Source organism: Pinus tabuliformis, chromosome J, assembly GCF_031772625.1.
Source record: "Pinus tabuliformis cultivar Carrire ecotype Pingquan chromosome J, CPIR1, whole genome shotgun sequence".
In the NCBI taxonomy this organism is placed as follows: Eukaryota; Viridiplantae; Streptophyta; class Pinopsida; order Pinales; family Pinaceae; genus Pinus; species Pinus tabuliformis.
In genome coordinates, this window is record NC_142295.1 from 1,624,527,162 (window position 1) to 1,624,671,340 (window position 144,179).

The window sequence follows — 144,179 nt, forward strand, 5'->3', positions numbered from 1 at the left end:
GTCCTACATTATAGGAGCCCTAGTTGAGTTTATTTTGAGTTGTAATTAATTAATTCAGTCTAACTGAGTTCAAGTCAGTTAAACTAGTTCCAGCTGACGGAGGAACTAGTGGGAGGTATAGTAGTGTGGTGTTGCCTGCAGCCTAGTGGGGTGCTACCTATAGTCAAGTGTGGTGTTGCCTGAAGTGTAATGTGGTGCCCCCTGAAGTGTAATGTGGTGCTTCCTGCAGTGGAGTGTGGTGCTACGTGCATTGATCAACGAGTAAATCGATGATTCACTCATAAATAACTCATGCATGTCAAATCTGAGAAAGACCCAGTTGAGATTGGAGTTCAAGGGAAGTGAAATATTAATGTATAATTATATGAATTGTATAGATGGTGCATGCAATCAGAGGAAGAGCCTAAAGTAACTATGAAATCCAATGGTGGAAAATTCCTATTAAATAAGGGCTTAATTCCTCATTGAATGGCACAAGGAAATATGGACTTGGGCAAACAGAAAATTGGTTAATTATTGGCTAAATATTGTCTAGGAAGCTGTGAAATAGATAGAGATATTGCAGAGGTTGCTCGGGCTTGAGAAAAGCATTGTAATCTTCTCATGTTTTCTGACTAATGCAATATACAGATAGCAGGGGTTTTTAGTTGTGGCTTTCCCCGGGAAATCATTGTGTAAAGTGTTGATTAAATTATTTATCTTGTAAGCTTCATGATTTCGTGATCGTTAATTGTTTCCGCAATTGGTAGAGTATATTCAAGCCTTTTGTTTTAGTAAATTACAATTAGTAGTTTGAATCTACAAGGAATTTCTACACTCATGAAACATATCAAACAAAACCAAATTAGGGCTTCAAGAGGTCAAACCACTTCAACCCTCAACCAATGATTCCATCTCATGGTCAAACATCACTAACCATCACCAGATCGGTCTCTACCCAAGTTGTCCAGGGCTCCAGATTGTTTGTTCCAACCATGGCTTCCAGGACTAGTAACTCAACCCATAACTCTTGTAGGGCTTCCAGAGCGTTTGTCCAACTAGCGCTTAAAGGACTAGTAACTCAACCCACCAAGGGCTTCCAGAGTGTTTTTCCAACCTAGGCTTCCAGGACTAGTAACTCAACCCAAGCTGTTACAGGGTTTCCAGAGCATTTTTCCAACCAAGGCTTCCAGGAACTAGTAACTCAACCCATAACCATAGGGAACATGAGAACCAATCAGAAAACAAAAGGGAATACACCCACATCACCATGGTTGTCCAATAAATGGAAAGGCTAGGCAAATCCATCGTCAATCCAAGCAATCCTCCATGCCAATGATATATCATGACCAAGAAACCGCATGCATGTGTTATGCATGCCCAAACCAGCAAGGAAATCATACATGCAACTCAGTACTTGCAAGCAAAACCCGTTGTAGCTATTGATACCGGTGTCCTCTTACAATTTCTTGATCTTCCTTTTCCTTCTTGATCCAAATCCCAAGTATACCACACTCCTCCAAGAGTGCTCCAAGAAAACTATAAGTGTCCAAGAGTATGAGAGAGAGTAGAAAATGAGAGCTCCAAAACTGAACTGACAAAAAACTACAAATTGATCCTCATAATCCTTTTTATTAATGAGGCCTCTATTTTCTTCAATTTTCAATTATTTTCCTTCATTTTCCTCCCCACATGCAGCCTATGACCTTTCACCTCCCTTTTCTCCTATTTTCCATTATTTTCATAAATAAAATGTTGATTAATGCCACTTTGCCTTTCCAAATACTTTGACATTGCCTTTGCCAATTTCCGTAGCCATTAATTAAGGTTGGTGGAGCTGGTTGGTTGGTAAAATCATACTCATAAAGACGATAAGGTCTTGTGCTTAAACCTGAGCGAGGGCGTTGACTAGTCGCGAGTGCTACTCGTTTCCTAGGCCAAGCCCGCTCAAAAGAGTCGGCGGAGGCGGTTGGTTGGTAAAGTTAGACTCGTAAAGACGATTAGGTCTTGTTCTCAAACCTGAGAGAGGGTGTTGACTAGTCGTCGATGCTACTCGTTTCTTGGGCTAAGCACGCTCACCTTTTGGAAGGAGATTGCGGCGGGTCCTAGTTTGAGTGTTGTGATAGTAGTGTTTATCGGCTGTTCCAATGGCCTCCAAGGATGGGGTGGCCCCCCTCCACCCTTTCCTGACTCCTCTATTGATGCCACCTTACAATCTCTGGTGGCCTCCCTTCCCAAGCGCGCGTGTCTGTCAGTTGTTGCGTCCAAGTTCGTTAAGCTCAATGATGAGGTTAAGAACGTTTCCTTGCAGAATGGGGCATGTCAAATCTCCCTTGCTTATGTCGAGAGAGTTTTTATACGTAAATTCACGGGTATGTGGCCTTCTCCAAGGTCGATGGAAGTCTGGATAGGAAAAACTTGGAAGCCTATGATGAAGGGCGAGATTTCTCTCTCAGCGGTAGGCAATGGGTTCTTCATTTTTCTATTTGAATTAAAAGAGGACAGAGATGTAGTATTCTGAAATGGGCCATACTTCTTTGGCTCCAGAGGGATGTATTTGAACAAATGGACCCTTGACTTCAATCCAGATGAGGACATTCCTACTACTATTCCAGTATGGGTCAAGCTTCCGCGCCTTCCAATCTCATGCTAGAGTGACGACTGTCTCTGGGCTATTGGTAATGGGGTAGGGAAATTCTTGGACAAGTTTGAACCCAAAGGCTCCCAATTTGCTTGTGCCAAAATATGTGTAGAAGTATATTTGGAGAAGTGTTTGCCAGCCGAAATCAATCTAAATCTGGGAGAATGGAAGCACAAACAAGTTTTGGACTATGAACAAATTCCATTCAAAAGTAGACATTGCCATTATTATGGCCATTTTGCCAGAGACTGCGCTAAAGCTGGGAAAGATAAAAGTATCGATGCTCTAGAAGCTTAGGAGGAGCAATGGCACAAGCCAAAAAGAGCTTTGAAAGGAAAAGGAATGATGCCAAAGTCTCGAGGTCTTGTGGCCAACAACACTGCTCCTTCCTCCTCGAACCCCTTCAAAGTATTAAGCGATGATGAAATGGAAATGGAAACTCCCCTTCAACAAAACAAAAGGATAAGCGTGGAGGAGGTTCAGGTAATTGAAGAAGGTGAAATAACAGGGGAAAGTAATCCAAAGGAAGATGGGGTGAAGCCACCCCTCCGAAGACTATTCCAGCCCTTGACATTCCGAGCTCCATTCCTGGCAGTCTGCTCAAGGATTTAGAAAGAGTTGTCACCCGGAATATGTCTCAAAACTTATCTTAGGCTGACGAATGTAGCAGTCAAGAAATTAACCCCTCGAAGAGAAAAGGAAGGCCAAACAAGAGGGAACAACGAGAAAGAGAAGCAGAACTAAACAAAAAGCTTGGGAACCAATCAGTAATTTCAGAAATTCTCAAAGGGAAACAGATAAACAAAGAAGGAAAGGATGGTGGACTCTCCCCCTCCATTCATAAGTAATGAAAGTAATATCCTGGAACATAAGGGGGCTAGGGAACCCTACTAAAATCCTAGCAGTAAGAGACATAATCAAACAAGAATCTCCATTGGTGGTGTTTATTCAAGAAACAAAGCTAGAAGAAGCAAAGGTTCTAAGAGCAACTAGAAATTTCTGGAAAGATTTCTCTGGGTCAGTCCAGTCTTCAAGGGGAGCCTCAGGAGGGCTTGACATATTTTGGTCAAACAAGAATTTCACCTTGGTTGAAGAAATAAAGATGAAGTCTTGGGTTATGGATCCTGGAGGAAAGAGATTCAGGGGAAAGAATTCCCTTCATAAATATTTATGGTCCAGTTCTATATAGTGAAAAGGTTGAATTTTGGGATTCATTAGAAGCTCTAAATGAGAGAAACCACCACATTAACAATATATTGGGAGGGGACTTCAACACAGTTTTAAATATGACAGAGAAAAGAGGAGGGACTTCGAATAGGGATTTATTCAGAGATAGAATGGAGGAAACAATAGAGTGATGGGATTTGATTGATATCAAGCCCAAGGCTGGGAAATATACATGGTCAAATAGATGGTCTGGGGATCACTTTATTGTTGCTCACATGGATCGCTTCCTGTTGCACAACAGCTGGCTCCTCAAAGGCTTGGACTGCTCCTCGACTATTGAAGCTCAAGGAGACTTGGGCCATTGACCCATCATGATCACAATGCAAAAGATTGAAAATCTTGGATTGTTGCCCTTCAAATTCAATGCAGATTGGTGCCAATCTAAAGAGGTTGGGGAATTGGCCAGGCAAACCTGGTTTTGCAAAGTCTAGAGCTCCGCCAATTATGTTTTGGAAACTAAGCTTAAGAATGTCAAAAAAGAGTTGGGGAAGTGGCTAAAATAGAATTACCAACCCCCATGGAAAAAAAGGAGAGACAAAGTTCAAGAACTAGAATAACACTATAAGATGATGGAGGAAGCACAAATAGAAGAAAAACACATCCAAAAGGAAAAAGACCTTTCCACATAGATCTTTAACCTAAGTGGGCAAAAATAAAATTTGTGGAGGCTTAAATCTCGCAGTCTTTGGTTGAAAGTGGGGGACTCCAACACTTCCTTCTTCCACAAACAGGCGATGGCTCGGGAGAATAGGAACATAATAAGGGAGATAAAGCCCGATGGAAGGCAGAAAGTTAGCTCCTTTGTAGAAATTAAAATGGAGGCCTATAATTTTTTCAAATCTCTTCTCCATAAAGACAATATTCCTCTAGACAGTGCCTTTGAGTTTCTTCAGGCAATGCCACAAGTCATCCCCCCTCCAGCCAATCATGTTCTTACAGGTGAAATTATGGAAGAAGAAGTCTGAAGTGCGATATGGACCTTGGAACCTGAGAAGGCACCAGGCCCAGATGGCTTCTCTATTTGTTTTTATCGAATATTCTGGAACACCATAAAAAAGGATCTTATCAGAATGTTGAATCATAGCAGAGTCAAAAAGAAGCTTGGGGGAAGCACCAATTCATCCTTTCTAGCCCTGATTCCAAAAGAGGCCAACCCCACCTCCTTTTCAAGATTCCTACCTATTTCGCTGTGCAACTCTTCCTATAAAATATTAACGAAAATCATTGCCAATAGGATTAAGCCTCTGCTTCCTTCCCTTATCTCTGAGAATCAAGGTGGCTTCATGTAGCATCAGAATATTCTCGATAACATCATTCTAGTTCAGGAGGCAATGCACTCTAGCAAAGAAGCGGGAGAAGCTGGAATGGTTATCAAATTAGATATGGAAAATGCGTTTGATCGGGTAAATCACTCCTTTCTTTTTCTTGTTATGGAAAAATTAGGCTTTAGCAATGAATTCATTTTATGGATTAACGCTTGTATTGGCTCCCCTTGGATTTCTCCCTTGATAAATGGTCGATCGACCCCCTTCTTTGTTGCCTCTAGAGGCCTTCGGCAAGGTTGTCCTCTGTCGCCTCTTCTTTATATTATCATGGCTGAAGCCTTGAGTCGTATGCTAGAATCTGAGCAGTTGGCTGGTTCTCTCCCTGGTCTAAGTATTGCAAGGAATGTTTGGGAAATAAATCACTCTCAGTTTGCTGACGACACCCTCTTGATTGGAGGGGCCTCCTTAGTGATTGCTTTAAGATTCAAAAAGATTATGGATTTGTATCTTCTCCTATCTGGGGGATTGATAAACAAATTGAAATGTCAATTGATTAGTTGGAATTGTCCAGTGGTGACAGTGAAGGCAATTTCTCGCTTGCTAGGCTTCCCTGTGGATGTTCATAGGACCTCCTTCAACTATCTTGGGATTCCCATCTCCTTTAAGCAGGCAGTTGGGGAAGACTGGGAGATTGTTCTCTAGAAAATAAGGAAAAGAGTGCACTCCTGGGGAGTAAGATGCCTCGACTTGGATGGGAGAATTATCCTCATAAAATTTGTTCTCTCCTCCGTTCTGGTGTACGTGGGAGCTGGTATTTTAATGCCATCATACATAAGCCAATAAATAAGCAGGCTATTTTGGAAGTTTTTATGGCAAGGGGGCAAGAGTAATGATCACAAATTCCATCTTGTCAACTGGAATTTGGTAAAACAACCAAAGAGCTTGGGCGGATTAGCAATCAAGGATCCAGAACTTATGAATCTGGCCCTGAGGGGAAAACTAAGTTTGGAGACTTCTCTCAGACTCCAACGAGTGGTGGAAAAAGGCCTTTACAAGAAAATATTTCCATAAAAATCGACTTATCAAACCAGAAGGAGAATTATGGGAAGGCAAAGGCTAAAAAATTTGGAGACTGTGCAAAGCTTCGTCATTTCTCATTCTGAATCATCTTGGTTGGTAGCCAGGGAATGGGAAACATATCCACCTTTGGAAAGATCACTCTCCCCCATTTGACTTCTTCCCATAATTCTCAGGTTGGATGGAAGGGCATGGTTTTTCTTGTCTAGCAGATATTTCCTGTTGGGACGATCAGGCTCTGCGGTGCAGATGGTTGCCTCTCGACCTGCCCACTCACCTGCTAAAGCATTGGAATTCCATGATTAATAGTCTAAAATGGTTCGCTTTTATCATAACAAACAAATTAGACAACCGTGCTTGGTTGGGTGGGAAATCCAAAAATTATTCAGTCAAAGATGGTTATGCTCTCTTAATCAAGAATTCCATCTAAAATTTGGGGAAAGATTTGGAACGGTGATGGGCTCCCTAAGATTAATATATTCTGTTGGGAAATGGTTCATGAGAAAATCCTAATGATGGAAAACTTACGGAAAAGGAACATTGACGACCCCTCCCGATGTGTGTTGTGTGTTAATTCAGAGGAAACTATCAAGCATCTTTTTTATCAATACCCCTTTGCCGTGGATACCTAAATATTTGCATTAGCATCCCTTGTTCATGGCCGTCCCCCATTGCTGAGGATTGGAATGAGATGTTTATTTAGTGTAAGCATAAATTTCCCTATCCCTTGAACTATCTTTTAAGGTGATGCTTGATGGAAATTCCCAAATACCTATGTTGGTCTATTTGGCTCTGCCAAAATCAGGCAATCTTTCATGATAAGTGTTATAATCCAGAAACCACAACAATTAAAGGAATGACGCTTCTCTTTGAGGTTATATCTTCCAGGGGATTTGAAGTCTCGGATATGAAGGATTTATCTATCAATGAAAAAGAGTGGCTCAAAATCTCCTCTTCTAACTCCCAAGCCCCATTATCAAAGTCTCATGTCGTCCCTCCCTTCTGTATCAGACTGAAAGGGGAAGATTTTGTAGAATGGCAAAGAAATATCGGTAAGGTCCAACTGTATTTTGATGGAGCTTCGAAAGGTAACCCTGGGGAGGCTAGAGTGGGAGGGGTGATAGTAAACCTCGAAGAAAAGATATAATTAAAGTTCGCATGGGGACTAGGCAACACCACGAACAATCAAGCAAAAGCTCTTTCTCTTTGGCAGGGTTTAAACATCAACGTCTCTAAGGGTATCAGGAACTTGATAATCATTGGTGATTCTATGACGGTAATCCAAAAATGTTTGAGGCTCACCGAGAATGAGAACCTCCTCGAATTTGAATCCTCCCCAATCATTATTAGGATAAATTATCTTTTAAAAAAGTTTGAAAATGTTAAAATGTTCCATGTGTTGCGGGCAAACAACCATGTGGCGGATGCGTAAGCCAATGTCAGGGTGGCTTTAGAGCAAGGCTCCTTACGAATTAACCACTCCGTTGGAATATGTCACATCCCTTGATACGATATAAATATTTCAGACCGATGCAGTACAACTGGGGTATGGGTCTGCAACACATAAATTTGACAGTTATTAAGGTCATCTTCCCGATGGCCTTCTGTAGTGCGTTGGGAGCAGGGGCGATTGGTAGGAAGTTATGGAACATGTGTGATAGTTGGAGTTCGAAGGCCATGATCTGTGACAGGTGGGAGATGTGTCCTCGATTATTTACCTAGATATTTAATATAGTTCCATTCGTGGGCTGGGCAGGTACCATTGCAATTCGCTCCAGGCTTGTTTCGACGGTGAAGGAGGTGGAGGGTAATTGTTACACCACGATGCTGAATTGATTCTCATTAATGAAAGATAAAACGGGAATGAATGTCGGGATGAACCAGACTATTATTTATAGCAACTGGTTGCGGATGGTTAATCATAGGATCTTGTCAGTTTAGGGTAGAATCGCCAAGAAAATGACATCTACTAGCAATGGAAGTGGTGGCGAAGCTGGGTCAGGTCGCAACGAGAATTTAGAGGACATGGTTGATAGCTCCTACAAGCATGTGATAAAAGAAATTAATGAGAATATGGCGGTTCTGTATGCCCAGTTGTCGGGTCTTGGTAAAGACATGGAATTACTACAGAAAACTATGGAGAGTCTATGTACATACGTGATGAGTCTGGGTCACAAGGTGGAGAACATTGAAGTCAAATTTGAGACAACCACAGTCAGGGTGTTGAAAGAAGTCTTCGGATTTGGGGACGAATCTATCCCTCAAGCTGAAGGTGTTGCGGGCGTTGCAATTCGGGACCTGGAACCTGGGGATGGCGATGTTGAAGAATTGGTTACGACTGCAAACGAGGCCTTGGGAGAAATCGATCCTGGTAGCAGCAGGTAGAAGTTTCCTTTTAAGTTATATATATATGTTTTGTCGGTCTATAGAATATGGTGGAGTTTTTTGAAAGGTCTATAGTATAAGCTATGTTCAAAGCTTGTTTGTAAATAATGTTGGTAGCAATAGGGTCCTTCTTTAGGTCAAAATGATGAACATTTCCGAGAGCTTGCTCTCCAAGATTGTATGGGACCTGGCCCGTTTCCAGTTTATCTAATGAAAAAGATACCCGTTCTATTTAAAAAAAAAAAATTCCATAGCCATTAATTAATCACAAGCGATCCCCATCACTATTTTTTTGCCCAACATTCAACTTGGAATACGTATCCCATGACCATGGTTATTATTTTGCCTTTATTAACTTTATTACATGGATTTTTGACCGGGGGTGTTACATTTCTATTCATTTAAGTAAAAAATTACCAAATAATTTTGAGTTTTCCAATACTATCTTAAAAAATTGATAATAATATCAAATCATAGTACAATGATTTTCAACCTCTAAGAAAACAAAATCAATTTTAAATAACTCTATAGAAATATGTAAGCCCTTCTCGTCCTTTGATCTTTCCTTTTAGTCGTGACTATAATTTACAGTATCCACGATAGTGTGAATTTTCTTCCAAAATGTCACATCCCCCCATGATTTGTCATTTCATGGCTTTATAACTATCTAGTATGAGCAACAACATCTGAACAACAACAACTCACTAACTTCTATGTTATTTCCTTTGGACCTCTCCTTAAATCTCAAGCACAACCACCCTCATTTATCTATGGAATTCAATTCGTAATTTCATGGCATCACATCTATGAATTTTGAGGGAAATAAACACGTATTTTGTAGATCTTGGCATTCTTGGTTATCTCACGCAATAATAAGATTGCCATATATTGTTGGTTTCTCTCAAGGTATGATCTCACTGCATTTAATATTTCTACGATCTTTGCATTCCATCTATGCGATTCGGTGGAATGACCTCTCCTCTTCACTATCACTTGCAACCTTTATTATTTGTGATAGCGTGACTCTGGGTCGACACGTTGTAATCCTATTTGATACATTTGCAATCTCGACACTTTGTCCCTTTCTTCATTATATTATTTGTTTAAAATTTGCGCAAAATAAAAGAGTCAGAATGAAATTAACATATGAAATCAAAATTTCAACTAATATCAATACTAACCAGAGTTAGCCTTTGTGTTATCCTCCGACAATAGGAAATGGTAAAAGATTGTTTTGAAGTGCAAAATGAATTGTTATACTAACTCAAAATGAATGGTAAAAAATAGGATGAAATAAAAATATGCTCAACTTTGTTTAGACAAAGATTTCATGACCAAATTTAATTACTACGGGATTCATTGAATTCATAGCTTGCACATTAAAGTTCAAATTTCCATATAATTTAATGTAGACATGACAATTTCTAAAATTGAAAAATTCAATGGGAAAGTTTATATAGTCGTTGATCGACCTATCAAGCCATTAGGTGTTGGGCAATACATCAAACAACCATCAACAAAAACTCCCATACTAACATACCTTGATAATGTCTATTGACTAATGGAGAACTTATCATCAAACATCTATAGTTCAACATCTTTTGGATATTGGGTAATCAAATGATAGAGTTTATTGGGAGATTGGGTTGTTCGTTTATGGGCTTTCCTACCAATATTGATAGATCTAGATAATGATTGTTCTTTGTTGAACAATTTATTGTCATGTGCCATAAGATCAAATGTTATAAGTTTATGAGGATTTTAGGAAGTTAGGGTAACAAGTATTTTGTTCATAATGAACATTATGTAATCCCCAACATTGATGAAACCCGATAAGGGTTGATGACTAACAAATCTAACAGGCCTTTAAGGGGGAAACCCTACAAGATAAGAAGCTAGATTGAGTGCTAACAAGACCTATTCATGTTATTTAGCATGAAAGCCTTGGATCACTTTAGAGAAAGGAATATTAGGGTTTTGGGGCTTCAAACCTTTGAGATTTTTATTATTACCAAGGACTCAAGTCATAGTATTATTATTCCCTAACATGCTTAACCCTTTAATAATATAAAATCGAACCATAAACACTAAAATACTTTAAATAAGAAACTTCAAAGCTATAAATAATTTTTCCTTGAACAAAGAATACATGAGAAAAGTTCAGTAAGGTCCCCATCATTTTATTAAGCATATACAATAATAGGGGTTGTTGTACAAGTCACAACACCACTTTAATACAATCCTTACATTCTCACCAAGGTTATGGGTGAGAATGTTTTTGAATTGAAATTTTCACCCTCCCTCAACTTACATCTTGTTTTTTATTTGGAGTTGCTTCGACCATACTTCTCGCCTCTATTGAACATCTCATATGTGGTAAAACACTTAGCCCATATGAATCTCAACCTCAACCACATTGAGTAGTCTATGGTGGACTAAATCATGGAAGCCAATAGGGAGAACACTTAACATCATAATGTAAAACATGTTTGACTCATCACAATAAGGCAAGTAGTTTGTTAGGGCAACTAATTTACAAATAACTAGGTTTAATAAAAGTTTCTTCATCTAATATAGGAACTTGTCACAATGGGGAACATAATTTCCTAAAAGAGAATAATTGATCCAAGTGTCCATTCACATTTTTTATTGTTTAAAAGTTGTCCTAAACCTTTTTCATGTTCACAATAGATTGTAGGTCCTGAACTCCAATACATTTTTGGGGCCCTTGCCATGTGTTTTTGGAATTTCTGACAATTTTCCCATTAATGATAGCTAGGCATGTTGAACTGACAAAGCTCAAAATAATCTTTGTAACAATCCAAAGAACACTCAAAATAGAGTTTGTATGCAAAAGTTATCTCGAGGAAGTTGAAATAACAACTAGGTTCCCCAAGGCTACATTGTTTTTGCTACCCCAATGCCCAGAGTCAAGGTTTTTAAATCATAGGCTTTTTGGGTATAGACAATTCGTGAATGAGTGTAGCCATTACATCTCTTCATAGAGATAAGTTATCACTATTCTCACTTTGTATCATTTTGTACATTATAATGTTTTGCACTGGTTGATTCATTAATGGAAATTGATTTTTAATATAATATTATATTTTCAATACTACATCTTTTGGCATATTTGCAATATTATGTTCTTTCATTTCATTCTCAATCCAACTTGGATCACTTACTCATGATAGTGTTTTTTGACTTTCCCATAAATTTTAATGATTCCTAGTGTTTAAGACAATTGTTAATGCCAAAAGACCTTCTAGTCACCTCTTCCGTACACAATATATTCCAATATTTTTAATAATATTCTCCTTGTCTGCTCCAAATTGCAAAGAAAACCAATTTGCATGTTAGGCGTTGTCTAGAGTCCATATTGATGGGTTGAAAATTCAACATGTCTATTTGTTGATATGCAAATGTTTTGGGAATAATAAACGATGGACTTGTCTCCCCTAGTATAGATAATGCCACCTACTCTTTCTCATCTTGGATTTCTCTTTGAGGCACCTTCATATAAGTTTTAAAAAGTAGTAACATTGAGGGTGCTATTTATGAAGATTGATTAAATGACTGAGCTTAAGTTGTTGGTTTTGACATAAATAACTGATAAAATCACCTCAAAGTTCCAATTTATTGGAAATGTTTTCTATTCCCTTGATATAATCCAAGGTTTACTTCTTTGAAAGCATGGTTTTTAAAACTTATTGAGCAATTTTCAATTATCATAATCAATTTATCTTACCCTTCAAATACCCTTTATTGTTTTCTAATCAAATATTCAAAGTCACATGATGATTCATTGGTTAGTTGTCTTATCCAATCTGTTTCAAGCTCGTTTTAGACTAAGTAGGCAATCCACCAATGAATCACAAAGAACCCTATAGTGCTGTAAAGGTTGAAAACTAACACATAATCACGATGCCCTCCTTTGTCACCAATGGCTTAAAAAGATGACAATTAACAAACTCATTACTCATTATACACCAACAACAATCATGTTCTTTACATGAAAAGAACATAACATTGATTTGTAATTAGAAAAAGCCTTCATGAAGTATGAAACGTCTATTCTCTTTATTGATATAAAAAAGTACAAACCCAATTAGGTGATGCACATGTGAACTATCAACAAATCTTCAAGCTTACTGAGAGAGAATGTTTTTAGTAACCAATGATGAGCAACACCACTACTCCATATCTAGTTTTTAGTTAACTGGAGCAACATGCTAAATTGATTAGATCTAGGTGTAATTGCTCAAACTTCAAATAACTCTTTCTTGTAGTTTTAACCCTCCTTGAACATTGAAGCCACAATAAGAGACAATTATAGTGGTTCAACTTCCTGTATCGGTTGATTGTAAGTGGTTGGCTACCTTAGTGATTGTCATTCATGCATAGTGTTTAACCTACTCATGATTCCAATGTCCATTAGATTAGTGTCAATGTGATTGGCTTTGGCCTACGTGACATCAACAAGCCTCTCCTCTATTAACATGATTGACATCAATACACTATCATAATTTAGGGAAAAAAAAAACAACAACCACCCAACATAAATGAACATTTTCCACCCCTTTTCACGAGGGCTTCCTCTAATCACTCTTCTTTTGTTGGACTTTAACCTTCCTCTTATGGGTCTCCTTTAGCGTTGCTCGATCCAAACTAGAGCAATCCGTCCACCTACCATCTCACTAAGGAAAACCCATAAGAGGAAGGGTCTTCGTCAACATGACGTAGCTAGGAAGTAGAACCCATAATCTTGCTCATATCCGTGAAAAGGTGAGGGAGCCCTAAGGGGTATTTCCATCAAATTTAAATTAGGTTCTCTTAGCGGGAGAATAAACTAGAATACTAAGAACTCCAAAGGGGAAGAGGAATAATGTTGGAAACGATTGCCAAAACTCCCATCCGGAGGACGGGAGGAGAAAGGTAACCGATACAGAATGTTCTTGATACTTTTTAGGGTTTTGATACAAAGGGGTTTGTAAGCCATTAATCACATCGCCGCAGCGCGTTGTGTTTTCTGCATCAGCCTCTGCTGCAAGGGTAGGAGGAGGAAGACTTCCTCGCTCGTTGGAAGAAGGTGGTGCCCAACCTTGATCCTCTGAAGACGATATTGAAATTCACGAAACTGCGCCCTTGAGTCCCCGGCTCCATTCCCTCCGAGGTCACTATCAACTTTATCTCACCCTACCAGCTCCTCCAAGGAGGTCCAAAGAGGTCAGTTCCCCCCATTTTTTTTTTTCCTATCCCCCTCTCCCTAATAATTTTTTAAAGCAGAGGTCGTTGATCGGCTGCCAAAATATCCAAAGAATTTATTTATCAAGTACAATTTATGCAGTTCCTCGTAATAGTCGGAAGGTGATTGTAGTAGTCAAGATCACATCTGACACTGAAATTTCTGCTGTCTTTAATTTGCATTTTTTAGTTCTTGCTGTCAACCAGAATTGCATTTCATGCCACATTGAAGTTTCATACATTTAAAGCATGCTAGTTGATAGATAAAGATTGTAAAATTTCTGTATAACAACCATATTTCCTCTTCACCTTGAACATTCCTTAGATTGAGATCGATCCGAGGACGAGAGTTTGCTCCGTACCCTGGGCGGTAGGAGGAGTCAGTGATTTCAATCCCATCAGTTTGCGTCATTTGGGGATCCAGCATTGAAAAACCTGGTCTGCCCATATGTCACTTAAGTTTTGCCAACGGCCCTATCATTTCTGACGAGCAGAGATTAGAACTGTTTTAGGTTTTATATAGGAGTGACCCCTGTGCTTCCAGAGGGTAGTAATACTATTGTACATAGCAGTCACGTTGACCCCTGCTTCCTTCCAGAGGGTAGTAATACTATTGTACATAGCAGTCACATTGACCTATTTGTGATCATTTGTTGGACAATGATAAATTTGTCTCATATTATCGTATCGAACATTTCTATCCTATCCCTTAGGCTATCTCTCATCCCATTCATCCCATTTCCACTTTCAGTAACTTTCCTCTATTTCATTCTGCCCTTATTCCCTTTGGAAGCCTCTTTGACAGGTCCCCTTCTGTGCATATTTCTTGCACAGAAGTATTCACAGGCCTTAGAGGCCTAGACACTGCTGTCCGATAACATTCCATAGCTTTTACCAAAAAGCTGGAATGTCAGAATGTCCCACAAAATTAAAGGACGATAAGGGAGGTGGACCCAGAGTAAAACAACCCTAGGGATGTTTTACTCTGGTTTAAAATCAGTTGCCTGTTGATTAACTTCAGAAAACGAAATCCCAATCTTCCTTTAGCTCAAAGAGGAAAGCTTTATACCCTCTTCCACAAAGGAGCAAATTGACTGAACCCTTCATATGTGGGTACACAGATTCTTCCAGCGAGAGCTGAAGAAGCTTGTGCCTTTGTCACTGCCCCATAAACTTTCCAATCAATTTTTTTTGTTTGTTTGGCAAAAATAAGGCCTTTATACCTTGGTGATGAGGTGGAGATTTTCACCTTTGGGATCTTTCTCACTTTCTTCTCAAAGCTTGTGTATTTGCAGGAAGGATATTTGTTGTTGCAGATTCAACGAAATAGTTTGAAAATCTTTCGCTTCTTTGCCTAAAATCTTGTCAAGATCAGGTTGTTCCATTTTCTCATGGGAGGAGGTTGTTTTCACTCCCATCTTCACCATGGATTACTCGACATGCATCACTTGCAAATCTAGGAAAAACCTCCACAGATCCTTTGTAGCTTTGGAAGATTGAGGGTGACTTAGGGTCTTAAGCTCGCCATGAACAAATCCTTAGCAAGTTCTTTCAAATGGTGCAATATGATTGTTTTGGAGTTGCTTAGATGGATCTAATGATGAATGTGGGTTTGAGAGGTCTCATGGTGGCTAACATAGTGGGTATTGTCATCGTGACAACAATTAATAGAAAATGATATTGTAAAAACCAAAATTTTCGTCACGTAAATTTTTGGTTATTCGTATAATGAGGGGCACTTCATGTAACATTGCCAATTTAGATATATCTATGCATTCAAAGAGATATAATATGATTGTAATCTTGTTTCTTGATCTATATAGTATTGATACCTTGTGGTTTCCTTGATACACTGTCAGTGTTTTACCATGTAAATATTTTTGGTTTGAGTGATTCATTGTTATCTTTGTGTCATTATTCTCTACAACTAGTATTTTATTCAAGTTTGTTATTACAAATAAGCCTTTTTAGAGCCAAGGTGAGGGGGCCAAGTTTGTGCATCATGTGTAGAAGAAGAGGAGCAAGTCGACATGTAGTGGCCCATGGTGCATCTTGCCTTTGCGTTTCCATCAACTTGTAGGCATGTGGAGCATTGCCCATGTAGAAGTTTTGTTTATAGCGTAGCAAAGTTTGATTAGAGGAGTGATAAAGGAATGTATATTTTTGTGGGTAGGATTTGAAGAAGAAAAGTCCAGAGTATGCTCCACATTTGAATTTCGAGTCGACGTTTCAAGACCATACTAGAATCCATCATCAGGACAAGAAGCTTGAGAGAGGAAGGAGAAAGGATAAAATATAAATAGAGATCAAGGGAAACAGATAAAAAGTTGACAAGACAACCCTAGATGTCTTTTCAATCCGAGGTATTTTTTTGTGGAAGAGGTCAGACATAGCTATTGGTTGAGCAATCACAAAGGAGCGACCCGAGTTGGCTATGCAAACACGAAGGAAATGGGTCTCTCTCTCTCTCTCTCTATATATATATATATAGGTTTGTAATTTATTTCTCTAGATTCATAGAGGTTGAGTCTGGTAGAGGCCATAGAGTTTGGTTTTGTGGTTAATATATATACACATATTTTAGTTTTTTTTTTTCCAAATATGGCGAAAATAATGAATGCAAAGTTTGAGGTGGAGAAGTTCAATGGAAAGAATAACTTCAAATTACAAAAGGTACAACAAGGACTTAATAAGGCATTGGATGGCAAGAGGAAGAAATCTGAGTATGATAGATGAGGAATGGGAAGATTTAGATGCAAGCGCTCTCAACACTATTCAATTATGTTTGTAGATGATATTTGTTTTAATATTATTGGAGAAGAAACAACAACAAACTTATGTAGTAGAATGGAGAGTCTATATATAAGAAAATCCTTACAATTTGAATCTACTTGAGGAGGCAATTGTATAGTCTACAAATGAAAGAAGGTACCAAAATTGCTGATCATTTGAATGTATTTAATACTTTTAAATGTCAGTAACTAGTATGTATGTAAAAATAAACGAGGAAGATAAGGCAATTGCACTATTGTGTTCATTGACTGAATCTTGGGACCACTTAGTCCCTTCGTTTAGGTTTAGTACAATTGATAATCTTGACTATGATTTTGTTGTGGGAGCATTGTTGTTTGAGGTGCAGAGGAAATCTAGTATATAAGCCTACACACAAGAAGCAATGGTGGCTAGGGGTTGATCCAGAGAAAAAAGGGAGAAGTTGAGAGGTACATCAAGATCAAAGTCGAAAGGCAAGAAGGGCAAACTAAAATGTTGGTACTGTAATAAATCAGGGGATCTCAAGAAAGATTGTTCCAAGGGCTAGGAATCCAAGGAAGACTCCAAAAAGGAAACAAAATTGGTTGAATGAAGTCTAGGTATGGTTGATGAAGTTTTATCTATTTGTAATGTCCCATAATACTATGAAGAATGGTTATTAGATTATGGTGCTTCACATCGCATGTGTCCACATAGAAGTTGGTTTTATTCTTATTGAGTTGTTGATGGTGGTATTGTTCTTATGGGAAATAATGTTTCTTGTATGACTATTGGGGTTGGATGCATTAAGATTAAAATGGTTGGTGGTATTGCAAGGATATTCATAGAATTTAGACATATGCCTAAACTAAAGAATGATTTAATTTATTTGGGAGTTTTAGATTTTAGAGGTTACAAATGGATAAGTCAAGGTGGAGCTGTAAAGGTGTGTAAGGCACTTTGGTGGTTATGAAGGCTACAAAGTCTGGAAACCTTTGTACTCAAATAAATGTAGCAACAATGGTATATGAGGAGGCGAATGAAATAACTCGTTGATGGCATCAAGGACTGGGTCATCTGAGTGAGAAAGGGCTACAGATATTGATGAACCACAAATTACCGCTGGATTTAAAATCTCTAAATTTGAAATTTTGCAAACATTGTATTTTTGGAGAGCATTGTAGATAAAAGTTTAAAGCAAGAAGTTATATTAGTAAAGATGTTATAGATTATATCCATTAAGAGGTTTGGGGACCATACCCTATAGTTTATTTTGCAGGATTGCCATATTTTGTAATATTTTTAGATGATTTCTCTATAAAGGCTTTCCTTAAGCAGCAAAAGATTCTAGGATAAAGAAAGAACCCAAAGATTGGACTTTTGGGGTACATCTTCCCTTTATTCATGGGACCACTGACAAAATTGCTAAGATCTTGAGGAAGCACAAGATTCCTTAAACCTTTAATAATATTTTCCTTAAGGATGTTTTATTTTATTAATTCCTATCATTCTTTAATTTTACCTCCCTCTTTTTTCAAAGTTTTCATATCATTACATGGAATTTTAGGACTCATTTCCCCATTCTATTATTTCTTGGTAGGCTTTCTTTTACTTTTCTAATTTCCTTAGAATTATGGATTCTCATAGTCTTTATTATATATATGTGTGTGTATAGAAAGAGAGAGAGAGAGAGAGAGAGAGATTAATTCTTGATACATTGGTTCTCTTCATCATTTTATTGCGATATTTTATTATTTTATGTATTTATTTATTAGTTTATTAAGATTTAGTTGTTATTGTATTAATTTATTTATTTTTTGACCTCGTTATAAACTTTTTCTTTAATAAATAATTTGTTTTTGGGCCATATTGTTTGTTTGACTTTTAATAAAATGATCCTCTTATTGTTTTTTTTTTTTTACAAAGTTGGTTGCTGTATTAATATCTGAAAAAAAGAAGGGAGTTTGGACTCCTAAGGTACATTAAGTGCTGAGGTAAACCAGGATCGGTGGAGTTACAAAATATAATTTTCTCCTTAATCCTGCTTGTTTAGGTTTTGAGAAATTCTAGACAAAAATAGACTCTTACAAATTGAAGCAACAAAAACTGACATTTGCAAAACATATCTAATCTATGTTAATGTGACTAATATGCCTTGCTGCGGATTCCTCTGGCTTTTCATCCCCATCAATTTGCTTGGTGCTTGAAGAGCTTGGGGCTGCGTTGTTGCGCTTGTCAATCATGTATTTCAGAATCGCTATGGACTCTTCCGCATGGCTGCACCTGTTAGACAGATGGTTGAATTGCTCATGAAGAGAAGAGACCCTGTGCAGGAACAGATCGATTTCTGCTCTATACTTGTCGTTGATGATGCGGTTTTGGTTGTCGATTTTTGCATCTAAAATCTTTTGTTGATTGTCTAATATATTCTGCTGGGCTCTAATTTCTTCCAGTTCTGCGTGAAGATCCGAATAGTGCAAGCAATCCTCATTGCGAGCCATTGAAGAAGTTAGGAAGGAGAGGATAAGAAAACGGAAAGAGGCAAACAGCTTGAGGGTTCGGACAGAAGAGGAGACAAAAACTACAGCTCGGTCAGTAGGGATCCAACGCAAAACAGAGGCAGGAAGATTATGTCGAGAGTGATTGCACAGAGGAGCAAACAGGAGGAAGGGCGCTGAGAAAAGGAAGAGGGAGGGATAATATAAAGAAGGGCGGGGGGGATGAGGGCCAAACATGGGGAATGAGAGGGAATCTGGAGAAAGACGCGGGAAGACCAGGAGGCTGTCCTGAGAAGCCAGATAGTCGAGAATGATAAGATAGAAAACGACGAGATTACTGAATGTGAACAGAGTTTTAGGGAGATCATATATGTGCCAAATCCCTATGCGGATAATGATCTTGTTGTATATCTGGAAAATCTGAATCCACTCCTTTCTGTCAGAACTATCCGATTTGATGCAGGGTAAATTGATTCAGATCATGGCAAAGGCTGTTGAATCTCCTCGGCATTGCAACATAAGCTGCCTGTTGTCCTTTCGCAAGCCTTGTTGGCGTGCCTGTCAGCTTGCTTATTGAGAGTACGAAGGATGTGATGATACTGCAGGTTACCCATTGTCTGGTGCAAGAGTTGACATCTCCGAATGACCTGCTGTAGGAGAACATTGGGCGACTCTTTCTGTTGAACCATAAGGTTAATAACAACCGAAGAATCTCCGAAGATCTTTGCAGTTCTTATTCCTAATCTGCTGAGCTGAGTTAGCCCCTGATAAAGGGCCAACGCTTCTGCCCTGTTATTAGATATATTCCCTAGACCCCATTCATAGTAGAGGATGCATTCCCCATTAGCATTAAGGATCAATCCCCCTGCTCCAGCGATTCCTGGGTTTGACTTAGATGCTCCGTCGAAGAAAAGATAGTAGTTGTTGCTTTTTTGTAACCAATTTGCAAACTCTTCTTTTAACCTGATTTTCCAAGAATGGGTTTCCTGATTGCGCTGATCCTTCACCATGTTGCCTTTCTGAGTGCTCTTATTTTTGTCCAGAATGTAGCTAATGAAACTTCTTTCTTCAACACTATCTAAGTCACCTGACACGGGGATTCAGGACACGTAGGATTTGAGATTTGTGGTGTCGGATTTGGACACGCTGACCCCCCGGAACAAGACACGTTATATATTATTTTATATATATATATATATATATATATATATAAAATTAGATATTATCATATTTCTTACACAAATTTTAATTAATGATACAAATTTATTGATTTCAAACATAGATCTTCATCTATAGCTATTAGCATGCATAGTACATACAATATTCAAATAAATGTCACTGGTACTGGTCACATAAATGATAAATCTATTAAAAATTTAAACCATGATTCATAATTCATAACTGAAAGACAACTTACAACTACAAGATAGTAAGATAAACACACTGACAATTGTACTTTTCTCATTAAGTCATCAAACCAAAATGTGTTACATACAATGTTACTTGGGAGCGGGAGCGGAAGCGGGAGCGGGAGCGACCATTTTCAGAAGCTCCCTGTTTGGGAGCGAATCCCGGAGCGATTTTTTAAAAATATATATATTTTTTATATTTTTTAATTTTTGATACATATATGTCAACAAAAACATGTAGAATGATGAATTAGATATAAAAAACATAAAAAAGCATAGATTGAACCATATAACAACAATCATCTAGAAGTTATAATCTTCATCAACCACGTCCGCAAGTTAGTAACATAGTAACATACAACATATTGAGTCTCATGATTCATCAATCTTAAAGTTTCAAGCTTTCAAAATTCAATATATAACATTTATCATCATTGATCACCAAAGTTGTACTTGTAAGCTAAGTGTAACCATTACAACAAATAATATCTAACATGAAATGAAATGTTATAAAATGAAATGAAATGAAACAACTTTCAGCTTTCATGAAGCATCATATTCATAATTCATTACTAATGAGTTATAATTGCCAACTTCAAACTTAAATTGTCATATATTGTTTAAAAAGATATCATAATAAATATGAAGGAGTCAATAGTTATAAAAGCTACTAGAAATTGAAAAGAGAAGTAAATCTATTATCTATTTCTTATGCTTGGGCCTCTTGCCACCACGAGAAATGTCTAATTTTTTAGTCTTGTTGCAAAATCAGGATCTTTGTCATTAATATCACCCTCCAAGCATTAATATCCAGAGGTATCTTTGTCATTACCTTTGTATCTGTATAGGGATCTTTGTCATTAATATCACCCTCTAAGCATTAACATAAGATAGAAAAAGCATAGCATGTCAAGTCAAGATTTTGTTTGAGTGATGCGTACATTTTTAGAAGGGTCATGATAGAGGAGTTTGACAACCAATGTCACTAACATCAAGGTACATAGAGGGATTGGTACTCTTGATTAAATATGAGTTCCATACCCTAATACATGACAAAATTCAATGGAAACATTGCAATCCCCCAATCCTGAAATCCTGAAAAACTGATAAGTCTGCTGGATTTTGAATGAAATCTAAAATTCTACTTTCTCCATATGAAATCCAATGAGGACGAAACCACTCTCAAACATCCTGAGTCATTTCATGGTAATGTTAAAAATTTAAGTAAAAGGATGAAAATGAAAATTAAAGAAAATGTCACTTTTACTTTAAGAATTTAACATTACCATGAATAGCATATCAATACTAGGGCCTAGACTTGATCATTAAGTTGCCCCACTCAAAAACTATTTGTTTCTTTCAAAAAAAATTGCATTTCGAACATTACTACAAAAAAAAAAAATGCAAAAAAGGCAAAACGCTCCCGAAATCGCTCTCGAAAAGGCAGGGAGCGAAATTTTTTTTAGGGAGCGCGCTCCCGAAATCGCTCCCTTTTCAGGAGCGATTTCGAGAGCGCGCTCCCGACCCGCTCCCGCCCGGAGCGCGGAGCGGGAGCGGGAGCGAGGGGGGGGGGGCGCTCCCCCGCAACACTGGTTACATAGGTAGTGTTGGTGCAATGCCAATGGCAAATAGAAATAGAAAATATAAAACAACTACAGGTATACAAGCCTCAAGGCATCAATCAGCATCAGAATCAGCATCACTGTCCCCATCATCATGGTCCCCACCGCTCTCCTCTGCATCCTCCTCCTCCCCTGTATCCATAGTCGCCTCTGCATCTGCTGGTATGGAGGTTGACCCCTCTAAGTCATCAAATCTAACAGGCTCTAGCATTGGATCATTGAGATCCATGTTGGCCAATGCCAACTCAACAGTGGTGTCCAGACCCATATCATCAGGAACAGTGTTACTTGGGAGCGGGAGCGAAAATTGGAGCGAGAGCGACATATTCAGAAGCTCTTGGTTTGGTGCTCTTGATTAAATACGAGTTCCATACCTAATACATGACAAAATTCAATGGAAACATTGCAATCCCCCAATCCTAAAATCCTGAAAAATTGATAAGTCTGCTGGATTTTGAATGAAATCTAAAATTCTACTTTCTCCATATGAAATCCAATGAGGCCGGAACCACTCTCAAACATCCTGAGTCATTTCATGGTAATGTTAAAAATTTAAGTAAAAGGATGAAAATGAAGATTAAGGAGAATGTCACTTTTACTTTAAGAATTTAACATTACCATGAATAACGTATCAGTACTAGGGCCTAGACTTGATCATGAAGTTGCCAAAATGCTCTACTCCTTGTTGCAACAGCACAAATCACTTGCCAACAGCACAAAGCACTTGCCAAATGAAAATATTAATGAGCAAACACGCCCTTTTCTTTCCCACACTGAGATTAGCGAGTCCTGGAAACAGGACACGTGTCCCAAAATCGCGACACGCTTTTGAAAATCGTGACACGACCTCAGATTCGACGTGTCGGAAACGGACACGACGTGTCATATGATTTGGACACGAATCCAGACCGAATCGTGTCGGATTCGCTGGATTCGGGATTCGTAGGGGGTTTAGGACGAATCGGGTGACTTAGAACACTATACGTTGCTACATCTATGTTGCTTTGGTTTTGACAAAAATAGTTTCAAGAGCAAGATTCTTAGCCTTATTGCAAATAATTCTTGTAGCCGAGCTCTTGTTCTTGAAGATTTTCCGGTTTCTTGCTAGCCAAATACTCCATAACATGGTGTAGGGGAGAGTATTCCATACTTTCGTCACTAGATTGCTCCTCTTATTTTTCCAAGGATAGCTCTTTTTCCAGACATGAATCACTTCCCTTATAGAATGCTGAGAGTACCAAGGTAAATTATCAATGAGGGACAATTTTTTCCAACAATCAACAGCAAAGGGACATTTGACAAAGAGGTGATGCATAGTTTCTTCAGCACCGTAGCAGTTGGGGCAACGAGATGGACCGTTGATACCCCTCTTTTGCAAATTCTCTGTTGTTAAGATTTTCCCTTTTAGAAGGACCCATATAAAAAATTTGATTTTTGGAAGGGCCTCTGACTTCCAAACCATTCTCCAGTGATTCCATAATGTCATGGGGAAAGTGCTGTTGCAGATGTGCTGGTGGCCTGCTTGGACAGTGTAATTCGATCCGGTTAAGTCCCATCGAAAGCCATCCATCTCATTCTTTTTGATGGGAGCTTTACTGTGAAGGAGAGACTGCAGAGTGGACAGACTAGAATTAAGATCACTGGGGATAACAGGAAAGGACCACCCAAGCCAGATATGAGACTGTGGATCCCAGCTAGAAATTTGGTCCAGATAATGGATACCCCTATTGTTGAAAAAAGTAAGAATAGGAATGGTTTCTTCGTGCCTGTTTATTGGCTGCTGTCCCAGAATTTTATCAGCCCCAATATTAATACTAGCTCCTCCCCTGGGGACTTTGGATATATTCTGAGTCATGAACGGAACAACTTTTTTACATAATCGCCAGATTTTTGAAGAGTCTCTATTGGGAATATCAGAGTCAAGTAACTGCTGTCTGGGGAAGTTCAAGTATTTGGTTTCTAGAACCTTTTGCCACCACGTAGAGGGACCAGTTATGAGCCTCCAAGCAATCTTCCCTCCAAAGGCTAGATTTAAAAATTTGGGGGACCTAATACCGAGACCTCCTCTATCCTGTGTTTGAATGACATGTTTCCAATTGACTAAGTTGAATTTCTTTTTGTCGTTCTTCCCTCCTTGCCATAGGAAATGGCGGAGAACAACTTCCTTTTTGTGATGAAAGGTAGCTGGGGCTTGGTAAAGAGAAAAACGATAGAGGGGAAGAGAAGAAATACCTGATTTAAGGAGAATGAGGCGGCCTGCTGGGTTGAGCCACATTGATCCCCATTGCTGCACTTTCTGCTTCACCTTGTCAATGATACTGTCCCAAGTTCCTGCCTTTAGAGGTCCTAGGCTCACTGGCATGCCCAGGTAAGAGAAATGGGTCCAATCCAAATTGCAGGGGACACCAAAAATATTTGCAATATTGTGGATGACCTGATTTGAAGCATTCCATCCATATATACAGCTTTTTAGCTGATTGACCAAACCTCCAGAGTACCCCATAAATTGATCAAGAAGAATCTTGAACCTCCTTGCTATTGTAGTGGAGGCTCCTCCAATTAGCAAGGTATCATCGGCAAACTGTGAGTGGTTGATGTTCTTGGCTCCATTCCCGAATTTGATTCCAGTGATGAGACCCACTCTTCTGTTGTAGTCTAGAGCTTGACTGAAGGATTCTGCCATAAGGATAAAGAGATAAGGAGAAAGGGGGCAACCCTGTCTAAGACCCCGGGAGGATTGAAAGGCTTCACCCGGTCTGCCATTAACCAGAGGGGAAATCCAGGGTCCAGAGATGCAAGCAGTGATAAGACTAATGAAGGGCGACTCAAACCCCATCTTTTTTAGAACAACTATAAGGAATGCTTAACTCTATCAAAGGCGTTGGCCAGGTCAAGTTTGAGGATAAACCCTTTCTCCTTCCTCGAGAGGCTCGAATGAATGGCTTCTTGCATAAGAAGAATAGAATCAGTAATTTGCCTGTTGGGCAAGAACCCTCCTTGGTTTTCAGAGATCAGAGAGGGGAGGAGGGGTTTGAGACGAGATGCTAAGATTTTGGACAAAATTTTATAGGAGTTGCAGAGGGATATGGGCCTAAACCGAGAGAAGGAAGTGGGCCGATTTTCTTTAGGGATGAGAGCGAGAAAAGTGGCATTGGTGTAACCTCCTATTTTACCCTTTCTTTGGATCCATCAGATCATTTTGATCAGATCCTTTTTGATTAAACCCCAGAACGCCCTATAGAAACAAATGGGGAATCCATCAGGCCCAGGAGCCTTATCAGGATTCAGAGTCCAAATCGTTCTTTTGATTTCCTCCTCATCAATTTCCTTATTCAGGCTGTCATTAATCTCCTTAGTGATTCCTTTAGGTAAGTATTGAAGAAAATCGGCATAATCCTCTTCTCCTTTAGTTTCAGTTAAAAGATATCTGTAATATTCAGTGGCATCCTTTCTAATGGCCTCTTGGGTGTTATGCAGGTTGCCTTCATTATCCAAGATTGAGCTTACGTTGTTCCTGAGTTTTCGAGCAATGGCCTGTTTGTGAAAAAAGGCTGTATTTTTATCGCCTCCTTGGAGCCAGAGTTGCCTTGACTTTAAACACCATTTGGATTCTTCTTCCCTATTTATGTGGCTCAGTTGTGAATAGAGAACGCTTTCTTGCTCCATATTCTGCTGAGAGAGGCCATGTTCTTCTATCATTCTTTGGATGCTCTCTAATTCATTCTTGATTTTCTTTTTGGTCTCCTCAGGTTCCTTATAATTAGCTCTTGCCCATTCTTTAATAGCCTGTTTGGTTCTTCTTTGTTTAGTTTCCCAAATGAAGCCTGGTGAGCCTTCAACGTGCTGATTCCAAGTTCCCTGAACAATTTCTTTGACAGCTGGAACCCAATTCCAGAGGGGACTGTATTTAAACGGTATAGGCCCAAGGGGGCAATGAGTTTCCAGGGTGAGGGTTATGGGATAATGATCAGAGGTTGAAGTGGTAAGGATGCTAGCATAACCTACGGAGGAGGAAAGAAACGAAATATTGATTAAAAACCTGTCCAGCCTTTCCATTATATTGCCAATGCCAAGCCTGCGGTTGCTCCAAGTGTACCTGCAGTTTTTAGGTGCAACATCCACTAGTTCATGATCTTGAATGATAGTCTCCAACTGGCCTCTAAAGGGGTCTGGAGTAAAACAGCCTCCCCGTTTTTCGTTGGCATGTAAGACAAGATTGAAGTCGCCTGCCACTATGATATTTAAGTTTAACTCACCATCGATGCTAGCCTTAAGATCATCCCAACAAATTTCCTTTTCTCTGTAATGGTTGGGGGCGTAAACATTATAGATGATTACAGTTTGGTTGTCTATTCTGCTGTCCAGAGCGGTTCTGATCCAATGCTAATGAAGATTTACTGAAGTGCAGTTCCATTTACTATGATCCCAGAGGGTGGCAATTCCTCTGGAAGCTCCTCTTGAATCACTGGTGCATCCTTTGTATTGTTTCTGCTGATTTATTATTCTTCTCATTTCTTGCTGGTCTTGTTTTGTCTCCTGAATCAATAAAATTTTTGGCTTTTCACTATGTATTAAATCTCTGAGGGCTAAGACTTTGGAGGGGTGCCCTAAACCCCTGCTGTTCCAAGATAGAATTTTCATCATTGGATATTTGGCGTGCGGAGAGGTGCTCGCCTCTCTTGATCTTTGTAATTTGTCTCTTTCCCTTGATGCCCCAGGATGAAAGATTCTATTGGGGTTTGTGTTCCCATAGCTATGTCTTTCTGAGCGTTCTCGTCCCTATGCTGCTTGGCTGATTTTCTACCAGGTCCAGGTTTCTTATAAGTGTTGCTGGAAGTTCCATGGTCTTTAGAGGAGCTTCTGGTTATCCTGGAAAGAGAGGGTTCAAGGGAAGCCTGCGATGAGATGATCTGGGAGGGGGGAGGATCAGAAGGCTCGGATAGGATCAAGGGGGGCAGGGAGGGGTCCTCGGAAGGAGGTTCAAGGGAAGAAAGGACTAGAAAGGGATTAGAAGAGGAGGGGAGGGGCGGATCAGGAGGGGGGTGGGCAGATAAAGAAGGGGAGGAAGAAGAGGGTCGCGATGCAAAGGGAGCAGGAGGATCAGACTCCAAGGGAGGCTTGGTTAATGGGGCAGACTTCTTCTTTTTGACAGTTTCCCATTGGCCTTCTTGTTCGCCGCTCTCTGCATCAACAAGTTTAGAACATCTATTGGCAAAGTGTCCGTATTCATGACAGACCTTACATTTAAATGGTATCTGCTCGTAATATAGCTACTAGACATGGCTCCATTCGTCCACTTTCAGTTTTATTGCTTCGGGAAGCCCTTTGCCAAGACCCACTTCGACACAAATCCTTGCGCAGGCCTGCATGTTATCTTTCGGTTCACTACGATCAATATATTTGCCAACTGCGTTCCCGATGGCTTGAACAGACTCATCTCCCCAGCAGTGGAGAGGGAGATGAGGGAGACGGACCCAAACCAGAACAGCACTGGGGACATCCAGTTCAGGGTCAAAGTCTGGGGTCCATTTGTTGAGGTAGAGGCCCCTGGAGTCCATGAAATAGGGCCCATTTCTGAAAATTAAATCCTTATCCTCTTTGGATTCAAAGTGGAATGTGTAATACCCTTTCCCACAAAACCTAATGGATATTTTCCCTTGAATTTTGTCAGACCAATTTCTTTCAACCCATTTTTGAACAGTTCTAGGAGAAGGCCAAAGGCCTGTAAATTGACCTATGAGACCCTTTTCAACAAGAGACAAAGCCGCCATGCGAGGCAGGACTGGAGGTAACTGAACTTCCTGGAGAACATCCAATTTCTTAATAAATCTTGAGAGAGCAGGCCTGGGGCGTTGCGATGGAAGGGATTTCACCAAATCTGAAAAAGCTCGTTGAGGGTCGACTCCCTCCAGAGGAGGATCCGAAGGGGCCATGCCAGGAGGCCAAGGCCCAGGCGGCCGCGAAGTTGGAGCGCAGAAGCAGTCTCAGAAGAGCGCGCGCGGACAGTAGAGCTCCGATCCAAAAATTGTCTGATCCTCTTCTTGTTTTAATGAATTGATTTATTAGTTAATATAATTTTGAACACACACACACACACACACACACACACACATATATATTCTTTTTAATTATTTATACTTTTTATTTTTAGATTTTAGATTTTTATTGTATTTAGTTAGTTTATTATTGATTGTAATATATATATATATATATATATTATTTTATTTATTTATTTGTTGATTTTTTATTTTTACAAAGTTGTCTATTATTTTATTTCAACATTTTAGACATTGTAAGGGGCGGTAGGAGGAGGAGGGATTTTGATTAGTGTTGAGGGAATAATAGAAGCCAGTTACACTTGGGCCTTGGGAACCAGATCGAATAATCAGGCGGAAACATATGGGTTGCTTCAAGGCTTAGTCATTGCCAAAGCAAAAGAGGTCAACAATATTCTTATCTTGGGAGACTCCTTGCTCACTATTCAATTTCTCATTAAAGGGTCCAATCCCAAAGAATTTTTTTGGCTAATCCTTTCCAGAATTTGAGATATTCTGAACAATTTCTCCTCCAAGGAATACTTCCATATCCTCTGTGATAATAATAAAGAGGTGGACAACTTGGAAAATGAGGCAACCTCCCTTGGTGGGAGGAATTAATGTTAAATAATATCAAGCAATGGTGAATAACCCCCCTATGGTTCACTGGGGGTCAGAGGGGGCCTCTAGGGGGCGCACTTATAAGGCAATGAAGATTGGGTGCAAGGTGGATTGTGGGGCATAATGAAATGAAGGGACGTGGAGTAATGTTGATGGCAGATGGCAGCGAGTTCTCCTTGCTGATCGCGGCATGGTACATGGTCGAGTGCCATGCACGCATGAAGCTACTGGTTTCACATGCATCAAAAATTAATTTCATGTATTGGAAATAGGAATTCGCAGAATCTAGGATGGAAAATCTCGGTTTAATCCCTCAACAATTAAAGGAGTTCATGTGGAGTGGAGGTGGACAAGAATGGATAATTGATCTACTGATATTAAGGGAATATCTAGTTCAATTCGCTAGTATGATTCACTTCCAGGAGGCTCTAGTGTTGGGTTTTGAGAGCTTCGGTGCCATTGATGGTGAATGTAGTCAGGAGCGATGGAAATTGTGGCTTTGGGTCTGGTAGGCGTGGGGGTTCGCAAGTGGCTGTAGAAGAATTCGCTGTGGTAGAGACATAGGTTGCAGTAGCAGTTTGGGGTGTCAAGAACGCCGAGGTGGGCAACAATTGTTCGAAGGTAAATTCTGTCCCTTCCCCTGGAAAGACAGACAATGGTCTCCTATTCTTGTTGTTTTAGCTAGTAGTTTCCCATGGTGTATTTGGAGTGTAAATGGAATCCCTGAAAAGGATGGTGGACACAGTCTGGGCTTGAAGGGATTTTTTCGCCTTGGTTCTAAGCTCAGGGTGAAGGCAGAGAATGTGCTTTCTTTAAATTGGGGGATCCTAGGGCTTGGTCAAAGCCGCTTATGGTTGGACATTGGCATTCTTGACTTGTATTTTGAGCCCTGGACGAAGTTGGATACAGGGTTAACTTGGAATCACGACATCACGTTGGATTGGAAAATTGTCATCTGCTAGTGGTCTTTGACTGTTGTGCCTTTTTTCTTTGTTCGAGCTTCTGTATGGCTCTGCTGGTTAATTCTCAGGCTTTTATGGAACTTGACTCCATGTCGAAGAGCTCCTCGTCCAACTCATGTTTTTGATGTCAAGCCTCCCATGATGCCCTCTATCAGCTTTTAGTGCAGGTTCACAATCTCTCTCACTCAAATTGAACACTTAGATAAGATCATCCCAATGCAAGTTCAGATCTCCAGGGTGCTGGATGAAGTTTTTGCACTGCAAAATATGTTAATGGATCTAAATTTTTCTGTGGAGAACTCCTCGGCCAGGGATGAACAGAGGCACAGGTGGGTCACATGGAAATCAACCTCAACTGTTTTGCTCCAAACTTTGAGTAATGAACCCTTCAACTGGTAATTTATGTGCATTTTGGTCTTCTCAACAGACTTGACAAGAAGTTTTCCATGGGTGAGTCAGTTTGGCATGATTGTATCTGATAGGCCTATGGTTTTTTGGTATGCCAATATTTTAGCTCTTTTAGGCAGTATGGTTTTTGAGTTGGCAAGTCTAAAGTTGTATTTTGCTATAATAGTCGGAACTGCAGTCTGTGGTCAAGTTGTCAAATGTAGAGGAATATTGTGCCTTTGAATCAACTAGCCATGAACGCTAGACATAGTTATGTTTGAAACTGAGTTGTATCTCCTGGGTATCATGCTACGACCAGATGCAAATTTTAAATAAAATTACTCATTTTTGTTTAAAAAAATAATATTTTAGATGTCGTTATATATACATATAAATAAATAAATGATTTTTTTGTAAGCTTGGTAGGACTACATCTTCATCATGTCCAACTTCTCACCCCGATCGAGGGGATAACACAAGATTTGAACCCAAGACTTCCGGTTCGGTGAGACTTCATTTCCACGACCATTGCCAATGGAGCTACCCCAAGCGGACTTAAATAAATGATTTATTGTTTACTAAGAATTTGTTTATAAGGTTTTAGCTGATTTGTTTTTTGACCTTGATATAATCTTTATTTTTTGACCATATCTTTTGTGTGACTTTTATTAAAATGATTGTTTTCTTGATGTAATGAATTAATTGATTAGACTTCCGGTTCGGTGAGACTTCATTTCCACAACCATTGCCAATTGAGCTGTCGGAAGTAGACTTAAATAAATGATTTATTGTTTACTAAGAATTTGTTTATAAGGTTTTAGCTGATTTGTTTTTTTGACCTTGATATAAACTTTATTTTTTGACCATATCTTTTGTTTGACTTCTAATAGAATGATCCTTTTCTTGATGTAATGAATTAATTGATTTTTGATCGTTATATAACATTCATTTTAATTATTATTATATTTTGTTATTCTTCATTTTGTGTTTTTAAAAATTGCTTTTAGGATTGGTTAATTTATTGTTATTGACCTTGATATATTCTTTATTCTTTAATCGTTATTTTTGACCATAATTTTTTGTTTGACTTTAAATGGAATTGTTTTTTCTTTTCTTTTCTTAATTTATTTGATTCTTTAAGTATTCGAAATCATCTTTTAATTTATTAAATAATATGTTTGGACTGTTTGTTAAATTATTCTTTATTCAAGATTTTACCGTTATAATCTAGTTATTGAAATTAACTCTTTCTACATCATTCTCGTTATTTATTCTTTGGCCATGATCAGACTGATCTTAGACATGATGATGAACAACTGCATGGTTCGAAACGCGTCAACTCAGAAATTCTCATGTGATTTTTTATCGAAATGTGTGTGTGTGTGTTTGTTTGTTTGTATATTTGGTCCGTTGGTTTAAATATACATAATATGGATCACAAAAGCCTTAATTCAGAGAAAAGTTGATGTGTTTAATATATCTAAACAATTTAGAGTAATGGTAGAAAAGAGAATTGATACGATAATCAAATAGTTAAGAATAAATAATGGAGGCGAGTTTACATATTTAATTTGAAAAAATATTGCAGAGATTTTGGGATCGAAAAACATAAAATGATAATATACATCTCCCAACAAAATGGTGTGGTAGATCACATGAATGATACTCTTCTTGAAAGAGTAAGGAGTATGCTCAACATTGTCAATTTGCGAAAAGATTTATGGGCGGAAGCAGTCATTATTGATTGCTATCTGGTAAATCGATCACCATTAGTTGCAATAGATTGTAAAATTCTTGAAGAGGTATAGACAAGTCATTGTTGTGATTATTTAAATTTTAAAATTTTTGGTTGTGAAGCTAATGCTGTCATTCCTAAAAACTAATGTTCTAAGTTAGTCGCCAGATTGAAAAAGTTTGTCTTTGTTGGTTATGATGATGTAGGTAAGGAATATAGATTGTGGGATCCTATTGCTGACAAAATCATTGTTAGTAGAGGTGTAGTATTTGATGAATCCTCCCTCATTAAATCAAACATTGTAAAAATCGATTTGAATTAGGAACAATGTAATGTATTAGGGCAATTTTCCTTTTTTTTGTGTCCTAGGTTTCCAATTCGATTTAGGGCATCAACAATTATAAAGTGTGCAATCATAGTGGCATCTCCATAAACATAAGATGGCTAGCTAACAAATTTCAACTCACAATAGCATATACTAGTCATGACTTCAAGCCAATAATTCATCACAAATGGTAAATTTAATTGATTTTACCAAAGTTCACTTCAGTTCATTTAGCAGTGTGATGATCCCACAAATACACGCACGATCTAATTTACGTGCAACAACGACAATCCAAATTTCAATAATGTAAAAAGCCCTAATCAGTGTTCGACCCATTTCACAAGTGTAGATCCTACGCGAATTTCGTTAGAACCCTTCTCTAAACTTCCACGAAAACGTGATTGATCTTAGCCCATGTTTGCTGATGAAATTTTTGTCCCTTCGTCTTGTCGCAGGAACAAACCCTAGGAGCTTCGGGTCAGTTAGAATCGACAACGGGTAGTATTTCGTAACTTGAGTAGGATGATTATAAAGAAAATTTGTTAGTTGCCTTCGATCGGTCACAATGACGATCTCAGAAGCCTTCCTCAGTGGTAGAATGTTTGGATCACCACAAAGTCACTTTAAGATTCTTGGCTTGTTACAAAATTGCTTCTAGAACAAGGCTGTTGGGGAGCACTCCCCCCCGAATTCGCTCCCGCAAAAAAAGGAATTGTTTCTTGGCTTTCTTCGCAATATATTTTTGCAAAGATTTTCCAAACACAATTTTTTTTCAAAGAAACAAGAGTTTTTGAGTGGGGCAGCGTAATATTTAAATCTATGGCCCTAGTATTGATATACAATTCATAATAATGTTAAATTTTAACGTAAATGTGACATTCTCCTTTATCTTTCATTTTCATTCTTTTACTTAAATTTTTAACATTACTATGAAATGACTCAAGATGTTTGAGAGTGGTTTCGACCTCATTGGATTTCATATGGAGAAAGATGAATTTTAGATCTCACTCAAAATCCAATGGGCTTATAAGTTTTTCAGGATTTCGGGATTGGGCGGATTGCAATGTTTCCATTGGATTTTGTCATGTAGTAGAGTATGGAGTAGAGTATGGAAGAGCATCAAGCCCTCTATGTACCTTGATATTAGTGACGTTGGTTGTCGAACTCCTTTATCATGACCCTACTAAAAATGTACCCATCACTCAAACAAAATCTTGACTTGACGTGCTACGTTTTTTCTATCTTATCTCATGTTAATGCTTATGTTAATGCAATGATTTTGATGATATTTAGGTATTTGTTGTAGCATGATTTTTTCGGATGCTAGAAGCTATCTAAAGCTTATTTGTTGATGTATTTTCGGTTCAGAGATGGATTGCACTCAATGCTATTTTGGTTATGTGCACCCTTACATGTTTTATAAACGAGAACTTATAATTTGTGGACCTATGGTTGATGAAGATTAGAACTACTAGATGAATGATGTTATATTGTTTAATGCATTCTTTTATGTTTTTTTATCACTAATTCATCATTCTACATGATTTTGTTGACATATACACATCAAAATATATATTATATAAACTTCGCTCCCCACTTGGTAGCTTTTCAAAATGTCGCTCTCCGCTTTCGCTCTAGCTCCCAAGCATCCATGTTCCAGACTTTCGGACCATCACAGGATCACGTTAGAACCCTTAGTTTATAATATAATTAACCGTGATCCTTTGTAGAATCCCTTGAATTGGCTAGGGTGACCTTTGCGTGGCTTATATAGGAAGACGTCTGCTTCACAAGATGATGTTTACCCTACACAAAATACTATCTCTCTGCTTTTGGTTGTCTTTCATGGCCTCAAACTTTAGTTTTCTTGTCACAAATACTTTTGCGGATTCTAGATTTTACTCCATAGTGAGACAACATATTGATATTGAGTGCCTTTTTCTAAGACAAATTATTGATGGAGGTGGAGTCTAAGTCACCTGGTTCGAGTTCATGTTCAAATTCAACGACCTGGAAATTCGATAAAGTTTGACCATGAAAAATTTGATAATAAAATTCGATATTAAATTCGAGAAACTATAAAATTTCAAAGTTAAAATATATACAATAGATTTCACTGTACTTAATAATTCATTAGTTAGAAAAACAAAGAAATAAACTCGTACACTTTTCAAAATTAAAATGTTATGTTTATATTATATGGACTTTTTCTATATTCAACACATCTTGAATTTTTTAATTTAAATAAAAAAATTTTAAATTATGAATTGTAAATAGTTTCAAATAGATAAATGTTGAAGACAAGCTGGTAGATGGGAGCATTGTAATCCTTATGCAACGAAGAGGAAGGTAAGTTTGACCCACACACAAGTCGTAGAAATGGTTTAAATTTTGAAAATTTTAAATTCGAATAAGTTTTTTTTGTTTTTTGTTTTTTTTTTTTTCTTTCTCAAATTGTTTAAGCTCTATCTTCTCAGGCTTCATCTGGTCACTTGTGTAGCCATCGTGTCAAGTATGTGGCCTTCACAACTCCATCCATTTGTTCTTGTCACTGCTATTGTTGAAGTGGCGACTTTTAACCCTGTACACCACGATCAAACCCTAAATCATGTGTGCTATAACTTGATGTCAGAGTTGTGAGAGAAGGGAATTTGAAGGGGTTGGCATCATGTTCATGCGACAAATTATTGTTGTCCAATTAGTGAGAGCTCGGTGGAGGAAGAACACAATGTGACGAGGAAATGTGTGGGAGTGGAAAGAATGAACATGAGGGTTTAGTTTTTATATTTTTCAACTTTTAACCTCTAAACAATCGAGCTTTAACGTAATACGTGAATTTAATGGCGAACTTGAATGATATTATTTGAAATGGCTTGATGTTTGACAAATCTTGAACTTGAAAGTTCAAATTTGTTGTAACTCAGTGACTAAGGGTGGAGTAGATCGTAAGAAAGTCCATACTCAAGAAAATTATGCAGACATGTTTACAAAACCAATATTGTTAGAGAAGCTGCGGTGGTTTTTAGCTTCTTTGCTTACAGAAGAGGTGATGAATGGGCTTGGGCACGGTATCAGGTAAATTGTTGTCAAGGTGAAGACTGTTGGAATCGTGACGACAATGAAGAGAAAAATATATTGCGAAAACCAAAATTTACTTAATGTAAATTTTTGGTAGTTTGTATAATGAGTGGTAGTTCATGTAATGATGCCAAGTTAGATATATCTATGTAGCTGGAGGGATAAAGTATGATTGTAAACTGATTGTAATGTTGTTTATTGATCAATGTAATACCTGTTACCCACCAAAAGTGGGTTGACCCCATAGGAGATTTTTTCTCTTAAACATCTCTTTTGTAGCCAACAACTTTTGATAGGCACTAATGTAGTCGATGTATTGTGCCATTTGATCTCCGTTCTTTGAACCAGTCATATGTCCCCTTCGCCCATTGGTCAAGAGCATATGTTTGTGGCGGCGGTTTGGGTATAGGCAGGAGTGTTAATCTCCCAAACTGTGAGATTATATCTTCTATTTCTTTTTGCAGGTTTAATTGTTGGTTCAATGGACTCTGTCATCCACTGATAACTTTAGAGCTTCCGTAGAGTTCCACTAAACTACCACTAGACCGGACCTGATGGTAACACAAACCATGGTTCAATAAAGTTTGAAATCCGACTTCTAAAAACTCGTCGGTGCTTCTTCACCGTTGATCTGTTCAAGATCCAACGATCACATCACTTTCCGACCTCGAACTTGCTCCTCGTCTGTCAACCGTCAATCTTGCTCCACCAGATCTAACGGCTCAAACGAATATCGACTGGTTAACTTGCGCACTTTAAACCCGCCCGATAAGCGGTTTCTCTCTCTCTCCTCTCTGCTACGTGTCACGATGTGTATGGAATCGGAGCCAATCAGAAAAATATCGCTTACGACCTTTCTTCCGCCCGAAATCCACTTGTGGGTTTCTCCAACCCGCTTCGGCTCGTTAACTGTCGGTTAACTTCTTCGCTCGAACACTGTTGATCTGTCTCGATCGAGATCTAAAAGTCGAAATTAAATCTTCACGCACTGTGTCCTTGGTCTTCCTCCGCTGATCTCGATCGTTCGCTCCACACTTAGAATTCACGAGAAACTCAGTTAAAAAGAAAACGGGGAATTTAACACAATCAACACAATTTCATTCTATCTCATAGAATACCAATTAACCCTCGAATTTCACAATAAGCACAGAGGTTTCGAAGGAGGTTATCCTTCGGGATTTGACAGGGAATTTATCATTCATATACACAGAAACTAAATTTTCCCAATTTATTGGATTCGCTCCAGAAAAGCCAGATTTCTTCAACAGCCAAAATCCTCTTACAATTGTGTGAAAATTACATAAGTACTGGTTCATCCTAACAACCAGATCCTAATTCACAGGCTAAAATTTATTGACCCTATTTGTTCTACGAGGCATTCTCCTTGAGAATCTCTACTACAGCTAACTAACTAAAACTTATTACATCATGATCAAATCCTATATTCTAGCTCTATGCTTAACTAGAAAAACATGGAAATTGATGGCTAAAGGATCCCACTCCTTTGCTTGTAATATTTTTTTTTGTATTTTTGGAATAATCCTTCTTTCCTGATGCATCCTCTTCTTCCATAGGCAACAACGTATGATTGACAACATCTTTACCAAACTTGTAGGTGTTTCTTTTCCCATCATGCATAGCTCCTCTGTCATATTGCCAAGGTCTCCCAAGCAATATGTGACACATATCCATGGGCATCAAATCACATACAATTTTATCCTTATATTTGCCCAATTGCAACTCCACTTCACACTGTTCATTCACTAACAACTGATGTTCATTTTGTAACCATGACACCTTGTAAGGTGTTGGATGTCTCATTGTCTTCAGCTTCAATTTCTCCACCACTTCTATAAAGACCAAATTATCAGTGCTGCCACTATCAATGATCATTTGACAGCATTTCCCTCGAACCTTACACACTGTTCTGAATGAAGTCTTCCTTTGTGATGGTTCAACTATTTCCTTTGCTGGCTTGAGCAAAACTTTATTTACTACCAAAGATTCTCCTCTCTCTGGTACATTTTCTTCTTCTGTCACTGTTGCTGCTTCTTCCTCAACTTGAGCAACAATTGCGTTCCTCTGACATGTTCTTACATTCTCTGGGCACTCAAAAGCTCTATGTCCCAGTTTGTTACATCTGTAACATCTTAATTCTCTTCCTCTTCCTCTGTCTCCTCTTCCTCTAGAAAAACTCCCTCTGCCACCTGCATCACCTGCTGTGGTTGCATGTTGGGTTGAGTTGCTGCTAGCTCCATCTCTAGGTGCTGTAGATCTTCCTCTACCACCTTGACTTCCTTTCCCTCGAAAAGAACCTCTTCCTTTGGTAGACTGCTTCCTCATGAGTTTTTCTTCAGCCTTCAGTACCACCTGATAAGCTTCTTCTACTGTTTTAGGAGACAGTATACTTATCTCATCTTGAATGTCCATCCTAAGACCATTCACATATCTAGCCACCTTCTCATCTATATCTTGAGTTTGTCAAGCTCTTATACTTACCTTATAGAATTCCTCTTTATATTCTCTCATTGTCATAGACCTCTGTCTAAGATTCTGCATCTATCTGAACAAGGATTGCTGATAATTACTTGGTAGAAACTTACCTCTTAGCTTTGCTACCATCCTATTCAAATTTCTAATTGGTTGCTTGCCAAGACTTTTTCTTTCTGCCTGCACTCCATCCCACCAAAGTGCTGCATGTCCTTTTAGCTTGGTGATAGCAAACTTTACTTTCTTCTCATCTTCTGTTTGTTTCTTCATAATCAAAGAATTTCTCCATGCCATTAATCTAGTCTATCAATTCTTCTGGATTCAATCCTCTGGCATATATTGAAACCTCAGTTTTTGGCCTAGCTGTGGATCTCAACACTGATTGGAACAATCTCATCTCAAGAGTAACTACTATAGTTTCCTCCTCTTCTTCAGTTTCAACCTTAGGCTTACTAACATCTCCATCATCTATATATCTCTCTGTTGTTAATGCTTCTAATCTAGCCTGCATCTATTGCATAGCTTCCATCACCTCAGCGTTTGCAACTAGTCGTTCTCTTCTACCACGTCCTCGTCCCCTTCCAACTCTGAAAGCCATATTGGGTTTCCTTCTCTTGCTTCTGAGATTCAATTCAGTGTCAACAGGTTGCTCTGATACCATTAATGATGACGGTCTGGGTACAGGCAAGAGTGTTAATCTCCCAAACTGTGAGATTATATCTTCTACTTTTGTTTGCAGGTTTAATTGTTGGTTCAATGGACTCTCTGTCATCCATTGATAACTTTAGAGCTTCCGCTAAGCTAGCAAACCCCTCCAAAAGTCGCAGAGTTTCGCCAATAAAGTTTGAAATCTGCCTTCTAAAAACTCATCGACTCTTCTTGACCGTTGATCTGTTCAAGATCCAATGGTCACATCACTTTCCGACCTCGAACTTGCTCCTCGTTTATCAACCGTCGATCTTGCTCTACCAGATCTAACGGCTCAAATGAATATCGGCCGGTTAACTTACGCACTTTAAACCCGCTCGATAAGCGGTTTCTCTCTCTCTTCTCTCCGCTACGTGTTACGATGTGTATGGAATCGGGGCCAATCGGAAAAATACTGTCTACAACCTTTCTTTCGCCCGAAATCCACTAGTGGGTTTCTCCAACCCGCTTCGGCTCGTTAAATGTGGGTTAACTTCTTCGCTTGAACATCGTTGATTTGTCTCGATCGAGATCTAACAGTCCAAATTAAATCTTCACGCACTGTGTCCTTGGTCTTCCTCCGCTAATCTCGACCGTCTGCTCCACACTTAGAATTCAAGAGAAACTCAGTTAAAAAGAAAACACAGAATTTAACACAGTCAACACAATTTCATTCTATCTCACAGAATACCAATTAACCCTCGAATTTCACAATAAACATAGAGGTTTTGAAGGAGATTATCCCTTGGGATTTGACAGGGAATTTATCATTCACATACACAAAAACTAAATTTTCCCAATTTACTGGATTCGCTCCAGAAAAGCCAATTTCTTCAATAGTCAAAATCCTCGTACAACAGTGTGAAAATTACATAATCGCTGGTTCATCCTAACAACCAGATCCTAAATCAAAGGCTAAAATTTACTAACCCTATCTGTTCTGCGAGGCATTGTCCTCGAGAATCTCTACGATAGCTAACTAACTAAAACTTATTACATTATGATCAAATCCTATATTCTAGCTCTATGCTTAACTAGAAAAACATGGAAATTGATGGCTAAAGGACCCCACTCCTTTGCTTGTAATATTTTTTTGTATTTTTGGAATAATTCTTCGAATTTGTCTTCAAGCCTTATGCTCCTACATTAGTTTGAAGGTGGGCAATCCAATCCTAAAGGTATGTTTTTCATTGTGCAATCAGGTGCTTATGCTTGTTTTTCCTTAGACATATTGGACATGGATTATTAGGCGACTTGGAAGGAGGTTCCCCCACCTTAGGTTAATTCTCAATCCTAGTCCTGTGGGATCTCCCCTATTGGCCTATGTCTTCAGGAAGGGAACTACTTGGAAAACCCCAATTTTGGTAGTGCGGTCTTGTTTTCCCATTTCACATTTTTCACTTCCCTCTGCACGTTACAATCCCTATTTCACAATCTTCCCTCTTTGGGTCCACATGACCATTGGATCCACCAAGCACTGGTACGCCACCTCCCCTTGTCCACGTGTATGGGGTGGGCCTAGAATTGTGGCCCTAGAAGTTGATGTTGCTAAAAGAACGTTAAAATCATATTATGGCCACAAGCAAGAAACAAAAGAAAAGAATATCATAAAATGCAAAAGATGCCTGGGACATTTAATATTTCACGTGGGCAAAAGCCAAACATGAGCTCTACCCCTTCATCATGGCCATCACCCTGGTTTTTAGGGCCTTTGAGTGCCCCACACATCATTAAGGAACCCATGCACGTCCCAACCCCTGGTGGGTGATGAACTGCCCCACCTTAAGGGGGTAATAATTGCTATGTATCTCTCACAGCTTGCTCTTATTTCCTGGAGCCTCGAGCAACAATACAAAGAAAAATCATAAAAATGCAAAAAACAAATGAATAAGTGTGGAAAAACAAAAGCCGGGGTAACTCATGTATCCACGATTGCTCCCTCCCACATCTATACGCCCAAATATATGAACATCCCTCATCATTACCATCCTTGAACCCATGGCATTTGGCTTTGAGACATCCGTGTCCCCATCCATCTCGTCATTATTCACATGACCCCTATCAATTGAAGGATGTGCCTTGGACCTGTCTTTCCCCTTAGGGGTTGGGAACACCTAATAGGGTTGTTTATTAGCCACTCTTACCTAGGGAGATAACACTATTGTAATCTTAAAGCCCCAAATTTGGAAGGAAAGCCCATTATGAAATTTCAATGTGCTCTCGATTAACAAGCTTGGTTCACTTAGATGCACTAATGAATTATTGTACCTGATGGTGAGGAAGCACATTGGTTTCTATATGTAATTGGCAGGTGATTTCATCATGGGCTAGGCAACTTAACTTTGGCCCAAGCCCACCAAAGGATCATATGGACACCCTTAGGGGATGATTCAAATCCATGGGACTCCATCATGTGTTAGAGCATCATTTCATGCCATGGGCACCCTCAACACTTTCAATAGTTTGTTCATTGCCCCACATTATTCACGAGACGATGCACTTGGCCTAACATGCCCCAACTGACATAGCATGATCATGGCAGTTGATCGAAGCCCTAGAGGAGGTTTGTCTCACCCTTGAGACATGGTAGGGCAGACACCATCATTAAAGCCCTCATTTGGAGCATTGCATAAGATTTTCTTTCATTTGGAGACCAATGAGATTGGCAGTTGTGCCCTGAACCCACTTTGCGGTCCCACGTGATGAATTGCATGGAAAATTAGGGGCCATCCCCTAATTCATCTTTATTGGAGCCCTTTCTCTTATCATGGCACTTAGAGGACTCATCGTGGCCCTTCAACGACCCTACATCGTCATGACTTATATGGATGGTTAATTCATAACTTGTGATAGCTACTTGGTCGTCTTGTGACCAAGACTTGATTTAGCAGTTTATTTTATAATTTTGGGTGCTTATTAGGCTAATTCGATTGAGAGAGACTCATATATATAGAAGTGACTCTCATTTGTGAGAACTCATCATTGTCACTTGGATTCTTCTCTCGTAAAAGAATTGACACTTTTTCTTTGGAAGCTATTGGAGATCTTTTGATGCATTTTGACATTTGGAGCTGAAATTTTCAACCTTAATGATTTGTGGATGGATATATCCTATTATCACCTTGTAAGTGCTTGTTGAATATTTTTTGGAAAAATGTCTAATGTATGGAAGTGTTGCAACTAGGTTAATGCTACTGTGCCCTAATTAGTGAAAATCATTTTTGGAAAGCTATTTGGTTAGCAATTGCATATGTTACTCATTGTATGGCAAATGATGAATGTTCTTAGTGGAAAAAATCTTGTCTTTCTTGCATAAAACTCCATAATTTTTTAATGGGTAAATGTTAAAGGTTGATTACTAGGGCATCAATCTTTAGCCTCCTTAGGGACAATTTTGGCCAATTTAGAATCATCTAAGACTCCATAGCCCAAAGGTCTAGGCACTAGTCCAAGGATTTTGGTGATCAAACTCCTCTTTCTTCATATTTTCTCGCACTAAATTTTGGTCCCCTAAAGGTAGAGCAAAAATCTAGGGCTTGCACCAAAATTTTATCGAGGTGATTTTTCGGGAATCCGAAGGTCCAAACATCAAGCTCAGGGTCTAGGCTACCTATGCTCCAAGTTTGGTGGGCATCTGCCCAAATTTCATCCATAAAATCTCTTGCCCTAGGTGCTACTCCAAGAGAGAAAACCTAGGTCTTTCTCTATCACCTTGGGGACTTCTTTGAGGGTTGTATGAACACGATATTCATTGGAATAAATCATAAGAAACCCTTTCTCCTCCCTTGCCTTGACCTAGTGAGTACTTTGGAAGTATTTCTTCTTACGTTTATTCATAAAACGCTAGGTCTAACGCAAGTCTTTTTTAGGTCTCTCAAAGAGAGCGAAGAACCTTTGGGAAGTGTCAAATCATCACATAGAGCTTCTTTGAGAGGTCCTACCTCATCTCTTAGAGCCTTGACCTTTTAGGAACACCTGTTAACATCATCATATCTAAAACCCTAGGTTTTGATCTCTTCATCTTAAAGATTTTCTTGGAGAGCGTGTTAGTTTCCTTGAAGCATTGAGTCATTGTTGTCCCTCCTTGAATGGGCTTGGTGGGATCACTTCATACCAATGTTCCACTGAGTTTCCGGGACGGGGAAACACGGGAGCAAGGATATGCACAAGGGGAACGTATATAAGCAACCCCAAAATTTAGGGAAATTTCAAGGAAACGGGGGGATGTCAGAGTCATAAAAATTATAAAGCTATCAAAAATTTAATACATAGAACTGAAAAATAAAATCCCAGCAATATGTCAATAACTAAATTGGTAAATAGTAAATCTTAATAATTATGAAATGTACATCTAAATATGATCATTGTTTCATATTAGACTATTATGAATCCGAATTATCAAATTACATTTCTGCAAACATCAATGTAAAATTGTAAATCTAAAAATAAATTACTAAATTGAGTCGATCATTTGACATTATGCAATGTTCCATCTAAATTCATCATTTGGTAATGGGCATTAATATTCTGCAAGGTACATCTAAATTAAATTAATTATTTGACAATTGAAATTACACAATGCACATCAAAAGTAAATTCATCATATGACAATGACATTATGTCGACAATTGAAATTACACAATGCACATCAAAAGTAAATTCATCATATGACAATGACATTATGCTGAAGTCTAAAATAGCGATAGAATACTAAACTAAAAGTAGAACATAGAAAGCAATGAAATGCTAATAAATTTTTAAAAAAATACTAAATAATATATCGCAACTCCAATCTAGTGGCTCCAAGTCACAAAATGAAAATCGTAGCTCCAAATGTCTCAGGCCCCCGGTCGATGGTAAATCTGAATCATAGCAAATTGCAAATGGAAAATGTCTTGCAACGACACTAGGAAAATCTTGGATGACAAGGTAAAATGTAGCCGTAGAATACTAAACTAAAAGTAGAACATAGAAAGCAGTGAAATGCTAATAAATTTCTAAAAAAATACTAAATAATAAATCGCAACACCAATTCAGTGGCTCCAAGTCACAAAATGAAAATTGTAGCTCCAAATGTCTGAATCATAGCAAATTGCAAATGGAAAATGTCTTTCAATGACACTAGGAAAATCTTGGATGACAAGGTAAAATGTCAAGTGACAGCAGAAGGAAAAGGGTTAATGAGAAATATGAATGATTATGTTTTAAAGTTTTAATTTATCCTTTAGTTTTTATTTTCGTTTTTTTATTTTTATTTTTTATTTTTTATTTAATTATATTAAAATTTGTAATTTTTTATGTTTTTAATTGTTATTAGCAAAAAAATTTGTGGGGATGCTTTTCATCACTAGAAAAAAAATCCCCCTCGAAGTTTCCCTAAAAAAGGGGACGTGGGGAAACGTTTCCCGGTCCCAAGAGCGCGGGGGAGCGAGGAAGCATGTACCTCACCTTGGGGGCATGTCCCCTTGAAACACTGCTTCATACCATAGTTTCAAAAACCAGAACCGGTGATCGGACCGGTCCACCTAATAAACTGGGTTTCAAATTGGAACCGGTCAAACTGGGATTGGTCAGGTATAAATGAACCAGTTTATAAAAAAATACATTAAATAATTAATGAAAAAACTATTTTTAAGATTTAAAACCATGATTCCAAGCCAATAGAGACAAAATATCAAAGTTACTAGATTCGAATTCCGTAAGTACAAACAATATAAAATATTTTAAAAATTAAATTTATATGAATATATATATATATATATATATATATATATATATATGTAACTTTTTAAATATGTAGTTTTTATATATAATACTTATAGAAATATTTGTTAGATGAATAATATCAGAATTAATATATTATTGTTAAATATTAATTAAATTTATATAAAATAAAAAGTTATATTTAAAATTTTAAATATAAATATTTTATATAATACTTTTAAAATAATTATTAATTTAATAATATTAAAATTAATGTATTATAATATTCAAACATTAATTATTATTATTATATTTAAAATAAATGACCATTAAAGTTACTTTATATTTAAATGAAATGACCATTAAACATTATTATATTTAAATTAAATAATCACTAAAATTACTTTATATTTAAATTAAATGACCATTAAACATTATTATATTTAAATTAAATAATCACTAAAATTACTTTATATTTAAATTAAATGACCATTAAAGTTACTTTATGGAACTTACTTTATGAAACTCACTTTTTAACACTTCAAATAAGAACCAAACTTAATTAGAATATCTAAACGGTTGTAGCTTATAATTTATAATATGGTCAACCAAAGGAAAAATTAATGAACTATTGCAGCCAACTCCCTTGTTAATTATTCGCTACGCTAGTTTTTTTTACATTATCACGCGATTTGTACACTGACTTGGAATTTTGTGCTGACGGCGAACAATTTTAGACATGGGCAAATGCTAAGCGGATCTGGGTGGATCCGAATCCGAATCTATCTCCGATATGGGGATCCATGGATCCAGCTATTGGGGCTGACAGATCCAATAACTTAGCAAAATATGCAAAGTTTTCTCATTTATATACCATGTAGAGGTGAATATATCAAAATGGCACTGAGTGCAATACATATCATCAACAAAATACACAAGCAATGAGGCTCCAAATGGCCTATAAAGTCCAAAATCAATGCTACAAGCTATGAGGCCATTGGCCTACTACAAGTCTACATATATGATAATAGTGATCAACATTATCACTTGAAACTTTTCATGAGTCATCATGATCAAACTCAGTTGGTTGAGTCTCGACTACCAAACTTTGCAACTGCTTGAGTCACAAACTTCTCTATTGGTTCAGTGACTTGAGTCTCAAACTTCTGAAGGTATTCTGCCCTAATATGCCTATTACTTCATTTGGTGCTCCACATGGCTTTACATGGCCTCCAATCCTAGCCAACTGTTGCTTGAACCTGTTAATATCCCCTCCTTCAATAGATTTTTGGCAATATTTGCAGATCATTTTGCCATCAATCATATCACAATGAGCCCATGCAATATCCTTGGCTTTTGGAGGCATGATGACTACTACTTAGCTCAAACTCTCTGCTGTTCCACTACTCTAGTGAAAACTCAACACTCTCCAAGCTCCCAATCAAACTGACAAAAACTCCAAATGAGATGTGTGAGGCAAATGAGGGGGGTGAGCTCCTTTTAAAGGCTTGGAGAGGGTGTTTTTGGAGGGAAACAACCCTTATTTTCCCTCCAAAACACCCTAGAAGCTTCCTAAATTGCGCAGCATGGGTCCTCTGCGGCCTTGGCAGCTAACAGACCGGTTTAGGATGCTGGTTCTGTCTTAAACCGGCCGGTTAGCACCGGTTTTTGTGGTTTCTGGACGAAGTGAGGGGTTGAATGGTTTGACTTGGTCGGCTAATGAACCGGCTGGTTTCTGGTTCAAACCAGTCGGTTTTTAAAACACTGCTTCATACCTGAATCATTGATCTATCCATGGCTTCCAGTGATTCCATTTTTATCGGGACTCCTGCCATTGGTGAAATTTCGTAAAGCGTAGGGGACCTTCACTAAGGTGACAGTGGGTCATTGTCCTATTGTTGTCATTTAGTCTAGTAGCTGTTCCTTAGGTTTCCCTTCCTTAGGGCCCTGCTAGATTGTGTGGTAACAATACCAATACCTTGCCTTGTGGATGCTTTCTTGACACACACTTTCAATGTTTCACCCAGTGTAACAGGAATCGGCGAGTACTCGCGATTCCCAATCTGATCGCCCGTGAAACGATCCGATCCGAAACTCTGCCGATTTTTTCCGATTTTCCCGATTTTCCCGATTTTGTCGAGTCCCGCCTATTTTGGGTTTAAGGCTTTCGCTTGGGTTTATCGGTCCACCGCTGACGCCGCAAAGCCATTCATGATTCCATACACTGTATTTTATCATTGTTAACAATGCATACACCGCAGAGGCATTCCGGAACATGTTGATATATGTCTTGGAACACGTTGAAACAGTCCAAAAGTCTATCTAAACCCTTCAGATAAATCTACTGCAACACGTTGAAACAGTCTGCAATTATAAATGTAATCCTGATTACGTCTCTCGAGTCAAAGTATCGGGTATGACCAGAGGAAACCCTAAATGATTAAATTATGCGTTATTAAATTGACTCGAGACCATGGGTGCTTTGATTGCTAAACACAATAATATTGTAATGTTCAGTTCACTAAAACTAAAATGCATTGTTTCTATATAAATATTGTAATGTTCAGTTCATTATTATGTACGTCAAAATAAAACTTAAAGGTTTTGGCAAGATTTGTGCTGGACAATTGGTATCATACCATATACTTCCATTTGGGGGTCTTTTATGAATAATGTTCTTTCTACCATTGATATGTATTTTTATTTCGATTTTTATTTTCTCATTACAGAAGGTTCAATAAGTAATTGGAAATTTGTTGTAATTAAATTTTTTTAACGTTTTCTTGATAATTACGGAAAGTGTGGATGAATATTGTAATTGAGTTCACTAAGAGATTATTTATGTGTTACTTTACTCGAAGAGGTTTGGTATTTAATAAAGTAAAAAAAAAATATTATTATTTTTGGATATTTTGTATGTAATTATATTTTCAAATATGTGGTAAATTGCTCTTTTTTGTGTATTATTATTGTATTGAATTCTCTTGAAATATCACCCGCTTTCACTAAAAAAACATCATAATTAGAGTTAAGGAGGTTAAGATATCACTTATTAAAAATCAATTATTTCCAATGTATTTTTTATGACGGGTATGAGATACTTATTCATTCATGATGTTTTGGACATCTATTGATATTACGCATTGTTTGGGCATGCTTTTACCGAATATTAATGAATTTTTTTTGTTTGTTTGTTTGTTGTAATTCAATATATGTGTATATTTTTATTTAATGAATTCAGCGATTTTTTGCCGATTTTTTCCCGATCCGATTAAAACTCTTCGCTCTTTTGCCTCACCGATTTATTGCCGATTCCGAGTCTGGTAACATTGGTTTCACCACATAAATATTTCTTCTCTGAGTGCTTCATTGTTATCTTTGTGTCATTATTTGTTTTCAATTAATATGTTATCCGGTCTTGTAAAAGTCCCAGCTGCAGGCTGAGGGCCTGCTGGTTCATTCTTGGCGGGTTTTAAGAAAGGAAAGGGGTTCTTTTTAATTGCTAAAAATATGAATTAGAATCAAATAGTTAAACAATATATCAATTATAATTTTGATAAGAAATTTCATGTGGGAAAATCAACATGAAAACGTCTTTATTATGTTAGTTTGAGAGTTAGGCTTAACAATATGCAGAAAATTCAATAACGGAATATAATAATCTTGCAAACAGATCTCCACAATATATATCCAAAATTCAATGCATATGCCAACTTGAGAATCTAAGAATCTATTGTTGTATGTCACTGTACTAATAATGTCTCAGACAACATAAGGAACTCCATGAGTCAAGTAGGGCTGCCTTCTCTCTTCAATTCTTTTTTGGGATTTATGTAAATGAGTCATGGTCTTTTCTCAAGGATCATACAAGGTAGGTGAAAATTATCTCCTACGATGTGTCCTAATCTCCTTGTTCTCATTTGTTGATTGCGTGATCCTCTCAGCCTCCTCCCTTAAGGGGCTTCAGAGACAAATTGATGTTCTTTCCAGTCATTGTGATCTTATCCTTTTTAAAACTAAGGTCACAATCTTCAATATGGCCAAGGGCCCCTTATCTGGTTACTGCTTTTACTTCTAAGCTTGTGAGTTTGAGTTCATCACAGTTTACACTTATTTAGGGGTACAGTTCTCAGTCCACAGTTTAGTTTGAGGTTTATTGCTTCGGGGTGCAGTTCCCACTCCATGTTTTAGTTTGAGGCTTGCATTGCACTCTGGCTCAGCAAGGAGTATTGTTCACTTTTCTCGCTCAAGAGATGATGTTTTCAGCTACAATTTCAGGGAAATTTGTCCAAGATGCACCTCTTGGACTCGGTCATTAGACCTGCGTTCTTCATGGTTCAAAAATACGGGGACAGAACTTGGTGCTGTTTGATTGGGGGCTATGATTACGAGAATGCAAACTCTCCTGCTACAGTGTATGATCTGTTGCAAGTAGACACTTCCTCATTCCTTTATCCAGACAGAGTTGGGACCATCCTTTGTGCCTCCAGACTATCTTCAGACTTGTATCCTTTCTCCACAGGGTTTGAAGTTTGAACTCTAGGAAATTTCAAGCAGGGTGAGGTACCCCTTATTTGATCTTTCTTCTTCAGAGGAGATTGCCTCTGTAGGCCTCTTTAGGTGGAGGCAATATTAGTTCTCTAAAGCCTCTTTGTTACTTCAATCTGTTGGCATTTGTTAATCCCCTCCCCCCTTCAATTACTCGTTAGATGCCCCTGGTCACCTTTCGCCTTCCAAGCAGGATTTGAATAGGGTGATTAGAAAAGATATTTACAGACAGTGCATCTGGGTCACTTGGATTCCCAACAGTTCACTAACATTGTACTCGACAATCACTGTTCATTAGTCAACAGCATGTCAGCCTGTCCAATAATCATTAGATCTGATTAGCAATGCACATCTTATTATCTACTGAATGATTCATAAAAGGAAAAAACGGCCACTTTGATTTTGTCAATAGCACCGGGACTGGGACTTCACATCTTAGGCAATGAGAAGTTCTGCTCTGGAATGCACATTAACTGCACTTTGCATTATACATGTTTAACTGAAATTCTTGGAGCTGACACTAAAATATATCTTAATCCTTTTCTTGAACAGACGACTGGTCTATGCTTGGATTCTTGTTGAAGGGGCTATAGGTAAATCATAAGGGAATTGGAATATGCAGAGATATCTATGTAATATTTATTAGATCTGTGGTTCCCATTACAGCAGAAGTGCACCTCCTCACACATTTATTTAGTGCATTTACAACCAATATAGCTGTGTACTTCTTGTTCATCTCTCAATCTTGTTTACATTTTAGGAGGGAATTTTGTATAGTTTGTAATGTTTGTTAGGTCTATGCTTCCCATGACCCCGTAGGTGCAGTTCTTTACTCGTTTTTTTAGTTTACAACCAGTCTTTCTTTCTTTCCCTTTCCCTTTCCATTCTTGTTTAGATTTTAGCTTGGATCTTTTTTTTTGTTAGTTTTTTATCAAATTGTATAGTTTATGATGTTTTTTGGCGTATTTTTAATGTTTTTATAAATAAAAGTTTTCTCTCGCTGAACCTTTTGAATGTTTTAGTACATTTACATCCAAACCGGTTCTTGTTTCATTGTAAGAAGAATATTTGCATTGCACTTAATGTTAAGAGAGCAGTGAAGACAATACGAGTGTGAGACTGTATTAAGCTAGTGCACTGGAGTTTGCATTTGTTGCCCGGCATAAACCGGTTCTTGTGCCATTTTAAGAAGAATATTTGCATTGCACTTAATGTTAAGTGAGCTGTGAAGACAATATGAGTGTGAGACTGCATTAAGCTAGTGCACTGGAGCTTGCATTTGTTGCCCGGCATAAAGCTGTTGGTGGCAAGTATATACTGCACTTCTTTTGCAGGAAGTGATCTAAGCCTTACTCAACTGAGCTCCGATTATGCCCTCTCATTCCTAGCATTGTAAATTTTATACTCAGTAGCTTGTTAGCAGATTGATGTTAAAGTCACAGGCATTCAAATACAAGTACATGAAACATATTCAGGGATTCAGTTATATCAATTGGTGTCTATATTGGAACAGAGCTTACAGAATTTTAATTTAATTGTCAATAATTATTAGGTGGATGTTAGGGATTTAACTTCCATGAAATATTTTTATTAGTATTCAAGATAGAGGGTTGAGATTTATGTCAAGGTAGTTATGATCTTTTTGCTTTTCAATTTAATTAAAAATATGTCTTGTCCACAAGTGTTATTGAACTTTTATTGCTTATTTTGTTGTTCTTGTTACATATTTTTTTGCTTTTCAATTTAATTAAAAAATATCATGTCCACAAGGGTCATTGAACTTTTATTGCTTATTTTGTTGTTCTTGTTATTATTTTTTTATCATAATAATAATAATAATAATAAATTATAATTTAGTCAATTTTTATGATTTTTTTTAATCTTGGCAACGTAAGATGTATCATTCAGTGTATGGATTGGTGCCTATTTGTGTTTACCAGCAATTTAATTTATATGGCTGTGCTAGTTACAATATTTGAAACCTGAAATGGACATGGTAGCCTGTAAGCAAGGGTAAGATATTCCTCATGGTTCATGAAGAGTCCCAATCAACAATTGGCTCATGAAGAGAGAACATGTCACACGTGGGATTTGAAAGTGGGTAGGGAGGATAACAATTCTTCCTCTTAACTACCTGAGCTAGACCCAATTGACACTTTTGTAATAATTCTATGAACTAAAGCGGTCTGTTTCCTTTTTATAACTGATGAAAGGAAATAATCAAGTTTTTTCATTTTGCTGAAGTATGGAAAGGGGAGAAAGTGATGAGTAAAGCAGGTACTTCCAACAGGTTGCTCAAAAAATCAGATCCTCTTGGTCGCAGCTGCAAAGTTGTGCCGAGCATTATGGTTTTGCCTGGATGTTGATAGACATATTGCTGATTCTTTCCCTTTACCTTTGATCTTGTACACTTGGCATGAGCTAAATATTTGCATATTGTTGCTTTATTATGTTGTTCTTGTTACTTGTTTTATAAATGTATATATGTTTAATTCATATTATTTTTTAATAATTTAGAGTAATAATAATAATTTAAAATAAAGTTATAATTTAGTCTATTTTTATGATTTTTTTTTCTATTAGCAATGTGAGATGGATAATGTGGTTAGTGTCTTGATGCCTATTGGCGTTTACCAGCAATTTAATTTATATGGTTTTGCTAGTTACAAATTTGAAACCTGAAATGGACATGGTAGCCTGTAAGCAAGGGTATGATATTCCTCATGGTTCATGAAGAGTCTCAATCAACAATTGGCTCATGAAGAGCGAACATGTCACAAGTGGGATTTGAAAGTGGGTGGGAAGGATAGCAGTTCTTCCTCTTAACTATCTGAGCTAGACCCAGTTAACACTTCTGTAATAATTCTGTGAACTAAAGCTGGGGTCAAGTATGGATTCTTTCCCTTCATCTTGACCTTTATCTTCACCTTAGATTTTTCATATTGTTGAAGTATGGAAAGGACCAAAAGTGATGATTAAACCAGGTACTTTCAACCGGTTGCTGACAAAATCAAATCCTACTCGAAACTGCTGCAAAGTTGTGCTGAGCTTCATAGTTTTCCCTGGATGATGGTACATATGCTGTCGACTCTTTCCCTTCACCTTTGATCTTGTGCACTTGATATGAGATTAATGTTTTTGCCATTTAGGGGCCAATTACCTCATTGGCTGTAGATACCCTTCGCTCTGTTTGATTTTTTTTTAATTGAAATGAATGTTCTTTACCTCTTGGACTAATTCTGAGGAATTTTATGCCTTTGTTAGAAAATCCAATATAAAGCTTCTTGACCTTGTGTTGGTCCTGCAGGTCAATATTACTGTAATCTTCTGGATAACAACTGCAAATGTAAGTTTTCTTGTATTTGATTTTCTCTATGTGAAATTGTCTAAAATGTCAACTATTATCATTGCTTTTGTGAGCCAAAGATTAACTATTTGCTTTCTTTGTTTCTCAGGGAGTGATTAAAATTTAATATGATTCTGGTCATAAACGAGGATATAGAAAGTGATAAATAAAAAGAATATACTGGAAACAGTGCAGGCTTAGGACTGCTGTATGCTTCAGCTACTTCGTTCCTGGGCTTTTCTTGGTTTTCTTATGTAAGATGATTGAAACTTGTTAATTTTGTTCCTTGTTTGCTGTTTTATAGATTCATGCTTGTGCTGTAAAATACCTTGTTAGGAGCTCAGGGATTTATGATTGCGAACTTGCCATGTTCTGTAATATAGATATAAGAACATTGTATAATGTCATCTTCCATTAAACCGCAGGCAATGAGCATGTGCCATGTATAGTGTGAGCTTTCATTATGTGACAATGACAAACTGGTATAGAATTCCCGGAACTTTTAAAAGCACATTATTACAAACTTTTTCAGAAAGCTTAACTAGAAGATATCAATTAAAGCCTTGCATTAATAATCGCATTTTATTGTTACTGTATTGTCTGTATTGCCCCTCCTACGGAGTTTTGGTGGTGTATGATGTTAGAAACAGATTGTGGCAAGCCCTTCTGGATTTAAATGGATCATGTTGTATTGTTACTTCAAAATCTCGCTTATTTTGCTTATTATAATGTTTTGACAAACCACAAGCATAATCAACAAGTGTTTCATGCAATAAGTCCGGGATTAAACTTGTTAATTTTGTTCCTTGTTTGCTGTTTTATAGATTCATGCTTGTGCTGTAAAATACCTTGTTAGGAGCTCAGGGATTTATGATTGCGAACTTGCCATGTTCTGTAATATAGATATAAGAACATTGTATAATGTCATCTTCCATTAAACCGCAGGCAATGAGCACGTGCCATGTATAGTGTGAGCTTTCATTATGTGACAATGACAAACTGGTATAGAATTCCCGGAACTTCTAAAAACACATTATTACAAACTTTTTCAGAAAGCTTAATTAGAAGATATCAATTAATGCCTTCCATTAATAATCGCATTTTATTGTTACTGTATTGTCTGTATTGCCCCTCCTCCGGAGTTTTGGTGGTGTATGATGTTAGAAACAGATTGTGGCAAGCCCTTATGGATTTAAATGGATCGTGTTGTATTGTTACTTTAAAATCTCGCTTATTTTGCTTATTATAATGTTTTGACAAACCACAAGCATAATCAACAAGTGTTTCATGCAATAAGTCCGGGATTAAACGTTGAAACCAGGAAGGCGTCTTCTACAAATCCAAATAGGAGTATCCATCGATACAGGATTAGTATTTAAGAGGTCCACTAAGGGTCATTGATAGGACCAGGAAGCCATAAACAAAACATAGAAAGTGAAGGCGAATTCCTAATCAGGAACACAGAAAAAGAAACCAGGGATACTTGTTTCAGTGTGTTTGCCAGTTGTATTGATGCCCAAGTTGGTAATTTGGATATAAACATGGAAAATGCTATTCAGAGATTAAACATGAGGAAGGTGGGAATGCTTTTGAGTATTTTAAGCCTCCGTGTTCGTTGAAAAAGAACAAGTACATATGTTTTTTAGTAAGAAGTTGTCTCAACGAACAAGTACATATGTTTTTTAGTAAGCAAATCTGGAGGGTAGAGTTTATTCACCTCCATAAAATTTACACGCAAATCCTTAAGCAAAGAGTCCCTCATCCCAGCAAAGAGAGTCCCTCATCCCACCAACAAGATGGTGTCATATACCAATTTATCTGTGAATAAAACTTGTTAACGCATTAATTGTGTGAAGTAAATTAACTGAATATAGAGAACACTGGTTCATAGATGGGTTCTATTGCACCAAGGTGAGAATGTAGTATTCGAGTAATATTATTGTTGAATCGTAATGTATACGGACATCTATCTGCATTTGTTATTTTGTCCACCATACCACAACCCTACTTTTGATATTGATAATACCTATCAATTTTGTAGTGCATGATTCTTTGGCATACATGAATCTCATATTCTAAGCATAGAATCAATCTCCGCTAGTATTTGGACAATGCAGTGTTTCCAATGTTTTCAGACTACTCATTATCAATGAGTTTACGCCAATTCAATCATCATGGTTTTGCGTTAAATGGTCCCAGAAGCTGAACGAATCATATTTTTTTCTCAAACCAAACAATTGAGTGAACATACTTTGTATGTTCTTCCAATTGTATTTGTTGCTTCCATGTGAGAATCAATTCATTCTGTAGGAATTGCGGTGTCTTATAATATCACCTTCACCGCACCGGTGTTGTTCCGAAGATACACCTGTTCCAAAATTTGCCACGTTTCCATAGAGCGACCTTGTGAAACAGGACAAATCAAATCCCTTTAATTTGAACCAGAGTCATGGCATTTCGGAAAACCACTACTACTTTACCACTTTAATTTGGACAAGAGGCATGGCATTTTGGAAAACCGCTACTAGTTTACCACTACTGCTTTCTGGTAATCTTGTTTAAATATTCACTTTGTTGAATATACTCGAGCTCCTTATCGGTTCCAAAACAGACAAGAAGACATCGGTTCACAGAAGGCATAAAAGCAAACATAGAGGCAATTAACAGAAGCAATTCATCGGTTCACAAACAGACAAGAGTCCATCCTCCGTCGTTTCCCAAGCAGCCAAGCCGAGTATCCCAACCGAGATTGCCAATTGACCCACCTAATCTCCCACAATGTGACTATTCCCCCCGCACCCGTCGGCTCTTGAGTTACTCACCCAAACAAGGGGTATTGTTAGTGTTATTTGGTTGATGAAAATTTGGGATATGGATTAGTGAAGACGGAACTATGTTGAAAATATAATCAATACTGAGGAGGTGAAGTAGTATTGGACATTTTTAATAATTGTTTAAAACTTTAAAGGCAACATGCAAATAATACTTATCAACAACATATTAATTTATGCACAGAACTTATGCAATTGTTTATGAATGGAAGGGCTAACAAGTGTTGTTGTAACAAACTTGAGAAGGCATATAGCCTTCTTCGTGAATCTCAGATGAATATGCTTCTTCGTGAATCTCAGATGAAGGTTAAATAGTTTCAATGTTTACAACTACCAATTTGAAGGAGGCTATGATCCCCTAGTTTACCAGCACGTATTGGGAGGAGGCACTAACCTCCTATAAATTCAGATGAAGGTTAAATAGTTTCAATGTTTACAACTACCAATTTGAAGGAGGCTATGATCCCCTAGTTTACCAGCACGTATTGGGAGGAGGCACTAACCTCCTAATTTATAGGGTTCAACCTGAAGGACACTGTAACTCCCTTGCCTTGCACCACTATACTACTCTTGTTTTAATAAAGAGAAATAAGATCTTTATACTACTCTTGTTTTAATAAAGAGAAATAAGATCTTTGATACCAGGGATATTGGCCCTTTCACATACACTTAATATGTATCTGCATTGCTCTTAAAAGCTGCGACCTTTATGAGAAACAATTCAGCCTGCAATATAGTGATGAAAGACTCCAATTCAAGCGTCCCGAAGGTTGCTGTTCTCCAAAAAATCAGCTCCACAAAATGATCATCAAAGCAGTCTAAAAACCTTTAAAATGTGCCAAAAAAGTTTCACAAGAAAATCACTTCAAATAAACTCTTCTTGACTTTTGGTTCATGAGCTATGAATCTTAGAAACCCTTCTTTTCTGTGATTCTTTGAATATATCCAAATTTGCATGAGTGAATGAGTTGAAATGCTTCTTTTCAGGCTTATTTATAGTGCATTTGGGTTTAGACTGGGTCGACTTGTCCACTGGCTGAATTGGCTTATGTAATTGGGAAAATGTATGGTGAATATTTGAAAAATCATTTCTCAACCATGAGGGGTTAGAGGGAGTGCCATATATCGTTGAAAAGGTTTTGGAATAAGCTTTCTAACCTTATATGTTATTCTAATAGTTGAGCTTGGTAAATGGAGTAAAAATGCATTAAAAGATGAGTATCCAAATGGTGCATCAAAAGTCCAAAAATCATTTCTTCTCAACCATGAGGAGTTGGGAATGCTATGTACCTTTGAAAAGATTTCGGAATAAGCTATTCAACCATCTTTGTCATGCTTCTATGTGAACTAGGCGAATGGAGTAAAAAATGCCTTATCTTTTTCTTGGACAACCTTTGACATTGATAACAACTTCTTTCTACAAACTACTATGTGGTAATTAAAATAAATTCTAACTAAACACCCTAAATATCATTTTTTTCAAAATCTTTTGCAATAACGATAATGATGGATGAATGACTCTCCCATACGTCTCACACTTTCCCTTAGTTTGTAAAACATTGGACTTTCCCTTAGTTTGTAAAACATTGGATTCTCTTTTGAAATAATAAATCATGAAACTATTTTAATAAAATTGTATTTATTTTTTAAACTTTAGGTATATGAAACTATTTTAATAAAATTGTATTTATTTTTTAAACTTTAGGTATATATTTAAAATATACAGAGTGACCATTAGTCTCGTGTTTCCTATGTGTTTCCTATATTGACACGTCTGATTTTCTCTTATTATCCGAATCTTAAAAATAGGAAGAGATAAAATTGTATTTAATTTTACAAATATATTTTTAAAATATATGAAGTAATTAGTCTCATGTTTTATATATTAACACATTTTCACATCAGATATTTTTAAAATATATGAAGTAATTAGTCTCATGTTTTATATATTAACACATTTTCACATTGGATTTTTCCTTTTTTTTATATTAACTTGTATATTAACACATTTTCACATTGTATTTGTTTATATAAACACATTTTCACATTCGATTTTCTCCTATTTTCAAAGTTTTAAAAATATAAAAAAGATTTATAATCTTTAAATATAAATAAATGACTAATCACTTGTTTTTTATCTCATTACCAAAACAATGATTTTTTTTTCTCTCATTACCAAAATATAAAAACGATTTATGATGATAATTAAATTTAACTAAACAACTAATTACTTGTTATCAAATTAAATATAACTGAACAACTAATTACTTGTTATCAAAACTATATATTTCTCTTTTACAAATGTTTTAAAACCTTGTATCATCTCATTTTATAAATTCTTGTTATCAAAACTATATATTCCTCTTTTACGAAAGTTTTAAAACCCTTCATCATCTCATTTTATAAATTCTAGCATATATTGCTTTTAACAGTAGCATTAGAACTTTTAAATACAAAGTATTTTATTATTATTCCCTTGGCATGTGTTTGTGAACCCAATTGTTAACAAAATGGTATACTTTCTGTCCAATTTGGTAGCATCGAGCATGGAAGAACATTCACTTACATTTATCGTGGCAAGTTATATTGTATTCAATTCTCATTTGACTTTATTGATTTGCATGTCTTTTTCAAAAAATGTGCCATGTTTAACACCGGTACATCTCTCGTTGTCGTGTGGCATGGAAATTGTTTCCATGGTTGGGGTTATCAACTCATGTCCTCTTATTATAAATGTTTGAGGCTTAAAAGTGTGCCATGTTTAACACCGGTACATCTCTCATTGTCACGTGGCATGGAAACTGTTTCCATGGTTGGGGTTACCAACTTCCGTCCTTATTATAAATGTCTGAGGGTAGTTGAAGCTTGGAGGAGGTATGATATTATTTGTCACATAGCTGCTTATAATTTTTCTATTGCAATGAAGTGGGTATGTCTAGGCGGATTGGCTCTAGCGGGTGAACCTAATAGTGGTTTTTGCGTGATCATTGATGAGCGTCTAAGCCATGAGAGGAATCTTTGTTTTAAAATGTGTGCTGTGTTTAACCCATGTCCTTCCCTAGTCTTGGCATGTCCTAGAAACTCTTCTCTTGTTTGGGGTCATTGAATTACATCATTTCATTATAAATGCATGGGGTTAGATGAAGGGTGGCAAATGTGCGATTTTTTTTTTTTAAACTAACCTAAGTACCCATGGAGGATTTGAATCGGTGACCTATCATAAGGAGTGCCTTAACAGTGCACCCATTCACCGTCAATCCAAAGCCCCGTGGGTTGCAAATGTGCGATGTTATTTGTTGTGGTGGGGAGGTGATCTCCTCACCTTGTTGCTTATGGTTCTCAATTGTGGTACTCTTTGAATGTTTGGGTCGCTTGCATTCTTACTTTTGGTAAATTTGCCAGTGGTTCCGACTTTAGTAGCAAGATGACATCGTTTCAATGTCTTTTATTCAGTTTTAAAAGCATTGAATTGGGTCAGTGTTTTTCATTTTGTTCTTGCACAATACAACATCTGGGTCGTCCTTCAAGTTGGTGGCTGTTCTACCCACCTCAACGCTCTAAGGAATTGATTGTGTAGGTATTTCATTTAATTGTCTAGTCTTGGTTTGTGGTGTATGATATCTTGACAATTTCTCCATATGGTTTTAGTGGCTATAATTTTTCTTTTAGTTGGTAATGCAATTTGGGTTTTGGGTGTCTTACGTCCTTTATATTAATCAATTTGGGTCTCATTATGTGTTGGGAAATTGGCAGTCTCAAGCTTCCAGGGTAACACCCTTTGTTATATCCCTCTACAAATTTTAGGTACTGAGTTTGTGGTTTTTTTCACCCTGAATTGGCCTCAATCTATGTTGAGGGGTGCCTAATTGCAACCTGTCACATTTGTCCACCTAGTACTATTTTTGGGTTCCAATTGTGGAGTTTTGGAGACGACCTTTTTGTGCTATGCTCGAGTTTCAAAGAGTTTGGGGTTTGTTCCTTTGTTTGTCCTGCTGTTCATTGTTTTGTCCAGCTTTGTTCAAACTATTTGTTTCTCTCTATAACTATGCCTCCTCGACAGAGAATGGCAAGTCGTAGAGGAGGTGCGAGTAGTTTGACCCCTCGTTGTCGAAGATTGTTTGGTTAGGGCTTCATTGCAAATTATTTTGATTCGATCCCTCTGGAAGTTAGGAGGGAAATTCTCCACCTTGAATCAAAGGAGTTCGGTGACCGACCTTACTTCTCTGATCCTAAGGTGAGAGGAGGTGGTCTCAAATGGATTCTTGATCCGGGGAAATTTAGAAAACGAAGACTTTATTTTCTATGTTCTCTCACACTGCGCCAACAGATGGATAACCTTTTCCACATGGTCCTCAAAGACAAACAAGTGGATAATTATAAACTTTTTGTAGGACGAGGATCTTAAACGATTTCTTTTGAATGTACGCTTCTACTTGGATTATAGTGTCATGTTTGAGCAAGGTTGAACAATATGTGGTTTTTGAATTTCAATATGAGATCGAGGAGCTCACTGATCCCCCTGCAGTCATAAATTCTCCAGTTATTATATTGACTGATGAAGAATTGGTTGGTTTCACTTTTTGACTACCACTGGAAATACTAACACTTGGTTTCCTGGAACTCTTGGAGGCACCCTTGCTGCCTTCCCTGGTGATATGGTGGTCAACACCATTTTTTTTTCGCCACCTGGCATAAACTCTGGTCTCAAATTTTACATCAGGGCGGAAAACGTTGGTTTCTAGCCTTCTATGCAAGTTTATAAATGGTGTTTTTTCCCTGAAGATGCATGTTTTTAGTTTTGGTATGCTTATGGAGCACATCTTGTAACATTGATATGATCTTTGTTAGGCAATGTGGGCAATGGACTATGGATATATTACGATGTCAATCTCTTGGTCTTATGGTTTTTATCACTTGGTTATGTAGCACCCAGGTTTCTAGTGTGTTATAGATAGAAACGATGCTTACTTTGTTTTACTAGGTTAGTCTTTTTGGGATGTTACTGGCTATATGCACTCAATGTAAAACTTGTTTTTATTAATAGAAAACATTTGCATATGCTTAAAAAAATAAAAAGGCTTTATTGATTTGATAACATGTCTATTATAATTTTCTTTTTTATTTTATTTTTTTAAATTATATTTTTTTAATAAATATTTTAAATATTTAGTTTCGAAGGTTAATATAATTGGTTGAGCACTTTAGTTATTGAGAAGGTATGGGTTCAATTTTCTCGACACTCTTGGGGTTAGGTTTTGTGATTGATCCAACAAAAAGTAATCCCTTGAATAAATCAGCCTAATACAACTATTCCATTAATGTAACGGTTATTGATTTTTAAAATTCATAAACTATATATATATTTTTATATTAAGTTTAATTATAATTAATAATAAATCTCAAAATTATAAAATACTTTAATGCCTACATGTATTCTCATATTTTTTTATTGACGCTAATAATTCTCATATAATTTTATTTACGCGAATAATATTTTAAACGGATTCACGGGATCAAGGATGCAAATTAGCTTTTACACCAACTTTATAACATAACATTGAATTCTCTTATTCTCTTATGTTAGCTTGTATTTCATGGTAACCTTGCGTTGTGAGCAAAAGGAGGAATGCATGTTCTCCATGATCTCAAATCAATCTGAAGCAGCGATTTTGGAAATTGATTTACAAAGAGCTTATGATTGCTTAGACTGGGGTTTTATCAGGTGTTTATTAGCAAAGATTGGGCTGAAATCAAATATCATAAATTGGATTATGGCATGTATTGAGAACGTGAACTATGCTGTCATTATAAATGGGATCCCTTCCCCTTTCTTCTCAGCAGAAAGGGGTCTGCGTCAAGGTTGCCCTTTGTCGCCGCTGCTGTTCATCTTAGCAATGAACTCTTTAAGCCTTCATATCAATAAGGCAGTTTCAGAGAACAGATGCAACCCCGTGAAGATTTGCAGGAACAACTTCATCTCGCACAATTTATTTGTCGATGATGTGCTTATTTTTGCAATGCTGTGCAGGATATCGTGGATATGTCTCAATGAAATTATTTATAGGTTTCAGAGTGCCACCGGCTTACAAATAAACAAGTCCAAGTCCATTCTCTACCACAATGGCGCCAATATGGAAACAGTGGAATGGATTTCTACCTTGTTTGGAATCGGTATGAGGTCAATTAAGGATGGATTAAATTATTTGGGTTTTCATCTAAAGGCAAAGGGTTACTCTAAAGATGATTGGCAATGGCTTATTGATAGATACTACAAAAAGATATTCGCCTGGGAATATAAGTGTCTATCTCTGGCTGGAAGAATCGTCCTAACTAAAGCAGTCCTATCGCAAGTTGCTGTATACTGGGCTCACATTTTCTTTCTCCTGGCAAGCATCATTCAGAAAATGAACAAGGTCACTGCAAATTTCATATGGGGTGGCAAATCAGTTCAAGGAAAATATCATCTCACTACTTTGGAAAAGATTTCTAGGCCGAAGACTACAGGTGGATGGGGATTATTGGATATGAGGACCTTCGGGAAAGCACTCCTGTGCAAATCTTTGTGGAGGTGTATCTTCGGGGAAGGGCCGTGGAGCACTACCATTAAAACAAAATATTTGAGAGGAAAAGGCATGGAATACTGGTTCCGGTTAGGGAGGATTGGAGCAATGAATGGCTCTGCCATCTGGCTCAGTTTCCGCAAAATAGAACAATACTTCTTAAGGAACCTGAAATGGTGCTTTCAATCTGGCACAAGAATCCTGATCGGAATAGATCCCATCATGAGTTGGCGCAAGAGCATTTCAATTCCCGAAAGGATCCTAATTTTCCTCCATAGAAAAGGTTTCTTCACGTGGGATAAGCTGATTGCAGGTTGGCAAGGCCCTCTCCCTGTATGGAAAACGGCTGAAGATCTTGGTATGTCGGAGTCTATGGTAAGTCTTTGGAACTCAGTCTGAATCGCACTGAGAAGCTGCGGTTTTATCCAGTCTAGGCCGCAGGATTATTTAATCTGGAAAACGTCAAACTCAAATTTACAGGTATGCGTAAAGGATATTTATATAGATTTGATTGGTTTGAAGCCCTTGTATTCTAATCCTACTTTCCCCTCAGCATTTTGGAAATCAGGATGCTCTCCTAAATTAATATACTTCTCGTGGCTGGTGTTTTACAATAAAAATCTGACCTGGGAGAATTTGAAGAAAAGGAAGTGGCATGGGCCAAGCAGGTGCCTGATGTGCGCATTAGAAGAGGAAACAAACTTTCACATGTTCTTTCAATGCAAATCTATTATGCAAATATGGCATGAATTGACAATTTTATATGGTTTCCCTCTTGTCTCTCATGCTACTACGCATGCTACTTTTGACTGGTGGAGCGGGGAAAGAGATTCATGGAGATCGTTCATTATTATCGTTCTATGGTGTGCTTGGAGGTGGAGGAAAAACATAATTTTCAAAGAAGCAAAGGAGCCTCTCAAGGATATATTACAACACATAATTCTCATCTACGACTCTGTCTCGAAAAAGTTTCCCAAATTGAAAGCTGTCAACAGAAATGGACAAGTTGTTTCTCTTTACAGGTCTTCGAGGGCCTTTTTTGATGGCGCCGCTTAGCAAAACTCTTGCGGCTGTGGGGTTTTCATAATTATGGACGAGAATCTTCAATATAGTCTTTCTTGGAATGTAGGTAAGGGCACAAACAACATGGCAGAGGCGAAGGCCCTTGCGGGTCTTCTCGCCTTCTGTATTTTTTTTGACATTCATTCCATCTCTATTTATGGGGACTCTAAAACCTTGGTCGATCATGTCAATGGTAAAAGCTCCATCAGGTGCCCTCACCTGGTGGACTGGATGGACAGGATCATGTTTTTTTGGGGACTTATGAGAGGGTGTTCCATTCAGCACATCTTCAGAGCATAGAACCAGTAAGCGGACTGCGTGTCAAAGGAGGGTCTTCAACTAGGTACAGGTTCCTGGTCCATGAAGGTAATATCTGGTGAGGAGTCCTTTATCATTCAGGGTTTTGCTATCCCTGGCTTTTAATCTCTTGCTTATGTCCTTCAGGTCTGCTTTTATTTATCTTTTTGGTCTTCAAGCATTTGTATGGTATGAATGACTATAACTATCTCTGATCATCTTCCTAGTTTCGCAGGAGGTGTCTAATATATTTGTATCTGTGTATGCTTTTGAGCTTCGACATCCTTCTCAGAGGATCTCTTCCTCTGGTTTTGTGTCATATGTTCTTAGTCTCCTCAATTAGCATGTAAATGTACTATCTGGAGCAGTTATATAGACTCAATATAATACAATTTCGCTTTTTCTTTCTGAGAACATGTATATGCGTTGACTTTATAACAGGTGGAACATTACATCATATGAATTGCAACTATTAGTAGTAAATACCTAGGATATTGGTATAGGCATTTTGATATGTTTTTACCTAAAATATTGAGTTGTTTCATTTAGATTTTTTAAAATCTTTATAAATTTGGAGTGCAAAGACCAAATGTACTCAAAACCTGAAGTGATCTCCTCTAATTATGGTTGATGTTGAAATTCTATATTAGATTTTTCTTAAAAAGAGGCATAGTTTTTTAATAATATTTATAAATTTGAAGTGTACAAAGAATGATTAGTTTCTCATATCTTATTCAATTTGATTAGTTGGTAGTGATTTTTTATAATCACATTCTTTTCAAACTAATTATAAAAATATTTGTTTCTCTCTTAAACTAATAATGGAATATATTTGTGCATTGAGTTAGCATATAAGTAATGGATGAAATATTTATATATACTTTATGAATATTATAAAGATTATTTGATTATAACATTTTTTGCTCGCGCGCAAGACATGAGTGAAGTCTATTCATGATATCATCTCTCATATAATCTTGAATACTATAAAGATTATTTCATTATAACATTTTTTCCTCACATGCATGACATGAGTGAAGTCAATTCCTGATATCATCTCTTATATAATCTTGAATACTATAAAGATTATTGATTATAACATTTTTTCTTCGCATGCATAATTAGAGTGAAGTCAATTCATGATATCATCTCTCATATAACAAAACTTGCTTGCAAGATCCTCGTTTCAAGTTTCTTTACTTGTAAGTATAATAGGTAATGTCGCCATGCAAACTTGTTGGTTTATACAACAATTTTTTCATATCACTATGGAAATATTAAAAGAGTTAAATATAAAATCATATCATATACCTTAGTTCTATACATAATTTTATATTATGTAAACTTTTATGTTAATATGCCTAAATTATCATCAATAATATTGTTATTCATTTGATGTTAACTATGACCTTAAAACAAGAAAACCACCAAAACCAAATTTGTATTGAAAAATAATGTGTTTTTTTTCTTCTAAATTCAGTGAATTGTCTAGTGTTGCATTCCAATAAGGTGCCTACAATTGTAATTACAGTTTTGAGTTCAAAATGAAAGTATAACAAACAGGATTTGCATTTCAGATGCCCATAATTCTCACATTATGAAACAAAAATGCCTTCATTCTCATATTGTAAAACCATTAATATATATTTATATCAACGCACAGTTACTTCGCAAGGAAGCACTAGACAACACTGTAGGACTACCATCATGTCTCGTTAATCTTAGTTCCCGCTTAAGAGGATAATAATCTAGCAGCACATGAAACACAACGCAACACATTGAAAAGGCATAAATGTGGAGCTACATGAGAATTACAACTTAGAATCCGTGAATCTTTATATTGTCCTTTTTCACAATGCCAACCTGTACAAGGAAATTTGAAACATTTTTATGTTGATCACTCTATAGCTGAATCACCCTCCCAAGTTCAGGATCTTGCACAACAGTGCCATTACAACAAAATTCTTTCTTGAGGTATTCGAGAATTTTTTGGTAGCTGAATTCCTTCCTTAAAACTTGCACAATTGTCAGACTCTTTCTACTATTGCGCTGTTGTATGTGCACATGCACATATTCTTTAGATCCAACACCTGAATCTTCAACATTTGCATAAGAAAAAGGATCACAGGTACTAGGAATCTGAACATCTGGATCTGACATGAACCTTGGTTGTTAGAGAGCACAAGAGGACGTGCAACTTCAAATTGTTCATTATTTAATGCTAATTCAAACAACTAAAAAATACATTTATGAGTAATGTTTTAAACCAATTGCACTGCATGGGGTGACGTTTGAGGGGGAGGGGGAGGGGTAGGGGGAGGAGGATTTCGTCCTTAAGAAGTTTTAAACATGGACACATCACATAATTTATAACTTAAATGGAGCACAACTTGACTGGACACTCAAGAGAGGAGTGGAGGTGGTGTGAATGCGAATTGGTTTTCGATAATCTAACCCTGTGCAAATTTGCTCGATTTGGTGTGGGTTTGGAAAAAAAAAATTAAGATGTAGATGACTGTTAATGGGTTACTCTGTAAATGATTTTGTAAGGACGAAAAAATACAACCTTTTTAATTCTTACAGGAAGAATTTTTATTTGCATATTGCTTGAAGGAAATTGACTCTTCTGGCCTCGATTAAGGAGGCAATCCACTATGCACAGGCCAAATTTGGCTACCATCTTGCCAGTAAGCTGAAAGGGAGGGCTTCCCCTCTCCATGGTGAAGAGATTCGTTTTGTTGGTTGTAATTATCTTTTCCCCCTTGGTTATGCTAGTGTTTTATTATATATTGATAATCTTGGTAGTGAGTCCTCTGTGCGGGGAAAATATGTTGGATTACTATGTTTTCAATTTGTGCAAGGGACCAGGATTTGGGTTATTGTCCAAACTCTATAGCCGAAGTCGATGTATTTTGGGGAGGTTTTAATTCTGGTTTGCATTGTTAGTGTTGACTTTGCTGGGAGTTGGAATCTGTGTTTTACAACTAACATATCGTTGGCATAGAGAAATTGACCCTTGGATTGAAATTTCTCTTGTTTGCAAAGTCCCAACCTGTATCTACATTATTGATGACCATCAAAATTTGATCACTGATATTGGGGGTTCTATTGGCTCCCAAGTTGCTCTCGCTAGAAGGGCACTCAGTTGAGATTGCTATTTCGAAAATAAATAAGGTTGGAAGAGCATATGCCTTTCTCCTAGATGGTGGAGTGTGGCTAGAAATTACTAGCTGATACAACTTGAGTGTTATCAGAAGGGGGATGCATCTTTGGAAGCTTGCATTATACAATGATTTTCCTACATGTCAATAATATTGGGATCAACTCAACTTAGCCAAGATTCCGCATCAACGGGCCATGGTTCATAGGAGGCAACATACTATCATTAGAGGGCCCAAAGGGGGCAATTTCGTAGGCACTAGCATTTGCAAGACTTTTCTAGACACTACAAGGAGCTGACTCTTGACCCAATTCAGGAAGAAATCACTAGCGCTAAGAGTGAGGATCCCTCTTGAAGATCCTGACTCTGAAAGTATTGTTTGAATGGATCCCTGATATAGGGTACACTAGAGGGCGTTTCAACTAGTATATGCAAACATAGATTTATATTGGCAGATGAAGTTCATTCTGGGGTGCACTTTAATTGAAAAACAAGAGCATAGGGATGTTGTCCTCCATTCTTTGGAGCAAATCCACAGCCACTTGAACCACATGGATCACATACTGGATAAAATAGAACAACACATTGGCTTACCTTGTAGAAATTCTCACTGTAGATCACCTAATAATGCAATATACTAAAGCAAAACACTTGATCTACTTCTACAAACAAACTTGCGGAAGCTTAATCGATTTTGAGCAAGATCAAATAGAACACACATATAATAGGTGAAGAAGAAATAATCACACATGAACATAGAAGAATACTCTGGGGAAAGCCTCAGCTAAAAGCCCCGATCTCTGTATTATCATACAAGTGGAAATATCTTAGGATTACACAAAGCTTTAGCTCACAAGCTATCCAACTCTCAGTACAATCCCTCACTACTGCTCATAGACAGAATAGACAATACATATGCCTTCCTTCAGTCCTCCAAGCCTCCTATTTCCTTATGCAGTTTCTCCTGGGTCCTCAAGCTGCCACTTGTGTGTAATAATCCCTCACACACTGCTCTGACCTCTGAAATAATTGCGCAATCCTGAAGGAGATAATTCCTTCTGCATGGATGAGTTTCCTATATAGGAAAATTCCTCCAACTAATAGTAAACTGTCCCTTCCTTTAGTCTCAACTGGATCTTTCTCTGAACCGACATGCATGAGTTATTTATGAGATAATATTCAGTTATTTGGAGAACACTAGTTGCATGCATGCATGCATTAACTGACTGAACTCACAATTAGTTCCTCCAACTGTTTGGAACTAATTTAACTGGACTTAACTCAATTAATTGAGCTAACTAATTACTCAAATACAACTCATCCTTATCTCTTTAATTAAGGGATAACTTCCTCAATCAAAGGGATAACTGTTGCATGTCTTCACAAAGACTTCATGTTTGATTTTCTCCAACTAATTAACTCAAGATGAATTAATTAATTATTTTTCAAACAACTAGTGAGATTAAATTCGAATTTTAACTCTCAATTTTAATTCAGGGACTAATTAAAATTGGAATATATCTTGAAATTCTATTTATAGCAATGTTATTTTTAACATTTCTATTTTATCATTCCTTGCTGCTATTTTCAGCACTGGTACCTGAAATGCTATTTATAGCATTTCTTGTTGCTATTTTCAACATACCTCCATGGGTAACAATGTGTAGCTAATTCAAAGCCTTCAAAATAATTTCTTACATGATTTCTTCGCTCCTCTGTTGTAACTCCCTTTAGTCAGTACATTTTGGGACATATCTCAAGTTACAACGAGTGTTTTGTATAATCTTTTTGCTTTTTGGCATATAAATCCTCTCTTTGGAGGATTCTTTTTTGGTTATGGTTAGGGCTTCCTAGTGAGACACTGACATGGACTATTTGGATTAGGATTTAAACTCTGGATTTTTAAGTTAACATAACATTCACCTTAAAAAATAAAAGTTTAAACCAACTGCATTTTTTAAAATTTTAAATAAAAAAATATAAATGAGATATATATTATTTTAATAAATGCAAAAAATATTAAAATTTTGTAAAAAGAGAAATTTAAAATAACATTAAAATTATTTTTTTCCATGGAAAAATCGTAATCTTTCATTAATATTTGAAAAATTACATATAGTAGATGCTAGAAGCATATGCAGTATTGGCTTGTAGCCATGTTTGTGAAATAAATACATCCTTTTGTCACCATGACTATACAAAAAATGGTGCTAAGTGTTGGTCTCATACCACGCAGGGTAGTAGCATAATATAGTCTATATAAAAACATAACTGAAATAATTACAATGACATTCACCACGCAGGGCGATAGCAAAATAAAAGTCTGTAGATAGTAATTGCAATGATATATACAATGGAAAAGATCAAAAACTGTATGAACAAAAACCAAAAAGACTAGGGCCTGTTTGCCCTATAATATGCCTGATCTATGTACGGCCGGTGAACATTAAAATTATATATACATATATAATCAAATTTTAATTTAAAAAAACAAAAAGTATTTTTTTTTCATTCACCATTAGATAGAATCTTTATCATTACATAGAGTAATTTTACTTAAGGAATAGTAAGTTACATAAACATTAACAAACATTGTTGTAACATATTAATATAAATTTTTTTTGATGTAACCTTGCATCAATTCCATAATTTTTTTAGCTTAGTTAGTTAATCACATTCTTGATAATATAAACATCACATCATGTCAAGAATCAACATCGTAAAAATGACACAACAAACAACCAAATCATTAGACATTGATATATCTTGGAAACCCCGTAGGGCGAAAACCAACAAACGTTTAATTTTATTATTAAACGCTCCTGAGGTTGTTCACCTCTCACTCAATGGCTTGTAAGGGAGTTTATCCCTTAACCATTGTTATATAATCTTACAAGAAATATCATTTAAATCATCTAGCTAAAGTTTATTACAATCACCGTGATATCATTTACCCACAAATAATGGATCATTGTGTCTTCCAAGCCCGATTCTTCCCATCAATGGACTATCCTGCTAGTGACATTCCTTCAACATGCATAGACCACTAGTCTATTACTTTCGATAATGTTAAACATATGTCGCAACCTTTTTCTGCAATTGCTACTTTCAACAACCTTTGATATTTTGATTAGATCAAATATTAATCAAACCAACAACAAATCTATACTAATAGTGCTTCAACATCTATTCATATGCATACACAAAATGTAACCAAAATATTGCAACATGCTTCCTCTAACAACACTTCTCATGCATTAATTATAAGTTTATAACTATCAAAGCATGTCAGAATAAATACACATTGCTATGATTCTTCTCACACAAGTAGACATTCTTTTCCAAAGGAAATTCACCGTAACCATCCATTTTCTTTTAAATGATACTAGCATCTTAGCTTTGATTTATGTGCATGTAATTAGATAAACTTATTCAAAGAAAGTTAGCCCCTCAGCTATTTCTTTGTGCATGCAACTAAGTAATCTTTCCAATACAATAATTATTATTATTATTATTATACATGTAAATGCATGTCCCTTTCCAAGAGAAAGCTAACATAATAGATACTACTATCGTGCATGCAAATGCAAGTCCCTTTTCCCAAAGACATCCTTTCCAAGAGAGAGTTATTTACAATGTCCATTGTACATGCAAATACATGCTCTGTTCTAAAAGAAAATTAACGTGATAGTTGTTATTTCTTGCATGCGGATATATGTATTTTTCCAAAGGAAAGATAATGCATTTATTGCATGCAATTAATTGTTTCTTTTCCAAGGTCTAACATAATAATTATTCTTCTCTGCATGCAAATTCATGTTTCTCTTCAAAAGGTCTAACACAATAATTATATTCTCCTCTGCATGCAAATACATAAATACATTTTTTCCCAAGAAATCTATCATAATTATTATTCTTTTCATGCAAGAACTACATAAATAATTGAGCACAAAACATGTTCATATTAAAAACACTAACACATTAACTATCTTTTTATGTTCATAAACACCTATTCCTTTCAAAAGAACTGACATCGTGGCTATTGTTTCGTGCACAGGTTCTTTTCCAAAAGAAATTGTAAGAGTGATTATTTCTTGTGTGCAATTATATATTCATTTTTCCCAGAAATTAAAAACATAGTAGCCATGTATGCAAAAACATGTTTTGTTTCCAAGAATTCTAATGCATAGTATATAGTTTTCTTACATGCGAACTTATCTTTTCTCTTTCAAGTAATTTGTATGAATACAATTTATATAAAAATGAATATAAACAAATTTAAATAATCATAACGATTAATTAAATACTCATTAGTTAAATGGGAAGGCATGTCTAAAAGACATGGCCATTCATGAAGGTCACCTTCTTAGTTATATAAGCGGGCCCTCATTGTAACATTCATCACTCTTGTACATTTATCTTATTAATAAAAAATATTATTTACAATACATTGTGTATTTTACATTTAAATCACAACAAGCTCTAAGTTTTGTCGCTTTAGTGGTATCAAAGCCATTCAACCCCTTGGATGTTATTCACTGCTCATTCTGCCATTAAAGCTCAGGTCCTGAAAATCATGGAATTAAGTGAATATCATAAATCTAAACTATTAAATGAAATTGGAGAAGCATTACAACAAATACACCAAATAAAAAAAATAAATTGCAGAATCATTAAAGGCTTTCAAAAAACTAGATTCAACACCTATAATGAAAGTTGACATTGACATGAAGGAAACTAACATTAAAGAAAGCTCTAACCAAGAAAATGATGTTGAATGTGTTGATTTAGGATCTCCTTAGGGTGACTTAAATAAAGTTGATAATCAAAGTGGATATATGACAATCAATGTTGAAGAACATGATAAAGTTGCGGAAAAAATGTTGAAGAACATGACAAAGTTGACGCTGAAAGTCGGGAAACCATTAATTCTGATTTAGTTAAGTCGATATCCAATACAATTGATATGGAGTAAGAAAAAGAGGAAAATACAATATATATATATATTTTAGCGGTAGTTGTATTGAGGTAGGTCAATTTAAAAATTTTGAATGTGTAAAGGACCCTATGGATCACTCTTATCAGAATGAAACAAGACAATATATCAATAAGCGAAAATGGATGAAGAAAAATCAACAAGAATGGAACAATCTTGAAAAACACTTACTAGATACAAATTTTGTTAGAATATATGAGGATAAGTTGGACTTGTTGAGAGTTGTGATTGTTGGAGCAACTGTGACTCCATAACAAGATGGAATTTTATTCTTTGATATTCATTTTCCATCCGAATATCCTGATGTTCCACCTTTAGCTTACTACCATTTTGGTGGGCTACAGTTGAATCCAAATCTATATGAGAATGGAAAAGTGTGCCCGAGTATTTTAAACACATGGAAAGGCAAAGGAAGTGAAGTGTGGAACCCTTCATCATCAAGACCCAAAACTAAATACAGACACAAACGTCACCATCATCAAACCCGAAGCCAAATACAAAACCAAGACGAAGAGAGAAAAATGCCTTGACCTCCTACGCAACATGAGCATAGAGTGCCTAGGCACTTCTTTTGCCCCATTAGCGACACATTTATGAAATAACCTGTTATCGTTCCCTCAATGCAAGAAACATGTGATCTTGAGGCCCTCTGCACTCGCAGGATGAACACCCACACTTTCCCCTTGAAGACCCGGACGAGCTGTTCTCCATCTCAGATGACAGATTTTCTCAGATGGCAGATGTCTGCATGGATTCACAAATACGAACGAAGCCCTACGCTGACCACTTCCACCACTCCGCCCTTCACATCTTTCATTCGCACATAAATCGCACCGTGCCCCAATCTCGTTGACTGTTCCTTGTTCGCTCTGCCTACTTCCCCGTTTCGTCCAACCACCATCCAACGAATGTTCTTCTGACTACCTGTTAGTGATGATAACTGACACTCCATGCTCGAGTCCACCATCCACTGTTTTTATTGACTCCATCATCTGTCCTTTTTTTTGACCCCCAAACTGTCATAACACTCACACTTTTTCTCCCGTACCTTTTTATTATGCAAACTATTACATTGTTTTTTAAGGGTGGTTCATGGACACTGAGTGGCTGCTACATCCACGGTAAAATCTATGTAGATCAACCCAAAGGGATCTACTCATCAACCAAACTAGCAAGGCCTAACCACAAGGGCGTCGAAGAGATTTGACCCCATGACCTCCCAATAAGCGAGGTACTTAGAAACATGAATTTGATCAACTGAGCTATCCCTCTTGGATTCAAACGGTTACATTTTTATATGTAGTTATAACTATATAATTATGAAGCTTAATAATTATCAATAAAAATAATAATAAAAATTGAGAGGAATTTGGATAAAACCTAATAGTACTACTTATACATGCCGAAATGATGTGGACAAAGTGAACAAAATAAAATAAAATAATTTATTTGTTAGCAGTTTAAGCTTCGAGGACAACTTTTTGAAGAGAGGGTTAAATACTCATTAGTTAAATGAGAAGGCATGTCTAAAAGACATGACCATTCATAAAAGGGCACCTGCCTAGGTATATAAGTGAGCCCTCATTGTAACATTCATCACTCTTGTACATTTATCATTTATCTTATCAATAAAAAATATTACTTACAATACATTGTGTATTTTACATTTAAAACACAACAAGCTCTAAGTTTTGTCGCATTTGACAATATATATATATATATATATATATATATATATGCAAATAATATATTTATTTTCAAGAAATTTCAAACGTAATAGTTCTATTTTTTTGTTGTTGCATACAATTAATTTATTTCCTTTCAAGATATATCAAACTTTACTAGTTCAATTTTTGCGCATGCAAATAATTTATTTTTTTTCCAAAAAATATCAAACTTAATAGTTATAATTTGTTGGCATTATGACACAGGTTTGGCGCTATGGCATAGGTGTTGTCATTGATGGCAACTCACTCTGGTGACAGATGTCAGTTCAGGCTCTCAGAATGAAGGAAAAATATATATACGCGGGTTAATCGTGACCAAGCCGCGTATACACGCGGTTTAGATGTTCCAAAGACGTGTATGCGTATACACGCACTTTCACGCAAAGAAAAGCGCATATATTTGGGAGAACTTATTTTTGGTCCGTGGTATTTAGTCCTTGGTATTTGAACCTATGGTTTTGGACCATAGTATCTCGTCAGATGTGTTGATTCCAAGTATTGGGTCCATGGTATTGGTTTGTTATGGTTTTGGACCATGGTATTGTGAAAGGCCTTAGACTATAAAAGAGGAAGGAGATCATTAGGCAAGGATCATCTGATGTATTGAATATCTGAAGATGTGCAAGTGATTGGTTTGTGTGGCTGGATCTGAATCAAGGAGGAACCTGAGCATTACAAGAGAGATAAGTTCTATTGATGGGTCGAGATCTCAAGGCTTGAATGGTAATATCTTTTGGGAATTGATTTGTTATAATCAGCGCATAATTAGATCTATAAATCTGACAATCTGATTATAACTGAAGTCTGCTTAAGTGTAAAGGGTGAATTGTCTTTTATAGATCTATACGCAGGTTCAGCTCTGAAAAGGCACGTATACACGCATGTTCAGCGAGAGAAGAAAGCGTATACACTGGTTGACCTTGATTCAGCTGCGTATGTATGCAGGTTTATACACAGTGAAGTAGCGTACGAATCTTGAAATATGTTTTAGCTGCTTCTGTGGATTTCTACAATGTTCTGGGTTCAGCATTTGTGTCTGGTTACTAGTATTGTTTTTTGATTACAACATTATGAGAAGTTACTGGTTGATCCAGTAGTTCTTTGTGGAAAGGAGATTGGTTGATGCACATATACTTGATGTTTGTTTGATATTCATGGATCTAGTCTGAAAATTGATGAAACATGGTCCTTGGAAGAGAAGAGAAGGTTACAACCTTTTGTAAGTCAGCACCTACGTACTAGTATCTTAGCTAGTACAAGAGCCAAGGGGGTTGTAGCTCCCTTCCAGAAGAAGCTGGAGAACGAGAGAGGGTTGTAGATCTCTGCAGGTTGCAGCTTGCGTACTGGTATAAGTCTGCACCAGTACAAAATCATTGTAAAAAGAAGTTTCTAATAAAAGAAGATAGAGACGAATTGCAGCAAGTGGTTTTCACCCACATTGGGTTTCCACCTTATATCTTGTGTTCTTGTGTGTGGTTGTCTTCTACTCTGTTTTTTTTTTACTGTTCCTGGTTACTGTTTATATGACTCTGATGCACAGATTAATGATCAACCTCTGTAGAATACATTAAATTATAAGTCTGCATGGTATACGCTAGTTTACTTATCTGAAGTTGCGTATATACGCGGTTTGCTCTAACTGAAGTAACGTATATGATCTGGGAGTAAAATAAAAAATATTTGACTTAATAATACTGATTCACTCCCCCTCTCAGTATTATTTCCAACAATTGGGATCAGAGCAGGTCCTTCAGAAGAAGCTTGATCGCTTGAAGGACGATCTATCATCATGAGCAACTACGAGAGAGAAGCCTCGATCAGGCCACCAATTTTTGATGGGACCAACTTCGTCTATTGGAAGGTAAGAATTACAACCTATCTTCAATCTCTTGGTACAGAAGTATGGGATATCATAGATACAGGGTACACTTTTCCATCAACAACTCCTACAGATCTGGCTGAGAAGAAGCAGTATGAAACAAATGCAAAGGCTGTTAATACTCTATTAGGAAGTCTATCTCAAACAGAATTCATCAAGGTTATGCAGCTCAAAACTGCAAAAGAAATATGGGACAAGATCGTTCTGAGCTATTTTTATAGACAATTTTGTGCCTTACAGCAATAAGCATGAATTGTCAATAATCCAAGGGATCCAAAGTTCCCTAAACATGATGTTCCTACCCCTAGAGGAACAAGGTCAGCAAACCAACAGCTCTCAGATCAGTTCTCCACCTGAAAACACTCAAAAACAAGCAATCCTGAAATCAAAGCAGGTGCTCCACTAGGCTTCTGCGCTGAAACACAACTGCTCCATGGTGTACCTGCGTTGCAAAGCAGGTAGAACAAAGCCCACCTGCGTTGGGCGAGTTTGGACATGTGGCACAGTGAGTCATTGCTTTGGAATCTTCCAAAAATGACACTTGGGTCAGGTATTTCGCCTTGTGATGAGTCAGAGGCTTTGTTTCTCCAAGTGGAAGCAAGGTTCACCAAGTGGACTCAAGAACTGAAGATCAACTGAAGATTAACTGAAGAGAGAGAGGACACAAGGCAGCTACACATCAGTTGCAAGCTGACTCATCCTTTCTCAATTCATCTATATATTGAGCTCTCTCCTATGAGCTCAGGAGGCTGGAATTTTGTGCAAAGTAATGATATGATGTTGGTTTCATTCTTGAGTTATTGGGTGATTGTTTGAGAGAGGTGAAGAAGAGCAATTCTTTCTGCTGGGAGGTGTTGCTGGGTTGGAGCCTGCAATGGTTGTAATCCTCTCAGAACCTTTATTTCTTCATTAATAAAAGCTATTGAGGTTCTTCTATGTGCTCTTGTTTCAATTATGTATTGTGATGATTGCATGTTTGGTTTACACTAATCCATGAACCAGTTATGATTGCATGCCTCTTGTAGTTTCCTTCTTTGTCATTGTGCAGGATCTCATTGCAGCTGGGCGAGCAGAAGGACAAAGAGCTAGGAGCAAGCGGCCAAAGAGGAGAGTTTGGATTCGACATTAAGCGCAAGGCAACGGTTAGTGCTTTCTCCATCCTCTTTTGCTTTCATAAAGAAGTAAACCTTCAGTAGTTTGTTTTACAGTTGTTGCTAAGGAACTGTCACCCTTAGAGTGGGTTAGGGTCATCCGAGTCGGATACTTTTCCCTACAACAAACTGGCGACTCCGCTGGGGATCGTATCCGTTTGATTGTGTTTGTAGTATCTTTGCTATTCATTTCCTGAAGAAAAGAGTACCAAATCAAAAAGCTTTTGACTATATCAAAAGCGAAGTAGAGGGCAGCTACTCTTGCTCATTTTCTGAGCAGATTCATGATTTGAAGAGCTGATCTACAAAGATCCTTGTAAGCTCTTAGTGATAGCTTTATACCTTCTAAATCATCCCTTTGAGTATGCTTGACTGAATGCTTCTGATTTGAGCAAAAACCGTGCATTTTTGAGAAAATTATGACCCGGAAACTGTGAAAACGCAACTCTCGTTTTCCAAAGCAGGTAGTACACAGGCTACCTACTTTGCAACGCAGGTCCCGAACTGGCTACCTGCGCTGAGAGCCAGTTTGACTGTGCAGAGCCTGCGTTGGCCCAAATTTGCTTAGTGCATTTGGGGTTTCCTCCTTTCTCTTGCATGTTTTCACTTAGTTTTGCTGCTAGGTGTCAGTCTTGTGCCTGTTTTGAAACCAATATTACTTGCCATCATTCTGCCTCTGTTATATAACGAAATTGTACTTGTTCTTTGTATTTCTTACTCATTTACAATTTCCCATAACGAAAAGTAAACTAGTCATGATTTTGGCCTCTTAGATCTGAACCTGTGTTAGGCGTTTTGCTGGTCTAAAGAGTTAGCTTGTTTGCTGTCCATAGCTGGTTAGTCATTTTACTTTCGTTCGTATGGTTTGATTTCATGTATTTCCAGTGATTAAGCAAGTGAATCTTAAGGTGTCTTTTGATTTTGGACAAGCTTGTTTACTTTCGCTTTAAATCGAAATCAAAGTTATATAACCACTTTCTTTTTGTATCCATCCACATTAAGAAAGGGAAAAGAAAATACATGCATTGTGCATTTTGAATTTGACTGTGTGCTTGACGATTTAGAAAAATTTGCATTTTAGTGTGTGCTCTATGATCTGTGTGAAAAGATTTGCCTTTCTTTTCCCTCAGTAGTTAAGGTTTTCAAAGTTGAAAGATTGAAAAGTTTGCTTCTCATCTTAGACTGCATTCAGGAATTTGTTATATACATCTCGTGGTGATCCTTAAAGGCAAACTGATAAGCAAGATCAACATTAAAATAAATCCAATTTACATAACAACGCTTTGTAACATAACGCAAACATCTAGAGGTCTAGGTAGAGACGTGTTCCGGCGTCGTTAAACATAGTGACTGTCGATCTCTACAAAGGTGGGTGATTCCTCCTGAGAGTCGGTGGCACTAATACGGACTTGTGCTCCCACGTACCGTCGAGTATATATTGGGAGACCCCTATAGGCAATTATCCTTTATCCATAGGAAGCCGTGTCGGCCGCCCTACTGATCGCGATGCAGTGAACACAGCATTCACGAAGATCGACCACCCGTACCGTAAAACGTATTCTGTGGTTTCGCGAAAAGTTTGGCACACCCTCTGCCTAAAACTCCAGAGCAGTTTCTTTTGGCCTTTTTCAAACTCTATAACTGAAAAAGTCCATCCGAGCATTTGTCACTTCGGGCTCGTTAAAACATCGAAGGCGACTAGAGTCATCTTTAGCTTTTTCTCGACTCTTAAAACATGAAAAAGCAAGTTTGTGTCTAAAAGCGTCGTTAATAAAATTTATTTTAAGCGGAACAAAATCACCTGTTATTCCCACGTTGATCTTTCAGTTGAAAAGTATGGAGCCCACCAACCAAGGAGGCAACCTTGGCGGAAGTCCAAATCCCTTCTCCTCTTGGGGAGATGTTGGTGCGCCTCATATGGCGACATTGTCACTTCCAGGATTGACAATTGGCCTACCTGTATGGCTCTTTTCAACTAATGTAGTCCAGATCGCCACTAATCCTGAGTAGTCGAATCAACAGTCAGACCAGTCTAGGACTACCCACCAGCCTTCCACTTCTTACAATACTTCCTCTGATCCTTCATCTTCGCAAGGTAGAGCTGGCAAAAGTCAGCCTCCCAAGGAGAAGAAGGAAAGGAAGAAGAGAGAAAAGAAGCAGAAGGAGCCTATGGCGAAGGCGACTGGGGGCAAGCAAAAGACAGCTGACAAAAACCCACACACTGCACCGACCGGGCCTAAATCGCCGTGTGTCATTTGCGAAGGGGCCCACTTCCATCGTGATTGTCCTTGTATTCCCCGGATACTAAGGGACTGGTCCCCAAGATTGCACAATCCGGTAGCATCAACCTCTGGCAGTCATGTTGAGTGCAGTCCGTCAACTAGCGAGAGTGAAGGACGAAGAGGGAGACCAAGATCACCCTGTATATTGTGTGAAGGCGAGCATGCCATCCACAGATGTCCATTCTTAGATGAGGCAAAGAGAGTTTTGGAAGATCGTCCGGTTTCGCCGTTACGACTTCCTCCTGGATACCAAAAACTCGCGCCTATTCCCTCGATAGTTGAAAATCCAGTTGACCCGCCCAAGTGGTCAGTTGAAGTGTCGGTCATTGAGAATGAACCTACTGAATCCAGACCAGACGAAAGTCTAAAGGTCGAAACGGCAGTTGACCCGGTTCTTCCTTCAGAGTTTTCATCGTCCAATGACTCCGTCATTGAAGACCCATCTTCAAATGACACCCTCACTGAAGAGGATAAGGATGACACCGTCCATATTCTTTTCATCAACACAGACTTTGATGAGCATCAGGGCAATGCGCCCATTCCTTTATCGCAGGAAGGAACATCGTCAGGGTCGTATCCGGCCGTATATTCGGTCCCACCACCAAGCAACCTAGTTGTATCCTTTGATTGGAATCAACTAGGCAGACCCCGGTTACCAGCCAGTATCCCATTCAGAATCATAGTCCAAATCTACAGAATGGTGATGGCTGGAACTATCATTGATGAAGGGGCATCTGTGAGTATCCTTTCCTCTGTTGCTTGGAAAGCACTGGGTTGCCCGGCGCTTTTACCTGAGATGAGAAATCTATCAGGTTTTGATAAAGGAACCAGTCACCCGTTAGGGATTCTCCCCAATGTTCCGGTTACATTGAAAGGGAAAACAGTTCGCATGAACATCATGGTCGTCCAGGGACCCTTGGCATATAACTTACTCCTTGGACGAGACTATATATATTGCATGGAGGCAATAGTGTCCCCACTCTTTAGAGTCATGTGTTTTCCGCACGAAGGAAGAATGGTCCAGCTAGTAGACCAACTTTCATTTCTAGGATCACGCATTGCAAATAGTCAAATACCATCCCTTAACGGTTTATTCGCTCAAGGAATGCCACCGCCCCTGGTTCTACTTCCCGATGAATGCGAGTAATTCGGAAAGAAAGAACTGGGACCCAGGGGGCATGCACCCTGGCCTGCCTCGGGCAGAGAAAACCTTAGGTATAAAGTTAATTTCCGCAGAAGGATGGACTAGTCCGTACCCCGTCCGACAGAGGAAGAGAGGGTTGTTCTAGGATAAAATTCTTTTGTCAAAGTTATGTGAGCGAAGCAATCGCTCCCTTTGTCTAAAGAAGTGGGCTCTCCTAAGGAGGGGGTCTATTTGTGGCAGCAAGAAGCCACCATCTTTGAATGTCAAGCCTCACCCATTAAAACAAGTTGTTTTGAAGGATAAGTAGGGGCAGTCTTCAAAGAAAGAGATGAAATTGCTGCAACAAGTAGTCACCATCCTTAGCAACCTAATGATAGACATCGCCGAAAAGAGAGTTTAGTTTGCGGCAGCAAACAAAACCATTTTTCGGATAATAAGTAAGAGATGACAGAATCTCGAAATTATACTTTATACCTGGGGGCATGCAAACCTTTTGGAGTGCAAGCACGGGACGACTATTTATTTTTTAAATTTTTAGGTCCTCCCTTTAAACCTGTAGGTCTAACCCGTTAAACTCGTAGGATTAGCCGTTTCTAGCTTGCATAAAGAAAGGATGAAGGGCAAAAGTTAAAACCTGCCAATTTGGAGTAATTAGTGAGGTATCGCTCCTTAAATAAGATTACCTCACCTAAAGCATTCCTTGTATTAAGACTGGTATAATTCGAGCAGTTTTAGCAATGTTCATGCTCGTTAAAAAATAAAAGCAATCATCGAGCAGTTTTTGTGCAGAAGTTCATGCTCGTTAAAAAATAAACGTAAATTGTGAGCAATCTTTCCCTAGCAGTTCAAGCTCATCCAGAAAAATGAACCGGTAAACAACCTCGAGAAATGTAACCTTTGAAAGCCATATTAAAAGCCCTTGGTCGTGTTTATATGCCATCACCTCCATCTGTTCATTTGGCCAATCGTTCACCTCCATATGTTTGTTTACCCATTTTGAGGAACAGCTGCGAAGAGTGATTTCACTTAGCCATCCTTGTGACACTACCGTGATTGGAGAATTCCAACCTGTACCTGGAATCTGCTGCTATCCCTGTTCATCACTCGTTCCTCAAAAGACGAGTCTTCTTTGAGCTCTTTTCACTGACTCGTAAAATATGAAAAGTTTGCCGAGTTTTGGCCTTCCAGCTCGTTAAAGCGACCGGAAAGCTATCCCTCCTCTAGATTTTAATCTTTTTGGACCTGAGGGATTATTGCACAAAAAGATCGAGCGCTTGTTTGTTCGGCTCGTTAAAGCAACCGAAAATTCATCCCTTCTGTATTGTTTTAAACTTTTTCGGACTTAAGGGATTAGATGACGAAAAAGGAATTTTGGAGTTAACTTTTCGTACCTTTTCAGACTCTCTAAAAATGAAAAGGACCGAGTTTTCCTTGTCGTTAGACTCGTTAAAATGATTAAATAGCGACAAACTTGTCTTTAGACGAGAACGAGTTTCCCTATCGCTAGGCTCGTTAAAACATAGCGATAGGCTTGCCCGAAGGGCAGGTTATAGAACAAGCATATGTTATCCTCCTCAAGCTTGACAAAAATAAAGAGGTACTGGTCAGCAATGACTGGGGAAAAATTGGGAGAACCTCACAGTATTAATGGTAGCAAGTCGCTCTTGAACATGACACTTTGTCCTCCGTAGCACATCGGGTTGGGTTGTTTCATTCACCGGTCGCAGAATCATGGTCCTCGCCACACCATCCACCATTGGGGTAATGCTACCAATCCATCACATCAGTGTCGTTATATGTTCAAGAGATGTGGTTCTGTAAAGAGTCAACCGTGTTCCACCCACTGCCATACATTATCCTTCATCCACTTCATGACCGCCACCCTGAATCATACATCACAGTTTGTTTTCACCTCATCATAATCACTAGCTCCGTTCCGTGTCACTGATGTGGGATTCATTAAGGCCCTCCTTTGACGGATCGCTCCTTGTCGACATCAACTCATTATCCAAGGAGTTGATCTAGGAACACCCCCCTCAGTACTTTGAAGCTTGCATGCCTCAATGGCAAGTTTCTCACTTCCGGCGACAGGTATACATCAATGACCTTCGACCAGAAGATTTTGCATGGTGGTCGACGCCAAATCCTTTATTCCCACCATGTAGATTGTACTGCCGTACCTTGAGGGTCATCATCCTTATCGGTGATTCCTCTCGCGCTTGTTAACGGTTTACATCATTAACCGGTAATCAAGCGATGTCTTTCCATGTTCGACTTCAAGAAATTCTCACATGGATCGACTTGTACATCGAGTGAAGATCGGAAGAGTTTGAAGACCCCGGATCTAGTTTCATCCATCCGGGCTGCGATATATATTCAGGACATAAAGACATTTGATATGTACATCATTACAGCAGATGATCATCCTTCTCAAAGGATGATAATTTCGGCAGAGGAATATCAGTCTACATCAGACGATCGTCTGTTCTATGTACCAAAATGTATTTATAAAGCTGAGCATGGGAATGCCCGCCTCAGCTAGATCATGAAAAATGTATGAAAAATAATGTATTGTATTGTATCTTATTACAGGACACTTCTCAGCAGATTGAAAGAACTTCGGATCCTCTCAATAAAGCATTTCACCCGATAAACGACCTCATACTTTAGGGGGCATCTGTTATAGACAATTTTGTGCCTTACAGCAATAAGCATGAATTGTCAATAATCCAAGGGATCCAAAGTTCCCTAAACATGATGTTCCTACCCCTAGAGGAACAAGGTCAGCAAACCAACAGCTCTCAGATTAGTTCTCCACCTGAAAACACTCAAAAACAAGCAATCCTGAAATCAAAGCAGGTGCTCCACTAGGCTTCTGCGCTGAAACACAACTGCTCCATGGTGTACCTGCGTTGCAAAGCAGGTAGAACAAAGCCCACCTGCGTTGGGCGAGTTTGGACATGTGGCACAGTGAGTCATTGCTTTGGAATCTTCCAAAAATGACACTTGGGTCAGGTATTTCGCCTTGTGATGAGTCAGAGGCTTTGTTTCTCCAAGTGGAAGCAAGGTTCACCAAGTGGACTCAAGAACTGAAGATCAACTGAAGATTAACTGAAGAGAGAGAGGACACAAGGCAGCTACACATCAGTTGCAAGCTGACTCATCCTTTCTCAATTCATCTATATATTGAGCTCTCTCCTATGAGCTCAGGAGGCTGGAATTTTGTGCAAAGTAATGATATGCTGTTGGTTTCATTCTTGAGTTATTGGGTGATTGTTTGAGAGAGGTGAAGAAGAGCAATTCTTTCTGCTGGGAGGTGTTGCTGGGTTGGAGCCTGCAATGGTTGTAATCCTCTCAGAACCTTTATTTCTTCATTAATAAAAGCTATTGAGGTTCTTCTATGTGCTCTTGTTTCAATTATGTATTGTGATGATTGCATGTTTGGTTTACACTAATCCATGAACCAGTTATGATTGCATGCCTCTTGTAGTTTCCTTCTTTGTCATTGTGCAGGATCTCATTGCAGCTGGGCGAGCAGAAGGACAAAGAGCTAGGAGCAAGCGACCAAAGAGGAGAGTTTGGATTCGACATTAAGCGCAAGGCAACGGTTAGTGCTTTCTCCATCCTCTTTTGCTTTCATAAAGAAGTAAACCTTCAGTAGTTTGTTTTACAGTTGTTGCTAAGGAACTGTCACCCTTAGAGTGGGTTAGGGTCATCCGAGTCGGATACTTTTCCCTACAACAGCTATGAAGGAGATGAACAGGTAAAACGAGCAAAAATTCAAACCCTCAGAATTCAGTATGAAAATCTCAGAATGCACAATGAAGAAAGTGTGGCTAACTATTTCCTTCGTATAGATGAGATTGTTAATTGTATGAAGAACTTGGGTGAAGAAATAAAATAGGTTGTTTTGGTTGAAAAGGTGCTAAGATCTTTGTCTTCTAAGTTTGAATCAAAAGTTTTTGCCATAGAAGAAAAGCAGAACCTTCAGAGCCTCACCATGTCACAGCTGCACGGAATTCTAACTGCTTACGAAATGAGAAAAGGAGGACCATCAGACACGAGAGAAGTTGCATTCAAGGCTTCAGGCAAAGGAGATTACTATGAGTCAGGACATATGTCAGAAGAAGAGGAAGAATCAAATTTTGTTAAGAACCTCCAACGGGGAACTGGAAGATTCAGAGTAGTGGAAAGGATGAATAGAACGGTTCAACAAATGGCTCGTGCTATGCTCGATGAATCTGGAACTCCCCCAACCTTCTGGGGTGAAGCCGCATTTGCTGCAGTAACTATTCTTAACAAGACAAATGTCCGGGTAAACAACACTCAGACTCCTCATGAACTTTGGTATGGTAAGACTCCCATGGTGAAATATTTCAAAATTTTTGGAAGCAAGTGCTACATTAAAAGGACTGATGAAAATCTTGGCAAGTTTGAACCTAGAGTAGATGAAGGCATTCTCCTTGGTTACTCTCCCCATAGCAAAGCATACAAGTGTTACAATAAAAGACTTGGAAAAATCATTGAAAGTATTGATGTAGTGATTGATGAAGAAGGAAATACCTCTAGGCAGGAAAGATCTGAAGTTTTTGAAGATGATGAGGACTATCCCTCAACATCAAATCAGATTCATGATGAAGAAACCCATGAGGCTCCAGAAGAACAAATAAGAATAGAAGAAAAGACTCCATCCAGATACGTTCAGAAGAATCATCCAGAATCTCAAATTTTGGGGCAAAAAGAGGCAGGTGTACAAACAAGGAGAACCATTTGAGAAGCTTCAATCTATCTAGCATTGCTCTCCTCCACCGAACCACAAAATGTATGAGAAGCATGCAAAGATGAATGTTGGGTCAAGGCAATGAACAAAGAACTTGAGCAGATTTAAAGGAACAACACTTGGGAGTTGGTTCCTAGACCAAAAGATAAGAATGTCATAGGGACAAAGTGGATTTTAAAAAATAAGCTGAATGAAAATGGAGATGTGGTTAGAAATAAGGCAAGACTTGTTTGTAAAGGATATGCGCAATAAGAAGGCATAGACTTTGAAGAAACCTTTGCACCAGTGGCTAGACTTGAAGCTATAAGAATGTTCCTTTCTCTCTCTAGCTTTCAAAAGTTCAAAGTATTTTAGATGGACGTAAAATCTGCCTTTCTGAGTGGAGACTTGAATGAAGAAGTGTACATTGAACAACCAGATGGGTTCATCCTTGGAAATGATCCAAATCTTGTATGCAGACTCAAAAAGGCTATCTATGGTCTTAAACAAGCTCCAAGGGCTTGGTATTTTTGGTTGGATGAATACCTTCATCAAAAAGGTTTTGCAAAAGGATCAACAGACAACAATCTGTATATAAAGGTGGACAATGAAGTATTGTTAATACTTGTTGTGTATGTTGATGATATCATCTTTGGTAGCAATGAAGAAGACATGAGTCAAAATTTTGCCTTGGTAATGCAAAAGGAGTTTGAAATTTCCATGCTTGGTGAGCTCACATATTTTCTTGTTTTACAACTCCAACAAAATAAAGACGGCATTTTTCTATCACAAACCAAGTATCTCAAGCAGATCTTGAAGAAATATGGGATGGAGGATTCAAAACCAGTATGTACTCCTATGGTTACAGGATGCAGTCTCAGCACAAATGATGAATCAACAGCTGCACATCAACCTACCTATAGATACATGGTTGGTAGTATACTCTATCTAATAGGTACCCGACTAGACATTATGCATGCAGTAGGGATAGTTGGAAGGTTTCAGGCAAATCCAAAGGAAACTCATCTTCAGGCAGTCAAGAGAATTTTCAAATACCTTCAAGGGACTCAAAACTATGGTTTATGGTATCCTAGAGATACAGATCTCACACTTCATGCATATATAGATGCAGATTGCGCAGGTAGCGTGGATGACAGGAAAAGCACTAGTGGTGGTGAATTCTTCATGGGTCCTAGATTAGTATCATGGTTCAACAAGAAACAAAGTTCCATTGCATTATCTATAGCTGAAGCAGAGTATGTAGCTGCTGCATCTTGCTGCACACAACTCCTTTGGATGATGCAAACATTGCAAGATCTTCAAATCACTTGTACTCCACCTATTTCCGTTTTTTGTGATAATACAAGTGCAATCAACATTTCAAAGAATCCTGTCATGCATTCAAAGACCAAGCACATACCAATCAAATACCATTTTCTTCGGGAACAAGTGCTTGAACAAAAGGTCAAGTTGGAGTATGTTCCCTCTAAGGAACAAGTTGCCGATATTCTCACCAAACCCCTTCCCAGGGAGATATTTGAATACCTCAAACAGAAGCTGGGGGTAGTTGATGCATCATCTTGCTGCTGAAACCTGTCTATTTCAGAGAAATGTGGTTGTACACGAGTTTCATGAGGAGGATCTGTGTACATATGCTGATTTATGCAGGTACAGTCATGTATATGGTGGTTTGAAGGAAATTAGTGGATAGACTCTGGTTGAAGAGAGTCTGATATGGGTCTGACGAGAGACCATCTGGCACAAGTTCAGGGGGAGAAAATAATCTTCTAATAATGCATTGTTGGCATTACATTAGAAGCTCTTGGTTCGAGTACACAAGCTGTTTTGGGTTCAGGTGGATCAGCTGCAGAAGGAGTGCAGAAGGAGAACATAGTTGCTGATCTGAATAATGATGCTACTGATATTTGTTATTCGTGACTTTCATAGTCTTGCTCAAAATGTTTCGTCTCTATGTCATGTATGTCTTTAATTGTCAAGGTCATGTAAAAACCTATTTTGGTTTCCCCACTATGCCTGGGATGAATGTTGTAATGTACTTGGTTGTCATATGTAAACTTCTCATGTATCCCCCCTTGTTTGGGTGGATGATCCCCACTTGGTTGGGTGATGGATGTTGTATAGAGTCTTTTGGTGATAGGAAGGTCATTTATGATGTATAAATCATTGTTCTTCATGAAGAACATCTTTTTGCAGATCTTGCCTACAGTCAGGGGGAGCATGGCCAGCACAACAGAGCAGCGATGTCAGCATGTACTCAGGGGGAGCATAACCCTTTGCCCTTGATGACAAAGGGGGAGAATGACTTTGAGGATCTTGGGGTTGCCATCAAGTCCAAAGGGGGAGATTGTTGGCATTATGACACAGGTTTGGCGCTATGGCACAGGTGTTGTCCTTGATGGCAACTCACTATGGTGACAGATCTTAGTTCAATCTCTCAGAATGAAGGAAAAATATATATACGTGGGTTAATCGTGACCAAGCCGCGTATACACGCGGTTTAGACGTTCCAAAGATGCGTATGCGTATACACGCACTTTCACACAAAGAAAAGCACGTATATTTGGGAGAACTTATTTTTGGTCCGTGGTATTTAGTCCTTGGTATTTGAACCATGGTTTTGGACCATAGTATCTCGTCAGATGTGTTGATTCCAAGTATTGGGTCCATGGTATTGGTTTGTTATGGTTTTGGACCGTGGTATTGTGAAAGGCCTTAGACTATAAAAGAGGAAGGAGATCATTAGGCAAGGATCATCTGATGTATTGAATATCTGAAGACGTGTAAGTGATTGGTTTGTGTGGCTGGATCTAAATCAAGGAGGAACCTGAGCATTACAAGAGAGACAAGTTCTATTGATGGGTCGAGATCTCAAGGCTTGAATAGTAGTATCTTTTGTGAATTGATATGTTATAATCGACGCATAATTAGATCTATAAATCTGATAATCTGAGTATAACTGAAGTCCGTTTAAGTGTAAAGGGTGAATTGTCTTGTATAGATCTATACACAGGTTCAGCTCTGAAAAGGCGCGTATACACGCAGGTTCAACGAGAGAAGAAAGCGTATACACTGGTTGACCTTGATTCAGCTGCGTATGTACGCAGGTTTATACACAGTGAAGTAGCGCACAACTCTTGAAATATGTTTTAGCTGCTTCTGTGGATTTCTGCAGTGTTCTGGGTTTAGCATTGGTGTCTAGTTACTGGTATTGTTTTTTGATTACAGAATTCTGAGAAGTTATTGGTTGATCTAGTAGTTGTTTGTGGAAAGGAGATTGGTTGATGCACATATACTTGATGTTTGTTTGATATTCATGGATCTAGTCTGAAAATTGATGAAACATGGTCCTTGGAAGAGAAGAGAAGGTTGCATCCCTCTGTAGGTCAGCACCTACGTACTAGTATCTCAGCTATTACAAGAGCCAAGGGGGTTGTAGCTCCCTTCCAGAAGAAGCTGGAGAACGAGAGAGGGTTGTATCTCTCTACAGGTTGCAGCCTGCGTACTGGTATAAGTCTGCACCAGTACAAAATCATTGTAAAAAGAAGTTTCTAATAAAAGAAGATAGAGACGAATTGCAGCAGGTGGTTTTCACCCACATTGGGTTTCCACCTTATATCTTGTGTTCTTGTGTGTGGTTGTATTCTACTATGTTTTTTTTTTTACTGTTCCTGGTTACTGTTTATATGACTCTGATGCACAGACTAATGATCAACCTCTGTAGAATACATTAAATTATAAGTCTGCATGGTATACGTTGGTTTACTTATCTGAAGTTGCGTATATACGCGGTTTGCTCTAACTGAAGTAGCTTATATGATTTGGGAGTAAAATAAAAAATATTTGACTTAATAATATTGATTCACCCCCCCTCTCAGTATTATTTCCAACATAATTTGTGCATGCAAATAATTTATTTCTTTTCAAGAAATGTCAAAATTAATAGCTATAATTTGTGCATGCAAATAATTCATTTATTTTCAAGAAATCAAAAGCATATGAGTTAAGTTTTTCAAGCATTCACACACATGTTTCTTTTTCCAAAAAACCAAATGCATATCTCTTTTCAAGGAACTCCAACACAATAGCGGTATTTATTTTTGTGCATGAAAATTACATATTCCTTTATAAGAGAATCTAACTTAACCGTTATTTCTTTTCTATGCGTTCTCTTTTCTAGAAATGGAATAACTATTGTTTTAATATGTGTTTTTTTCAAGCAAAATAATTATTTCTGTGTGCAAGATAAACATATATTCATTTCAAATACTAGGAGATCAACACTTATATTTTCCAAGAATTGGCATTTTACTTATCTGTAAGGTCTGCCCCCTTTGCCTTGTTCCCTCTCTTCCTTTCCCACGATTGCAATGCTAAAATGATGAAAGTTTTCGGTGGAATCTGGCTAAGTATGTTGGTTGTTGAAGGAAGAAACGACCAGATATTAACAAGACTCTCATGAGTCTTTCTCTGGATGAAAACTCCCAATTCGAAATGTTAGAGAGCACTACATGATCTTGAACCAAAAATCCAACACCTTGGGATTTGAAAATCAATTAATCAAGCGACTTAATCAGAGAAGGGATGTTTGCATTTATTACAATTATCCTAGCAGTTGTGCCTCTCTTTTCCCTTATTAAAATATGTCATGCATTTAAAATCCCTTACTAGTCACCACCCTCCCCCACGTGAATTATCCATCAATATTTTGGGGAAAGTAATTATCATATGATACACAAAGATACAGAAAGGTCCCTTGACTACACATGCGAGTCTTCTGACTAGCGGGAGTAGAGACATATATTTTATCACGACGCCTCAACCACTGTAGTGCAGTGACAAGGAATTAAATACAATAATGCATATTCATCTTTAATCAATAACAAAACACCCTTTTCCTTCCATTCAATCCTAACCGACGAAAATATCATCTATTATTATTTGGAAGAGTTTCCTGTATGTTGGAGGGCTCTCTCCACAAGGCATCAAGAATACACAATGCGATATTATTTTTTTATTTTTCTAGCTCAATGATTATTATTGTAATACCCTCCCCCACTTTGCAAGTTCGATTAGCCATACATACCACCAACAACCAATTTCGTTGCAATTTTTTATTAACCATCACAAATGACAAGCTCTGTTGTGAGCTCAATTAGTCATTGTAATAAATGATTCTTGATAATCACAAATAACCCACTGGGCTTCTTGTTTTCAACCGTTTTTTCAAACCTGGTAATTAACAATATTTATGAATGTAAATTTTCATTAACCATTAGAAATATTTTATGCATGTTGAAGGGATATTACATAATCCCCCCTTTAAAGATAAAACCATCCTCGGTGTTAATATCTCGCTAGAACTTTAACTTCTACTCATGATATAACAATCTAAACAACCCAAAAGGGAACCCTTGCCGTTCAAAATAAATTATTTTATTTCCAATAAATACCAATAAGCTAAAAGAAATAACGTTTGAAAAACAAAAAATTTCTACTTGAAGAGATATCATGCTCATGTTTCTAAGTGGTGTTTTTGCATGAAAATCCATGGAGTTAGAATTTTTTTACACAATTTACCCATGGGTAACTATCCAAATTAATATTCCATATTCCTCATTAACCATTGGATTGAATCTTCATCATTACATAGAATAGCTTTAGTAAATGAATAGTAAGTTTAATAGCCATTAACAACCATTGTTGTAGCATATTACAATAAAATTTATGATGTAACCTTGCATCATTTTCATGATTCCTTTAACTAGATTAGTTAAACACATACTTGATATTATAAAAATCAACTCATGCAAGTAATAAACATCATAAAAGTAGCACAAAAGGCAACCACATTATTAGACACCGATATACCTTGAAAACCCCATAGGGTGAAAACCAATAAACATTTAATTTTATTATTAAACACTTATGAGGGTGTTCACCCCTCACTCAATGGCTTGTAAGGGAGTCCGTCCCCTAACCATTGTCATAAACTCTTACAAAGAGATATCATTTAAATACAACATATCTAGCGAAAAGCTATTATAATCATCATGATATCATTTACCCACAACATTCCATCAGACATCTAACACAATATTCATTAATGCGTATATGTAAATAACGGTTAGGGTAACAATCCAAACATTTCCAATTCCCACATTGTACTATTACCAACAGATCAACACATGAAGTAACTACCATATTCACTTGTTTACAACTTTCAGTAAGCTTTAATTAAGCTAATTCACGCATATAAGATTTAGTGGTTAACCATGCAAAACTAACTAATCAATGCTACCAATCATCTTAAATTCAATCATAACATGACTTAATCAGTGACTAACTATTACATTCAAGTCTCACTACTCGACTCATTGTTTAATTTTAACTTTTAAGGGGGTTCTTTCAATGTCCTTTTACAACACTCTATCGTCCTCTTTAAGGACATTCCCCATCTTTTACATTCATGCATTTATTCTTTATAAGTAGTGCATTGTAACTTTAGTCATGTTTATTTATTTATTTATTTATTTTTTCTGAATAAGGCTAATTCTATTATAGTACAAAAAGGTCAAAAATTACATCAGAGTTATAACAAGGCCATGGCCTTGTAAATCTTGCCCAGAAATTGACAGTTTGCCCAGATTTACACCTTCCAAAATTGAACACAGTCAAAATTTGGATTACTATCTTCTGTTGTGTCTTCTCCTAAGACTCGAAACAGTGACTCTAAACAGTACGTAACAGGGACATGCTGAGATAGACAAACATGGCGATGATGAGCACCGCTTAAACATGGACTGATTGACATATAGACCCATACTGCCGACACATAGACATACAGACCCATACTGCCGAACTGATACATAAACACAGGATTCAAAGACAGAGTGATGCTCCTGCGGCCTAGGCTGCCGAGAGCGAACTGCTTGACTTGATCATTCATCGTCCGTGGTGTAGGGCGCTTCCTCAACTCGGCACCCAAATTGCAGAGAGTCGTCAGAATCGGAGAGAGGGACCACCACGCTGGAAGGGAGACCCTGAACAGGCTCGCTTGGACCCGCAAGAGCTGCTGGAGTAGCTAAGGGGGAGCTTTCCCTAACAGGGCGTTGCAGGTCAATTATAGGCACTGTCCCTTGAACTTGAGGTGGGTTTTCCAGAGTTGCATCTGCCTGATCTCTGAAAATATCACAATGCTCAACAGTTACAGAGACAATAAAAGTAGAATTGGCGAGTGTGCAGGGTATCCGATACCTGACCGTAGGATGCGCCTCATGTCCACAATCAATTATGCGTTCGCTCCCCAGCCCTCTGCCTCGTCCGGCTCTGTTACCATGGAGGTGCTGCTGCTCAGACGTAACTTCGACGGAGGAGGAAGGAGAAATGGGGGCAGGCCTCTGAGTGGTAGCCCGTCCGCGAGAGCCTCCGCGTCTACTGCACATTCTCAGTCTCTCACCCCGCATTGCTGGATAAAGAAGAACCCGCTTGCAGAAACCCGGAGAGGAGGGATTAATTAGGACGGGGGCCGCCGAATTTGGCTCACAACGCCTGGGAATTGCTCTCAAGCTTGTGACAGTCCCTGAATTGGCCACAGAGCATGAATGCCCTTGCTCATTCCCCCGCTCCACCGAGTAATGCGCTAGTGTTGCAGCGGAATGCCAGACGATTGCAAAAGAATGCGCAAGTGTAGCAGGAGCTCCCGGTTTATTAATCGCCATCGCACAGTTGGCCAGGAGACAAATTATGGAAGACAAGACCAGCATTAATGCCCTCGTTGATATTCCAGCATGCAAACCTCTCTTACATCCCGCGAGGTACTGCGTGTCACACATGGGCTGACCCCTGCCCATGTGACTCCCCATCTGTCCGCCGCTCACCTTAAGCACCCGCATCCGGGAAACTTTAGTCATGTTTATTAAATGTATGAGTAATATTGTATTACATGCAAAGATTGGTAGTCGATTCTCACTTTCCTTAGTGAGTGCTCAGGAATGTTCATAAATGAAACAGAGGTTTTATTGTTCTTAGGTGCACAATTAGTAATTTTGTAGAAAAGGGTGCCGACTGTCACTATTCCAACTAGTAGAACCAATATTTCATAAATGCCACAAGGGCCAACATGTCTCAGGAGACTTGAACCCATGCTACTTGGGACACAAATCATGAACCGTACCACTTCAACTAAGTTCCTTTGACCATAAACAAAAGATATACTAAAAAATTATAATTATTATTATTTAAATAAATATATAAAATAAAAAAAAACAAGTGACATAAGAAAAACTAAAAGGAATTTAAAAAAAATACCAAGCTACAAAAGCAAGAAGAGAAAAGTAATTATTAAAAAAAAGGATTTCTAAAATAAATATCAACCAAGAAAAACAAGAAAATAAATAATTATTAAATAGAGATAGATTTTTTTTTTAAAGAAGAACAAAAAAGGGGCATTGTTTTATGAGGCGATAATTTCGCCTGAATGACCATTTTTTTTTCTTCAAAAATTCTGATCGTGGGCGTGTTTGATTCATTTTTTTGACGGTGGAAATGGATTCAACACCATCAAAACCCCTGGGGCACCCAAAATCCTAAAGCTTGATAGTGGTAACTTGGATTTCCAAAACATTGCGTAGGATTTTATTAAAATCATGCCAAAATTTCCATTGTTTTATGGGAAAAACATCACCTCCTTAGACTACTCTTAAACAAACAATTTTTATTTTTATTTTTATTGAAAAGAAAAATAAAGTTTGTGAGTGTTGGAATGAGGGGAGGGGATGGTGTGTAATTCTTGGAATCAACTTCCCTCTCTTTTATTTCTTGTCGTCATCTTTTATCTACACTCATTGCTCATGCAATCAATGAATTTCACGAGAATCATCCTTCCTTTCTTTTGTCCCTCCCTCATTCCCCCTTTTTTCCACATCCTGTAAATGCATTTTACAGGAATTCCCATCCCTCTCTTTCCCTCTCCCCTCGCTATTTCTTTCCATGCTTTACCCACTCTCTCGCCACCTGTCCTCACCCTGACAACCCCCTTCAAAATGAATGATTTCATTTCCAAGAAATACTTACAGACAAAAACAATAACATTTTATCAATCAGAATTCTCATAGTCATGTTCTTAGGTTCACAATCAATAATTTCGTAGAAAAGAATGCCGACTATCATTATTCCAATTGGTAGAACCAATATTTCATAAATTCCACAAGGGCCAACATGTCTCTGGATACTTGAACCCACGCTACTTCGGACACAAATCGTGAACCATACCACTTGAGCTAAGTTCCTTTGACCATAAAAAAATAACAAACTACAAAAGCAAGAAGAGAAAACTGATTATTAAATAAAAGGAATTTTAAAAGAAATATCAAATGAGAAAAGCAAGAAAATAAAAATTTATTACATAAAGATAGCAAAAAATAATTAAAAAGAATAACAAAAAAGGGGCATTTTTTTATGAGGCGATAATTTCGCTTGAATGACCATTTCTTGTCAGAAATTGGCCATTTTTTTCTTCAAAAAATCTCATTATGAGAGTGTTGAATCATTTTTTTGATGGTGGAAATGGATTGAACACCTTCAAAGTCCCCTGGGGCACCCAAAATACTAAAGCTTGATAGTAGTAACTTGGATTTCCAAAAAATCACGTAGGATTTTATTAAAATCATGCCAAAATTTCCATTGTTTTGTAGGTGAAAACATTGCCTCAGAATAATCTTAAAAAAACAAATATTTTTTTTTTTTGAAAAAAATAGAGTTTGTGAGAGTTGGAGTGAGGGGAGGGGATGGTGTGTAATTCTTGGAGTCATCTTACCTCTTTTTCATTTCTTATCCTCCTCTTTTATTTACACTTCTTGCACATGCAATCAATGACTTTTTCGAGAATCATCCTTCCTTTCTTTCATCCCTCTCTGCTTCCCCCTTTTTTCCACATCCCATCAATGCATTTTACATGAATTCCCATCCCTCTCTTTCCCTCCCCCTCACTAATTATTTCCCTGATTTACCCACTCTCTTGCCACCCATCCTCACCATGACAAACCCCTTCAAAACGAAATCGGATTTCATTTCCAAGAAATGCTTTCAGACAAAAACAATAACATTTTATTGTCTGAATGATTTTCGCTATAATCACTTTCTTAGGGGCCTTGAAAAATCTATTTGAATGGCTTACGCCGAGTTTCGAAAGACCCTCAAAATATGAGACCCTACCTCCTTTCAAGGAATCCAATTCCTAGATTGTATTAAGGAATTTTCAACCCTTTGCATAATTCTATTTTTTTTTGTTGTCATCGCCACTTTGAAGCCAAATAACATGACTCTTTGTCTCCACATTTCTTCTCTTTTCCCAAGATCCTCCTTTCTTTTTCAAGACGGAAAAACATTTGTTTAGAATCATCTGATATATAACCCCCTCCTTCTGAATCTTTAAGAATGTCTAGCTCCTCCTCCACAACATTAAGAGTTAATTTATACCTTTGCTTGGCCCATTGAACAATGGCCTTTTTTTTTATCCTTTTTAGATTATCTACAAATTGGATCGTGCTCGACACCCCTTGATTTGGATTATATGGAGTCTATTTTTCAATTACCAGCTCCCTGTAAGATTCATCTTTTGACCATGAGGGATTAAATTTGGAAGAATTTCTTGATTTATTCTGATCCCCTTTGAGTTCTAAGAAGATAGGGAGATCATCAGATTCACCTCCAATACCTATCCATTGGAAAAACAAAGGAATCCTTTCCATAAGAGATTCAACCATGAGAAAATGGTCAATCCTTCTCGCCACTCTTCTCCCGAGTGTCAATTCCTCTAGGATGGCTGATTTTTTATCAATTCCACATCAAACAACTTGTGGCCCTCCAAAAGATGTCTAGAATACTCAACTTGGGAGTCCACATGCTTATGAGGTCCCAAAATTTCTAAATCTCCCAAAGAGAAATTAAGGTCCCCACTACCACTAGGTAGTCCACTCTCATATAGCATATGTTCATTAACCCACCCTAGAACAAAGGTATATCTTGGCAGGGACCTGTTGTGCTGTACAACAACCCCCCATTTCATAAAATTTTACTTTCAAAACTATAATATGAAATGGGTCCCTTTTAGATTAAATTGGTATCAACTTATCATTCCTCAAAAGGTCCGAAAAGAAACAAAACATTATAAACCTTTCAAGACAATAATATAATCGGTCTTATAATAAAAAATGAATAATTCTTTATTATTGCGATAAAGCGATCGCAAGATCGCATATCGCAATAACAAAGGATGCATAACAAAAGACCCATTGGTTTTCCCCGATGCGACAAGCGCGAATAACTATCGGATATCAGGAAGGTAAGCAATCGTAACAAAAGGCCCCTCTCTTTGCTCCGATGCGATATCGCTATCGGCGATCGGGGAATGTAACGTGCACACAACTAAAAGCCCTCTTCTAAAAGCTCCTGATACGAATTAGCGATATCGCTATCGGCGATCGGGGATTCCGTAATGACACCAATATAACTACTTAAACATTCCTCCGATCCCCGATTGCAATAAAGCTAAGCGCGACTTTCAAAAAGGATTGATAAGGCTTGGGTATATTATGTTAAATTATTATTTAAAGACTTTCTCTTCTCGATAGTGATTCACTTGCGCCCAACCGCCAAAACATCAAAGCCACGCTTAAATGAATTATTCTGCCAATAAATGATATGATGAGCATTTAAATGATTGACAGGTTTAACCGACAAATTAATGGAGCAATTATGCCAAAATCTCTTTAGAGATTGTATCCGCGGCAGTCTTATGTTAATCCTCCATTATTCATTGATTGATATAACTCTTTCATACTTGGTTTGCGCCACCTATTCTCCGCATTACGTTCATTTTATCTCCTGTGCAGAGCTCCTCCAAAGCAACGAATTTAGGCCAAATGGGGAAGAAGTCTAAGAAATTTGGAACAGCTTCAGCTTCCGCAGTAACAGGACAACACACTGCCGATTCGGGACCAAGTAAAAAAGGATTAATCTCAGACACCACATGTATTGGTCTCGGTAATACTACTTGGCAGAGCATATATAATCTGGTTGAGGATGAAGAGCCTCAGGAAACATCAGTACAAGCTACAGCAGACCTGAATCGGAAGTCCGAGGCAACCCTAAAGGATTTGGCCGATTCTTACCTACACCGGATAGCGGCTCGAGAGCAAATTCTTCCATACACAGATGTGGTAAGATGGGCAGTTGAGGAAATTCCAATTACAAACAGAACATTTTGCACTATCGACGGGAGAGTATTCGGTTCATTTTAGCCCAATGATTTGAGACAAATGTACCATTTTCCCGAACCAGAGAAGAGGTATAACAAAGCATTTCTAGAGAAGTTCAGAGATGAAAATGAAATTGAATCAGCACCTATACGGGAATGGAGACAAAACCTAGCGAAACACAAGCATGAGTCCTCGGGTAAGTACTCTGTCGATTCCTTGTGTTCTCCTTATTGTTATGCTGGAGCGATGATGTGTAGGATTTGGGGGTTGCATGATTCCGCAAAATTCTCCATAGAGATGGTACCTTTAATGGAAGCAGCATGCAATAGCGAAATAATGGATTGGGGGAATATATTATCTGATAAGTTAGCAACAACTATTCTTGAGTTCAGAAACAAATCCCGCGTTACTGATAGGTTCATTCCTCCATTTTACTTTAGTGCCTACATCTTAGATACTCTCTGTTTTAACTCCGAATTTCCTGTGCTGGGGTGGAGATGGACTCCACAGGACCCCATGCCCATTCATATCTATCACTAGAAGTTGTGGAAAGTCCATTATAAACACCACCTATATCAAGTTTGCAATGGATTTATGTTACCCATCTACTATGCAATTTTTGACAAACCTGCTCCTAAGATTTCCTCACAAGCAGAGATTGAATTGACAGCCTTAGGAACCTGGTTCGGAGAAGAAAAATTTACATATGTAAGAGTTTTTGGTAGTCATGCCAGGCCTCATGTCCTCCCCTTGTATATACCCGATAAACTATTGGCTCGAGAGATAGCATATCAGCTTACATCCGAAGGAGTTACACAGACTCTAAGGAATAAAAAGAAGCAAGTTTGGCCTCCTTTTCCTCTAAGGTGTGGCGTTTACACTCTGCATGACTACATGCATGCAGAGAAAGAAGCAGAAAAGATAAATACACTGAATCTCGCCACTCTTCCTAACAGACGATTTGATCCAAACAAAGTCGTCTATCATGTACTAGAATAGGCAAAACTCACTAAATTTGAACATAAAGAAGATGAGTTTGATGACCTATTCTCCTCGGCCGAGTCATTATTTCAGGTTCAAGCACTAGCTAAAATGAGATATCACGATGACGGGTTAGTCGAATTTAAAAAACTTAGAGAGCAGAGGTTGCAAACTCTGCCTCTAGATTTGTTAGCCACTACCCCGATGACACAGTCAAGCAAGCCTGAACAACGACTTACCAATGAACCTCCTGCTACATCAGAAATTTTTGAAGAAGTCCAAAGAAGAGAGCAGGAGGAACTCCAGAGGAAAGAACAAGAGGAAGCGCAGAGGAAAGAACAAGAGAAAATATGTGAAGAGGAACAGAAAAGGCAGCAGGAGCAGAGCAACAAAGACGTGAATGTCGATACCCAGATTGACACAAGGTTGCTCTAGGAATGGCAGCAATTCGATTCAATCATAAGTAATATAGAAAGCTCAAGAGAAGCCGATACATGCAAAGCGGCCGATACACAGGATACAACATCAAAAGAGGTTCCAAGCGAAGGAACCAACGGTCTACCCCCTACTACAGACTTAGAAGTAATTCCCAAAGATCCTTCGGATCAAATCATTTTTCAAGTGGAGGATATACCTCCATTGGATGTATTTTACAGCCCAAAGCACAGGGCCGTAGTAAAGCGACAGCGGAAAAGGAGAAGGATTGATCAACCTTCCCTGTTCCCTGAACAAACAGTGACAACCAACGTAGTTTGGAAGGAGGAGTTCGATCCTTCTGATGACCTAACAAAATTGTCCCAATATGCTGGAGCCTATTCGGTGGCCACTATGGACAAGGCATTGGAAGTGAGTAATTTGTTAAAAGAAAAAGACCAGGAAATCGCTTCGTTACAAGCACAGCTATCAGAGGCACAACAGAAAGCAGAACAATTAGAACATCAATTGTCCACGCAACAACAGTTAAATAACCAATTGAACAAGCAGTTGCATGAAGAGAAACAGAAGGTAGATTCAAGTGCGATTCAAAAACAAAAATAACTATCGGAGGCATTAGCAAAATTGAAGACAATGAATGAACAGATGGTAAAGACAAAAGATGAGCAAATTGCTCAATTATTAGGTCAAATAGAGAAGTTCAAGAGTCTTCCGCAGCCTACCGATTTCAGAGCAGAAGCACTACAGATTAATAAGGCACTGGTAACACAAATAAGATTATTGTGTCATAAAATTGCTCAAGTTGAACCCCTGTGTGACATAACAGCATCAATAATCGATAAATCAGACGATGCTAGACAAGACTTTGAGCAGGCCAATGAGACCTTAACAGATTTTCTTACTTGGCAGGACACTAATGAGGGACAGGCAGCAAATTTGCCTAAAATCCTAGAATCCCATAAAGAAATTCTATTTATGGAATGGCAGTCCCAATTGATGAAGGCAGAGAGAGCAGTTTCTAGATGCAAATTATCCACAAGTAATTTGATTGAATTAATTAACAATACTCTCTATTTATCTAATAAAATCTCTCAGTGTACACCAGGTAAATTACTATCGGCCAAAACATTGGAGCAATCATGTTGTCAAGAGCTGGAAAAGAATGGGATATTGATCACAGGTATTAAAAGTTTAACTTGGGACACCTATTGGTTGTTCCTAGTAAAACCATACAGCCAGAGAGCCGCCCTCAAGTGCCTAACAGATGCAATTGGGTGTATCATTCCCGATATACACGATGCCACCTATGCTGCTCAACTCAATTCTCGTCTCAGCCGCCCTCAAGAAGTGGAACCGATGCTAGCGATATGCCAACTCAGGTCGAAAGGCAAACAACCAGAGTGATGAATCATGCTGTCGACTACCAGATTGCTTTGGGGGAGATATTCAAGATCAAGTTGTACCAATTTAGTAGCACTTTAATTCTGTAGTTAGTTAGTTTAATTAAGTATTTATAGACCCTTTCATGTATTTAGAAAGGGTCATAAGTTTTTGTATATGACTTCAACCTGAAGTTGCACTACTGTACTTCAGGTATATATTTTTATAAAGACTGGGCCAATTATTCCAATTTTGATAACGAAGCTTTTATGTGGATGTGCACTACTGCCTTTATTTAAAATTATTTTTGAGTCGGAAGAAGGAATTCGAATTGCGATTGATGTTGGGAATGATTTGCAGCTCATATGGTACTACTATCTATGTCTGAATTCATTCTTTTTATGTGAATTGTTATTTGATCATTCTTGCTATTATTGAATATATGCATGTGTTTTAACAACATTCTTTATACTTTCCACTATTGGATGTTTACAGCGTGCTTTTCTTCTAATCATACATGTATCAGTAATATAAAAAAGATGAGTGTAATAATGTTTTATTAATCACTTTGTTCAACTATTTGAACAAAGCAATTATTATATGAATGAATGTCTATGTTTATTGAATAGAGTCATCTATATGCCTATTGATGAACAAAGATCATCAAACGTTGCACTTAAGAATAGAAGCTTCCCGGGATAGAATAGTCATTTGTATTTTCGCTTTTAGATTAAGTCATCCATTCATTATCACTTATTAGAAAACAAGTCACTCATCCATCCCTTTTTTGTTCAATACTGGGAAACTGGTCCCATTATATCCAGTCGGAGCCACCATCCCAAATGGAAAAGGAGCTGTATTAAGGTCCGGACCGGGTGGTTATCCCCCGATGTTGATGCAACGATTTTCGAGGCATCAACAGGACCATAAACATTTAACACCTTCACCTCCCTTCCCAGTTCAATGGAGTAAATGTTAGCTCCCATAATCATATCTGCCCTCCAAGAACCCATCAATTTAATAGATTTTTGATTAAGACCAATGGCCAAACCCCTCGATCTACCTTTGGCATCTGATGCAAAAACCACTAGCCGATGAAAAGATCTTCCAACACCCCCTAATCATATCCCCTTCTCCCAATGTTTCTTGAAGAAATATGACATCCAATCTAGTAGAAAACACCAAACTTTTCAAGGCCAACTTTTTTGACGGGCTGGCCAGGCCCTTGCAATTGAAAGAGAGAAAAATCTTGATGTAACCTGCTCAAGGGCTTTCCAATCTCTAAGATCCCCAACAACCAAATTTTAATTCCCAGCTACCACATCCTTACTAGCTTTATGTTTTTCCCTAGTCATTTAAGATCTCCCGGGCTTGCGATCCGCGTCCAACCATGGCCAGAGAGAGTTTCCCCAAACCCCAAACACACCCTAGCATGTCACCATTTGCATTCCTAGAGTGAATATTATATGGTGAAGAAGAGCACGAAGGATCTGATAAATAAACTGAGTTAGAAACTTTAGAGTAGGAGAAACAATCAATGGAAGGGGGAAGCAAATAGGAAACCATAGTTACAAATGGGAGGGGAGAGCGAAACTTAGATGCATTTATATCATGTGCAGTTAAACCAGAGTCCATATCAAGATCCTAAAGAATGAATCAAATTATTTACCGAATGCGAGGAAGAAAAATTACCCAGAAGAGAGATTCCTGAAGATGGTGAAGCTATGTCCTGGTTCTTCAAGGGGTCCTCAACTTGCATGTTACCTAGATCCTGGAAGCCATCTACTATCTTTTGTTCTTTCTCCTCACAAATATTCAAGATCTGCTATGAAGAATTTACCTCCGTCTAATACCTCATTTTAGTGCAAGAAACTCGAGGACTGGCTCGACCAAATTTTCTTATGTAGGGAAGAGGGAAGTCCCTTAGAATATGCCCTGTTTTATAAAAACGAATATATCGAAAGGGAAAACCTTCATAATCTGATAGTTGACAGTGTAAAAAGCCTTTGAAGATGATATTCAACTCATCAAGAAATCCCTCTCTTGGATTCAAATTCAAAAGAAAATGGGCCATTGTATTTTTACCATTTTCGAGAAAAGATATATCAACTTCAAGAAATGTACTTAGTTTGTTACCTAGTCTTTTGAAGATGTCCAATGTCCATAGCTGTGGAATAATTCCCAACATCCTCACCCAAACATGTACCATTTCAACCTTTTCCCTGCTAGCATTGAACATGGGGTGTGTTATAACATCATTCAACACTCCTGTAGTTCTGATGCTCTATTATGGCCTTGGGAAACCCTTTCCCATACCTTGATCATTTATAAAAAACAATATTTGAATTCCATACATGACTCTTCCCTTTAAAAATCATATATACACGCGAGTACAATAATACAATACCCGCGTATATTATTTAAAATATGAAAAAATAAAATAATATCCTATTTTTTTGGTGGGGTTTACGAGTTTCACAGAAATCCCATCTATAGGAGCCCGTGACCTAACTGAATCAATTGATTTCTGGTGGTATTTATACACCTCATGGGAAGGATTAATATGGTCAATACGATAGGATATCAACATTATAGTCTTTTCAATCGTTAGATCAAGTCTGATTTTCCTTGTGCCTCCTGCACTCCTAGTCATAGGAAACCCTTGTTTCCTTACATAGATGCTCATCCTTCATTATATGGCATAGTTTTGCACATGCTTGAGAGGTGATCTTTGAGGCTTGGGATGTACAAATCCGAAGGAAGGTTTCATTAGTGCCATGATCGGATCAGGTTGTATCTCTCCACTACTATTTGCTGATATCAATAAAGAAGATCTGTCTAGTTTCCGATATGTTATGATCTCATGTTTTTATGATTCATGTGTAATATTTCATGATTTATATGTTTATGCTTGATGATCTAACATGTTTATTATGCATGAAATTTGAACTACTTGCTATGTATATGCTTCTTTGAATTTTGTTTCAGGTCTACTCGCTTGGGAGGAAGCAGAGGGTTTGGACCCTACGGGATCGACATCGAACGTAGGACCTACGGGTACTCCTCTCAAACCCAAATTTGGTAGTTTGTATAGTTTTCTTGCTTGAATGTATGCTTCTTGTTGATTGTCTACCTTCAATCTGTTGAGGTTGTCAACCCTTACCTTAGGGAATTTTTTCCCGCCAACAGAACTGGCAACTCCGCTGGGGAATACAATCATGTATTTCCTAGAAGGGTTGTTTTTCCCTTGATTTGGGATTTTCTTTATTGTTTCTTGATTTTTCCAGTATTGTTGACTCATTTGCAGTCTGGGAAATGAGTTTGATCTTCTGGATCGTATCTGTGTTTTTATTTTCCCTTGTTTTTCTATATATATGTTTTTTGTTGTTGTACACAAAAGCGTACATACGTGGTTTTTTCCAAAGAAACCAACATATACTCTAGTTTCTTCGAAAATAGTCACATGTATAAATGGGTATGTTATTACATAGTTGTGTATATTTGGAAAAATTTGAATTTTTCAAGCTTTTCCTTCAGTCACGGGTGTAGCCTGGTTTTTTATGCTTCCTTGAAGTCATCTACAATATGGAATGGTCTTATTTCTTGATGGTGTCGGTTTTTTCGAATTTATTGTGTTTGAAGTCTGGGTTTCAGAGCTTCTTTGTGAAGTGTCTGTCTGTTCTATGCATTTGGTACAATGAGTTAGTTCTCCACTTGCTTATAATCCAATATTTTCATTATTTCGCTTTGCATTCTCGAAGTTGACTCATTTGGTTTCTTTTTGATTATTTGAGAAGTGTCTTTGCAATTTTGGTTCAGTGAAGGATTTTGGTTCTCCAAAAATATTTATGTCTTTATGAATCTTTAATGTATCTTTCAGGTCAATTTGTTCAAGTGTTTTGGTCTCTTATTCACTTTAGTCTAATAATCTTGGTGATTGTTTATGGCTTGTGAAATTTGGAGTCTTTTCGTTTGATTTTAGTCCTTAAAAAGAAAAAGGGAAAAAAACATTTGTTTTTTGCCTTTCTTTTCTTTGGTTTTTGGTTTTTTGGTCTTTTTGGATTTTCAACAAGTGTGCAAATATTTGGTTGAGCTTGAAATTTTCTTTGTTTGGGAAATATTTTCTTAGATATTTGTTTCGCCTTGTTTTTTCAGATTTTGGCTTTTTGGCTACCTAGCCTCTTTCTGCACTCAATTTGGTCGAAAATTGGAGAAGTTATGACCTCTCCTAGTTTCTCCACTATTCTCTCTACAATTTGCCTAAAATCCGGCACCAAACCCCCATTTTCGCCCCATTTTCCACTAACGGGCCACCAAATCTGTTGAAATCCAAGTAGATTTGTTGGACAGTTAATTTGGCCACCGATGCCTAAAATGCGGAAATTTAGGGTCATATGGGGGTCCATGTGTCCAAGGGCTAGCCCCCAGCGGCCACATAAGCTGCTGACAATTAATGATAAGGCAGTCACATGGGCAGTTTCCTCCAACGGTCACATAAGCTGCTAGCAGTTAATGATAAGGTGGTCACATGGGTGGTTTCCTCTGGCGGTCAAGCAGTGGCGGTGACTTCAAGCGGTCACATAAAATGTTGGTGGTTATTGCATAAGAAGTGTTCACATGGGGGAGGTTAAGTTCGTGACCACCCCCAAACCATGCAACGTTGTGGTTTAAATATTCGGCGCAATCATAAAGTTTAAGTGACATAGACATGGTGCAATGGTAAACGATTGCATTGTGTGTTGGGAGGTCGTGGGTTTGACCCCTGTTGCCTTCGCTCACACTATAGCAACATTTTGGTGGCCTCCTGGGCTAACACGTGGCAGCCTCCAACTGGCACGTGTCAGCCCGTGGTTGGCCATCATCCAACCAATGAAAAACCACAAAATTTCGACCAGTACAAAGGTGCCACTTGGCACGATATAATTTACAGAGAAATTATTTGACCAAGTCAATGTCCACCTCACCTACCTAGTCAGCATCATGTCATCAGTATCGACTATTGACTGTGCTATCCTTTTTTTTTTTAAATTCAATTGTCTGAGAAAGTGAACAAAACTTGTTTCTGGAGTCATACAGATTTTGTTTCATGTGAAACGAGTTGCGCTAGATTTAGGATGAAGAGAAATACACGGTCGTCTAGGTTCCATGCTAATCCGATAACTTTGAAATTTGAGCTATTTTTTGAGCACCTGATCATTCCTTCCCACTGGAAAACTTTTGGACCCAAAAATATCACTTTTAGTTGTCCAGCAGGTGAGGGTAAAGTTACCTCACCTTTCCACTCTCGATCCATTTATCACTATCTTGGAACTTGTGATCTACATGATGCTTGTTGTGCCTTGCTTTGTAGTTGCCTTTGCCCTTTTCAAGTTGATCTTGCACTGTTTTATGTACCATTCGGAGTTGTTAAATGAAATCTTTGGATTTGTCCATGTTACTATCTGTAGAAACATCCTTCTTACCAATATGATACCACACATTATGATGCAAATGGTAAAAAAATTCCCCTACTTGATTCCTTTGACTCTGTTAGAAGTCGGTCTGGTCATCCCTCCGTCAGAGATCAAAACTCTTTTTGCATTTCATGTTTAGGTGTCTCGCTCGACTCATTTCTTTGCATTTCGCTAGGGGCATGCCATTGTCTGACGGAAGGGTTTGGTGTTCTTGTTTCCCTCATGCTTGTACCTGCCCGGGCTAGTCAAAATTTCTCTATGTTTATCAAAGTTCATTTCAGTCATTCATAGTCATTATTCTATTTTGGTCAAAAAGAGTTATTTTAAGAGTCTAGATCTAGTGGTTGGTCTTCAAACATGTCGAATAATGCCCACAGGCCATGAGGATGGTTTTCAAAGAGGTTCCTAGTTCAAAAGCTCATCATCAAACACATTTGAGGACATTTCTTGTTCAAAACTCTATTTTGAGTAAGAAATTGTCGAATTCATTTTTTGTAATATTTTTCCACCATGGAGTTTTCAAAGCAGGCTCTGGTTTTCCTTTGCCAAACATCAACGCCTATATCCCTGCAAAAAATCAACCAATTTCATCATTTTGAGTCCAGAAAATCAATGAGAAAGCCAAAAGACGGAGTTTCATTAAATGACAAAGTGTCATAGTCAAAAACATTATGAAGGGAGTTTTTTGAAGAAGTAAAACTTTAAATCATCTCTTGTCAAGATATTTCAAAACTATTTATCCCTTTGCAACAAGTGTCTTTCATAATCCAAGGGAGAAATTGTGTTTTGAAAGTGCAAGAGCAAAACAGTGAGTGGAAGAGGCTGATTGTGTGACTTGGAGGCAGTGCGGCGCATATAAAGAGAGCGACGCATTGGGTTTTGAGCGCGACGCATATAGCCTCAAGCCCGAAACTTGCTTGGAATTTCACCAATTCGCCCATACCTTGCATGAATTCGCCAGGTAGGCCCTCATTCTTGCTGTTGCTTTGAATTTGGTGATAAGTGTGAGTGGTTTATGGGTGGTAGCATTTGAAACAAAATCTAAATCCTCCCTTTAAAATACATTCAAAGGAAATTTGCTGTGGGGTCTTGACTTATTGATTGGTCGCCAAGGACTCTCCCCTTTCCCCATTTCCCTTTTGTTTCCTCATTTCCTACCCCCCCCCCCATCAAGCTCATCAATCCAACATTTCATTCAAATCCCAAAACTACTAAACTCCTATTCCCTATCCCTCCACACATTTTTCAACTATAAAACCCCAAAACCCTACCTTATAAAATCCCCAAACCCTCCTACATATCCTTGAACAAAATTTCCCCCATAACCCCTATTCCCATCATATTATTCCCCTTTCTAACACTCCCTTTTTACATTGTTCCCCTTGGTGGCAGATATCACAACAACACTCAGTTTCACTACTATCATCAAAGGATGACAAATTTTTGGGCACAACACAGGTTTTTTCTCCCTCGCTTAGGATTGGGAGCTTCAAATCACAAATGGTTTGCATTTTTGTATTTAGCATGAAAAATCATGCCTGCTAGTGCATGGACAAGAAGTTTGGGTAAGTTTTGAGTCCCCAGGAGGTCAAAAACACCCTAAAAATGACCTCTCTGCCCCTAATTTCACACACAGAAAGCAATCTTGGGAGATCGCGGTTTTGGAGGGGCAAATGGGCACCAAATTCAGAAATTCTACTTGGGTTGGAAAGTAGACAGGCAGGGATTTCTAACAAGCACACTTGGGCTCAATTTGGACTTCAGAAAGTGCCTCAAAATCAGCAGCAAAGTAGCACGACGCATACAGAAATTGGCGCGGTGCACAGAGGTTTTTGGCCCAATTTTTCACCTTCCAGCTCAGAAATTCGGCCAGGGTGACTAGTTTTGCTTTGTGATGTAATTTTTGACTTATCTTGATGTAATTGAGTGAACATGATGTAATTTTGACACTTAGTTACTTGTTCTAGAGGATTCATTCACCAAAGAGTGAAAATTTAATGAATGAATCAGTTTCCTACCTTATAGAGGCAAGTTGTTTTGACTGCCTATATTTTAGTGCTTTGTTTAGAATTTGTTGAAACAGCTCCTAGAAGGATGAGCTCGACCCCTAGAGGAAAGGGAAGAGGTTGTCTTGTCTATATTATGTAATTTCTAAGTCATTTTCAGGGTTGGACTCTTGGGAGAAGCTTGTCACTCTATTGTACATTCACTTCTGCATTTTTGGCTAAGGAAAGACCAGGGTTTTGCAGCACTGTTTGGGATCCATGTGGTTTTATGTTTTGGTTGTGTGCCTCTCTGAGTAATTGTAAGTTTATCTAGTGTTATGTGTATCAATTTCTTGTTTCTTCTTCTGAATTTGAAACAAATGAGTGATTAAGGTGGAATCCATAACTATTATGCTTTGCCTTTGAATTTGTTTAAATTTTCATGTTTTCTTCAGTTTAAGGAGAATCCTTGAGACTCTCTTGCTCTCCTTAGCTCCTCACCTGTTTGATCTACCCATCTCACTTGCTTTAAAGCATCAAAACGATTGCCTTCCTTGCCCCAATCAGACCTCTGCAGAAATTGTGCCTCATCCCCGAGCCCAAAATTACCTTTCCCATTTTTTCATCAAAACCCTCAAAAACTCAAATCAAATCCTTTGCACTTAATACCTAGCCTAAAATCAGTTGCTAAATCAGTCATCTCGAGCCCCATCTCTTGTCTTTTTCTGAGATCGACCCGGAGAGAGCCCTCTCCTGTCCTCGTAGGGCTAGCTACGAGGCTGAGCGTGGTTTGATGTGGACCTAGAACCTTGTCTTTTCATCTTGAGACAAATCTAGGCTCTAATATACTCAATCTTGAATATACATCTTGAAAGTATGTATTTTACTGAACATAACTTTCATGTATTTTGCTGAACATAACTTTCATGTAAAACAAACTTGTCGCTTACACCTTTCTTATACCTTTTGACCAAGTGGACTAGTAGAAGAAAGCCCATCCAATGAAAGTGCCTTTGTCACTGCAACTTAAACACTACACCATTGTAAATTTCTGAATGAAATGAAATGGGCTTACCACATTGCATAAAGCCTACACCCATGGCATAGTCGCATACATCAACCTGAAACTCAAATGACTTTTTAAAGTATAGAAGAGCAAGTATAAAGGTTGAACTAATATTTTGTTTCAAAGCATCAAATGCCTCTTATTGTTTGCCTCTCCAATGGGAGACCTTTTGCACAACTGCCAAAGAATGAAAATTAGCTACAATAGAAGAAAAATTAACAAAATCTTTCTTCCAACATTGGGCTACTTCCAAAAAACCTCTTATCCAAATGACTATCTTGAGCGTTGACCAAAACATAATGACATTAATCTTGGAGAGGTCTAACTTCAGCTCACCTTCTCCAATATCACGGCCTAAGAAGATCAAAGAAGTTTTATCCAACATATACTTTGACATCTTCAAAAACAAATGTTCTTGACATATGACATCAAGTATTTATTTCTCACACATGACATGTTCATAATGAAATTTTATGAAAATGAAAATGTCTTCCAAGTAGACTATCATGTCTAGAAATGGATTCAATACATTTTTCTTCATATGCATGAAAGTAGTAGGAGCATGGCGAAGACCAAAAATCATAACAAGCCATTCAAATAAACCTTGCTTGGTTTTGAATGTCGTCTTCCATATGTCTCCTTCAACAAATCTACTTTGATGAAAACCACTTTTTGAATCCCATTCAATGAAATGCTTACCATTCTTCTTGGGTGCCAAAACAAGAGGTGCACCACATGCTAAAGGAAATGGTCGGATGATCCTTTTTTTCAACTATCCTTGGATTTTCTTTGTTATTTTTGCACTTTCCCTTCTTAACATCCTGCACATGTCAATGTTAGAAAGAAGACGCCTTTGCTGCGATGGTATTTCATGTTGGATTCTCCTCTTGGAAGGAAATCCTTTTGCTTTCTGAAACACCTCATCATCATGGTTAATAAAATCAAGAAAATCAATTTTCAATTTTGAATTTCAACCATCAAACGCTTCATAATCAACATAGACATTGGGTTTGATCATAAGAAGCACTAAATTCTTGCTTGCATCCACTAGTATTTTCATTTGCCCCACATTAACTAATGAAAGGTTTAGTTTCTTGCAATGAGCTCTCACAATATACTCCACTCCATCCTTGAACAAGTGGTACTTGTTTTCATGATGATAGAAGTCTGATTTTCTTTCATAGCGGTAAGGACTACCCAAAACAATTCCTAATATATCAAGCGATATAACATCTAATTCAACTTCGTGAATGAAGTTTGCTGTGATTGAAAATGAAGAATACATTTTCTTGTAACCTGTAAATTTGTGTCCTTGTATATCCAAACCAATGGATATGGTTTGGGATGTAAAATGGTTTCAAGATTAAGTTTCTTGCCTAAGTCATCAAATATCAAATTAGCTTGAGACTCACTATCAAAAGGTGTGTCGATTTTTGTATGTTTTGAGATTACCCTCACATGAAATAATTCAATCCTTGTTTCTTCATTTGGAGTGCTAGTGTGACCATTTGATATACTAGTTCTAGCAATGGATTCTTTTATTTTTATACCCATGGCTATAATTTTACTTTCATCACCCGAATTAGATCCCAAATCCTCTTGAATGACGACACTTGTCTTTTATTTTCCTTTATTGTTGAATTTCTTTGGTTTCATCTTGGGATAAAGCTTCCAACAATTAGCTTCATCATGACCCTCTTTGGAACAATGTTTACATATTGTTTTCTCTCCTTCCCTTTTAATGGATGCATTTTTATTTCCATTGAAACCCTTTTCTTTTTCTTTACCCTTAAATGGCATTTTACTACCTTCTTCTGGAGTATTTTTCCCTCTTGCCTTAAGATGAGTGGTTTGCACACACACATCATATAGATTATTTGAATTAAACATTAAGATAGTATGCCTAAGGTAATTGTGTAAACCCCCTCCTTCAAAAATGTGTCTTGTGATTGCAAATATACACCTAACATTAGAGACCTTTTTTATGAATTCTTGGGTGTAATCTTGCACATTTTGACCTTTAAGTTGTCTAAAGTTCTGCTAATTCATGATGGATTTCTGCATATAAGCTAGAGGGTAGAATTGTCTTTTAATTGCAGCAATGAAATCAGACCAAGAAATTGAGATCTTACTGTGTTTTTTATCTCCTCTTGTGTCTTTCATTCCCACCATACTATTGCTGCACCCTCTATTCTCAAGGAAGCTAACTGAATATTTATGTCATCCTCTTGAAGGTTTTGAATTGTACAATAGACCTCCACTTGACGAATCCAATTATCAAGCTTCTCTGCATTCACTTCACCATTATACATGGGCAGGTCAAATTTAACATAAAGTTTTAGTAAGGGTGATTTACCAGTTCCTTTTGAGGTATGTTAATGAGTATGAGTAAGGCTTGTGTTAGTGGAAGAGGGTGAATATGCCTGTGAAGAAGAATATGAAGAAGATGGTGGAGAGGGTGGAGGTTTACCTCCATTTCCATTACCTCCTCCTCAAGAAAATTCTCCTTTGGTGGCTTTGGAGATTTCACTGTGCAACTTGGTATTCCTCTCTTGAGGACCTTCCCCATCTTTGTCATATCAAAGAAAGCCTTCGTGAAGACCTTCTCATCCTTTGTCATGTTTGTAGGTTCTCCTTCCTGAGACATGATCACTGGAATCTCAATTGCAACTTTAGGATGAATTGGTGTTGGAGATTGTGACAACCTTTCCCTCCTTCCCCTCGACCCAAATTCAAGGCTTCCAACCAACTTTCCTTCTCCTCTTTTGAGTTTTAACCTTGTAAACTTACAAATATTTAAATCCTTCTTGCACAAAGCAAACCTGTTTTGCTGATACCAAAATGATCTGATTAAGAATATTAGTTTTGTTGTGCTAAGATCCTCCTAAGATTAGAAACAAAATTCTATTCATGTGCTTAAGGATTCATGAGTTTATTGTAAGTGAAAATGAGTATTTATGTTAATTTTATGAGAAATTTAACATAAAATAGAAATTGAACAACAACATATAAATGTACAGAACATCACCAAAAACACATCACAACAGGAACATGTTGAAGAAGTTCACCCCTCTTGGGCTACATCTCCTTGGTCAAGCTTCCAATAGCTTGGGCATCTCTATTATGCTCAAATGTGTAAAAATATGTGTTTACAATGCTCAAATTCTTCTGAAACCTCCTCCAATGAGTCCAGAATATCCAAAAAAGGCTACCTAGCCTATTTCTGCACCCAATTTGGTTGAAAACTGGAGAAGTTATGACCTCTCCTAGTTTCTCCACTATTCGTTCTACAATCTGCCCAAAATCCAGCACCAAAACCCCATTTTCGCCCCATTTTACGCTAATGGGCCACCAAATTCGCTGAAATCCAAGTGGAGTTTTCAGATAGTTAATTTGGCCGCCGAGGCCTAAAATGTGTAAATTTAGGGCAATATGGGGGGCCATGCGCCAAGGGCCTAGCCCCCAGCCGTCAGGGGAAACCACCCACGTGACTGCCTTATCGTTAATCGCCAACACCTTATGTGATCGTCGAAGGGAGGGGGCCAGCACCGGGGGCTAACCCCTGGGCGCATGGCCCCCCATATGACCCTAAATTTCCGCATTTTAGGCCTCGACGAATAAATTAACTATTTGACAAATCCGCCTAGATTTCAGCGACCAAATTAATTGTCCAAAAAATTCACCCAGATTTCAACGGATTTGGTGGCCCGTTAGCAGAAAATGGGGGTTCGGTGCTAGATTTTGGGTAAATTGTAGAGCGAATAGTGGAGAAACTAGGAGAGGTCATAACTTCTCCAGTTTTCGACCAAATTGGGTGCAAAAAGAGGCTAGGTGGCCATTTTTAGACATTCTGGACTCATTGGAGTAGGTTTTAGAAGCATTTGAGCATTGTAAACACATATTTTTACATATTTGAGCATAATAGAGATGCCCAAGCCATTGGAAGTTGGACCAAGGAGACGTATCCCATAAGGGGTGAACTCCTTCATCAGTCTATGATATGAGTGCTATGGTGTATTCATTCTTTCAAGTGATGTAGTTTCCTGATAACGAAAGTTGTTACACTAGACAATCCCTCTTGCGGACAAGAACGATCTCCCTAGATCCTAAATGGAAACTAGAAACAATCATGACAATTGAACTAACTGTTTCCTTAAGTTGTACTTGTTCGAATTATAAGCAATATAGCTAATGGATGAGCCTCTTACCTATTTCACAAAATGCGTGATGAAGATCCCTTGTTGTGACTTGATGCAGTTATTCAATGCTTGATAAGACCTGCAAACATATACCATAAAAGGATCAAAAGCACATGTGATATAATAATCCAAACAACTTAGCCTAATGATCAAGGAAATTAGGGATTGATTTTTCCTTGATAAACATTATAAATAATTGTAAACCATTCATCATTCACATAAGACAAAATCAATGGGAGAAAGTGTCCATTTGTATTAATCAGAAAATATGAGGAGCCTTACAACCTTCACCTTGATGTTGTGAGGTCCCTCCCAAATGCTTTCAATCTCCTCCTTAGATGATAATCTTTCCAATCTCAAACCAACAACATAAGTTTGTTTTCTCTCAATTCTGACCTTTGCATTCCCTCTACCCTCTAGTCATTTTATAGGCCAAGAGGAGGTAGTTTCAGATCCATAAGAGAAGGATGAGACGCCTTCACTGAGGGATTAGGTTACCATGAGAAAAGGGATGGATATGCATCTTCTGAGGGTTATAGTTCGAATAGTCATCATCTAGAAGCTTTCAGTTGGGAAATATTCGACCAACTATGTTTCTAGAATGTACTTTTTGTTTTTACTGTCTAGAATTGACCTGCGCGGGTTTATAGTGGAAGACCAAGCACATATCTACACTGTTCTCAGAGTCAATTTCAGCGCATGCACGGGAAACTCTAGAGAAAACAACGCATGTGAAACTTAACAAGGTGTGAAAACTATTTTTCTCAAAAATTTCATCTACTTCAACATATTTTGGGCTGTTGGACTTATGAGGGAGCTGGTTCAAACATGTTCATGGATGGTAAAAATATCCATAAACTGATCAAGTGTCATGGTGGAAAATTGACATGTAACAGATTTCCCCCTAAAGTACGAGACCTGTAAAAACAAGTTTAAAATATTGAAGTGCTTTATCATTCCAAGAATTGAATAGAGGTAATGGTCGGAAACCTGCAGGGAACATTCAAGGAACACAATGAAAATATATATAAAAAAAATCTTTGAGGTAGGCATTTCCATACTCAGAGTAAAGTGAACTCAATGAATAAGCATGGAAAAACTAAGATCATATAGATGGTAGAAACAACATGGACTCAACCATCTGTATACATAATCATGAATATAAAATTTCCTCGCAACTTGGATTGATGAAACTAGATCCAAGGTCTTGATCTCCATCTCTCAATCCACAATACGATTCTAACCATGCGAGTGAATGTCTCGAAGTTGAACATGGAAGAAACCACTTGATTACCGGTCAATTATGTGAACTGTTAACAAGCGCAAGGGAAACCACCAATAATGACAATGGTTCTCAAGGTACTCCCAGTACAATCTATGAAGTGTGAATAAGTGATATGAAGTCGAACACTCATAGAATCATTCGATCGAAGGCCAATGATCAAAACTGTCATCGAAAGTGAGAAACCTGCCATTAAGGCATGCATGCTTCAAGGTACTGAAGGTTTCTAAATCAAATTCCTAGATAATGAGTTGAAGTCGATAAGAAGAGATTCGTCATAGGAAAGCCTACGACATGAAACATGATATCAAGTTTTGAAAATAGTTTGCAAGGACCGACTCAAGGATGGCCGACATGAATGAAGGCATATAATTTGCAAAGGAATTGAACTGAGATTGGACTTCTCTTGAACACATAACAACACGACAATGAATTGGCAGTATTTGACTTAACGATAATACCCAAAAACATGAATAATTTCAATGAGGTTTGATTAATTGTAAGACAAATGTATTTCCTAACTCAGACATGAATGTGATAGATTGCTATGTTCAAGGGTGACATGCTACCTTTTAAAACTGATAATGTAAAATGGACACTTTCCCCAATTTCTCCCCGCCATTACTAGCAAGTACCTCTTTACTTTTTACAAGCTTGAGGAGGATAGCATATACCTGGACTGTAAGCTCATCCTTCAGATGAGTCCATCGAATGAGTCCTATACTGTTTAATTTTTATGAGTCCAATAAAGGGGTACCTCGATGTTGTTTTATTTTAAAAGTTTGAAAAAGACATAAAAAGGAAACTCATTAAGTTATTTTACTGTAAAATTTTAACGAGCCCGGAAAAAGTAAAGCTCGATGTTTTTCATTTTTAGAGAGTCGGAAGAAAAACATAAGTAGACTCCATCAGGTTGTTTTTCGTTAGTTTAGTCTCTCAGGTCTAAAAACGGATTAAATAATACAAGAGACAACTCTATTGACCATGTCTAGTCAACATATACCTTTTTCAGTAAACAGTCCTAGCTCAGTCCGTAAAAGGGGTAAACTTATACTGAGTGGACGATTGTTCATTTACTTTTACGAGTTCGAACAAGAAAGTACTAGACAATCTTTTCATTTTGAAAGAGTCTGAAAAGGGCTTAAAATAGGACTCCATGTTTTTCGCTTTTCGTAATTTTTTAAGAGCATGAAAAGTGATAAAAGTTTACTAAAATGTCAAAAAATGATTCATCTTGAATCTGTAAACGATCCTGCACATTTAAACTCAATAACTCGTCATAACTACTCAAAAAGGGGTATTTTCCCTCTCAAAAAGGTTCAAAACATAAAAAAAATAATTTTTAAGCTAAAAAAAACCTATGAAAGTGGGAAAAAGTAATTTATTTTTACCATTTGCATTTTCCCTAGTTTAGAGCAGAGGGGTTTTTATCGTCAAACTACAAGGACTGATTCCTAGCCAACCAGTTGACGAAATTGGGCACCATTTCTTCCAGGTAAAATATCTCTCCATAAAAATGTGCCCTCGGTCCTGCGCGGGTTTCTTTCAATTGGGCCCGTGTAGGCCGATAAAATTTTCCACACAGAAAATCTTGGACTGCATGGAATTTTGTGGGAAAAATATGCTTAGCTGTGCCTTGTCCATAAAAGGGCGACTGTGCAAGCGCCAGGGGCTAATTTTTAGACAAGTTTTTAGCCATAAAAATGTGAAATGAGTTTAAAAAAAAGTTTCTAATTGCTTTAAAATGTTCATTTCAGGTCATTTGATTGCTCGAATATGGAGTGGAGGGAAAGAGAGCATGAAGCTAACGATTTGGAAGCTTTGACAGATTCGACCACCATGCAGGCTCTCAGGACATGTGGCCTCTTAAATACTGGCTTATTTCTGGTATGAAAGCTCAGGTAGATTTGTTGACTTGTTGGTAAGGACCTGGAATGTCCAGGAACAATGTTTTGTGATCGCTGATTATCGCCTTACCATTGAAGCTGATGATATATATTTCCTGACTGGGTTGTCTCATCGGGGAGCCGATCTTTCACTATTCGGATTAGAGACGGGGGAAGATACTACTGATGGATACCTACGACGCTCTTGCAGGGGTGCACCACCCAAGGATGGACGAATTGACATTAAATCCATAAAAAATTTACCCTTGAGGATCATTGCTTTCACTGTTTGCAAACTTTGTGGCAATACTGCCATTCATCTAGCCACACAGGCATAGATGCAGATGACCGTGGAATGCTAGGAATCCATGGTATAAAACTGGTGCGAGGTGGTGGTGGTGAACATGAAGGGCCAGTTGACTAGGTGCAAGAATGGAAAACTGAAGAATTTCGGTTATGGTGCCATTATTGTTGCTTTTTCCCTAGAGAGGGTTCTTATTCTCTGGCCACAACAGATTTTGGTAGATGAGGGGGGTTCGAGGGATCCACACATGATGAGGTGGGTTGCACTAATGGCATTCCATGGAGGTGATGGTCCCATAGTGAGGTATACGAAATTTTTTTTGGACTGGTTGGGCTAGTAGATTGTTCTGATCAAGGACTTTCCGTATGCCGAGATGGATTACAGAGGTGATCCTAATATACCACTTCTAGCCGGAACTCAGTGGGGTGATCTAGGTAAGAATTTCTCATTTGATATATTTTCAAAATTTCAAAATTTTATGTGTTTTTTGTCTTCAAAGACTAATTATCCGAAATGCATGTGCAGATGTGGGTCCAACCTGACCAGCCAGGCTGAGACGATACGATAAACGAGGTGAGAAGCCTATAGTAGCTGTGGCACCGAACCCAGAGGCAAAGGATATCCTGACAGAGTTGGAGCATAACCTTGAGAGGTTGACTTCCAACATCCCAGAGACTGGGACCGATGACATTCCATGTGCCTATCAGAGACATGTAGTTGGGGTTCCAGGGCCTCTCAGACATTTGTTGCGTCGAATTTCTCGTGATATCGTTTGTTATCATGAGCATCATCATGCCTAGTTGTTCTAGTTTCTAGGACCATTTTTTACTTTTTGGTGTCAACATATTCAGAAAATAAAAGACCACGGGCATTGTGTCCTCAGATGACATATTTTGTAGACACACCCAAACTCTATTTTAATGAAAAATCTACTACTTTTTACCTATGTTTATCTTGATCAATGTATGAATGAATATTGTTTTTAATTTACATATGTTGCAAATGTCTATTTAACACATGATTTGCCAATGCATCTGTTAATGTGTTTAAATATCTCAGAATGTGTTGATATTTGATGTAATCAAATTGCCTTTCCAAGAGACGGACTCGTAAAAATACTCTTAACATGGTTGGACTCCTTATTGTATAGACACCATTTAAATGTAATACCATGAACTACGAATGTAACCTAACGATCAAATGTTGGCTAACAAATGTGATGGAATCAACTAATGGCTCAATGACTGCATTATATTCCATTATGTTGTTCGTTGTTTGACCGAGACATATTCCATGAATAGAGACTAGCTCATCATTGGGTGAATAAATAACCTAGGTTGTGGAAGATAAATTCCGAGTACTACGACTAGCGCCATTAGCAAAGCCAATGTAAGTCTAACAGAATGTTGACATTTGAAAACCAAGTGTAAAAATGAGATAAGCAGGAGAAGTAGTAGAAAATGTGAAAACACTAATTATCACACATACCTAAAAAATGGTAAATAACGTACAAACCTTCACCAAAATTTTATGCAAAATATTTCTTTAGGTAAATACCATTTCCAGGGTTTCCCAAAGGAACACCATTGTAATCAACTAGCTCATAGGCACCTTTAGCTAATACACATTTTATGATGTAAGGCCCATGCCACATGGGCTCGAATTTCCCTGCACCTAACTTGTCATGACCTTGATCATAAACCAAGACTAGGTCAACTTCTGAATATGTACGAGGATAAACGTTTTGATCATATTGGGCTTTGACACGTTTCTGATGAGCTTCACTAGCCAATACGACATTACAACAGTTTTCATCTAAATTAGCTAAATGTATAAACCGTTCTTCGTCCACAGAGGTAGCAGGTAATAATTCGATAGCTAGTTTGAGGGATGGTACTTCATATTCAATAGGTAATACTACTTCAAAACCATAAACAAGTTGGAAAGGAGTAAATCCGATCGATGTTTTTACAGTAGTACGGTAAGCCCACAATGCTAAAATGAGCATAAAATGCCACTTTCCTTTATGCATACCAACTATTCGTTTAATCATATTGGTTAAAACTTTATTGACAGCTTTGACTTGACCATTAGCTTGTGGATAATACAGAGTAGAGATATCATGGCGAAGGCCGATTTGTGCAGATAGTTCGACCATCATAAAGTTATGAAAATGACTACCATGGTCTGTAACAATAGCTTGTGGGACACCAAACCGAGCAATCACATGATTGAAAATGAAAATGGCTGCAGTTTCACCCTCATCTCTATATGTAGGCATTGCCTCAACCCATTTTGTAAAGTAATCAACTGCAAGGATAGTGTATCCATGCTCCCCGTCCGAGTGAGGGTTACATGTGACGAAGTTGATGCCCCATTTGGCAAAAGCACCGATAACAATGATAGGGTGAGGAGGAGCTCGAGGTGCTTGCATTTTGCAATCATAGATTTTGAAATTATGGCATTTGCGAATTGTAGTGATGCAATATTTAAACATTGATGGCTAAAAATAGTAGCATGCAATATATTTTGGGCAGTGGCATACCCAGACATATGACTGCCACATGCTCTAGGGTGGTAGTCATTAAAAGTTTTTTCGTCTTCATGAAAATTTAAACAACATCGGAATACAGAATCGATACCACAATGGTAAAGAGTGTCGCTAATAATATTGTATTGCTGGGATTGGGTATCGAATTCGCTGACGATCAGTTTTGGATAACTTGGGCCTAAACTTTTGTGTTTAGAGATATACGACGATGTCTCCATACCACAAATCTAATGCACTAATAAGAAAGAGAGATTCGTCAGCAAAAGAATCTCCTTCTATAGTTTCTATATCAGTATGGGAAAAGTCGCATAATAGTTCAACGAAAATCAAGGATTTCTTTGATTTGGACTTTTCAAATTCCAAATCAAACTCTTGTAAATTAACTATCCATTTCGAGTATTTCCCCCTAGTAATTTTTTCATAAGAATGTACATCATAAGGTTGAAATCTGAAATGACAGTCATTTTTCGGAGAAGTATATAGTGACATAATCATTGAACAACTTTCACAACTGCCAAGGCTAGTTTCTCCACATGTGTGTATTTAATCTCAGTTTTAGTGAGACTCTTACTCAAATAATAAATCACATGCTCATTGCTAAAATCATCCTCTTGGACTAACACCATGCTAATGGTGGCACCAGATGCAGCTAACTACATAAAGTAGTCTCGATGATAATCGGGTGGATGCAGTAACAACACATTGGTCATTGCATGCTGTAATGCATCAAAATATTTATCAGCAAGCTGATCCTAGAAAAATGGAATGCCCTTTTTCAACATTCGAGTAAAACCCTGGGTTAGTTCAAAATAATTGTGGATGAATCTACGCAAAACATTTGCCTTCCTTGCAAACTTTGGAGTTGAGTAAGGCTAGAAGGAGCAGGAAAATTAAAAATTGCCTCCCCCTTTAGGGGGTCGACATGAATTCCTTCTTTCAAAATGATGAAACCTAGAAGCCGACTTGATTGTACGCAAAAAACACATTTGTGCGGATTCAAGCAGATATTGTAGTGCCTGCACCTAATGAAAATTGCTTTTAAGTGCAGTGGGTGATCTTTCCATTTCATGGAATGAGCCGGTAGGTCATCTAAATAAGGCTGAACAATATGCTTGATATCGTGGAACGCATAAGATATTGCTCACTGAAAAGTCGTGCCAACATGTTTTAGGCCAAATGGGAGTTTGTGATAAGAAAAAGTTCCCCATGGGCACATAAATGTGGTTTTATATTGATCGACACAGAGAATGTTTATCTGATTATAGCTAGAAAATCAATCCATAAAGGAAAAAATTTCATTCCCGGCACAATCATCGAAAATTTGGTCGATATACAGAGTTGGATAATTTTCCTTGGGACAAGCTTTATTGATATATCGGTAATCAACACATACTCGAATAGTTACTTCCTTTTAATTAACGGGCACAATATTGATACCCAATTGGTTAAAGGAACAGGGTGGATGAATCTTTCTTTCAACAATTTTGCAACCTTAGTTTTGGTGGTGACAACTTTTCGCGGGTGTATAGGACATAATCATTGTTTAACTGGCTTAGGATCCGGATAAGTTTTTATTTCATGTACAACAATTCTAGGGTCGATTCCTGGCATCTCTTCGTAGGAACAGGCAAAAATGTCGTGGAATTCTTGAAATAGGTCTTTGTAAGTTGAAATCTCTTCTAATATGAATATTTTCAGTTATTCCGGGTTTCACTAAGATATCTATAGGTATCATTGCCGATATGTTCCCTAAATTCTATTCAGAACTGGAAGAAAGGGTAAATATTGGAAATTGAGGGTCACTAAGGGTCTCAGATGAAAACATAGATGAGAAATTATTCCCAATTTTGTCAAAGGATGGCAAGAAAGTTGAAAAATGATGAGTATCGTTCCATGGCATTTCATCCAAGGTCATAAATTCCATAATCCCTTCATCAATTAAAAAATATGTGTTAAAAGGATTAGGCATAGAGATTTGTTCCAACTGTGACAAATGAGAATATTCGTCAATAATCGTATTCATTCGATCATTATCAGATGTTGATGGGTTGGAAAAAGATTGAATTTCCTCATAGTCTAACTCAAAAGGGCTACGAGGCATTTCATCGCCATATAAGATCATTTCTGATTCTGAAGGTATCTTCCATAGATCTCTTGATTCGAAAGTACTTGATGTAATCATGTTAATCTGTGCTTCATTATGAAGGAAAATGGGTGGAGGGAACGTGAAAGTTCCCATCAAGGATGAGTCTTTGAGAACGCCAACACCAAATTCCTCATATGGAGTGGTTGATTTTCCAACAAAGGGGATACTACAAGTGGAATTAGGGTCTGAGGTATAGTAGGAAAATTGGTCTACTTTCACAATTCTTCCTTTGTGAAGAAACATAATCATCCTAAAATATGACGAGACTACTACTGCCATGGCATAAGTCCATCTTCGACCAAGCAAAAGGTTATATTCAAGTTGAGCATCAACAACCTCAATGTCTATTGCAACCAATTTTCCCTCTAATTCAATTGGAAAATCATTTAGAAGTCCATATGGATGAAAACCTCTTCCATCGAAGGCTTTCAAAGTCGTGGGAGATTAATTGGTTGTTGGAGAACCCAAGGATTTCCATTAGGAAATGGACATAATACATGTTGACGCTTGTTTCTCAATCACTCTTCGAAAAAATCGTCAAGTGTTGACATGAACCGGTATCTGAAAATTCGGTTGGTGCGGGAGATGCGGGATATGATTTTCGAGATAAAAAAAATCAAATGGGAGTCTTGAGGATCTACTGCTCCTATGGTTGATAGTAATAATTTCCTCTTTGATGGGAAATTTTGCATCACTTGAAGGGAAAACATGGTCGAAGGTGACATAGCCAGATCTTTGGTGATGTTATAGCTTTGGGTAACCCTCACATGAGGATTAAAAGATGACTTATGAAGCATACCCTTAGGAGGCGGACGAATTATCATATCAGGGTTTGGTTTTTCAATATGTAACAGTTCAAATGAAGGAGGAGTAGATGTGAAAGTTTGACCAAGTGAGATAGATTCATCTCCATCTTCAACAAGACTCTTTGACGTGTAATCTTTGGATCTCGTTGCTACCATAACTCTGGAAGACATCATCATGATATCTGCAGATGAGGAGGATTGGTCATAAGAAACCATTTTATTGTCTTGTGGAGGAAAAGGATCCTTCAAAACAATGGGTGTGGGTGAACTTTTGATGAATTTGGAAAATTCAGCCCGATGTGGGCATTCCTTAGTGTAATGACCTTCATCAAAAATTAAACAAGGATACCAAGGTTTTCTCTTTTCATCAGATGATTCATTCTTGTTTGATTTCTCCTTAGAATGATTGTCTTGTTTAGTTTTTCATTTTCCCTTTTTATTATTTCCGGATTGCTTACCCTTGCCAATAGATGACTCTACAACGTTAATTTCTGAAGTAATTTCGGGAGAAGGATCTTTGTCAGGTGAATCAAATAGAGATGAAACTTGAAATTTCTTAGAATTTTTCTTTTTGTTCTTATATTTCTGGCTCACAAAACCAATCATGACACATGTGGCATGTGATCCTGGAAGAGGTGGATTATTTGGGGTAGACTAGGGTAAATATGGGATCTTTTCATACAAAGTACTAGACTGAGTATAAACAATATCAAGGTATTGAGCACGAGAAATTACCTGCTCTTCAGTTACAACACCCCCTTTGGCCACATCTTCAATTATTACTGGTAAAAGAGATTTTATGAACCATTCAACCAAAATTTGGTCTGGAATGTAAACTTTAACTAAGCGATGTCTTCGTCTCCATTCGTGAATGTGATCTAAGATATGGGTTGACGTTGACTGCTTCAAAGAATTTAAAATTTCAGTTTCATTATCGTACTGAATGGGCAATTGAAAATGGGTCAAAAAGGCTGTAGCAAGGGCGTTAAATGTGTTGAAGGAAGTGCATGAAAATTCTACATACCATTTGGCTACCAAACTAGTTAAGGTTCGTTGAAAAAGTCGTAATCTAATAGAATTATCGTTTAATGAGTTGGATGTGCACCAAAGATGATAGGTCATAACATGGTTGGATGGATTTTCACTTGACTTACCTTCGAACTTAGGAATATCACTGGGAAACTTTGTAGGAATAACTGGCCAAAATGGTAAATAAAGAAGTGGATCATTAGTTAACTGAGAAAGGTCCGGAAAATCAAAAGTTGCAATGAAGGGAAATTGGCGAATAGGGTCCTGCGATGGATATTGATAAACCTGAAGGACAAGTCCTATACCGGGAGGAGGATATCCAGGATATCTTGGGATAGCCTGAGCAGTTGGAATTTGCATACCCCTTGGGTATTTAGGATGAGCCATACCGTATTGAGGTTGAATAGTTGAAATGTATGACCTGGGAATGTTTGGTTCTGAAAGGGGAGACTCTAACCCATTTGACCTTGAATGAATTTTCCTTGAAAGGGTTGACTTTGTAAGGGTCGACCTTGGATAAATTGAGTTTGAAAAGGTGGACCCTGAAAATACTGACTCTGGGGTAAACCTTGGAAAGGTAGCCCTTGAAATGATACTTGCATATATGCGATGTTAGGATGTACTATTTGAAGTGCTGACAAAATCGTAGGAATAGATTGAACACCAGATGCCTGATGTAAAGAACGAACAAGGGGTTGCATAGTAACCTGTCATGTAAGCAGGACAATTACTTGCGATACTCCTAGAATGGGAGTTTGAGGTGAACACGAACCAGGGTTCTGAACAGTCGTTGGCATGGTAGACTGCACCAAGGTTTGATGAGTACTTGGGATAGGTTTCCGAAGTGGTTGCTGGGCAGGTGTCGATGGGTTAGCCTGGATGGTTGGTTGGACTTGAAAATGCATTTGTTGCATAAGTTATCCAAGAGGTTGGCCAGGTTGATACAAAGGGACTTGAGAGGCAACGAGAATTGAATGTTGAGAAGGTTTCCAGATTGTATTCAATCTAGGGTAAGGCATTCCAACGATGGGTTGAGGCATAATAGGTTTACCAAAACTGGTTTGTGGCATTTGAGCATAATTAAAGTAATTTCTGGTGGGGGGTTGCCCCCCAGTTGTGGGGTAAGGTCCACCAAAAGGTTGTCCTATGGGAAAAATATTTGACAATTCCCCCCTAGGCGGATAATAACCACTTGTTAGGTTAGCTTGTGGGTTACCAACATAACCAGAAATCATATTAATATATTTTTCAGATGTCAAACCTTCATTGGTAGGGTTAATTACACCAGTTGACATGTTTGAAGATGAGTTCGAGGAAGAAGCTCCTGAATAAGCTCCTACGAGAGAGTGATATCCAGGTGGTAAGAAACCACTATACAATGTTGACTTTGGAGAAGTAAAAAACATGGAAGTATATCACGTGGTACTTATAGGAATCATTGTAGACCAGTCAAAACCTGGTATGGTAGAGTAAGGATTCATGTATCGTGGAATCCTAAGTCCTAGAAAGTTCAAGGGTATAAAATACCAAGGGTCAAGGTGAAGAGATCGAAACAAAAGTTCTAAGATATCTATAGGTTCAATGGTATAAACTATAGGTTCTTCCTCTTCGTCCGAAACAAGTTCTTCAATGGAAATGAGACCAGGAGGGAGACTGTCAGTAATAATGAGTTTCACACACGGTGAAAGTGGAGGATCCGAAATATGTGCTGTAGCAGATGTATGAATTTCAGGTTCGGAAATATCAGACTCAAGTTCGTCAATATCTGGTTCAGAAATGGGGTTTGTATCCGAAAATTCTCTAGTATCTGATTCAGTTTAAACAAGTTCAGTAATTTGTAAATCAATTACTGTTAAGTGTGATGTTAAATTCTGAGTTTTATTAAACTCAATTTCGATTACTTCAAAGCCTAAAATAGTAGATTTTATTGGTTGATTAACTTCAATTCCTCTTACATCAGAATCTATAATAGTAGAAGTTTCAGTTTCTGTTGTAGTTCCAGTTTCAGATAATTTAGATTTTTCTACTTTAATCTTTTCTGACTGACTCGGTGTATACTCAAGGGGATCCCCGAGTATCCTACGTGATTGTCTTGGTACTTCCATCACAATGAAATTTTTTCAATTGATCAATTACACAATATCTAAATTACAGGTAAAGTCTCTAAAAAGTAAAAAACAACACAGAAAGTGACACACACTAAAATTCTAGGAGTTCAAACCATAAAAACTTACTCCTCATAGGGATCAATAACTAATAGTTGGTGATGAAATCCAACATCGTAGATATCAAGTTGAAAAGTTTTATAGAAATGAGTATTTGGAACCAGTTACCCTGACAACCTACTTAATGAAACAGTCTGGTGCAAGTAACTCTGCTATAAACCATCTCGAACAAACATTACCTCTAAAAATTCCAAGTGATTCTAGCCAATGTCTGTTCCAGGTACAACAAGATCTTCCCTTTGCCATCACCTTAGGTAGAGCCCTAGTATTATAGTCACTAAGTTTACCAAATACAACAATTTTACCTGGGGGGACAGTCGTAGATTGGATGTACACGCAAGGGAAGAGTAACAAGCTCAATCCCCTTGAAGTCTCCTCCACATGATCAATTGGAGGTTTACTTTCAAGTGACCCCAAGTACCTTTCAGTACCATTGTAATACATGCAAATCACTATATCTAGGCCAATGAAGTGGGTATAATCACTTCACCAGATTCGACACGACCTCGTGCTTAACTCATGTATAAGAAGAGCTTCCCAGAGCAAAATGAAAATAATTGGATTTTCTCTCCCTAACTCAATATTCTATTATTCGTTTATAGCTTTGGAAAGTTTACTTCCTTCCCTATTCCAAAGCCCTACACTTAAGCTACTATAGGTGAGAAGAGCCCTAAAAAATGTAAAATTCTAGGTGAATTTTAATTAACGCTGTATTATTAAGCTTTTATTTATTCAATGGGTGATGAAGGTGAAACTTATGATGTTGTGACATGACTCGAAATATTAATGCACTCTACAATGGAATAGCAACTTTCAAATTCGATGAAATTATATTTAGAGAAAAGAAAGAGTTTCTTTGATTTTTTTGAGAAATCAAATGCAAAAACTCACAACTTTTCCAATTTTCTAACGCAACCAATTTCATTGTTATGTAATGAAAATGCAGTCAACAAACTAATTTCTAGATTTCCCTAATCATCAAATAAGCCAAAATACTTTTTTTCTCTAATCACTCAAAACTGTCAAGCACACAAAAATCAATCAAGAGAATTGGAGAAAAGACATATTCTCCTATGAATGCTTTGATTTAATGATAATAACAGTGAAATCGGAAGAAATTTTCCAAGATGAAAGAAACAATTTCTTTTATCAAGCAAAAATAACTACAATTCTTTCACAAAAGCACAAGGTCTTAAGAAACCCTAATTTTCAATTTAAAATAATTTTGACCCAAAATAAGCAACAATTAAGGATTAACCAATGTATTTGAAAAAACAAAATAAGAATATCATAATTAGAAGGACACTCTATCTTGTTTTGATCAATCAACAAATCAACCAGGCAAAACCCTAAGGGATTTTTTCAAAAATACCTAATTATCAAAGATCATCAACAAAATAATTAACTAAGTTAAGAAGAGACACAACAATGTCCAAACAAAGATAGTGCATCTTTCAGAAAAACAAAATCAAGCTTGGGTTGAAGCCAAAACAAATTTTTCAAAAATTTTCAATGCCTGCGTGGGTATTTAGTAGAAAACATAGCGCATGTGCTCTGATGCTACAGAAAAAAAGGCGCATAGATGCGCTCTGTGAACAAACAGAAACAACGCAGGGAGGAAAACCTAAGAAAAAACAAAAATTCAAAGAACCAACCACTCAGATCTAAAATACCATTAATTTATGAAGACCGAGGTCTAGATAAATCGGAAAAATCAGAAAGCCAAGCTAAGGAAAAAGACGAGAACAAAGACGTTCCCTAGTATGGTCACCAGTTTGTTACACCAGACAATCCCTCTTGTGGACAAGAGTGATCTCCCTAGATCCTAACTAGAAACTAGAAACAATCATGATAATTGAACTGTCTCTTTCCCTAAGTTGAACTTGTTCGAATTATAAGCAATATAGTTAATGGATGAGCCTCTTACCTATTTCATGAAATGCTTGATGAAGATCCCTTGTTGTGACTTGATGCAGTTCTTCAATGCTTGATAAGACCTGCAAACATAGATGATAAAAGGATAAAAACACATGTGATATAATATTCCAAACAACTTAGCCTAATGATCAAGGAAATTAGGGATTGAATTTGCCTTAATAAACATTATAAATAATTGTAAACCATTCATCATTCACATAAAACAAAATCAATGGGAGAAAGTGTTCATTTATATTAATCAGAAATAAGGGGAGCCTTACAATCTTTGCCTTGATGCCATGAGGTCCCTCCCAAATGCCTTCAATCTCCTCCTTATATGACAAGCTTTCCAATCTCAAACCAACAACATAAGTTTGTTTCCTCTCAATTCTAACCTCCCCAATCCCTCTACCCTCTAGTCATTTTATAGGTCAAGAGGAGGAAGTTTCAGATCCATAAGAGGAGGATGAGACTCCTTCATTGAGGTATTAGGTTACCACGAGAAAAGGGACGGGGATGCATCTTCTGAGGGTTATGGTTCAAATAGTCATCGTCTGGAAGCTTTCAGTTAGGAAATATTTGACCAAATATGTTTCTAGAATGTACTTTTTAATTTTACTTTCTAGAATTCACCTACGTGGGTTTATAGTGGAAGACAGAGCACATATCTGCGCTGTTCTCAGAGTGAATTTCAGTGCATGTGCGGGAAAATCTAGAGAAAATGGCGCAGGGGAAACTTAACAAGGTGTGAAAATTATTTTTCTCAAATTTCTCATGTACTTCAACATATTTTAGGTTGTTGGACTTCTGAGGAGTTGGTTCAGACATGTTCACAGATGATAAAAATATCCATAAACTGATCCAGTGTCATGGTGAAAAATTGACATGTAACAAAAGTATTGTCACTATTGATAAGCTTGCATATCATAATCACCTTCCTAATTCGAATTTAGTTTAGAATACCCCTTGGTATGTTCCAATTGTTCATATAGACTCTGCCCCGCCATGGGTAAACTATGTGGCACTGTATCTTCAATGCTCAATTATTTTTGAGAAGGATCCTTTGAACTATTATTTTCCTTCTTGGGACTTGGTCCTGACAATTGATCGAATGATTTCTCCTATGGGGGCATGGGACCCTTTAATTCCATCTCCGTTTAGTTCTCATGAATTCTTGGAAGTTGAGTTGCCTTTGCAGGAGGAATTTTTTGAAGCCATGAGTTTCAACTACCAAAGGAGTCCTTGGCCTGAGTCCCACAAGGGGTTTGCCCCGAAGAACTATTATGTGTAAACCGTAAGGCTGCGTAGTTCCCTGTACCATATTGTATATATAAGATACATAATTTCAACTTTTGTGTTCTATAACACAAGATTTTATCCAAAGTTTATATATGGGGTGTATTAACTCCTTGCCTAATTTTCCTATTTATGTATACAGAACTTTGAAGACTTCTCCTTTGGGATTTTTTATGGTTGATCCTTTCCAGCAAGTTTTGGTTCTTGAAACTGGCATATAGGTTAGGTTCTTCACTTGTATTATGCATTTATCAGTTTCCTTTTCTGATTTGTCCCTAGGATCAACCCCACAAATATGTGACACTAAACCTTCTTGTTGCTTAGAAGTGTCATAAGTTGTGCCGTAGGAGCCTACCTTATCATGGGCTCCCTAGATAGTACCTTGTTGTCACTTGTCACCCATGATGAACATTTTTTCTTAGGCTTGGGATTCCTCTTTAGTCCCGCCATGACTTTCCGATGAAGCGTCATTCCTCTTCTTCTTTGCTATCATTCTGGATTTATACCCTAGAGGCTCCCATGTGTTAAGTTGTATTGTTGCATTGCATATTGACTACTTGTACCCTTTTGGCCTTAAGATGGATTCACTTGGATTCATGTATAAGCCACTTTTTACCATGACCTTTCTGCAAGTTCAAACCATGCATTCATTAGCCTCTATGACTTGACACCTTTTATCCGTGGAAAGAACATTCCTTTGAGTGTTGATGACCAATATTCGCCACCTTGCATTGATCATAGGAATGTTCCAGTCCTAGGAACTAGTGAATATGCCCTTAACACTCATTCTTTCCACTGTAGTATAGGAATTAATTTATTCCTTTTTAGGCTTTAAATATGATTTTATTTTTTATTTTTATTTTTTTTATATATTCCAAAAAGAGTGGGAACAAGACATGTACTTTTGTATTTGATCAAAGCAAGAGTCAGTTGTGTCACGCTTGAACAAAGCACTCAAAATGATTCTTTCCTCCATTGGGATGGGACTTTGTTTGAATTAAGGAGAACCGTAACCTTGTTCTTGAGTCAGTCCTTCGGTTGGTTATCTCTTCCAATCATATGGACGGTTTGTTGAAGCCTCCTGCATTGATAACTTATATAAAGTTATTTTATGCTGCCATAGAGTCACATTTGGGTCGTGATTTTTTTCAAGGGAATTCAACTTGTGTCAACCATTCTGCGGTGTCCCTTGACTCATTTTCAGTCGGCCATACCCGGACTGTCAACTTATCTTCAATATCACATAAATTATTTGGTCCTTTTCTTGTGTTGGTTAAGAAGGTCTCCTTTGACTTCTTGCTAGCAGGTCTGATCTTATCATTTCTGACAAATTGCTCTGAGAGTAGGCCTAGAGTTGTACCCTAGCCCTATTTACATAATTGATTACTGACCTTGTGCTCAACATTGATTAGTATCATGGGTATTTGATTGAGTGGTTTCCCTTATGTTCGATGTTAACTTACATGATCACACTTTGGGATTCATGCAATACCTTGGTTTCCATTTGACCCTATTGGTGGATTCCTTGCTTCTGTGTCAGCTCTCATTATTGGCTGGTTCAAAGGGTTTCTACCGTGCACTAGCCACATCTTGTGTAAGTCAGAAACGTACTTCAGAATGATTACTTCATCTCTTTTCTTCTGAGTTCTTCCAAATTATTGGTCCGCGGGTTACACTCGCGCTAGTTGATGTGGGATGCCTTAATGGCTTCCTTCCAGCATATATTTTCCCATCGAATCCAACTCATTGCTCTGGGAGCAAGATCTAGAGTCCTTTTTCCAATACCTTAGGGTTTGCAGTCATTAATGGCAGACTCCTTTGCTATTGAAAATGAGAATACATCAATGTCTCCCGATTGATATATTCTCTTAAGTGTTCAACTTCAACACATTTATTCACACTTGTTAGATTGTACTAGGGTACCTTGAATCTCGTCATCATTATCAGTGAGTTGTCTCATGTTTGTCAATGGTATACATCAATGACCAGTAATCAAACGATTTCTCATGTGGTCGAATTTAGCTCATTTATTCCCATACTGTAGAAATGTACCATCTATAGTCGGTGAAGATGTCGGGTTGTGTCAAAATATTGGTTCACTTGTAAGCTCCTTCAATTTTATGTCAGTGTTACTAGAAACCCTTATATGTTGTAGTTCACAACAACAACATCTTGTATGTTGACATCCGATTTTATACAGTACCACTATTCCACCTATATGACTCGGTACTATTATGAGGATCAGGTATGCAACATCAGTGATCACACATTATTCGAGCATCATTGATTAGATTTTATTCTATATGTGATATTAAGACATATCTCTGTTGTGTTCCTTTGTGGCTATAATCAGATGATCCCCTATGTATTCTTTAGCCTTTTATGTACACTTATGTATACATGTTGGATCCGCTCTATACTTGATCAACATACATGCTTTACTATCTCTGAGCATGGGTATGCCCCCCTCAGACATGAGTCTTCTTTCCGACTCCTTCCATAGGTATTTAGTGGGATAGAATTTGGTGATCTCCTCTTTGGTCCTCAAATGATCTCTCTTTATACTTAATACATTTCGACCATCATGTACCCCTTCTGAACTCATATATTAGGGGGCATCTGTTATAACATCATTCAACACTTCTGTAGTTTTGATGCTATGGTATGGCCCTAAGAAGAATTTTCCCATAAATAATTGATCATTTATTATAAAATAATATTTTGAATTCCATATGCAACTCTTCCCTTTAAAAATCACATACACACGCGAGTACCATAATACATAACTCGTGTATATTATTTAAAATATGAAAAAATAAAATAATATCCTATTTTTTGGGCGGAGTTTACGGGTTTCACTGAATGCCCACCTACAGGAGCTCATGGCCTAACTAAATCTATTTATTTCTAGTGGTATTTATACACCTCATGGGAAGGCCTAAGATGATCAAAGAGATAGGATATCAATAATATAGTATTTTCGGTCCCCAGATCAAGTATAATTTTCCCTGTGCCTCTTGCACTCCCAGTCATAGGAAACCCTTGTTTCCTTTCATAGATGCTCATTATTCATTATATGACATCCTTTTTCACATGCTTGAGATGTGATCTTTGAGGCTTGGGCTGGACGGATTTGGAGGAAGATTTTGTTGGTGCCGTAGTCAGATCAGGTTGTATCTATCCACTACTCTTTACTGATATCAATAAAGAAGCTCTGTTTAGTTTCTGATATATTATGATCTCATATTTTTATGATGCATGTGTAATATGTCATGATTTATATTTTTATGTTTGATGATCTAACATTTTTATTATGCACGCACTTTAAACTACTTTCTATGTATATGATTCTTTGAATTGTGTTGCAAGTCTGCTCGCTTGGGAGGAAGTAGAGGGTTTGGACCCTACCAGATCAACATCGAACATAGGACCTACATGTACTCCTCTCAAAACCAACTTTGGTAGTTTGTATAGTTTGCTTGCTTGAACATATGATTGTTGTTGACTCTCTGCCTTTGATATGTTGAGGTTGTCAACCCTTATCTTAGGGAACTTTTTCCTACCAACAGGGTGCCCTTGTTACAAAACTATTGGGTGGAGTCCATACTCTAGTTTTCACTGAGTACCCAACTTGTTGAATCTCTTGAAAAAAAATAAAACATGAACCATCCATGTGTGAGGATACTCACCTTTGGAACTTTGCCCACGACTCCACTTCACTCTTTTTCTGCCCATTTTTATAGTAGATATTGAAAAAAAATCATGGCTCTAGTTCTTCCTACCACCACCCTTTCAAGCGTGGCCATAACTTCGTTCAACAAAAAATCCTCTCCAAAAACCAAGTTCTTATCTAGCCCTTTAAATTTGGATGCCTTGCATTTTTTTTTTTTTTTTTCCTTTTGTGCTTGGACTAAGTAGATCCTCTGTATAAGTTGGCTCCCCTAGGGTTTTTTCTACTTCACATGGAGGATCTAAACTATTCTCTCCATTCTCGAGCACTTCTTGTTGACTAGGGTTAGCGCCCTCTTCAAACTTATTGAAAATGAAGGGAGAGGCATAACCAGACACTGAAGGGGGAACTTGAACTTTGGATAACACCCTTGAATATTCTCTACAAACTTATTGAAAATGAAGGGAGAGGCATAACCAGACACTGAAGGGAGAACTTGAACTTTGGATAACACCCTTGAATATTCTCTACTTATTTTTTCATTAGAAAGCATATTTGAAACAAAAAGGGAAGGGTTTTCTACCTATGCTTCGAGGGTGCATGAAAAAGGGTTCAACAACGCTATGAGATAGAAGGTCCAGAAACTATGCAAATGAGAAGGGTCCAAAATTTTCCAGGCCTTCATTAACCATAGCCCCACTCCGTTATAGGTTCTGAAACGCCTCCATTTGTATCATTGTCTGAGCCTTCCCTTCCTCAACCCCTAAGGGAAACTCATTCCCCTCCTCCTATCTATCCTTGCTCTGAGGCCGCCGCATCGTCAAGACACCTTCATCTAACACGCCATCTGTATGCCAGAAAGATGATTCACTTGTTTGAGGTGCCCAATTCAAGAATATTTGATGTAGGTCACTGAGGTATTCCAATTAATTGACCACGTCATCCATATGGTTGTTACGTGCATTTGACTCAGACCCCATAACCACTTTCAGACCTGCTTACCGTAACCCTCGCTTCAAACTTCAAATGATAGGAATTGTCGTAAACCATAGTGCCCTTCGAGAAGCTGAAATGCCATTTTTCCTCCCTCTAGTGACTGACATAGTGTTAATTTTTTTAGTTTCATTCCTTATTTTTTAATGTTTAGTTTTTAAATACATATTTTAAAGTTTTTACCCTCTTTTACATTTTTTAGGCTTATTTATTTATTATAATTATACTTTTTTTGGAAAGTTTTTGTTTTGTGTGTGTTCTTTTATAAATTCTATTTATTTATTTGTTAGGCTATGTTAGTCTTGAGATTACTATCACGCCTAATTTTTGTTTTGAGTAGCCATGAGGTGGGGGCATCTAGGCCATGAAGACCCCCCGGGGAATGCAAGTGACCTGGGCCACACCAACCCTTAACATGGTTAGATTTTTTCCCACAAAGTTTTGAACTGATGACCTTTACACCACTAAGTGCCTTAATAGAACACCTTGTCACTGTTTTCTCTACTCCCTGTGCGGTTTTTTATATTAATTTTTTGATATTTGTTTTTATACTGTTTTTTTAACATATTTGTAAATTATTGTTTTGTTTATTTATTTATTTTTTAAATACAAGTTTCTCAAATTTATTATTATTTTTTGTTTTTTGAATGTGTTATACACACACACACACATACACATATATCATATTTGACAAAATTTCATTTTCTTCTTATTTTTAGCTTCTATCATAAAAATGAGTTATGTATTGTCTTTTATATATTGGTCCAACATTAGCCTCAAGGGTTAGCTCAATTGGTCGACTCCTCGTTTTCAAGAACCTTTGCTATTTGGAGGTCACAAGTTTAATTCTCTCAATGCCTTCGGGGATAGGCTTTGTGTTTGAGTCAGGTGAAAGTGATTCCTTCAGGTGGATTTTCCTGGAACAATGTTCCATGGACGTAACGAGTCACTAATCGCTAATGAATGTGCACCACATAGTTAAATTTCCCCTCATCATAAATAATTGTAATTACTCAAAGACTGAGAGTAGGGACATAAATTCAAATTTGCTTGAGGAATTGGAAAAATTAAATACATCAGCCATGGGTTGATTGAGGAGATTAAATGAGTTTACTGGGCATTAAAGTTAACTACAGAGATAAGGACCAGCCTAGATGTCCTTTAGCTAAAACAATAAGCAAGAAGAGGACAAAAGAGTTAAGGAAAACATGAGCGACATCATCTAGGAGTGGATTGCATGGAGCCTTCGGAAATATGGGTGATTTTTTCTATGGGGGGCATGAAAATAGGAGGGATTTGATCATTCTCTCATGCTCTGATTTTTAGATTCTCTCACTCTCTTGGGTATGAGTAGTGGAAGAGATCAATGAAAGAGCACTGTGAAAATTCCTCCAGGGTCCAGAGGTGTCGTAGAGAACAACATATGAACTAAACTTGGGAAAGCACACTAGCAAAAGAATCCTTTGGGAGAGGCTTACTCGTGAGATAATATAAATAGAAGAGGCTTTCACGAGGGCTGAATAATCCATCGGAATATTTGGATTGAAGTATTAGGGAAAATCTCCCAAGTGCTGGTGAGGCTGATGAACCACTAGGAGTTTCGTTGTGGGTTGAAGCATTGGTGTTTGTCTCACTAATGAACCACCTGGAGGGGTGATTTCTTCGACCTATCAGTATCTTATCCTCTAATGAGACTTCCATGGTGTGGGCTCCCTTCTCCTGACAGTGAGCTGATAATTCTCTGTTGTATGATATCTTGACATGGATGTTGATCCTTGTTCTAAGTCTAGAAGATTGAGTGGAACCTGCATAGTTGGTGGATGAAGGTGTTGTGACCTTGTAACATCTTGTTCAGGTTAAAACACTATTTGGTTTCCCTTCCAAAATAACCCCACCTCAAGCATTGGAATCTAGCTCAGGGGTGGCAATTGCAAGTAAGTCTTGGTTGCAACTGTCTATGGTTGGGTGGAGAGTGATAGTCCCACTCTCAATTTCCAGTTATTTTGCCACATAAGATAAGTATCTTTGTGATCTTATCATGCTTAAGTGATTTGTACATGCTATTTGCATTAGATGAATGTTTATACATTGATGATATGGAATGTGATTTCTTGTGTGGATGTGGGATGTTGAACTCCCTGTCCCAATCTGAGATGAATGATTGAGAATTCCTGCATATGCTTATGATAATAAAACCTCAGTGATATGATAGCCTTGAAGAAATAGTTGTTGATATGTGGTTTTCATTGATGTCAAGCCAAGTAGCACCAGAAGATTCCCTACCTTTGTTGATTAATATGACATGGGAAATCATTATTTTTCGAGTCTAGATCATCTTTATTGGATGCTCCTCATTAATTAGATTATGGTGATATATGGCACACCACAATAAAATTCATGGTTTAAGAGTTATTATTGTTTGAAGATGAATCCCCCAAATTGTGGGCATAAGCACCAAAGGGTGATGATGTGCGTGCATCTCTTTGGCCAAGACACAGATTCAAGCTATAAGGATCCTCTCCAAAGATTACAATAATCCTATTCATGGTAAATATTTATTATTTGAAGGTTTTCAAATTTATTTTAAAAATCGAAATTTCGAAAGGGGTTTTGGGTTCCAAATTTGAATTGAATTTATTTATGGTGAAAATACTAAAATCCTCCAATGAATCACCTATTGGAATCCCCTCTCAAATTTAAAAGATAAACTATTTAAAGGCCTCAATTATCCCTCCTCAACCAAGAATATTGAACGAACATTTTTGTGATCAAGCTCTGAAATCATAGTCAACCCTATGGAGAAAAGGCAAATTAGACGAGAGGCTTGTTTTTGTTCTTGTTTTGGCTTTGTTTAAGGGATTCATTTGGCTTCTTTTGGCATATCACTTTTCAAGACTCGACCCTCTCTAGGGTATCAAAGTATTAAATACAAAGATTATCTCCATAACAGATCAACGAGGTTTCTCTTTGATTATTAAACAATGTAAACTCTAGTTGCAAGCTGAATAACATTATTTGAAGTATAAAGCTTTGTGGAAACCCGTATTGGGACATATATTTCTTGTTCTAAAGTTCTATTTGAGATATCTCAATAGTTTAAGGCCTACGACTTCCATTATAATCACTTTCAGGCCTATATTCTAAGTGTAGGGCTTACTCTATGTGGTTTGAGAAGGTTCTAAGGCTATATGAAAAATCAACTTAGTTACACTCTTAAACAATTAATGCTTATACTGGATATTTTGATTCTGAATGCATATGTTTGATAAAGAACACAGATTATATGAATATGATCTTTTATTTTGGGTGATAAGGACAAAGGTGTATTGTATTCTTGTGATGTGTTACCTCTGCAATCATTTGGGATATCTGAATGAATGGTAGTCAGGGTTTCAATACAAAGAATTAAATGTGTCCATATCAATGAAATCATTTCAGTAAGAAAGAAGAGAATAGGTCTAGGATTTATTTCACAAGAAAATTTATCACCCTCTGCATCAAAGGTATTGCTTCAAAATATCTCAAAGGGTACATCTGTTCATTGGCATTATTTTGTTACAACAACTTGGCAAAAAGAGTTACTAGCCCAGTAAGGGTTTTGTCACTATTGCAATAGGGTTTTTGGAGTAAGGTTTTGAAGGCTGATTGTAAGGATTCTATTATTGGGATGACATTGTTATTTATTGTAAGTGGGTCATTGTCCCTAGTATAGGAGCTCACAAAATTTGCAGAAGTTTACTCATTGTAAGTGGGTCATTGTCCTTGGTACAAGAGCCCACAATAATTTCCAATTTCGTTATCATTTTCTTAGAGTGGTTGGGTGGTGCTAGGCAGGTGGTTGAAGTCAACTTCAGGTTGGATCTTGAAAAAACTTCAACTTGGTAGGGTGGTTCTAGGGAAAGTTGGAGCTTGTTAGGGTGTGGAAGCATCCTTTCAACATTAGCTGATAAAACCGGGGAATTGGAGCATCCTTCTAGTTGGAGCTAGAGAATTAAATGATTTTCTAGAGTACTAGGGAGTTAAGGATTCCCTTTCTAGTTGGAACTAAATCATTTTATGTACTCACAAGATTATTAGAAAATCTTTCTATGGCTTTTCTCCCGGAAAGATTTCCACCTAAAAAATATAATGTCTAGTGTCTATTATTGTTTATGCTTTGAATTGATGCTGAATATTAATTATTGATATGAAAAGGCTAATTAGTTACTAATTTATAAGAAATATTGATTCAGCTCCCTCTCAGTATTTCCAACAATTGGTATCAGAGCAAGGTTCCTTCACTAACAATTTAACAACTAGAATGAGATCATGGAGTGGAATAAGTTGGGAATTTCAGTACTTAATGGGAAAAACTATGCATTTTGGACTGGAAAGATGAAGGCATATATTCAAGCACAAGGCTTTGAGGTCTGGAATGTTTTGCTGACCGAATACAAGGATACTTTGACTCATCCTTCGAATGACGATGACCGAAGTCTTTACTAAAGAATTGGTAAAGCTAAAAATTCCTCATGAATGGTGTGTTATATTTTGTACATGTCAAAGTGATGCACTACAAATCAATGAAAGAAATTTGGGATAGGATTCAAAATATATATGAATGAGACAAGGAGGTAAAGGAGGCCAAGGTATATACCCATAGAGGTCAAATTGAGCAACTAAAAATGAAATAAAAGGAAAACATTGCAACTTACTTCCTCCGTGTTGATGAAATAGTAAATGTTATAAAAACATTGGGAGAACCAATATATAACAAGGTAGTTGTTTGAAAGGCACTAAGATCACTTCCAAAGAGGTTTTATGCTAAAGTCTATGTGCTAAAAGAAATACATGATTTAGAAAAGCTTAGCATGGACCAATTACATGGAATACTTACAACGTATGAAATGAGAAAAGAACAAGAGAGTCCATCTAACTGAGAAGCAACATTCACGAAATTCAAGAAGATTGGGAAAAAAATAGGAATCAAGATCAAGATCCATTTACTACGAAGAATAAGAATACTTAGATGATGAAATTGCTAACTTTGTGAGAAAGTTGAAAAGAGGAACATGTAAGTTCAAAGGTAAAATTTTAGTAGTATGTTTCAATTATGGTGAGATTGGTCACTTTGCAGCTAAATGTCCTCATAAGAAATCTGGTAATGAAGATGAAGCACCCAGGAAAGGGAAGAAGGGTCAAAGAAGATTCAACAAGCAAGGTAAAAGGAAAGGCTTTAAGAATTTTTTTTTCTCTAAAGAAGACAACTCCTCATCTAAAGAAGAAAGTGACAGTGACAAAGAAAATGACACAGGAAGGGTGTTATTCATGGCTAGGGAAAAAAGGAGGGAATCTCCTGAAGAATAAGAAGGAGGTGAAGAAGATATGAATGAGATCAAATTTCAAAACGAGATGGTCAGAGTTATAATTTTTTTTAAGGTTTAAAGAGGAAACACAAAATCTCTGGAAGCCGAATTAAAAGAAGTAAAATGACATGCTAGAAGCCTCAACAAGAAGAACATAGAATTGAATGAAACTGTTATAATCCTTAAAGTATAGTTGGAAGAAGCTATAAAAATTGAAGAATCACTCATAAAAGAATTGGAAGAAAGAAACAAGGCAAGGGAAGATCTAGAAGCAGAGATAGTCTCTCTACAAAAGGAAGCACACAAAAGAAATGTTCAACAAAAATTTGCAAACACCTCTAGAGATTTCGATGAGCTAATGAACTGTAAAATGGCACGCTGTGACAAGACAATATTGGGCTATAGGAAAACACTCATAAAAGGCTAGACCTTCACCACAACAAGAAAAGGGGATAGATAAAAATCTTATGCAAAACTTACTAGAGGATCTATCGAGAAGGAAAGAGGTTTCCCAACATAACAAGAGGTTCAAGATTAGCAAGAATGATCTTGGAGAATAGTTCCACGAAGAAGGTTCCCCCCTCTCAGATATCAAAACATATTTCTTGATGTTTGTTATTCTTGTAGAAATTTGGACATAAAGTTGTAAACTACTAGGCCTATGATAGAAACACAGTCAATTTTAGAAGGTCATTCACGATTAAATATCCCAGAAATTACCAAGAGGATTAGAAGAAAAAATATAAAAAGTTTGGATATTTAAGCAATTTAGTAGAATGCCATAACTGTAAGAACTTTGTACATTTGGCTAAAGATTGCAGGCTAACTGCTACCACAAGGGAATTAGAACAAAATCTAATGCTCCTCCAAAAGTCTAGAAAAGGAAAACAGAGAGTTGCGCACTTGCCCTAAACTCTTAAAGCAAGAATAATGTGTGGTATGTTGACAATGGATACTCAACACGTATGAATGGCGATAGAAACAAATTCATATCTCCGAAAGAAGGAAATGATGGAACAATATCCTTTAGAAATGATGGATCTGCAAACGTTATAGGAACATGCATAGTTAAGCCTGGCGACAAGGATGATACAACAAAAGATTTGTTTCTCATTGAAAATATGAATCATAGTCTGCTAAGTGTAAGTAAGATGTGTGATTAGGGACACACATTGCTCTTTGACTTAAAGAAATGTGAAATAATGAGAGAAAAATGTGGCAAGATGGTGCAACTAGGACTTCAAACAACATATACACTTTGGACAAGATTGTTAACAAATGTTGTTTCTTGGAAAAATAAGATGAAAGTTGGCTCTAGAATAGACAGATGGGACACATAAAATATAAAAATATTATCAGAATCAATAAAATGAGGTTGTTAGAGAAATGAAGGGATGGAAAGTGTATAAGATTTGAATTCAAGACTAAGGAACATTCCACTTCAAAACTAGTGGAATTTGTACACACCGATATATGTGGACTGATGAAGAATAAAGGATTAGATGGTGAACACTAATTCATGCCAATGATCGACAATTATACCAGGATGACAAAAATTATATTTTTGAATAAAAATGCTGAAGTTTTTGAATGTTTTAGAATCTTCAAGGAAATGGTTGAAACTGAAATTGATTTGAAGATCAAATGTTTCAGATCAGATAACAGTGAAGAATTCCCATCCAAATAATTTCGGCACTCCTATGATGAACATGGAATAAAGAGACAGTTCTCAACAACTATAACACCACAAAAAAAAAGTCATCAAAAGGAAAAATAGAACAATATAAGAAATGGCGAGAACAATGCTGAATGATTCAAAATTGGACAACAAATTTTGGGTTTATGCAGTTTATACAACAATGCACATTTTGAACAGAGAATTTCTTAGAAGCAATTGTGATAAGACTTCGTATGAACTATGGAGGGGAAGACTGAAAAATGCCCAACATTTTTGAGGTGTTTGGAAGCAAATGCTACATTAAAAGGGAAGACCAAAAGACGAGAAAATTTGACTCTCGTGTAGATAAAGGCATTTTTTTGGGTTACTCACGCAAAAATAAAGCATATAGATGTGATAATTAGATACTCAACCATATATTTGAAAGAATCAATGTAACATTTGATGAAGCTCGTGGACCAAATATTGAACAAGGAAGCTCATATTCATATGACCATAAACATAAGAGACAAAACTAGAAAAATCTAAAGAGGAATCCCGAGAGCAAGTGCAATCAAATTAGGAAACAACAACCAACCATGAAGAGACAAGAAATGAACAACAAACACCTTATAAGACTCCCAAGAAATGAAATCAAAAGAACCATCCTTCATACTAGATCATCGAGGACATTAATGAAGGAATATGAAGCATAAGAAATCAACAACTATGCATGCCAGAATAAGCCCATCTTGATCTCTTAGCCACATATGAACCTAGAAATTTTGAAGAAGATAGTCACGATGAAAGTTGGGTTGGAGATATGAATGAAGAATTGGATCAAATTGAAAATAATGATGCGTGGGAATTGGGTCCATGACCAAAGGATAAAATGTCATTGGTACAAAATGGGCCTTTATAGACAAGTTGAATGAGGATGGATAGGTCACTAGAAACAAAGCAAGATTATTCTGCAAAGGGTATGCACATGTTGAAGGAATATATTTCAAATAAAATTTTTCTTCCATTGCCAAAATGGAAGCCATCAGGATGTTCTTGGCCTATGCACATTCAGGAAGATCAAAGTGTATCAAATGGATGTAAAATCATCCTTTTTGAATGAATAATTGGAAGAAGTGGCATATATAGAAAAAATTGAAGGATTTATGATTACTGACAAGAAATATTATGTTTTATGGTTGAAGAAGGCATCATATGGTCTCAAACAAGCTCTTATAGCTTTGTATGCCCATCTTGAAAGGTAATTGCTGAAACATGGGTTCAAGAGAGGAAATGCATATAACAACCTTTATGTAAAGATTGAACACGATAACTTAACCATCATTGGAGTATATGTGGATGACATTATTTGGCAACGATTGATCCAGGAAATTTTCACGAGTGTTTTCAAACAAAAATCCCCATTATACAAGACCCTTTATTGGCACTTACATTTGCTTGTGAAATCATGATAAATTCATATTCTTAAACAACTTCAACCAACCATCAAAATGAAACAAGGAATAATAATCATGAGAAACCATAAACACATGAGATGATAACGAAGTTCACCCAGTGTGGGCTATGTCTTCGAGCTTGGTGTGAAGAGTGGGGAGATCGATTCATTAGTTGTTGCAAGAAGATGATGACTGCATGATGCAATCTTTATCAATACAAGGATGAATCACCTTAACTAGAGTGGCTTGTCTCTCGACGAGACGTTCTCCTACAAAGAACTCTCACTTATAAGAGGTTCTCTTTCATCATGACAAGGAATAATCTCACATAAAGTGGCATAAAACGATCCTCTCATAATGTGGCATACATGGATCTCATAATGAAATCATCATCTCAACAAAAATCAAATGAACACATGGCAACAATTCACCTTATACCTCCAAGTCTAGGGATGGCCTGAAAATTAGCTACTCAAATGAAGAAATAGCATGTGACATCACGTTCCTTTCGAAAAACCATGATATATGACTGTAAAATCAACCCATTTCTGCCCCAGTCAAATTTGGGCTCCCGAGGAATCTCAAAGATTTCTTAAAGATTCTCTTCTACGGGTTGACTGAAATCTAGCTTCTCAGATCAAGAAACTGATCATGCCATTGCATTCCTTGTCAAAAATCGAGTTAGATGAGTATCAAGTTGGCTTGGTTATGAAATCGTCAATTTTGGGCCTCCATGGAATATTTTGAATTCCATGCAAATTCCTGTGACTTGGTTCCACCTTCATGCTTCTGCCCTCAACATTTTTCTTCTGGAAAATTCATTGCTCAGATCAGAAAACCAATCACACCATCAAACTCCTGGCAAAATGTGGTTAATCTAAGTACAAACTTGGGATATTTCTGTCACTGGAAAAATATGGCCCCAAGGGAATCTAAAGATTCCTCACAACATCTAAAAATACTCCCTAAGAATATTCCTGCAAAATATTCCTTTATCTCAAAATTTGTGCCATCAAAGTTTTGCCCTGGTCATGGGCGTCAAGGTTATACGCCATTGGTTCTGTTTCCTCTCTGCGCTGAGTTCCACACACCTCTTCTGTCGGCACACATATGATATTGGTTTTTATATTAATGGTTGGGTGGATTAAACAATGAAAAGGCCCGTGGGACATTGGTTGGGCGCCTAAACTTGGAGGGAAAAGGTCCCAGTGTCAAGCTCGCCTACCTCCCCCATATAACATTACATTTGGCACGGTTTATTTTTTGGTGTTGGTCGTTGTGTGAATATGGGGACGCTTATTGGATGGGCCAGCTAGCTTGGTCGGGTGGGTTCAATCCCTGCCAACCCCTCGTTTAATATTTGGTAGGTCATTTGGGTGGTGGGTCTGCCAATGGCGACTTGCCCCCACTTTAACATATATATTTGATATACCTTGACCAGGGTGGCGGGGTTGGTGCCCCACCACCCTTTTAATGTATATATATATATATATCAACTGATTCAAAGTCGTCGACCGGATTTTTAGGGTCAACATGTTATGCTCTTAACCTACAAGACGATACTAGAATACCAAATATGCGAAGAAATATACCCAGAACATAGAAAAATGAGAAATAACAACAAGTATTTTATTATTCAGAAAGCAATGTTCACTTGCATCTTCGAGGGGGCAACCTACAATAGCGCTGAGCTCAATGACAAAATAAGACACAATGCTCCTCAAGGGGAGTCTCTATCCTTTATATATGATTCATACATGCAATACCATGGTTCTTATTAATACCATCTATCTAATACCATGGCCCATTTGCAACTAACTGTGGTCCCTTCATTAAATGCGAGTTAACCACTTACAATTATTAATATGGGCTTTATTGACTCTTTACTTAACTATAACTATGACTCGATCCTATTACAATAAATAAGGGGGTTAGGGTTGGACCCTAACATGCCCTCCCCCATAAGAATAGCCTTGTCCTCAAGGCTGAAGCTGCGGAAACTGCTGAAGGATAGTGGCTGGTTCCCAGGTTGCATCTTCCGGAGAGGTGTCTTTCCACTTGACGAGGACTTCCTTGATCGTGCGGCCACGCAGGTGCCATTCTCGTGTGTCAAGAACCTGTTCATGTTGGAGCTAGATTGACCCTTCTTCATCCACTTCAGGTAGACTGGTTTGAATTCTGCAATTGTTCCCAATCACTTTCTTGAGGCATGAAACATGGAAGATTGGATGGATTTTTGCAGTGGGTGGCAAAGCTAGCTTGTAGGCAACTTCTCCAATGCGCTGAAGTACTTGATACGGTCCGTAGAATTTTGGAGATAATTTCTGACAACCCTTGTCTTTGACTGATGTTTGCTTATATGGTTGCAGCCTCAAAAACACCTGATCTCCTTCTTGAAATTGACGTTCTAAGCGATGTTGATCTACCTGTTTCTTCATGCGGTTTTAGGCTTGATGAAGATTCTCTCTAAGGTGGGCCAGCATGGTTGTGCGGTTCCGTAGGAGTTGATCCATTGCTTGTACCTTCGAGCATCCCTTGATATAAGAAGTAGGGGAAGGAGGGAGTTGACCATAAACTGCTCCATATGGAGTAATTTTGGTAGTGGCATGATAGTTGGTGTTATACCACCATTCGGCTAGAGGTAACCACTGTACCCAGAGATGTTGCTTTTTTGAGGTGAAACACCTAAGGTAGGTCTCCAGACATTTGTTGATTGCTTCAGTTTGACCATTAGTTTGTGGATGATAAGAAGTACTGAGTTATAGTTGGGTACCTTGTAGCTGGAAGAGTTCCTGCCAAAAGCTATTGGTGAAGATCGGGTCATGATCAGACACAATGGAAGTGGGCATACCATGCAATTTGAAGATCTGATCCATGAAAGATTGAGCGACCAAAGTTGGTGTAAAAGGGTGGGGTAGGGCGCAAAAAGGAGCATACTTAGAAAGTCTGTCCACAACCACCATGACGATTGACTTGTTTCTTGACTTTGGAAGACCCGTAATGAAATCCATAGAAACCTCCGTCCAGTTTAAGGCCGGAATGGGAAATGACTGTAAGGTTCATGGGGATTTGACTGTTTCTCCTTTGTGGCGTTGACAGACGTCGCATTCAGCTACAAAAGTAAGAATGTCCTTTTTCATGCCTGTCCAAAAGAATGATCTTCAAGTGCGAGCATACGTCTTCTGAAAGCCTAAATGTCTTATAGTGGGAGATGAGTGCAACTCCACCAAAATGCGGCTTTTGAGGGTGGATGTTAGTGATATTACGACTCTGTCCTTGTAACAAAGAATCTCATCCTGCCACGAGTAGCCCTCTGTGGAATTTGGATCCGCCTGTAATTGATTAATGAGTTGGGAGAGCCAGGGATGTGAAAACCATTCCTTGCGAGCCTCTTCAATCCATTTTGGAATGGGAAAGGAAATTGCGAGCAGGGTACTTTCCTCCTCAAATTGGCGGGATAACACATTTGCTACAATATTTTCACGCCCTTTCTTGTAAATTATCTCATAATCATATCCCAACATTTTGGCGAGCCATTTATTTTGTTGTGGTGAGGATAGGCGTTGCTCCAAAAAATATTTAAGGCTTTGATGGTCTACGCGGATTTGGAAACGTCACCCCAATAAGTATGGTCGCCAGGTATCTACTGCATGTAAGATGGCCATCATCTCCTTCTCATAGGTAGATTGTCCCAGATTCTTCCCACTTAGTTGTTGGCTCGTGAAGGCCAAGGGTCGACCTTCCTGCATTAAGACCACCCCAATACCCGTACCAGAAGCATCACATTTAATCAAAAAAGATTTGGTGAAGTCAGGTAGTGCTAAGACTGGAGTGGAACACATGGCATGTTTGAGAGCTGTAAAGGCCTGTTGTGCTTCATTATTCCAGAGGAATGAATTTTTCTTGAGGAGTTGAGTGAGGGGCCTAGCAATGCGACCATAATTGCAGAAAAAATTGCGATAGTAGCTTGTGAGA

General features: G+C 37.7%; 1 long non-coding RNA gene and 1 pseudogene across 1 annotated transcript; one reads left to right on the forward strand and one right to left on the reverse strand.

The window, feature by feature from the left end:
• Positions 1-13,254: 13,254 nt before the first annotated feature.
• On the forward strand, positions 13,255-52,439 carry LOC149233701 (uncharacterized). Its single transcript, XR_016248243.1, has 3 exons — positions 13,255-13,800; positions 51,977-52,015; positions 52,125-52,439. It is a non-coding gene; the product is annotated as an uncharacterized LOC149233701 (long non-coding RNA).
• A 12,027-nt stretch (positions 52,440-64,466) lies between these two features.
• On the reverse strand, positions 64,467-64,925 carry LOC149233702 (protein translation factor SUI1 homolog 2 pseudogene; annotated as a pseudogene).
• Between the last annotated feature and the right edge of the window lie 79,254 nt (positions 64,926-144,179).